The sequence below is a fragment of the Plectropomus leopardus genome, chromosome 12 (assembly GCF_026936395.1).
Source record: "Plectropomus leopardus strain MGB_pleo_1.0 chromosome 12, ASM2693639v1, whole genome shotgun sequence".
NCBI classification, from domain to species: Eukaryota; Metazoa; Chordata; class Actinopteri; order Perciformes; family Serranidae; genus Plectropomus; species Plectropomus leopardus.
The window spans coordinates 7,033,011-7,177,189 of NC_142187.1; the positions used below are offsets into that span (position 1 = coordinate 7,033,011).

The 144,179-nt window shown below is 40.2% G+C and overlaps 2 protein-coding genes and 1 long non-coding RNA gene across 3 annotated transcripts; 1 reads left to right on the forward strand and 2 right to left on the reverse strand.

Moving 5' to 3' along the window:
- Positions 1–8,614: 8,614 nt before the first annotated feature.
- zswim5 (zinc finger, SWIM-type containing 5) lies at positions 8,615–87,245 on the reverse strand. The gene is made up of 16 exons (XM_042497273.2): positions 86,317–87,245; positions 35,043–35,230; positions 34,595–34,763; positions 32,994–33,142; positions 28,291–28,441; positions 26,185–26,361; positions 25,847–26,023; positions 24,961–25,107; positions 23,487–23,624; positions 18,968–19,119; positions 17,883–17,985; positions 17,636–17,771; positions 16,326–16,483; positions 16,056–16,219; positions 15,195–15,276; positions 8,615–14,168 (listed from the first exon to the last, which is right to left on the reverse strand). The coding sequence occupies exons 1-16, from the start codon at positions 86,918–86,920 to the stop codon at positions 13,306–13,308; spliced, it is 3,558 nt and encodes a 1,185-aa protein (XP_042353207.2). The 5' UTR covers positions 86,921–87,245; the 3' UTR covers positions 8,615–13,305.
- LOC148188037 (uncharacterized) lies at positions 21,837–26,303 on the forward strand. The gene is made up of 4 exons (XR_015778123.1): positions 21,837–22,170; positions 24,981–25,131; positions 25,906–26,050; positions 26,195–26,303. It is a non-coding gene; the product is annotated as an uncharacterized LOC148188037 (long non-coding RNA).
- Positions 87,246–130,116: 42,871 nt separating the features above from the next.
- On the reverse strand, positions 130,117–131,375 carry fabp6 (fatty acid binding protein 6, ileal (gastrotropin)). Its single transcript, XM_042498483.2, has 4 exons — positions 131,294–131,375; positions 130,999–131,174; positions 130,744–130,833; positions 130,117–130,256 (listed from the first exon to the last, which is right to left on the reverse strand). The coding sequence occupies exons 1-4, from the start codon at positions 131,358–131,360 to the stop codon at positions 130,206–130,208; spliced, it is 384 nt and encodes a 127-aa protein (XP_042354417.1). The 5' UTR covers positions 131,361–131,375; the 3' UTR covers positions 130,117–130,205.
- Between the last annotated feature and the right edge of the window lie 12,804 nt (positions 131,376–144,179).

The following is a 144,179-nucleotide window of genomic DNA, read 5'->3' on the forward strand; positions in this document are numbered from 1 at the left end:
TGTCATTTCACAGCAAAATCCTACTTGTCTTAAATATGATTATTTGTACCTCAAGCCATTTAGGAATTGAAGCTCATTTTACCAAAATACTTTTAAGTCCCATTGGATGAAAGTGCCCAATATTCTCAGCTATATCTACATTAAAAACCACCACTTTCTCTGTTTTTTTTTGGTTTTTTTTCTGGATGGTTTCTGCACTTACTGGAGGCTGGGGCCCGGCCCAGAAAATGGGACAGAGACATGACAGTGACTGGGGCTTTAACTGGGACAGAAGTGAGACGGTGTCCTGCCTGAAGGTGCCTGAACACGATTTTATCATCCAGTCTGAAGTCCTCGGGGACTGCTTTGTAATGAAGGTCTATATAAATAAAAAGCACAAAGTGGCTTCTGGAACAACATTAACTATTAGTTATGAGAGAGTAACTTGACTTTTTCTATACGAATAGGCTTCCAAAAGAAAAAAATATAGGAGATTACTCCACTATCAACAGCTATTTAATAAAGAGAGATATATGTGAAAACACATCTGTGATTGTAATGTTAAAAATACTTATGAAGGTAACATTTATTTTGTACCTGCCTGATTCTGGAGCATTTTCCAGTGTTGTCAACGTACCTCCCCGACCTGACCTTGTCCTAGTTTTGAGTTTGAGTTTGCAAAGTTCTGACAAAATGTTACATAATTTGCAGGCTCCTCAGACTTGGTAAAGTCCTTCAAGATTCACAGTTTTTTGCTGCTGCCACCAAACTACTTGTTAAATCTGAGTGATAACCAACACAGATCAGTGAGGAAGCGTTGTCTCTATCATGGCTGTTGGAGGCAGACTCCAAGTTAGGCTGGTTGCATTGATGTCGATGGGAAAGGCCTTCCAAAAAAGCCTTTAAAACAGTCCAAAAAGCACAAGTGCAATACTCAATTGGTGGAGTAACCCTTAAAGGAAAATGTCCACACAAAACATCTTCTCTTGTGAGGAGTCATTTCAATAACCTTCATAATGATTGTTTAAATGTAATGGCAACTATCATTCCGTTAGGCTTCTAAAAAAAATCGTGGTTAAAAATACCTTTCGTAGCACTGTGTTGTTATTTTATTCAAATAAAATGTGTTTTGTTAGCGCTTGCTCATATCTCACGTTCATTCAGTCACTCAGTGTCACCGTAGCAGTTCTATTAAGCTGTGGTGTGTTTAGGTCACTATAGTGTTGATATATTCCATAATATGTTTTTTTTTTTTTTTTTGGCCTTCCATCTACACTAAGCACCATTTCCAATTCCAACAAGCTGAACCTGTTTTGTCTTCTAGAACCTGAGCGGGAAAAAATCTTTTTGAAAACATCTGATTATTAACCTGAGCAGAATGTGTAGTCATTACTTCAAACTGTTTAGAAGCACTTTCAGGACAGACAGGGGTGTTAAACAACTCATGTCATACCATCGCCATGACAACCCCTAACAGGATGCTGAAGCAACCAATCACAAACCTCCAAGTCTTTTGTCTCAATGCGAATTTAACAATTTAGCAAATTTGGGGTGAATGCAAAGCTACATTTTGTCACACAGAATTTGGCTTAAAATGCAATGATGTGCATTATTACAGTAATCAAAACGGAAGCTCTTTACACGAGGAATCAGGAAAAAGAGATCAGTTAATCCCAAATTGTGTTTTTCTCTGTGAGGCGGCTCAGAATGTCGGATAAGCAGATTCGAGTAAATCCGGTTGTTGTTGTTGTTGCTGATGTTGTTGTGAAGGGTTCCAGCAAAAATCATAACATGGTGCAACCAGCTTGGATTTCAGGGGATTCTTCGTCACCAGTCACTGGGTTTCATTATGGAGAGCATGCTTCCATCACTGAGGGTGTGGAACAATGTTGACAGTCGATGCCGATATTTTAGAGTGAAATCAGTCATTTCTCCTGCTATTTTTGAGTTCTTGCTTTGTTTTTTTGGGGGGGTAAAAATTAAGGTTATTCTTATAATTTGATTTTTTTTTTTCATTTTAATATTTTCAGTCCAAATTGCATTACATCGGATATTATCAGAAGACTGCATTAGAATCTCTCATAGTAATATATAATTTGCATCTGAAAATTTGAAAAAGCAACCAATCTTAAAAACACCATCATATTTGCAATTAATTAGTTGGTCAAATATTTTATGTTTTAAAGTGAGAAATAGACATTGATGGTGTTGGCATAAATAACAATTTAACAAAATATCATCCTTGTACAATTTTAGTTGTTTTTAGGCTAAAATGCCATTTCAGATGCTTTCAAGTAAGTTTTGCTAATAATCTTCCATATTTTTCTTCCACAAATACTATGAAAAGGCCAAAACCCACATCGTCCGATGATGCTGTGCAATTTCTCAACCCTGTCTATGGCACCCAGCCCATTTGTTTTTAATTTAAGAAGTAAATCTTTAGTAGCAAGTAACAAATATAACGTTTTTAAAAAGGCTCAGTAATTTGCTGAGTTTGCATTTGCATTTGCTGGGCAGTGTAGTCTTTACAGGGGTGAATAGTGCATATGTTAGGGACTTTTTTCTGTGGAGGATTAATACACAGCTGGTGCCTTAGTGAGTGTTGTCAGTAGTAAGATGATCTGAGGTCTCACTCCATCTTGTCAGATTCTGATGCTTGGTCAGTGGCCCTGACTAAGGCACGCTTTAGGTGATATGAGACACACTGGGCAGTGGCATCTTTTGATGCTCCAAACAACTGCTATGTTACAAAGAGTGTGAACGTCTGCACAGGTCAAGTGTCATGTTATGCAGAGCAGGTGGACCCAAATGCAGGAGACAAAAGGAACTCAAAAAAAAATTGACTCAAAATCAAAAGGAACAACAACTAAACATCACATGACCAGAGCAACAATACAACAAAGACCGAACCAAAAAACAGGACTTAAATACAAACTAAACTGACGAGGGGATGAAGTGCAGCTGGTGAAGCTCAGGTGGGGAGAATGAGGTGATGAGGCAGAAGAACAGGTAGGGAGCTGTGTAGCTGAAGAAACTGAGGAGCAGGAAGGCTTAAAGAGGCTGATTTAAGACAGGTGTGACAGAAAACAGGCAGGAAACAGACAAAGGCAGGAAGTAGCACAAGACATGACACATGACGGGATACAACTTACAAAATAAATCAGGAAACAGACTGACCATGATCAATTCATGAAACAAGGAAAAAGACAAACCTAAGACCCTAAAACATAGTCCAAAAAATAATAGAATATTAGCAAAAGCCCAGGATTATGACACTAGGGAGAGTTTTTGGGTCAAACAAACTCTTAATTTTCACCTAGGAGCCTGTTATTTGTGTCCCGTCTGAAACCAGAAGTCATTTGAGTTAAGGTCTCTGCACACTAAGACCGTTTTTTTTTCTACAGCATTTTTTTAAAATACAAAAAATAAATAAATAAAAAGTTACACAGAGAAACCATGCATGCACATTGCATCCAATGTGTTTTACTGTTCTATTTGCAACATTGCAACTTTTTTTTCGGATGACGGACTTTAAAGAAGGCATAAAAAACAGACCCAGTGTGCAAAGGCCTTTACTACATTATGTGCTGGGATGAGTAGCATACTACGCCGGCGCCAGATGTTATGTAGCCTAAGTGATGTATATCACATGACATTACATTATGTTAATAATAAACGTTTTTAGACAAACCATATTTTTTCTAGACCTAACTACATGCTTTTGTTGCCTAAATCTTTTTTTTTTCTTTTTACCTATGTTCTATGTCCATTTTTAGGAGAGACTGTATGCATTTCACAAGCAGAAACTGTATGTTTACTGTGAAGACTGAAGATTATTTTGAAAAGACACAATGCATGTAATGAGTGGTAATAGGTATGCAGTCCTTGAGCGTCCAAACTGATGCATGATGGGTACCTGAGCGTCATAGTTTGACATGTAGGGCCAATGACCAAGTGTGGTATTTAATGAGTTACAAGTGAGAATGTGTTGAGCAGGTTGGTGTGTGTGGAATTAACTCAGTATAAACTACAGTGTGTGTGTGTGTGTGTGTGTGTGTGTGTGTGTGTGTGTGTGTCCATGGTAATGAAGGAACTTGTCACCAAGTGCAACAGTGTGGCTCATTCATGTGTATTAATAGTTTTTGGAAAACAATGGAGCTCTATGGCACAGAGGAAGCAAGAAAGAGGATCCATCAAGTTTTGGATACACAAAAAGCTAATCATTTATTTGTTGCTCATTGATGATTTTGTTCTTTTCATGTGATTTATTAACAATAAGAAGCATTTTGAATATTACCAGTCTTACAACCACTGAAAAAGTTCAAGATAAAGGTTAGCCGAGCTGTTCCACCACAGCTGAATCTTGCAGATCCTTTATTGATTTCCGCTGAACACTTCAGTGGTAGAGCAAAATGAAATGCTGAACTCAAGCCTCCAAATAATTAAGACTGTGCAAAAGCAAGTGGGCTTTTGTGGTATTAATAAATACAAAAATACAGCATGCTCAAAGCAGCTGAATTAATGTTGCTGATGATGGGAAAAGCAATTCCTCCTTCAAATGAAAGCGGGCTTTCATTCATCTCTGTCCTTTGTGTTGTTGTAGTACCATAAACACGGACGCACACATCTCCCGCCCACACACACACACACACACACACACACACACACACACACACACACACACACACACACACACACACACAAAGGCTTTTGTTGTGGCCCCCCTATTGCGTAAATAGCGGAGACAAATGAACAAAAATCACCGCTGATTGTCGACAGGTAAGACTGAAGAGGCTGGGGCTGTGTGTCAGTGGGCCATCTGGGAACAAAGTGACAGGTTGTGTGTGTGTGTGTGTGTGTGTGTGTGTGTGTGTGTGAAAGAGAGAGAGAGAGAGAGAGAGAGAGAGAGAGAGAGAGGTTGAAACAATGAATCTATGCTCTTTAGAAATGGAGATCAATTTCCACATGGTCGCTTTAAAGGCTTTTGCAGGAGAATAATATATAAGTGTGTGTGTGTGTTTGTTTGTCTGCTTGTGTACGTGTGTGTGTGTGTGTGTGTGTGTGTGTACCGGCTTGAGTCAGTTCATAGTGTGTACTTGTGTGTATTTGTGCCTGTGTGTACATCCGGGCTTTTATGTGCTTATTTTGTGCACAGAGATTGAACAGGTGGATGTGCAGTTGTGTGTGTGTGTGTGTGTGTTTGAAGGAGGTCCAGACTCCATCTCTCAGCAAATCAGCAGGCCTGAAAATCCAATCTGCCTGGAGAGACAGCAGGCTGTACATCATCTGCCATGGATGGACACTATCAGCGCTTTATCAGTGACCGCCCCTCAAACACACACGTGCACGCACACACACACAGACCCAAACTTTATCTATCAATGACCACATGCATGAATGAACACACACATCCACACACACACACACACACACACACACACACACACACACACACACACACACACACACACACACACACACACACACACACACACACACACACACACACACACACACACACACACACACACACACACACACACACACACACACACACACAAGCTGCTGTGACAGAGACTGATAGGCATTATTACCATAGCGTTTACGGAGGGAGGAGCTGAAACTCTGGCTTTAGTCTAAAGACCTTGAGATGCTTCACACTAATACAGATGCTGACAGCTGTTCCTCTCTGCTAATAACTTCCTATCCCACCATGCTCAGCCTCTTGATGTGGACCCACATGCCTGCACAAGGTAACACCTTGTACTGTATGTCTCGTTTATTACGTCACCTCGGAGTTCTCATGTACAAAAATTTCATTGCGTCTACGGGGTTTGTAAATGATTTTAAAAAGATCCATGTTCCAATACTGATGAAAATTTGTAAGATTTTTTAAAATAACACTGTTAGCCTGCAGGGTGTGGTAACATCTGAACATGACACATGGATCTGTAAGGAGGCTCCACACAGATGTAACTGGTCCCCCTTTTATACCAACATGGAACAGATTCCGGTTCCTGCACCTAATTTTGAACCATTTGGAGCATTTCCAGCGACAAATAAATTGGTTTGGAACCCAACAAGTTGGTTTCTACCTGGAACCAAAAAATCTAAGATTTTTCTGGACGTGAAACGCAAACTGTGATGTCATTAATGGTCTTTATATTGAAGAATGGTTGGCTTTCATTGCCACTAGTTGTCTGACGTCCGTTTGTTGTGTCCTGACCTTTAAGCAAAAATGCCTCTGCATATTCAGAGCTTGTGGTCCATCCATGGTGGACTGTGCCAAAGTGTCTCAATCGAGTATAAACAAAGCTTAAGCAAGGTAACCCGGATGCTTCTCTCCCCAAGCCACTTCCTCCAAATCTTCCTGGGAGATCCTGCACAATTCCAAAACTATCTAGTAAAACTAGACAAGGAGTTCTGTCAAAGTTTCCTGGTGTCTTCAGGCACAGTACTGAGTGTGGATCACCTGTTTTTTCTGCAGTGCACAGAGCCCGACACACAATCACTGTAGCTACGCATATAACTAGATGAAGAAAATAGAACAGAATTATAAAAATACTTGCGGGGTTAACACACATATGATGCAAGTAAAACATAAGGCATCATGTGGCCTGTATAGACAGCTGGATTGATTACGAGAGAGATAGAGAGAGAGAGAGAGAGAGATTGGGGGCTGCAGTGCAAAGTGAGGAGAAAAAGATTAAGCATATAGCAATCACTTCTCCATCTATCTGTCTGGATAATTAATATAAATCTGCTCATTTACCATCAGCCAATCAATCTAGATTTCCACACATACACACACAGATACACGCAGTGTCACAGGCACACTTAGCTCTTCCTGATGGCCTGATTGTCTGCTTATATGGCTCTGCAGAAATCTCTAATGAATGAGAATGAAGCCGAGGAGGAGGGATAGAAGAAAAATATTCTGATTAGAGACAAATGAGTGAAAGATTGATGGAACTCTATCAGCCTCCGCGTACTTCATTTATCACTAATACCGGGTGGCTGGACGGGTGAAAATACAGGATTCTGGCACACCAGCTGGCGTAGACTTCTTTGCAAAATCTTTTTTTTCCATGAGTTGTGTGAAAGAGAGAGACACTGACAGTTTCAGAGTGTTGGGCATCAAATCACTAATGAGATATTAGTAATTGAGCACATATACAGGTGCTGAACATGTCATTGAATACTGTCATGGTGTGGCTCAAACGGCCACAACAACAAGGGAGACGGAGATATTTTTAAAATCAAATTAAACCAAATTAGAGATTAACTTCCTATTTACAAGTCAAGTGGTGTCAGTGACCTCCAGAGGCTGTAATAATTATGACCGGGGAAAGAGGAAGTCAGGTAGTATAAAGAGCGACAGCCTGCTGACCCTAACCCAAACCAAGGAGACAGCTATCATATGTATGTCACGTAGTTACGTACATATAAGTGCGATTGGAACGTATATATATGTATATGTATATATATATGTATGTATATATGTGTATATATATATATATATATATATGTATATATGTATATATATATATATATGTATGTATGTATGTATGTGTATATATGTATATATATATATATATATATATATATATATATATATATATATATATATATATATATATATATATATATATATGTATATATATATGTTATTGAATTATTGCACATTACGTTTTGCAGGATAATTTTTATCAGGGATCATTACTAAGATTTGCAGTGCACTCATGTTTAGATTTATCTCCAAATGAAGTGGTTTTAGAATATGTGGCTGGTCTGATTGTGTTTTCAGATTTCAGCAATGGCTTTTAGATGTACAGTGTTATTATACACACAAAACAATGATTCCAAAACCTATGGAATAAGAACCAAGTTCTATCTGAGCCCTCAACTCTGCAAAGTAAGGCGAGTCACAATTGCACCATTGTTTTCATCATGTTTCTTCCTCTCAAACTTCTTTTTTAGAGGTTACTTCATTCCCAGGACCCCAGCAAATGACATGGAGAGTAGAATGTGATTTTTAGCAATAGGAATGATGAGAAAAACTACAAAAACAAAGAGATACTCAACTTGCAGTATTACCAAAATTAGCTTTTAATATGTGGAGCATTTTAATACTGTAGCTGTTTAGGTTAGAGCTAATTGTATGTACTTCATATAGGTTTGGGTTGTTTTATCCATCACAATGTGTATTGTGTGTGAAACTCATTCAAAAAGGTAGTAGAACTGTCAAATAAATGTAGCAGGGTTGATGCTTTTTATTCTTACTTTGAATTCTTTTTCCCTGAATTCCATTTCCCTGAATCATGTCCGCAACTGCTTGTACCAAATAATCAAGACGGTTCATCCCTGCAGCAAAATCTGGGGACCAGAAGGTCCCCAGAAGTACCCTACACAGTACACTGACTAGCCAAAAAAAAAAAAAATCGACTGCTCCACTTCAAGCAGTCTCAGTAAACTCAGGGGTCTCCAACTGATGATTTGTATCTCTGACTTTAAAGTGGCAGCCTTAGTAACTACATTAGTTGAGTCAATGTCCTAAGTAACCTTCCACCAATGTTTGGATGTTCCAAACCCAAACCACCATAATGCCTCCACATATTTAAAAACGTAGTCCATGTAACGTGTTTCACACTTTATTCATAGAAAAGCACTGAGATTCCAACACAAATCAATATAAAATGGTAGTAGCGTTACATAAATAGTAATAAATTCTCGCTTTATAGACAGTAGCTCAAGAAGTTGCACAAAAAAAATTACAAATTAAAAAAAAACAAATGTTGATGATAAGCTATCATACTTCTGTGGCAACAAATACTGGAAATACCTTTTCATAATCAGTAGCACAAAGAGGCAACAAACACTTTCAGTTTTCCCTTAAGTTAGAAAGAATCCAAAACAAAAACATATGGGGAAACAGTAGGTGAACTAGATCTCTACCAGCAAATAGTACTCTCCTACCAAAGAAAGGGAAACAATAAGAACTGGCTGATACTGTTAACACAGACTGAAAAACAGGGATCAAGTTAAAGCGAGGAACTTTTTATGTTGTAATGCTGTCAGTTAACGCATCGCATAAAGGCAACTGGACGCAGCTTCCAAGTTTAGTTCACGGAGAGCTGGTCACTGACACATAATGCATTAGTCCTCCGTCTGTGAGAGCGGGTGAGGCAAACTGTAAATTAGATAAAGAAAGAATGGTGATGAGAAAGAAGAGGTGAAGGGAGTTGAGAAAGCAATTTGAAAAAAAACAAACAAGTAACAACAAGGAACGAACACAAGGTCATCCACAGGCTGCCTCCTTTGTTCACACAGTTGCTGTTTCTGACTCTGACATTTTGTGTATTGTTCTGTCTCACTTGTGGCGCCGCCACACGACACCTCTGAGAAGACACTAAAGGCTTGAGTCCTGATTAAATAAAACCAACAAAGAAGTAAAGCAAATATAAACTTTGTACATTGATCGGTCACAAAGGCATTTTCCACCATTATTTTTTTCTCCTCTAAATGTTGCAGCGTATGCAGGCTGGCTACTGCGCATTGTCCAAATACAAGCATGCTGGGTCTTGTCTTTGTCCCCCCCCACCCCCCAACTCCTCTCTTTAATAGTGGTTCAGTCCACTGAGTCTCTTCTTCCGTACTTTTTTGGGGGGCGTCTTTAAGAGGTGACAAGACCAGTCGAAGTGGTTCTGCATAGTCAGGTTTAGTTTACAAATGAATGCCTTCCTCATTTTCCTCAACTCTGAATAACATGCTTCCTTTTGGAAAACTTTTTTTTGTCTTTGCAAATTAAACAAAAAAATGTAAAGAAATACAAATAATAATAGTTATAGCAAAAACAAACTGAAAGAAATGTACACAGGAGCACCTGAGAAATGCCTTGAAGTCTTACAAAAAAACGCTTCCCGTCCAAAACAATTCAAGTACACCCCCGCCAAAAAAAAACCAACATAAAAATAAAGTAAAAACAAACACATAACATACTTATCATAAATAATTATAACTTTACAATTTTCTGAATTGACACTTTAATATTTACAATATCTTAAATGCTTAATGCTACTACTTTTTGTTTTGTTTCTTTAAGTGATGTCCCTGAGAACTGAGTTTAGCCTCTCTTTTCTTTCTTTTGCTCAGTTTTCTTCTTTTTTTTCTTCCCATTCTTCTATCTGCGTTTCTTCAGATTTAAAAGGCCCAGAGTTGTGACTGACTACCTGGGTATAGTGGGTGAAGGTAGCTCTCATGGAATGTAAAAGCAGACAAGAAAATGTTCCTCCATTCAAAAACCCTTTTCTTTTTTTACTCTCCTGCCATCGACAGGCCGACTAACTCGCTGTGTTCTGTTTGTGTGTGTCTGCGATTCCTACGCAGTCATACAAAGTTACGAAACAATCAATAAATAAATGCTGAAGCAGGCAGGAACGTACTGAAGAGGTATTTGTGTGAAGTGCTTGTACGATTTAGTCCGACCGGTAAAGATTCTTGCTGTACTGTATACTGCCATTAACAACAACACTTTGCCACTGGGTAACAGAAGGGAGCATGGACGTCCCTCATATAGAACAAATAACTTATTGTGCCAAGGCATGTGGTCTCAAATATGTACGATTAAATCATCAAGTCATAAAACATACAGTATCTGTTGTGTTTCTTTAACCCTTTGAGAAAGACAAGGACACTCGTCTTCACAGTCCACAATGATCACAACCAGTAGCATTCACAGGTGAGTGGCTTTAGTAACTAGAGACTCTTTTCCATCACAAGACCAGAGAACTGGAGGATTTAAAATTAAAATTCAGGATTCTTAAGGATCTTTGCTTTAGCCATGATGGGGGCTAATATGAATACTGCAATTAATGTGAGTTTTATTGTTTAGGTATTATCATTTTTTATGTCTAGGTTTATCCAAGCAATACCTAAACCAAAGTTAACTGATTTTGGGGGCCATGGAATGGGCTAAGAATACTACTACGACATACTGTTACCTAATTAAGTTCCTATGGCTGATATATTAGCAAACGTTTGCTAATTTACACATTTAGCAGAGAGAGCAATGTTAGTATTCCATTCACTTATGTGAGCTCTGTTTTTGTCCCCACTGACTTTTTAGCAGCTCAATCTTACTGTGTTTTAGTTCATCCAAACAATACTTTAACCACTCCATACCTGATCTGGGGTCAGTGGAACAACCTTAGGACACAACATTGACATGTTATCACCTCAGAAAGTTGATATGGCTAATGTGTAAGAAAAAGTTGCAAATGTACACATGTAGCACAGGTGGAGCAACATTAACATTGTTTTGGAGTCATGTTTATGGCTAACTAACAAATGTAAGTCCAATATTTACTCTCTTTTTAGCTCAGTTTTGGTCTACACTGATGTTAGCAACCAAATGCTACACTATGTCCACCGGCTAGCTGCTAACTTTCTCTGTCTATAGTGTTTGGTGCTAGACAGCTGGTGTACGGTTGGTTAGCTTTTTTTCCTGACAACAGCTAGCTGCTGTGGTTTGGGAAAATTAGCACAGCAAGTATATTTTTGGCAAGAAAAAGTTAAAGCAATTACCCAAAAAACTTAGAGTAGAGGGGAACAGCAGAGTTGGGTGATTATTGTCTGTGGGTTTGTTACTATGAGCGGCCTTTTTGCATGACACATACAAATATTGACTGGTGCAGATTTGTCAGTGGCATAAGCCCAACTCTCCTATAAATTCATTAAAAAATGGCAGGCTTTCAGCTGTAGATATACAAGGCAGAGCCTCTACCTTGTTATCAGTCTAAGACTTAACTTAATTGTTCAGCACTTGCTAATCTTGCTGCAATGGTAATTTTAGATAATTCTGGCTAATAAATTGAAACAGTGCTTGTTTGGCCAATCGGCAAAGGTAAGTATTGCACAAGTCAACCCGAGAACTCATAACAATTGGTATAAAGTACTATCTGGGCTGCTGGGGCTCTAGGGGTAGGAACTACGACCAAAAGAACCAAAATTGGAACCAGATTTCTGCTTTTATAATGAGGCTTTGGCTCTACGAAGTTGAAAAGTTCCAGGAAACAAAATAACAAACTTACAAAAATTCCTCAGCTCTGGCAAAAGTTCTTGAGATGGAAAAGGGACTAAGGCTACGGGCAGAGTTAACAACTAACAGTCACTGAAATCAACAAGGTCCCAATATGTTCCAAAGCTTCCAAACACAATACACAAAGGTGAAATTAATGCCGCTAGGTGATAAAATATGAAGCGCAGACTTGACTTATATTGCTTATTGACTAAATCTTGATCTAGCGAGTGAAAGGTGACCACTGGAGTCTTATAGATTTTAAAGTTTTGGCCACAATTAGCTGTACAGCAGTGCAGTGGTAGCTCTAAAGATGGGAATACTGTGACCCCACCGTTCATCACAGTTGTGTATTGTCACTGTTAATAAGCTTATAGGAGGACATACGAGATATACTGTATATATATATATATGTGCACGTGGAGCCTGGACTACTCTACCTTAGCGAGAACAGCCTGAATAATGTCACTCTCAGGCTTCTGTATTGGAAAACATGCACTCTGTGAAGCAACATGGTTCTTCCTCTGAAGATATTCTTTAGGAAAAGCACTGACCAGCAGGTGTAGAGGGTAGGAGCTAGTCTAGAGTGGCTTTAGTCAAGTTTATAAACCACACATGTGTAGTTCTGTATTGTGCCCTCTCTACTCTACGATGCCCTGAATGAAACAAGAGGCCATTTCTGATAGAGAAGTTAAAGCTGACAAATAATACAGTCGAGGTATGACAGTAACACTATGTGTGTTTTTGACCTCAGCAGGTTTTTTTTCTTTCTTTTGGAATGACGTGTTCCTTCCACTTTGAAAACCACTTCCTCTTCTTCTTCTTCTTAACCCCAGCTGAAAGCGTCTTCTGGCTCAAAGTACCCCATCCAACGAAATCTTTTGGTTTTTAAATCGTCATGTGCCACAGAAAAACAAAAGTTCCTTTTGTTTCTTTCATCACAATCTTTTGACTTTTTCATACTAGATTTAACATTAGTTGGAGGGGGAAAATGCTTTGTTTTTGTTTCTTTGACATTTCAAGCCGTTTCCCCCTTTTGCAGTCTCAATGAAGTAGAGCAATGTACTGCGAACACTTCCTGGTTCACATTCAAGAAACAAAACAACAAAACAGGACAAAAACTTAAGACTTAGTCAACAAATGGCTCAACATAAAAAGTAAAAATACAAAGAATCCAAAAAACCTTAAATAGAAACAAATAAGTTTAAACTACTTCCCAAGAAGAGGGTCCCTGTGAGGGAGGGGTAAGGTCAGCCGAAGCGCTCTCTGACCAACATCATCAGTTTTTTCTTGCCCTTGTAGATCTGTTTCAGGTTGTCTATGAACTGGGCAAACTGAATGTGGCCGTCCTGTGCCAGCAGGAAAGTCTCCCGTGCTTTGCTCAGGAACTCTATGAACTCCCCGTAGTGCCGCGGACTGATGTGCGTCAGTCGAGAGTGCGTGGTGTTGATGTACGCTGAGATTGTGGCGTCTAAGAGCTGCCGCAATGGCGCCTTGTCTGTTGACATCAGCTTCCCAGAGTTCCTTCTACCGGGAATGCCGGCGAGACCTGGCGCCGTCATGGTGCACCGCCGCAGGATATCGGACAGCACCGTGGCGCAGTGCACGCTCTTCACCACCAGGGGGATAATGGCTGCAAGCTCATTTTTACCCAGGGAGTGACTGAGCGCGCAGGCCCAGAGCACGTCATTAATGGCTGGGTGTGTGTCCTGGTTGTAAGCCAGGTTAAGGTGGGTCATGGCGAGGGAGGCCAACTTGAAGGACCGCAGAGGGTATCCTCTGTGTTCCATGTACCTCGCGATGGTAAACAGCTGGGAGTAAGTCATACCCGTGGATGCTGCGTCGATCACGATCTGGTAGGCCGTCTCAAAGGCGATGTGGTCCTTCTCGCAGAGCGTCAGAGCCGACAGGGCGCAGTTCTGGGGGTCCTTCATGGCGCACTGCAGCGCCAGGGTCCTGGCACAGCTGGCCAGCTCCTCGCGCTGGGGGTAGTCGAGGCTCAGGCGCAGGATGGTGTTGTGGGACATGACGGTGGCCGCTACGATGCTGGTGGCCTCGGTTGGTGTGAAGAGTGTGTACCAGCTCTGTAAGATGCTCACCAATGCCCGCAGACCTGAAGAAGAGGAGAGAAAAAAAAGACAAGATTCATTATTTATTGCGTTCAGAATGTCATAGGTCGTATTATATGATACTGGTATGATTTTTCTCTTTTAAGGACTCTTGGATGATTGTTTTGTAAGATTTTTTCCAAGACAAGGGAGGAGAGGAGAGAAAAATAGAGAGGGTGTACTTTATTCTGAAACTTTAGTTTGACAGACGTCAGTCCTTCAGAATGATTTCTACAGTATTCTGCAGCTCAAATGCAGACAAGTTCTCTATTATTATTATTATTACCATCATCATTATTAAACAGTATCCACTCCTTTCCCAGAGTGTCATTTCTGACCATTTGTTCCCATTTTATTCCGTTAAAAGCTCATTTACATTTACACTCATTTATAGATCAATTTCAAACATAACCATCACTGTCCTCATACGTCCATGCATCCTTTAAATAGTCATGGATGTTTCCATGCCAACTAGAAGGCACGAGAGGACAGAGGTATTGACTTTTAATTCCCTAGCAAAGTAACATTATACAGAAGTTCATGAAAAAGATTGCCTCAGCAGGTGGTTGATGCTCGTTTTTTGCTAGACTGTTTTCAACATAAATATACTTTAGAAAATATGTTTCTAAAAACATTAAAGGCAAAAATACAGTGATGTTATTTTTGATTCATATTTGATCAGTGCTGCCTAGCTTGACCTCATCTCATGAGACACCTTGGCTCTGATTAGTGGTTTTTTCTTCATGACATGCAGCAGTTTATTGCAAATGCCGTTAGAAGCAGCAGAGGAGGCAGAGGAACATGATTTTTTTCTTCTTATCTCTCTCTCATGTACTACTGTGTGGACATAAAGACAGTTTCAGCAAATGTGATTATAGTGAAGTTTAACCAGTGAAGCCCTCGTGGTGCCACTGTATCAGTGAATTACAGACAGCAAACCTAAATTGAAGGAAAACCTTAACGCACTATGGAGGGCATAATTACACCATAAATCCTGTTTTACGAGTGTGTGTAAAAAAAGCATCACGTACCGACTTCAGTGGCGCAGGTTACCAGCCAGCGCACCATCTCTCTCCTCCTCCAGTTCAGAGTGGACAGAGTCATCCTCATCACCTGCAAAGCACACATGCACAGCATGTTCTCCGGTCCAGCTACTTTGTTCAATAGAGATACTAATTACATGCAGTGTTTTCTTGGCAGTCAGTGAGGTTTTGAAAAAAGAAAAAAACATTTTAGCATATTCTTACCTTTTACTAACAAGTGAACTCAAAATGTGTGATTTTCATAATTGAACAGTTAGCACAACACAACATGTCTCCAGTGATGACAGATGTATCCAAAATGTGTTCATAATTACACAGATGACTAATTGTGACCCTTTCATTTTTGAGCACTTTATTAGCAGTTTTGCTGACAGGAATCCAGCAGATACTCGAAATACCGGGAGGAAGAGGCGGGTGAAGCCACAGCGACACTGCTGCCTTGATGATCTGAGGAGGTTTTTTTTCTGTGTTGACTGTGGGACCCAAAAGGCTTAATTATGTGGTTTCTTCTCATCAACAGCAGCAAGACGCTGTGTGATGTTTTCTCTGTTAATTTGTAGCGAGGCTGTGGAGGCCGGCACAAATTACAAGTTCAAGGAAACTGTTGCATGTTTTGACTGGTGACCAGTGCTCGGATCTTTATTTATGTTTTGGTGGTGAAATGATTTATGAAAATTGCTGACTCGTCCTCATACCTTGCCTGCTCATTCCCTTTCTCTCACACACACACACACACACACACACACACACACACACACACACACACACACACACACACACACACACACACACACACACACACACACACACACACACACACACACACACACACACACACACGGTCAGTACCTGCAGTCCCAGCTCCAGTGCCACGTTGAGCAGGGTTATATCAGGCGGGTTGTCGGCGGGTGTGGCTATTTTGAAGGCGTCCTGGGCCAGTTTGAAGATTAAGGAGGAGGAGTGGATGTTTTTCTGGATGGCCTCAAGCACCGTCCGCAACCTCAACATGTCACCTGCAGGCAAAAAAAAAAAAAACCTTTATCAACAAACATGCACTATTGGAGAAAAAATCTGAGAGATCATTTCTGTGATGGCAGCTATGGATGTGAGGATGTGTACCTTTAGCGGCAGTGAGCATGGTGGAGGCCAGCTCACACTGCTGTGACTCCAGGTGTCCCAGTGTGAACCAGCGCGGGTATCTACTGGGAACTATGGAGATGCCATGATGAGGGTGGCCCACGTCCCCGGAGCCTGCTGAAGACTCCAGCACCGGCAGCCTGACAGAAACACACAACAACATATTAACATATAGTTTCATCACTGAAATGCGCTTTGTTAAAAAAAAAAAGCTCTCTGCGTGTAATTCTAACTTAAAAGTAGCACTTGAATATACCGCAATAAGATAGATCTTACTATATTTACAACTAAATAATACCTGAAACAAATGAGAATACCCACACGAATGATCAGCTTTCCAGATTATTAAGTACACCGATGTAAAACTAATGTGGTCATTTTTATAAAAACAGTTTAGAAATATATCACTGTAAGTTGGACAAAATACTAGAAACACAAAGCAGTTTAGTACAGTACAATTCAGTAGCAGCAATACCACATGCTACGGGTTTCTAAATCACCATAAAGCTGAATCAGCTCCCTTTCTAAAACTAGTTCAACTAGAAAAGTGTACTCAGTCAAGTGCAGATCTCTGCTTGGTGTTTTTAGATTGGAAGGGTTCGCCTAGATGTATAAACCTAATGAGGAAACACTAAACAAGACGGTAAGGCCAAACTTCTCAGTTTAAACTCTTATTTATGTAGCACAGTTATTGTACCACACCACTGAAAATCCAACCCCCTACCAACCTCCTTCTCCCCTCCCCTCAAAAATAAGAGTTGAATCTCACTCGACCTTCACTTCAGCAAAATGCTCTGGTTCAAAATGAGACCAAAACTTTTCTATGGAAGTCAGTTTTTGAGCCACGACGAAGAACAAAATGTGGCCTCTGTGCGACAGAGTGGGTAGGGCTTGTTTTTAGCCAAGCTGATTGCTGAAAAACTCACGACCAGCCAGTCAGAGGATTGTTGAGTCTGCAGTTAATGATGGTACGAAACAGTCAATATAACAAGTATTTAAACAACTGTGTATTCCCGCAACCAGAGACGTATATGAGCATTAACATGTACATAAAAATATTAGGCTAATTGGCCAAGCAGTTTACGAGATTAGCTGTGAACAGACAGATACACGCACGACTTGTCGCCTGGAGAACTAATCAAAGTGAACTCTGTTACCTTCATGAAAGATCTGTAAAAGGGCTGCTGTCTGAAACTGCAGAGACTAGCCATGTGGACCTCATAAGCTGCCAACTAAAAATCCCAGATACTTTGCATTGTTTGCCAGATTTTTCACTGAACTGTGAAACTGACCTCATGGCGCGGAGAGCCACTTTATAAGCCAGGTCTGCGTCATGCGGCAGCAGGGCAGAGAAGAGGTACTTGGCGAAGGTGTGCATGGGAACGCTCTCCCTGTGGATGACCTCACCGAGACCGCTGAACGGACCAGCTGCATCAAGAGAAGGACAAAACTGTGTTACATTTATTCGTCTTAAAATATGTGAAAGCCAGAGTGTCCATCATGAACACGGCATTATACGTGAAGATGTTGATGTTGTACCCTCTAGTAGCTGTATGGCCTGTTTCCGAAGAGTCTGAACCAGGAGGTCATCCAGCTCCAGTTCTTGAAGTTTCGCGACAATTTGCTCCTCGTTGCGACACACCTGGAACATGTTTATGACACACAATTTATTCAATGTGAACGTAACAGAGCATGTTCAGTTTAGTGTCAGTGAAAAATGATCTACAGACACTAAAAACAGCAAGACTTTTTAATTGTTCAAAAGTTCAAAATGTGATGTCAATAGTGTCAGTGAGATCATGTTTGAATTAATTCAAAGATATACAGTTAAGGTCCATGACTTATAACTTACGTAAGAGAAAATGACTGAGCACTTTGAAGTTTAAATACCTTTTAAAGAGGGGATTTGGGGAGTTTGAGGTATTAAAGGACCAGCAGGGTGCTTTAATGCCTAACACTCACATCTGTGTATATCTACCGTGACAGTACACATGGCAGAGGCTGGTTTTATTTCACCATTAAGAGGTACTTTTGAACATCTGATAGGTTCATATGCAATTTTTGTTCAAAACATTAAAATCTTTTAAAATCCTATGCATCTTTGTTTTGCCCATCATTTTCTTATGCCTTTATGTCTCCTGTAAAGCACATTTCCTCGTTGATGAAAGGCATCAACGAGGAAAAACTCCTTGCATAAAACACTGATATTTTTGACAGTTCCCTTGACATTAAAAAAAGGTCTATAGCAGCCATGTTTTGCATTATAAAGCAGATTATCATTCACAAAAAGAAATGTTCTTTGGATTTCTTCTTATTCAAAGTGCACTAAAGTATGTCTGCTCATTTTTCAGGATACAAAATGCTGTGACCTTTTCTCTCTTTTTTTGCATTGTAATTACTTCACACAGACATTTAATTATAGTGATTTTCTATCATGCCGACATTGTCTGCACCAGGCAAATTCACACCGCTTGCTTTAATATGCAAAATGCAGTTTGGTTACTGACTGCAAGCAGCCTAGTATTACTGTTCTCTATGAAGGGGGAAAGCTTTCTATTGGATTATGTTAAAATGTATATATTATAAATGCCAGTGTGACAGTGTGTATTTAAGGCCTAACGTACCTTATCCTGAGCGTACAGGCCCTCTGGCATTATCCTCTGCTGGCCCATACCCATCAGAGCCACCTCCAATGCCAATGTCAGGTAGGACTCCCCCCCATCAGGACTGCCCCACACTGGAACGTGGTGGTAGACCGGAGGCCTGGGGTCCCCTTCTGAGAAGAAAAAAGAAAATTTTTTATTAAATCTAGCAAAGATATGTTCAAGACTCCTAACAAAATAATATTCTGTGGAGGAACAAAAGTTTAGTCTCAATGAACTAACATTTGTTTTTGCTGGTCATCAGTTATTAGTCATTAGTCATTAGCGTTCACGCGGACCTCAATATTCTACTACTAATCAGATTAACAGTCCAATCAGAATAGAAATGCCTTATGTTAACACATCAATTGGAAGAGACTGGCCAGATTGAAAGGAGTTCCCCTTTGGGGTTCAGGAAGGGGCAGAAAAATGGTGGCAGCAAAACAAAACTGGTCTGTGGCTGATACAGCTCTTTTGTTGGAGTCCTTAAACCTTTGAAACCAGGACAAAATTATTCTAAAACATGTAAGAATTTAGGACCCAGAAATTAGCAAAAAATATGTCAAAAGTACAAGAAAATTCCCTGAAAATAAGCAACAAAAAAGGAAATGACCTGGCAAAAGCCTAAAAATTAAAAATTTTACGAAAAAACACATATATATTTATAATATTTAAAAGCACAGTTATCTGGACATTTTTCCCTTGCTTTTTTTAAAGTAATTTTCTAAATTTACTAATTTCTTCTTCGTTTTTCCTTATGTTTTTGAAAGAAATCGCAACAATTTGCTCAGAGTCCAAAGATCTAAAAAACTTGAAAAAATTAGGCGTCTGAGTGTAGCACAAGAAAAGTAAAGATGATCCACGTTTCAGAGAGTTAAAAGACTTGTTGGATGCTTCGATGGCCAAAAGGCTAAAAAGGAGTTGCTCAGATGAATGTTAGAAAAGATGAACAAAGCCGGAATTCAAAGACCAATCGGCCAAATCAAACGCTGCTGGGAAAGTCTCAATAAAATTCTATTTGCGGTAGATTAGAGGCTTCACAGCGGGCGGAACAACTCTGCAGAAGTAAAAAAACATAAATGCTTTGGGGCATATACACGCACATCTTACAGGATCACTTTTTTGTGCCCATGTTAACAGTGAAGCTGGAATTTCTCATTAGAATGATATTTCAGTCAGTTTGAAGAAATATAGTCCATGTAAACACAGCTATTGTGTCAAACTGACCCCACTGTCTACCTACTTAATGAGAGGAGGGGCTGAGTCATCCGGTCTAACTCATCATTACAGAAAACCAACCTGATATTACATTAAGCTGCCAAAATGATCAGAACCCCAAAAACGATTTATTTTACCAGCCTGATGAAATTAAAAGTAACCCAGATGGAAGCTATGAGATTTTAGTTAGACAGAGACTGCTTCAGGGCCAGAGAAATGGTTACTAAGTACATGTTGTTAGATACTGTATTAACCCTTTAGATCGAGATCACTTTCTCTTGTGCCGCGTTTTACAAATATTTAAACCCCCCCCCAACTGGTTTGAAGAGGGTTGACAATTGGTTTAAAGACAGTGAGCAAATGTTCCACAAACTGCCAGAAATTGATTTAGAAAAATTATATTTTCAAAAAAAATTCTAGGCAAATATGTTGAGAAAACTACATTTATAATTATCAATATTGTAAGTTTGAAATTCTGTTACAGATCTTTAATTCTCTTTAAGCTGTTTTTTCAGGTCATTTTCTTGTCTGCTTTGGTTTTTGGTTTTTCTCCTTTTTTTCAATTTTCAAGTAATTCTCTTTTACATTTAGCTCATTTCCAGTGATTTGCGGGATATTTCTCCATAAGTTGCTTTTTGCCTTTTTCAAATGTTTTTGAAAAAGGCAATTTCAAAGGGTTAGACAGCCTTGAAAAAAACTAAATCTATCCTTTAGTGAATACTGAAGCTGACATGTCTGAAACAGCTTCAACTCTCTGAGAAATTAAACTTGGTATGACCTGCATATATGTAACATTAAAGCTGCGTAACATTATATAAATGTGGCATTCATGATGGGTTGTGATCACTAATCTAAGATGGCCGCTAACGCTACACCAACACTCGACAGCTATAAGTGAGAACAGATGCTGTGAGAGTCTCAGCTGTTGATTGGTGTCCATTTGTTCTCTCTTGCTCCCCCATCCCATCATTCTGCTTAAATCCCCTCTGAGCAATAGATCCCCTCAATCCTGTTTATTCCGTGTGTGTGTGTGTGTGTGTGTGTGTGTGTGTGTGTGTGTGTGTGTGTGTGTGTGTGTGTGTGTGTGTGTGTGTGTAAATCAAGGGAAAAGTGGAAACTGATTTTACAGGCTTAACCCCACCGCTAACTCATTTTTGTTTTTCTTTCTGTCCGAGGGCTGCTGTTCGATTGGTCGATTTGAAAAGATCAAAGGGAAAACTGCATTCCCATTGGTTGATGGATAGTCTGGGCACGCCCCCTCTTTTAACAGATGTTCCCAGCTGTCTTCCAGAGGGAAATAAAGCATAGCGACCAGGCCATACACACACACGCACACACACACTCACACAAAATAGTCATACCACTCTCCTCGAATTCCCAAAACAACATAAGACAATCATTCACTCAATCGCCAATACACACACACACACACACACACACACACTTGCACCAATGAGTGTGCCAGTGGTCAGCATTGTTTGGACTGACAATAGTTCCCTGTAGCCTGGTAACAATGGGAAAACCCAACCTCTATTCTGCTCTGCTGCGATGGCCACTGGTGGAATAAAAAAGGCCCTGGGCCCTGGGCAGGGTGAGAAATGCAAATGGTGATGGATTCTATACATACCACACACACACACACACACACACACACACACACACACACACACACACACACACACACACACACACACACACACACACACACGAACACAACAGGAGTGTGGTCTAAATGAGCGGGGTGTTCCAGCACCATCCATTCATGCTCTGCTAGTTTATGGCTGTCTGCAGCACAATAGCGGCCGGCTCTGATAGGAGAACACGGGAGTCTGTTGTCTAATGAGTCACTGCTGGTGTGGCCCATCACCTCTGCTCAGGATTACACTGCATCAGCTGGTGAAGTGTGCGAGGAATTATACCTTGTGTTTGGCAAAGAAACTCTTTGAGCGTGTACTGTGTGAGAGCAGGTTGGTGGTTGAGGAAGGTTTGAGCTTACTTTACAGGTTTAGTGGACATTAGGTCTCCTTAAAGCCACATGAATGGAAATGTAACAGTGGAGACACTGACGGACAATGAGTTTGATCTTAAAGGTGTACTTCGGATTTTCTGAAGTGGGGTTTTTAACTTTTAAGCACCCGGTCATTCCCTTGTTTTAAACTGTCTTTTTCATTTTTTCCCAACAAATTTTCAGGTAATTTTCTTGTACTTTTTACAAATTCTGTGCTCATTTTGTGGGTCTTTTCTTCTCTTGTTGCTCATTGCCTGGTTGATGTTATCAACAACATGTTTTTGAAAAAAGTTTTTGCTCAAGTTTCAAAGGGATTAACACCAAAGCCACACAATAACACATGTACAAAAAAACTTTTCAAGGTAGCAGTAGACCAGTAACTCCTGTGTTTGGCAATGTTAAATCACTGTTTTTCTTAATAGAGTTTGGCTTTGAAGTGAGTGAAGTAAAAACTCTCAGACAGAAAGGCACAGCAGTCAAAATACTCTCAATACACCAAGCACTTAACCAGAAATAGATTTTTTAGGTGTGACTTTTTTAGGTGGCTATAATGTATGTGCATTTCCTAGCTTCCGTGTTAGACTCCTGCCTTCTTCTAAAACTGGGGGTGTGCCATCTCAGATCAACTCTTTGTAACACACTGTCTATGGGTAAGCACCTCATACAACCTCACTTCAAAAAAACTGGAACTATTCCTTTAATAAATGCATTAGTGTGGCTGCAACTAACAATACTTGTACCACTCGACATGTCTGAGTGATATCATTCTGTGAACATCTCACCATCTCTACCTCTTATTTCCCGTCTGTTCGGCTGCCGCAGCTCGGACCAGAGCTCTTTACTAATGGCTGCTCATAATAGAGGCGACATGAAAAGTGAAGCTCATTCTCAGCTTTGTTCACCATGTCACCATGATAAGAAGCAGTGTCAAAATGCCTATCATTGTATGTAAACAACAAACAAACTGAGAGCCACATTATACATTTTAGTGACTAAGTTCTTGAACTTGGAAAGAAGAAATTAAATCTACAAGACTAAAAAAAAAGCCATGCCTGAACCTCGACTCATGTGCAGCCTTCTCATTGTTTTCTTTTAAGAAGAGTATCATTACAAAACTGGACCGCTTGTTGGTGCACCGTAACAAGATTCACTCTGCAGAAAATCCTTCAGTGCTAAATGATGCAACAAAAAATGGGCAGTCACTGGAATTGCATTGATTTCTCATGATGATATCCAAAGACAGAATTTTTGACAAACACAACCCTATCTCCATACCTCCGGTGTCCATGGTGTTGTCGTCGTCCACGCGGCAGGTTTCAGTGAGCGTGGTGAACAGACAGCCAATCGGGTCCAAGGGATGACCCACCCAGCCCTCCAGGTTGGTGGTGGAAGTCACGCCCCTCTGGAGAAGCTCTGAAAGAGGAAGAGAAAATGATAGCACCCTCGCTCCAAAAAAAACCAACCAGCATTACGTGTGCTGTAATGTAACAAAGTCATAATACTTCATAACAGTACTTATTTTTGGGAAGAGAGGGAGAAGTGGATTTTGTTCTTTAATCCTTTAAGAGTAATGCAGGCTCCATTTTTAAAGTGGTGTAAATGTTAAGAAGAAATAAACTTCAGAATTCTCAAAAACTTTTTAACAGCATTTACTAGTACTTTTACTTTTAATACTTAAGTACATTTGATATCATAAAATGACTTTTGATAAATAAATATACATCAAATAATTATTAATTATAATAAAGACTTTTATAAGTAAAACTCTAGTTCTTCTTCTACCAAAGTCATTTTTTGGTACGATATCTGTACTCAAGTATGGCTTTCAGGTACATCATCCACCACTGAGCACTACACACACAAAAATGCTGGTTCCTCAGCGGTTCTTTGGCCCCAGTTGAGGTTCTATGTAGCACCGCTGCCACATAAAGAATGTTCTAAGTCCCTGTACGGTGATTTGGAGGTTTTCGACTGGTTCTTTCCTCAGTAAACTAAACTAAGCTGAAGGATCAGCAAAGAACCTTGAAAGCCACTGTTATCATTCTTTACAGGTTCTTCGGCTTAGTTTACTGGGGAAGAAATAGAAACACTTCATTAAAATAGCGTGCAAACAGTGCATTTCCATAAGATAACACATCAAAGAAGTGGCTCTCTACCTTTTTGCCCCTATGTGCACGCAAATATTATTTCAGGTATGAGAAAATATCATACTAGGGGTGGGAAACACAAGAGGCACAACACAATACATATACATGGCATCTGTGCATCAGGACAATATTACAACACAAAAATATTGGGACATTATGCTGTATTGATGTTTTCATCCACTCTTATAACATATTGTGCTTCTCAGTGAGCATTGAGTTTAGGATTCTGAATCTTTTAAGTCAACATTTTGTGACAAATTATCAGTAACAATCTTAATTTCTTGTTACATTTTAAGTAAAAGTGCCATTTGGAAGTATATTGACTCATCAATGGTACTATCAGGCATTATTCAAGAACCCTTAGACTCAAAAATGTAAAAAACAATATAGCCTAGTGCTATATGGGACCTTTAAAAAATGGTTGCATTAGAGCAACCAAACAGCTTCCCCTAAATTAAGAGCCAAAGAACTGCTTTGGGTTCTGTTTAGCACCATTTTTGTTAAAAGTGATATATGTGTGTGTGTGTGTGTGTGTGTGTGTGTGTGTGTGTGTGTGTGTGTGTGTGTGTGTGTGTGTGTGTGCGTGCATGTGTGTGTTTTACCTTTCTTTTGGTGTTTGTAGATGTCCATTTGCCTCTGCTGCTGGAGGCGGAGTGTGTTGATGATGGCAACAGCCAATCTCAATGCTTCCCTGGAGTAACCGTGGGAACGCAGGGCGTCGACCCGAGCGCACGCTGTTGGGACGTGGTCTGTGTGGTTGAAAGAGAGATAAGGTGGAGTCAGGACAGCTTCACACACACATGAACTGAATTAGATGAGATGAACACACACACACACACCAGGACCCCTTGATATACACAGTCACAGACATGTATTTTTTTTTGCAAACACACACACCGTGAGATGCAGCCAGTTACGGCACAAATACACACACACACAGACACACACAAACACACACAGTGCAGTCTCAGCAGAACGCCAGTGTGCGTCTGATAGCTGGCTTAAGTTGCAGAATCTGACAGATCTTAGCTGGAAGCTGCTTACTGCAGATACTGGCCTCAATATCAGCAGAATTACTGGTTGTGTGTGTGTGTGTGTGTGTGTGTGTGTGTGTGTGTGTGTGTGTGCGTGTGTGTGTGTGTGTGTGAGTGAGTGAGTGAGTGAGCGTTGGGTCGGCTTTCAGTGGAATTAGAGATTGTATGTATGTGTGCCACAAAAAAAAACATTCTGAAAAGGAAGTTTTGCTATACATATATATATATATCTATATTGCAGACACGTGCACATACAATGCAGAGTGCAAATCATGCAATTACTTTTCCTAGAAATAGGTCATGAAATATTGCCTCAGTTTTAGTGACACAGAGGTGTTCTAACACATTACTAGACCAAATAAGAAAGCTGACTTCTGAGGAGTAAAATAATCTCACTATGATAAAACAGAGCAAGTGTGTGTGTGTGTGTGTGTGTGTGTGCGTGCGTGCTCACCTAGCCAGAGTGGCAGTCCCTGTGGGTTGAACAGCAGGCTCTCCCCCTCTCTCTGGTAGGATGGAGACATGTAGTGGTCGCTGCTGATGATCCTCTGGAGGTGGCTGTCCTGCCAGTGGAGGTCGCACGCCTCGATGGCCCGGCTGAACACAGACCTCCTCGGCCTGGACAGAGAGTCTGAACAGAACAACACACACATGAAAGGTCAGTAAGACGCATCTTATCTGTGCAGAACACACAGTATTCAAGTTCAGCTTAATTATGCAGTATGTATATGTCTGTGTGTGTGTGTGTGTGTGTGTGTGTGTGTGTGTGTGTGTGTGTGTGTTGTTGCTGACCCTGCGCTAGGTTGCTCTGCGGCAGAGCGTTGGTGATGTTTGGGAGCTCGCTGCCGTAGTTGCCGTCCTCCAGCGGGCAGACGTCCATGTCGCCCCACTTCTTCAGCTGCTTCAGCCAGCCGCTCTTCTCCTCGCTCTTACAGTGGGGGTTGAGCACCACGCACACCCACAATGCACCTTGGGAAAAGATGGCAGCCAGAGGTCAGGATACAAAGAAAGCAGAGACTCTTGGGTGCTGTTTAAGATAATTTATTAAACTTGAGCCACAAGAGCTGGTTGAATTCTCTAAATGCAACAAAAATAAAGACTTTTCAGTGCTTGCCTTTGTTTTCCTCTGACCTTGAAAACTTGGGACCTTAATGAATTATTCTTTAGAGAAGAAAACAAATATTGCCATTCTTTGCTCCAACATGTGAAATTTCACAATGTTGTCACTCCTGACTGACTGATTTCAATCTGAAAATAAAGGGAATGAAGCTTTATTCTTGGTAACATGTCTTTATTACGTGCTTTCACAGAAAGAAATGTTTGAATACCACTAAAGTATTTTAAGTTTAAGCTACAACCTATAAGCTACGGGCACCCGCATTACCAAAGACAGTAAAGCACTTACTTTGAACTGTGTGAATTACCACAGACTTGTGGATCAACCTAAATCCAAGAAGTTAACTGCAGTGCTGCTAAATGAGTGGGACCTGACTGCAGACCAGTCAATACTGTGGAAGACTCGGGTCTAATGGACGTTCTCAGATTGACAAACACTGTATTTGACAGAATAATCGCATTAGGTTTTCTGTTCACTGCAGCACTAATTTGAGAGAAAGCTAAAAGTCAACATCATAAGTACATTTATTTGCATTTATCTGCTTTCCAAACAAGACACTGGTAAGATTTGCTTTTTTTCTTGTTAATGTGGACTTCAAAACTGTTTTGAAATGCAAGTAAATGGAATTTTAAACATGCGATTAAAATATAATTGATCATGATTAACTATTGAAATTCAGTAATTAGTCACATTTTTTTTATTAATCACTTGACAGCCCTACAATGAACACATCCTTGTACATATTCTGGGAATTGGCAGCTATAAACCTCACCAATAAAGATATAAAAACAAGCTAGTGCTGGATTAATGAGTTGATAAATTGATGCATTAATTTTTCAAGAACATGCCTGCTTCTCCAGTGTGAGGATTTGAAGTTTTTTCTCTGTTCTACTTGAGAGTAAATTGAATGTCTTTGGCTTTTTACCATTGATTGAACAAAATATACGGTCTCATATGTATTTACAATATTCTGATGTTTCATTGACTAAACAATTCATCTATGACTAAAGAAAGCTTACCACGGCTGGATGAAAAAAGCAGACAAAGAATAATATAGCAGAAAATATGCATTCAGTTGTGATTCATGTCTGAAAAGCTGAGGTATGGGCTGCTATGATTTTCTTTTCAATGCAGAACGTTTATCTACAAAAAAAGAATTTGGAAACTATTATGGGTTTCATAATTGAAATATTGTGTGTCAACTTACACAAAGGCCCAGAGAGTTCGCCTCAGCCATTTACAAAAGCCAGGGTTGGTATATTGTATGAATATAAATAACCTAACACCAACCTGACTGCACTGATCTCACCTGTTCTACGGACACAGACCTCAAGCGGGGTCAACTGTCACATGTCTGAATCTCAGAGGAAAATAATCAGGCAGCAAACTGCGACTGTCTGGCTGTTATTTCTGTCTGTGTCCTGATCTCCCTCGCTCACCCAGGAAGTGTTCTCATTGACCTCCTAAATGCTGAGATTGATTGCAGAGAAGCCGAGCAGCCGTATTGATCGGTAGCCTTTATCATTCGCTCAGTGTAGGGAGCGAGAGGAGATCAGAGGCCCGAGCAGGAGGAGAAGCCGCTGACTGGATGACCTAATAGCTTACTGACTGGATGAACGTTTACCCAACAAGGTGACTGGCGATTTGTCTGAGTAACTGACAGGCTGGACACTTCCGCCGGCCTCGCTGTCTGACCTCCAGTGACTGATGGACCAACTAGCGAGCTGATTGGCCCACTCATAAACAAATTTGTCATTCTGATTTTCTTTGACTGCTCTTACCTAGCTCGTCCCAGAGCTGCCGACATTTGTCTGTCATGCCCGTGCCCTGCTGTCTCCATAGCGACAGCCGGGGGTCTGCCATGAACTGTTCCGTTATAAGCGTCAGCATTCGGGCACCATTGGAGTCTCGCATTCGTAGCATCTCCCTCACCTGGAAAGACCCAAAGAGTGCAGACTTAGTCACTGTGTGCGATCCATGAGACTCTATCTTTCTTCCATCTGTTATTCATGTGAATGTGAATGTATTACAGGAGGGGAAAAAACACTTTGATTTGCTGTGTAATTGTATCCAAGATGCACTGTCGATCCAACCTTTAGAGGTTAACCCTTAACGCTTCGATCGACATCAGTTTTCTTGTGCTGCATTCAGACGCCTTTAACAAACACTGAAAACCTCTGAAACCTGAAAAAACGATTTCTTTTCAAAACAGAGGAGAAAATATAATGAGCAGCTTGGCAAGAATTGTCCCATGAATGGCCAAATATCTGCAAAAGGTGAGGAAATTATGTAAAAACTAGTTGGAGGGGAATATTTGATGATGATTATGATTGAAAAACGGTGGAAATTGTCCAGAATACCATATAAGTCTCTCAGTAATATATTAAAAATTATGTTACAGAAAGAAAGAAAAAAAATCTATTTTTCTGCACTTTCTTGAGGTCATTTTCTTGTTTTTGTTAGTTTGTTTTATACTTTTATTTTTCTTATTTTCAGGTCATTGTCTTGTAACTTTTCACTTATTTCTGATATTTTTTGGGCCATGTCCAAGTTGCTCATCATCTTCTTCCCATGTTTTTGAAAGAAATCAAGCAAATTTGCTTAGGTATCAAAGAGTTAATCATGAACACAGGTGCAACCAGGAAGTGCAGTTCCATCAAAAAGAAGGCCTGTAGCTTGGGTTAACATACAGTGCCTTGCGAAAGTATTCGGCCCCCTTGAACCTTGCAACCTTTCGCCACATTTCAGGCTTCAAACATAAAGATATCAAATTTAAATTTTTTGTCAAGAAACAACAACAAGTGGGACACAATCGTGAAGTGGAATGAAATTTATTGAGTAATTTAAACTTTTTTAACAAATAAAAACTGAAAAGTGGGGCGTGCAATATTATTTGGCCCCCTTGCGTTAATACTTTGTAGCGCCACCTTTTGCTCCAATTACAGCTGCAAGTCGCTTGGGGTATGTTTCTATCAGTTTTGCACATCGAGAGACTGAAATTCTTGCCCATTCTTCCTTGCAAAACAGCTCGAGCTCAGTGAGGTTGGATGGAGAGCGTTTGTGAACAGCAGTCTTCAGCTCTTTCCACAGATTCTCGATTGGATTCAGGTCTGGACTTTGACTTGGCCATTCTAACACCTGGATACGTTTATTTGTGAACCATTCCATTGTAGATTTGGCTTTATGTTTTGGATCATTGTCCTGTTGGAAGATAAATCTCCGTCCCAGTCTCAGGTCTTGTGCAGACTCCAACAGGTTTTCTTCCAGAATGGTCCTGTATTTGGCTCCATCCATCTTCCCGTCAATTTTAACCATCTTCCCTGTCCCTGCTGAAGAAAAGCAGGCCCAAACCATGATGCTGCCACCACCATGTTTGACAGTGGGGATGGTGTGTTCAGGGTGATGAGCTGTATTGCTTTTACGCCAAACATATCGTTTTGCATTGTGGCCAAAAAGTTCGATTTTGGTTTCATCTGACCAGAGCACCTTCTTCCACATGTTTGGTGTGTCTCCCAGGTGGCTTGTGGCAAACTTTAAACGAGACTTTTTATGGATATCTTTGAGAAATGGCTTTCTTCTTGCCACTCTTCCATAAAGGCCAGATTTGTGCAGTGTACGACTGATTGTTGTCCTATGGACAGACTCTCCTACCTCAGCTGTAGATCTCTGCAGTTCATCCAGAGTGATCATGGGCCTCTTGGCTGCATCTCTGATCAGTTTTCTCCTTGTTTGAGATGAAAGTTTGGAGGGACGGCCGGGTCTTGGTAGATTTGCAGTGGTCTGATACTCCTTCCATTTCAATATGATTGCTTGCACAGTGCACCTTGAGATGTTTAAAGCTTGGGAAATCTTTTTGTATCCAAATCCGGCTTTAAACTCCTCCACAACAGTATCTCGGACCTGCCTGGTGTGTTCCTTGGTCTTCATGATGCTCTCTGCGCTTTAAACAGAACCCTGAGACTATCACAGAGCAGGTGCATTTATACGGAGACTTGATTACACACAGGTGGATTCTATTTATCATCATCAGTCATTTAGGACAACATTGGATCATTCAGAGATCCTCACTGAACTTCTGGAGTGAGTTTGCTGCATTGAAAGTAAAGGGGCCGAATAATATTGCACGCCCCACTTTTCAGTTTTTTATTTGTTAAAAAAGTTTAAATTATCCAATAAATTTCGTTCCACTTCACGATTGTGTCCCACTTGTTGTTGATTCTTGACAAAAAATTAAAATTTTATTTCTTTATGTTTGAAGCCTGAAATGTGGTGAAAGGTTGAAAGGTTCAAGGGGGCCGAATACTTTCGCAAGGCACTGTACCTGTCAAACACAAACTAAAAATACAACTGTTGCTGTGCGACATTTTGGGAAATATGCTCTTTTGCATTCTTGCCAGAAGTTAGATGAGAAGAATGACACCACCTTCATGGTTGTGTAATTATTCTTAAGATGGAGAGGGGAACTTACCTTAGACTAGCATAAAGACTGTCCACAGGGGGAATCAGCTAGCCTAAAAAAAACCCCCTCTGCCTACTAACATTTCTAAAGCACCCATGGGTTTCTCATGCATTCATTTACTTGTGGCAGCCCACCAAAATGAAAACATCTGCCATGATATGTAGCACTCCTAATTTTCCGTTCATCAGGAGCGCTATCGTAATATATTTTCAGTTATTCACTGCATCACACTATCGGAGCGCAGGGTGTACTCTGGGCGCAGGCGGAGTAGCAGAATGGCAGGTGCTACATTTTTGGTTTGGTGCGACTTAAATACATGAGATATCATGTGTTAACTAGTGAGCAGCATCACATTTAACAGACAGATATGAGAGAACTGATCTCCTCAGGTGTCAAAAGGAAAATGAAAGAGTGTATTTCTTGAGACTTCAAACTATTCTTTTAATAATACTAGACGACAGATGCGTGTTTTGATAAGCCAGATATGACACATGAAAAATCTTATTTACATAATCAAGGGGAATGTAAAAGATAGAGCATGATTTTCTGGCAACACACATATCATATCATCTAGTATACTTTGGTACTATGACAAAATAACATTGTGAGTGCCATTAAATGTTCAGAGCTCAGGCTTATCAGAATATGCAGTAAGTCTTTCTTAAAGGACCAGTGTGTAGGATTTAGTGGCATTGCGTTGCAGATTGCAATAAACTAATTATCATACACTGAAGAAAACATTTTTATTACATTTTATTCCATTTCTACCAATATATCCGCATAAATCCTACACACTGGACCTGGAAGCGAGCTTATTTTACTCAGAAAAAGGCATTAACAAAGGTGCATTTATGAATTCTCTACACAACTTTGAGGATTTGAGACAAAAGTATATTCCACCATATTTAAGACCTGTTAATGCCTCGAGTTTGAATAATACAGTTAAAGAAATCTCCAGTTCCTCAGGTCCTGCAGGGCACCCTGTTCCTTTGTACCATTTTCTCAGTGGGAGCCTGTACTTTTAACAGAGACAAGAGGCTGACTGTAGAATGGACGCAAAGGGCAGAGCGATTCAATTTAAATGTCTTTAAATCATTGTATTCTTTGACAGTACAAAATAAGCTGTGGAGTTTAATATAAGGTGGGACAGAAGTGGGAAGAAATTGTGACTAAATTATATGGTGGGATAATGGGAATAGTTAAGTGATGACATCATTGGGGTTATCTTGCATTAAACCTCTTTTTTACAGTTTTCAAATTTCTATTGAGATTCTTCTTGTTTACACAAAGCGTACGTTGCAAACTGAAGGTGTGGGGTTTGAGTTTATCAACATAGCAAGAGTTTAAGAAAACTCTATAGTTACACTGAGTTGCATTATGGGAGATGTCAAATTGAGCTTGACCAACACTTGGAACAATATATCAGGATACCTCAGTGTCTGCAGGAGCAATTTTAAACATTCTTTAAAAAATGTCTCTTGTGAGTCCCCTAACTTTATGGAAGTGCAATACTGTTTTTTTATGCACTCCTTCTGTTACCTCTCTCTAAATTTTTGCTGGTCTTTGAATGCAAATGATCTGGTCAGAGCTGATCTGATCAGATCAATGGATGAGAGGAGCAGCTGCTGCGGTGGTGAGAGGTTAAATTTCACTTTCAATGTGCCTGACGTTCTGCTGCTCCATCTGTGCCAAGAGTGCGCTCTGTGCTCCGTGAGGGAGGTGCAATTAATAACTGAACAGTATATGTATATTCCAAATGCTCTCCTAATGAATGGTCCAGCACGAAAATTATAAAATCATTACATGGTGGCACATGATTTAATCATGGTGGGCTGCCACAAATACATCAATGTGTGGGAAACCCTAAGATTTTTCATTACAAATTTCTAACAAGAAAAGTAACAAATAATCTTCTCAAAACAATTTCCCATTGACATCTAAGCTTGATGATAGTTATTAGAATATAAACAGATATATAAATGCCAGCCATATAGTGAAGCAGAAACAGGAAGTGGTGATGTATACCTTAGCGAACATGGAGTTGAGTTGCTTCCCAGAGCCATAGTATCCTCCCTGTGACAGAAACTGTTTGACCTGCTCCCTGACTTGATCTTCGTCCAGATGCCAGCAGTTGTCATCGTCAATGCTGGCGCCTGCGGTCGGGTCTGGAGCACCTGGGAATACATGCATGCACACATTAGATAGCACCCAACATACCCTACTGACAGAAACATAGGCAGACAGAAGGCATAGAAACACATAAAAGATGGAACAAAACTACACCTAGAATCACAGTTTCAATCCAACATTAACATCCTTCTCTCCACATCAAAGCTGGTGGAGTTAAGTCTGTTTTCACTATGTTCCTTCCTGCTTTCAATTCACACTTGAACAAAAAAAATAAACAGACGGTGACCATGGGAAATGGAGTTTACTTTTAGATGACCTCACTTGCAAAAAACCAATTTCCTTTGCTTGATCCTAACATGTCATTCAAAATGTCCTCAGATCTTTTGGATAGTTAGCACTCCTTAGGTCTATGCTGAGTTGTTACACTGATGCTGTTCTCATACCTATTTGTTTTACATTTAACTCACAGCGCACCTACGTGACACTTGAGAAAAGCTGCTCGCTTTATGCTAATTGTGCACTGAGGGAACATAAGGGCAACTTTATTTTTCTTCTGCTCAGCACTGAGTGTGTCTGAGCAATACTACGGGGAAATGTAGATCTGCTCAGACGGGGGAAGCCGCTTTGATCTAGCAGGAAGTGAGGCTGAGGAAAGCCCAGAGATGTGTTTCCAACTGGCTGTGAAGACCCAACAGCAAACAAGCAACATTCCTCCATCAAAGAAAGCCTCGCTCCTGTATCGACTGAACTTCAACCCCCATGATCCCCCTTGTCAAGCACAGACAGGAAACACAGCGCGGGGCTTCCTGGACAGGAGAGCTGGAGGATGTCAACATTTAGCGAAGAGAAACAGAAAAAGAGTTTTGTTTGGTGAAAGGATGTGTCTAGTTTGTCGTTTCCCCGACGCGAGTCTGTTGTGGTTCTCCTCTTTCTTTTTCATCTCAGTACATTCTCTGCTGCTTTCATCTTTCCTCTCCTTTCCGTCTCCCCGAGTGCTGTTTCTCCCGTCTCTTCCTCTCGGTGTCCCTTTCCTTTCCACACATCTCTTGCTACCTTCTCCTGCATCCATTTCATCATTCACCTCTTCCTTTCTGTTTCCTTCAACACCCTCCTGCCACTGGAAGGAGGCAGCCGCTGGAGAGAGGGAACTAAGAAATCAAACGAGCCATTTGAAGCCTGCCTCACTGCTCCGTTGGAGTAATCAGGGCTGTGACGTATGACAGCCTGTAGGCTAGCATGCAGCACGTTTTAAGTCTGGAGGCTTTTAAGTCTGGCCTGTTGCTGTGAAGATATCACTGCAGAGGGATGGACAGCACCTCAACAGAGCCAACTTTTCAACCACTAAAAATGGCACTATTGACTGCCATGTGTTTATGATATTCAGTTCTAGGTGGATTTCTGGATAAGTGAGACATGAGAGTGGTTTTAAAATCCCACATCGTGGCATTTTCACTCCAAATGTAAGCTCAACCTGTCCTCAAAGGTTGTCCTCTCACCGTGGACCTGGTTGATCTCTGAGTTGGAGGAGAGGATCTCATCGGCCAGTTTCTGAGCGGTGGGCAGCACCTCGGTGTGGTGGGCTGTGATCAGGTACTGGACCAATTTCTGCAGCTGATCTCTGTTCATCTGGAACAACGTCTCCGAGATGGGCAACCGCAGCTTCACCTGTATCAAACACACACACAGAAATGTTGCTGTATGTCAACTACATCAGCAGTATTTATATCACATCTATGATACTTTTCATAGATGTTGATATCAGGGTTTCCACACATTTTTTCCAATGAATGAATGAACTTTTCCTTAATAGGCCTGGAAAACAGTTTTTCGAACTTCATAATTTTAAAAAAAAATCTTTTTTTTTTTATTAGTTCTCCTTTTTTTTTTTTATTAGTTCTCCTGTAAATTTCATGATCGAGGAAACCTTTCTGTTGTGGTTATTACCTGTTCAGGCTTGCGAATCCGGTAAAGAGAGAGTGCCACCACGTGGGCACAGTAGAAAATGTCTCTGTTCCCGCAGCCACAGGTGACGGAGGTGATCTTGCATCTGTCGAAGCTGATGGCCACCTTATGAGTGACCTCTGGCTCTGAGGATGTGGCAGGTTCAGTTACTGTGCCACTGAGGTGAAACCCTGAAAAGACACAAGAAAGAAGGAGAGGAGTGAGCTTCATTATTACTTCTACTTTTTATTGTAAAAAAACAACAACAAAAAAAAACATAAAAACAAATTATCTATTAAATGCACATTTAACTATTTTGACTGGCATTTTAATGCCTGCCTGATGATAACTGCAACAGGAAACTGCCAAATCAATGGAAACATCAGAGGTTTCCATTAGTTTTAAAACTACATTTGCAAAAGCTGACATTAGAGACACAGCTACCATCATCTACACATGTACTGTATATCATTTTCCCCAAAGTTAAGAGGTTCAACATCATCATCACAATGTCTTCTTTTGTGTTAGCTTCCATCCAGATCTAGTGTATGAACTGCCAAGCAGGAAAGAAGCACCAGAAAAGGAGCATCTGTGGTAATTTGAGCCTCTACAAACATACAGAATGAACCTTCAATACAAAACACACACATCTTAATGAGATGTCTCCAGCAGGGCACTGTGCCATCTGATACTCCCTCTACCTCTCTCTCCTTATGTCTCTATGCATTTGTGTAGGTGTGTGCAGCGAAAAGGGGGTTGCTAGGGTGTGATGATTTCCTGCCCACACACACACACACACACACACACACACACACACACACACACACACAAACGCATACAATCAGCCTCCAGGATAGTAAAGGTTGTAATGGCCCTCAGAGATGAACTCTGCTGTGCACAGTTAATCTTCAGGGCCCTCACACGCTAGGTCAACCACTAGCTGTTGGCAGCTGTTGTTGAGCATCCGTGGACAACCACTGCTTGTACTTTTAGTGGTTCATCGGGCATAGTTGGCTCTAGCTGGCACTTACAATCAATTGTTTAGCCGATTTGGTAAACTGGTTGGATGGATTTTGAACACTGAGTACTGGTTCGTTATTTCTTCTAACACATGAGCATGTCGGCCATCAGCAGTCCAACAGCTGTGGTCAGACAGGGTAGAACTGCTTACAAGGCAACATCAAGTTATGGGTCTAGACACAAATGTGATGAATGGGAGAGAAAACATATTTCTGTGGAGTACCTCAAGGCTCTATCCTTGGGTCCCACTTCTATGCTGATGACCCACAACTCCATGTATCTGTTTAAAAAGGAACCAGCAACAGTGTGATATCGCTAAATGTCTGACTGATATCAAATGTAAGATGTCTAATAACTTCCTTGAGAGAAAAAAATAAAACGAAAAGAATGAGCAATAATAATATTTGTGCTAAACTTATCAAAATTTAGCAACTTCTCTTGAATATGGGAGTTAGCTTTGATTCTTGATTTCTACTTGATTATCATATTTATAAAGTAGTGCAGTTCTGATTTTAAATTTTGTAAATGCTTACCTAAAAATAAATCAATTCTACTAAGTCCTAAGTCCTTTCACTACAATGCCATCCACTGCAGGGATCCTATATAGCCCAGACACTGAATTAAAAATGTGTCTGAATGAAAAAATTACTGAAAAGAAGGACAGGAAAGGAAAGGTGGCTGAGTAAAAGAATGGCAAGTGAGGAAACAGAGGATAAAGGGGACGAGATAGGAGTAGAAATGTGAGAGGGGAACAGAGAATAGAGGAGGGGAGAGTGTATCTGGTCTGCCCTGTCGTCTCACTGTGACAGGTCAATTATTTATGAGGTGAGGTAGGTGTGTGTGTGTGTGTGTGTGCATGTGTGTGTGCATTCTCACATTGGATTACTGTATCTCACCAAACCATAGCAACCCCACTGCTGCTTTCAAACTAGAAAGACAGGAGAGAGAGAGACATAAAGGGAGGACGAGCAAGCTAACTGGAAAGCAATGATATGGCTATTCTGGGCATGGTCTGAAAAAGAAGTACATGTCTAAAACTCAAACTAACAAACACTAATGCAAACACACACACCCACACACGAACAATTAAATTCTGGGGTATGGGCCAGCGTGGCAGAGCCGCCTAATAAGCGAGTGTTAAGCCATCTCCCTGGCAAAATCCCACAACTGGCTTTTCCAAACCAAATGTTCCAAGCACACACACACACACACACACACACACACACACACACACACACACACACACACACACACACACACACACACACACACACACACACACACACACACACACACACACACACACACACACACACACACACACAAGGAAGCAGCAGACACATGCTGAGATCCTATCAATTGCAAGCTGCTTTCACTATGACAAAGAAAGATGAGCAACAGGAGGATAAGGAAGGAACCAGACAACCACAGGAAGGGTTGAAAAAAAAGCACTGATGCATGGTGTTGTCACGCCAACTGCTTGATGACCAAAGTACATTCTGAACCAAGACTAAACTTGTTAGCTTGACATTTCCCACCAGTATAATCGCCGCCTGCTGTTCAGATCGACATCTCCCATACCTCCCAGGCTGCCAAAATACAACTATCAAAACATCAACCTGCAGTACAGACACAACAAATAGGACAGAGTTTGGACCATAAATAGCACTGTCTTGAAAAAATGGAAGGGCCTTTGATGGTGTTGGCTTGCTGCTACAGGTATACGTGAAAATATGACCCAAGAATTCCAGTTCAGGTAATAGTGAGTGTTAAGTGAGGATGCACCAATCCCACTTTTATTCCCACATATGGATTCAGATATGCTGGTTTAGGAAATCTGCTGATAGAGAGTGCCGGTTTAATACCTGCACACTTCACTGCAAGGAGGTCATTAGGATTATTTGATTATTTTGACATGGATTAACTGTAGTCAGACTAGAACCAGAAATTTGAGGACTTGAGACTTGCTTGACTAACACTGATAAAAGACTTAGTATTCATGACTTGAGACTTGATTGAATTCAGATAGATGACTCAATAGAACTTGAATTTTTCATTTTATTCTTAATTTTTCTACAATATTGAGAAGGTACATTTTCTTTTTGAAACAAGACTGGATGATTTCTTGTGTAATGTGAACAAACCTAGCAATCTACTGGGACACGGCTTACGAGCTGACACTAATGCATTAGACAGGTATCCTGAAAAGGGCTAGTCCCAAAATATTACAATCTGGAATCAAGGAATCATTGGTAATGATGGTATTAAAAAGGAAACAGGAGTTTGCAAAAAAACATAAAAAAATCAATGACTCTACGACTGCAACATCGAAAATAACCTGCCTCTACAAAACCCACAAAGAAAACGCATGTGAATGTGTCTTCTAAGCTTACTGGTTGACAGGTTATTAGAATTTCAGATGACTTGACTTGTGACTTGCTTGACCTGAGCAAAGACTTGATTGGTCATACTTGACTTTGATCAGAAACTCCACTTGACTTGTTTGATTCTCATCACATTAACTTGGGACTTGCTTGAGGCTTGCACACATATGACTTAACTTTGGTGGAATACAACATGAATACAACAGACAGCTAACACACTGAATTTAGATGATGAAACTGTTTTTCCAACCTTGCCAGTACAAACCAATGTGCAATGTCTTGGTATCATGAACTGGATCATATTTCATTTTCTTACTGGTACGTGTAGTAACACATCCGTACCAAGTGGTGCTATTTTCGGTTCCCACATGGCCAAACCATTTGAACTACCCTCCAACAGACTTACAGACCCACGCACAAACTGGCCCAGCAACCATCAAGCCACATGGAAACCACCAAGTGAGTAACTGGCCGACATACTTACAAACTGGCCAACTGGCTTCATGCCAACCAACACATCACCTAGTAACATACTGAGCAACCCAAAGACCTGCAGACATACCTACGCATAAACATGCTGACCTAGCACTTCAAAGATAACTAACCGACCTATAGATTCCCAAAAGCACCTGACTGACCAACACAAACTGTCCACTGAGCCAAACAGGGCATCTGACTACGACAGGAAGGATGATAGAGACACAGAGAGAGAACAGGCTGCAAAGGGAGAGATAGAGAGGCTGATGCATCTGCCAGTGATAGACATTAAGAGTCCTCCGAAATTGTTGAAATCTCTGCCTCCCACTGAGTCCGCCTGTCAAACCGATCTTTGTGTCTTGCTGCGCATGGTAATATCAGAAATGTCAGGATAAAGGCTTTCCAATTCTTCCCTCTGTCTTTATAATGGATATACCTGTAGAGCCAATTTGCGCTAACCACAGCTTAGTGTACGGGAGTGCAAATTTGATCTTCCAGTGCTGAAATCATCACAGCGGTGAGCAAAGGATCAGGCAAAAATCAGGGGAGTGCATATCTTAAAAGCATCGGGGGAACATTTGAGAGCTATCTTCCCTCCAAGCTGTCTAAATAATGTCTTGTCAGTCATCAGTCATCGCTACACTTGTCTCCAGAAATGCAGTCTAGCATCTACAATGAGTGTGGAAGTTTTGATGGCAGATGCTACTAGGTGTAACAACTTTCCCACAGCTGGGAGTGCTGCTCTCTCTTTCTGTGTTGGCTTCGGACCTAACCCCCCCCCCTTTCCTCTCCGTCTGTGTCTGTTAGGTTAAAGCCTATTGTTGCTCAGACCACAAGGATGAATGTGATGGTGACACCACTGCTCTTTTCACTTTCAATCAAGTTTAAAATGGCTCAGACACAGTTCACAGTCCGTCTGTCTGGTACCCCTCCCCTCCATCTTTTACCAGGTTTCACACAAAAAACGTGCAACATAGCTGGGTTTAATTATCCGTAAGTTAGCAGTTATTGGCATTTATACCTCGGTCAAGTATTTTCCCACACAAAAGGCCATTCCTTAAAGATTAGTTAACGCTCATGTGAGACTTGATATCTGGCTCATGAGACAGGGCATTGCAGGATGTTACATTTGACAACACAATTTAAATCTCTTGTGATGGCTTATTTGTTTTAATTCTGAAGAAATAGAAACATTTTTGGAATACATTTTTTGCTTTCTAGCCAAGAAGATCAATATCACTCTCATATCTCATATAACATAAAGTTACAGCAAGCTACTGTAAAAAAAAAAAAAAAAAAATTAAAGAGACTTAAGAAAGTCACTGCTTGTATCTGATTTCTAGTCCAGTACATAACACCCCATAAAACTACAATGCTTTGTCTTAACAATGCATTTCAGGCCTGTATGCAGTTAATGTCAAAATTAACATGACTGTGTACTGATTGATAATGAGAGTGCCAAAAATATACCCACATTACACCAAAAACTATGCGTATCTTCTCAATAACAATAATCAATACAAATAGAAGGGGACCTTGCACAGAACCTTGGGGTACTCCAAAGCTGAGTATATTTTTTTCTCTCTTTCATTGAACTCCATCTAATCCCAAAACTAGGTGATTCAAACCTGCACCTTGGTGTAAACCTGCACCTTCTCTTACTCTTCTGCTGCTCTCTCACATACAGAGCACTTCTGCGTGTGTAAAGGCTAAGGGAGACAGTGTGTCTTCAGCAGATGGGGATGCAATGACACTTGATAAATAGACGCTGCAACAGACAGTCTACTAGCACACACACACACACACATAAACACACACACACACAAAGTGATGAAACAACCTTTTCAGAGCCTGTCTGCTTTTTTTCTTAATGCCACAGCAATATAGCAACACAAAATAGTCACTGATATTCACATGGATATCACTAAACTCTTTTTGTCACACACACTCAAACATGTACATACACACTCTTCATGTTGTTCTATATAAGGTTATTGGACCTGTTCTGCAAAAACAACGAATGTCTAACAATGGTGAATTAGGAGTGTGATGTGTGTAAACTGGGAGCGTTGCCAAGTACAATACTCTGGCCTATTCCTTGGGGAAAATCACATGGTCCTGTGTGTCGTGTCTTTTTGTCTGTTGTGATGCAGGTACGCATGTTTGCCCTGAAAAACCACACACACACACGCACACACACACACACACACACACACAATATCAATGACATATTTCATGCCAAAGAGAGTGTGTATGCTTGTGTCCTTTAACGACTGCATTTTTATTGTGCATGCTGCGCATCATTTAGAGCATCATATAGAGCAGCGTGCTTTCAAACCCCAGCTATAATCCTTATTCGGATTCTGTTTAGTGAAAGAAGAAACAATATGAAGCACAGCGGCTTCCCCAATTTAGATTTTACATGAGGATTTGTTTTTAATCTGGATTATTTTCCTTTTCAATCAAAATATATGAGAATGCATGTGGTAGGACTTGGCAATGTATAATGTCTATCTATGAATGCATGTGTGTGCACATTAAATCCTGTGGCACAATTTTATCCACAAAACCACAAAAAGTGCAGGGAAACAATAGAAAAAGAAGAGATGATGAATGAAGAGACCACCATTGTACATCTCTCTATCGTAATTAGAGGACCCCCCCTTGCTCCAATATATATATATATATATATATATATATATATATATATATATATATATATATATGTATACAGACATACACACTCCTCCCTTCCTCCCTCTCTCCCTCCCTGTTGTACGCCATCTGTTACTCGATGGCAACTCCACCCACACAATGCAGACAGCCAATCAGAGGGCAGAGAGCTCCCAACACTCATAGGCCATTAACCCCTAATCAGCTGGGGAGATGGAGGCGGGCAGTGAGCCAAAGTGTAGACACACTCTCACACACACACACACACACACACACACACACACACACACACACACACACACACACACACTCCCCTAAACTATAGTCTCATTCAAACAAACCCACACCACAGGCTCAACAGACTGACAGACAAGCCCTGCCCACCCCTTAGACTGGATTTTAAAATTAAGGAAAAGATCTTTGATTCCATTCATCTACTTGTCCCACAGTGCTGCACCTACATTACACATACTTTGCCAAAAGCCACTCCTTCACAGTAGCGCCCACACAGGATAACAGCATTCCCTGTTCGGTAAAGCGACATGAATAGGTGGCAAATTAAAGGGAAAAAAACAACATTTTGGTTCATCACAAGGCCCAGTTTTGTTTTTTTTGTCCAAAAAGATGTTCCCTCATTTTCTTAGAAGATAATGGTAAAACATAAGTTTGCTCCAAAAATGTCCAGGGTATTATATTATCTAGAGAACTGGTAAATGTGACGGCCAATGTGAACTCAGTGACCCCTCACTCCCTGGCAGGAATCAGTTACATTCATTCTGTTTCTCAACTCATTTATTCATGTTGTTCATTTTATCAGCCTCTATCTCTAGCAAAAAACACTCACCTCATTGACCTGTTCCCCAAACACTATAGTAACCTACAATGGCTGGCTTCATATCATATTGTTCCTCTAAATCATAAAGTGGGGCTGCAGCAGGTTTTAGAACTGCATTTTTTTTAAGTCAAAAATAATCTGATTAACCAAACCAGTCAGTCAGATCCAGCCTGTGTTGACTAGAAGTGACAAAGAAATAGTGAAACCAAGTGATCACTCTCCGTTTCATTGTAGTTTTTATAATAAAAGCCAAGTAATGAGGTAATGATAGACTGATTTGGGTAATTGGGTAATAATGCTTTGACAATTTGCAAAAACATAGTATATATGAGCATATGTCGGCCAGTAACTAATTGTAACTTGCCAAAGGCATGATTTTAAGATATTCATGTTTGACTTTGCTTATGTTTGACGTCATCATTAAATAATTTGCAATGAGAAGTTCATGCTTTTACTCTAAAAGGACAGGCTTTAATTCAGCTAAATTTTATGCAAGATTTCATGCGTAAAACAAAATTGCAAGATGGCAGCGTTTCCATTATGCTACTTCTCTCGCAATGTTATGCAAATTCTCCTCTCATGATAACATTCCAAGAAGCATGGCAATGGATGTTCAAACCACCAGCAGCTTTATTTCTATTGCAGCCACTGCAGTAGCTGTCATTATTTCCAATCCAATGCCACGTATACATGTTATAATGGAAAGGCGAGCCCCTTATACGTGGGAGCATTCGAATATGAGGGATTTCTGGGAGGTGATAGTCCACAATTTCACAGAGGAATTGTGGATTCAAGACTTTCGGATGTTCCGCTCAACTTTTGAAGAGTTATGTCACGCAACAACACCTTTCACAGCACCTTCTGCATCATGAGGGAGCTAGTTCCTACCAACGAGCACACAGCCATAGCATCATATGACCTATAAAAGACAAAAAAAGTGTTTTTATTGTAGTTTTGCAAAATATATGGCTTCTTTTTCAAATCACCTGAAACACCACCTCATGCAAGCATATAAACTTTTCTGCGATAAATTGAGGTATTTCCATTAGGCGTAATTTATATTCGTAATTTCAATTTGCGCAGTTTGGGAGTTAATGGAAACCTGCCTGCTGTCTCCTCCTCATCCTGGTTAGCTAAGCTGACTCTGTCTCTGAACCCTTCACTCTGTATGCTCACGCTGTCTACGTCAATGGCACATTACTGTTTACTTTTTATCAAGAAACTGCATCTTCAGCAGAAATGCATCCCCCCACCCAGACGCTCACACACACATACACCCACCTTTTCCTTCTCGAATCTCACTTCCCCTTTCCAAAAGTAGCCTATACCGCAGGATTCATCCTCCTCCAGCAGCCAACACATCCCTCGCAGCCTGCGGCCCTTCCCATCTCCCATCTGTTCTGACAGCTCCAAGGTTTACAGCACCCCCCCGCTCGCTCCCATTCACACACACAGACACCCACATGGCCCCGTATTCAATCAGCCATCTATCTCTGCACAACAGACGTGCAAATGCACACACACGCATTGAGTCCACTGAATCTTCTCCTCCCCTCTGCCTATCCATCCATCTATCCATCCATCATCCATCCATCCTTCCATCCCTCCCTCCATGCAGTGTTTGCTGATGCGATAACAGCTGATTGATTCATTTGTGATTTCCCAGCAGCCCTGTCCCAAACACACACACGCACACAAAAAAAAAGTCCTTGCTAACCGCCGGGACTCATTTGTCATGATTACATTGAATTGATTCCCTGATTTGCTCCATTCTGTTACAACAGGGGGGAAGGAGAGAATGGGAAGACAAGGGGGGGATAGAAGCAAAAAGATGGGAGAGACAGGTTTAATCAAGTCCCTTTCAGCTGATGTGTCACTGAGAAAACAACGAGAACAGGAAAAAACTGCAGATCTGACAGAGCTGACACGGGTGGAAATCAGCAAAAGGCTGACGTGTTGGTCCCGAGTTCCCAACCTGATTGAGCAACGGGCAAAAAAAAGAAAAAGAAAAATGGGGGAAGTGGAAAGAAGAAATTGAGAGGGAGGGAAGGTAACACTTGACATAAACGAGATTACTCTGAAAGGAAGATCATGTTCAGCAAAATCAAAGAGATAAAGAGATGGACAAAAATCAATCAAAATCATCAAGATGAAAAAGAACACGAGAGCTCGTAAGTCTGTTTTTTTAACGCTAACACACTCACACACAGGTATACTGCTTGAGATAAAAGCTGTAGCCTCTAAACAGCAGCGAGGGGTGGATGGATGGATGGATGGATGGAGTGAGGGAGGGAGGGGCAGCATCCTTTTGCTTGATGGTGTCTGAAATTGAAAGCAAGCTATACAACCTGAAAGCGAAAGTGGTCCAATTCAAGACTCGCATACACTCAGCTGTTAATGGAGAGTCACTTGGTCGATTCATGCCATTGTGAGCGTGTGCGACACTAGAACGAAGGTTGCTCGGTGAGGAGAAAAGCCATAAATGCTGCTTTCAGCTTTTGTGGGAGAATACAGGACCAAATAAAACTGAGAGCAGAAATGCTCGCACATAAACATGAGAAACACATTATGAGGAATACAAAACTGAAGCCGGGCTGAGGTGAAGCGGAGTTACAGGGCCTTGGCATGCGAGTGTGTGTCGAACACAGAAGCTGTTCTTTTTCCACTGTGTGTAAACCTTTTTCACTCAAGGCTAAATTAGAGATAAGAAGGCCATGTTTTGGTTTTTTTTTTTGTCCTGGCCTGTTGTTTGCAGTGTAGAGGCATTATTGGGCCGCGGCCTTGTCTGGCCACATTTACAAAGAGACGAGCAGAAGCAATTTATTAAACTGCAAACACTTGGAGACAGGCTTGTGTCAATCCCCTGCAGGTGATAAAGCTAACATTCATTGTCTGCTAGAAAACTTGGACGAGTCTGACTTTTTCTATATTGTGGTTAAGAGGCGGCATTGTCTTGTATACATAACCCCTGGTGCAAGCAAAGTAATGGTGAAATAAAATATGTATTTTTGAGGTGGTTTACGAAAATTCCCATTCTTTGAGCTTTTGGAGGCATTTAATGACAGGCCATTAGAAATATTTGGGGAATACATTTTAATTTTTCATATACTGAAGGGGAGCATACTGTATATACTTATATCATCGCACAGGACTAGCTTTACTTAGCAAGGGTCCTATCTGTTTACTTGTCAGATGACTGCACAAATAAGCAACTTACACAAAGACAAACTGTAACAAGTTAATCTCTATAACCACAAGTTGCAAATTAAAGCAGAATCTGTTGGCAACAGGACAAGATTTTGGTATCAGAGGCATTATAGTTTTAATTTCTAGTCGAAGTAATATTTACCCTATCATCTTTGAGCATGTTTAGCAGATAGGTTCTAGTATCAAATTCATTTATTCATTCATTCAAGTTATTTAATAACCAGCTCCCAGTCTTTCATGTGCAAATGTGGGAAAATAAAAACAAAAATAAAAAATAATAACATATTTTGTAATCCATACTAAATTTTACTATTTTATTATTAATTTGTTTTATTTTAGCAATTTAATTTATTTTTATTTTTAATAATTTACAACTTGTATAATAAATTTCATATCACAGATGTGTTGTCTGACCTGTTTTACCATTAATACAACTGTAACAGGCCAGAAATTACTTCACATCATTGTAAATAGACAAAACCAAGTTGGCATTACCACAGAATTTTTTTCCATATGTATATGTGGTACTAAAAGTAGGACAAGTGCAGAGGAAAATGTGGAAATGACCCCTAAATGTCAGCGTGTCACTACTTTTCCTCCTAGCCGAAAAAGACGCAGCAATAATATGATATGGACACACACACCAGCATGTGAACGTATGAAAGGAGACATAAAAGGTTAATGCACTGGATTTACCCTCCAATTACTAGTACACCAGCTCAGCAGCTCACCAAAGCCATGCACACACATTTACACATGCAACACCATTTTTTCTTCATTCAGCGTAACCACCCATACACACGAAAAACACACACAATACATGATCTCTGCTACATGTACCCTTTCTTCCCTGCAGCAGCACATTCATGTGGAACATATGTGTCTATTCTGGTTATCTCCGTGTGTCAATTTGTGCGTGTGCTAGTGTCCGTCTGTGTAAGCGATGCATGCAGCGTTAATGTGGTTATGCACACACACAAATGCACATTTTACACACATGGATTTCCTGCTTGTGTTTATGTATGCCTAGCCTGTTGTCTCTGTCTCTCCCTCTGCTGCTCTTTTGTCTCTTCCTCCTCTGTCTCTCTCGCACTTTGCCCTTTTTCCTTAAACCAGCCGTGGCCTTAGCCATGGTTTTTGTTTAATATGGCGGCATGCAAAGCAAAGGAACAACCATCTGCCACATGCATGCAGCCGCCGTCTTAGGGAACAACAAGGGGCTGGCATCACAATGCCTCTTTAGTTTGTGTGTGTGTGTGTGTGTGTGTGTGTGTGTGTGTGTGCGCGTGTGTGTGTGCGTGCAGGCATGTGTGTGTTTGCTCTTCAAGCGCAGTCTGCAGGGCAAGATAAGTATGCATTTAAGAGGCTTATATTTCATTTCAGGAACTGAAGGAGACAAAATGGCTCCATTCTGAGTTGGCGGACACAACACATGGAACGGTGAGGTAGTGAGAGAAGCATAAAGGCGAGAAAAAAAGCTTGGCGTTTGTGTACACAAACACACACACACACACAGAAAGGAGGCACAAAGCCGAGCATTTGTAGTTTGTGCACAAACACAATTGAGCACAAAGCTGAACATTTGAAATACAAATCCAGCTTTATTAATCAGCGGTTTGTTTACTGTACGGCTAAAAGGCAAATATCTGATGAAAGCAGCCAAATCAATGTCTGAAGACGGAACAAAAGTAACTTCACAGACATTTTGGGAGAAGTGAATATTGACCTGGGCTTGTCAAGCAGATGCCACACTCTGGTGGAGCCTCTGAAGCTGCGTGAGCACACAAAAAATTAGCAAAAAATACACACAGTATGAATAATTAGGCAACTTTCTGATGTTTTGCAGTGACTGAATGTGGCCCAAGTACAGTATGTCAACGAAATTTCACGGTGTACTCTTTTTTTGACACATAAAGCTGAAAAAATGCTTGCAACTCACTTAGAGACAATAATCTCAGTTAATTTTAGATCGCCAGTTGGATTCTCAGTGCACTCAGGGATGTGATAAGTGTTCATATCAGATAAAAGAAGCAGAAATTTTAGACATGGACTCAGTTCAATCCCTGCTGGCACTCGTGCAAATCTGAAAATAAATCCCGACTGCAGTTTTCATGTGATGTTTTGGTTTCGCTTCCACAAGATATTTGCTTCTTTCTGGGAAATGTTTCGTCTGATGCAAAGGTCGTGACATTTGTGGTTTTGTTGGACCGTCTGCATGTCTGAGTTTAGAATCCTTTCCACCCCCTGATTAGCCTCCACCCCTGCAGAGCTGATCGCTGCTCGCCTTGCACAATCATGCATGAAACATGAATAATGAAATATAATGAAAACAGCTTGCAAGCCAATATACAAGCTGACGATCCACACATGCCCCTTCTCGCTCTCTCTCTCTTTCACACACATACACGCACAATAGCTCTGCAAGGGTGAAACTCTCATTTATCCATTAGCTGAAAAGCAATCACAGATTTGCACATACACACTCGCAGAGAGGTGGAGGAGTGGGGGGGGGGGACTTCTGGTTGACTTCATCAAGCTCTCATCAAGCCAAGCCACCATATGGGGATGGGGCCCAAAACAGAGGGGATTGGATTGTGTGTGTGTGTGTGTGTGTGTGTGTGTGTGTGTGTGTGTGTGTGTGTGTGTGTGTGTGTATGTATTACAGAGACCCCCCCACCCCAAATGCAACACCAACACAAAGGAAGCATGCATCACCAAATCAGCTTTGTCTTGCATGCATTATGACGCTACTGCTGCCCCATTAAGAGGACCTCCCCCTCCCAACACACACACCCTGAAGGTGTGCTGGGCTCAAAGTGAAGCAATGAAGAGGGCCAGACACTCTGATTACTACCTCCTCCTCTCCCCTGCACATTTCTCCTCACTCCCCTCAGTGTGTCTTTATCCCTGTCTCTCTAATTTCTAGCTTTGTCTTCCCTTCTTCCCTCTCGCAATGTTAACCGGCGAGCCAGCAAGGCACCCTGACAATCTGAAGAATACCCACCGCCAGCAAACACACACACACACACACACACACACACACACACACACACACACACACACACACACACACACACACACACACACACACACACACACACACACACACACACACACACACACACCATGTAACCGAGGCCAGCTTGCTGACGTAGGCAGACAGTCGTACGTGGGGCATACATTGAATTTTAATCTGGGCGTGACCTGCTTTTTCTTGGCTTCTACTTCAAGCTTGCCTCCCCTACTGGCTGCCCCCATAGAGTCAGCCTTTCACAGGCAAGCACACCCCCTCCTCGCCAAGCGCCTCCCACCCCGACACCCCCTCTCAGACCCAGGCTGTAGGCCTCGAGGCTGGGGCCTCGCCTGCCATTGTTAGCCCACAATGGGTGAGAGGCGGCTGGCAGGCAGGCAGCAGCCGGGAGGCCTTGTGGTGGAAGCCAGGGGAGAGGGAGGAGAGCTGCTACTGGAGGGGGGAGGATGGATAAAGGGGGTCTGGCAGCCCTGCGTAGGCAAACACACGATAAACCTGTTAGGTGAACATGAGATGAAAAGACAAGAGTAGAGATTTATATAGTATATATACTGAACTCACCATATCAAGAAAATGCAATAACTGAGTAGGAGAGGGAAAGCAGAACAATCACAAACTGGCTGCAAAGGATGGCTCCATACACAAAGCCACTATAGCACAATACTGAACGCAGGCTGTCTACTCCATTGAATCGTCGTCTAAAGCTGGGATCAAGCTTAACAAAGTGAGCTTTCTTCTCCAAATGGAGGTCCATTTATTTATGTCAAATGAGAACATCTGTCACTGCAGTCACACTGCACACATTTACTGTAGGGTCGTGTTCAAACCAGAATTTCAGGATTGAACAGGAAAAAAAAGTTGAAGATGGGTCAATTTTTGCTACAAGCCCACATTTATGATAGATTACTTTGTTACATGAACGTCATGTTCTACTTCTTACCCTGAAATTGTCATGATGGGGGATATAACAGTTGTTTCTGTGAAAGCCAAGTTGTAATATCTTTCTCAGTGTTGTAGTTCTTGCTATGCTTCTATACCATCCGAAATAATTATTACAAATGTAATCTTATTCATGATTTAATGCAAAAAATGTATTTCTACTGTCAAACTTATTATTATTACCACTGGTTCTAGCATTATGGTGTACTACAGTTCTGTGTTTGCTTTGTCCAAGTGGTCCCAAGCCGTACACCAGCAGAATCCGTTGCCTGATTGCTGTGAGTAAAATCTATGTCAAACACTGTATTTCTCCATTTCATTACTTTTGAATGTACTAAAAAGGGGGAAACTAGAATGAAATTTGTGTGCTCCATGGGCTATAACACTGTTGTTTGTAATAGTTTTGGGTAATGTTAAAATGCTATGAAAAATGTCATAAAAAGTCACAGTATTGTATGTCATAAATCTAATTGCCCAAAGTCATTTTTTGTGACCCTATATAAATTGTTTTATTCACTAGTAGGGCCAACAAAGACTTGTGTTTAATCTTTTGCTCACATCCTCCATTGCCACCCAAATAACTGTTATTTCCCAGTTAACTAAAATATTCACTTGTGCCTCAGCTAATAAACTTTGTTATTATCCAGCCCCATTTTCTCCCATTCTTTTTTGTTTAGTCAATTTTGCTGTTAATTTTTTTCATGTATTTCCCTTTCTCTACATCCCCCTGAAGGTGTAGGTTGAAAATGATCCCCACAGTGTTAAACAGATGATTACAGTCCTGCTTTAAACATAGTTTGGCTGTGCAGCGTCAGGTTGTGAAGACCTTCCCACAGGTCGAACTGAAGAGGTTAAAATCAGTGGTTGTTGAATGAGGCATGATTATGTAACTGTGTAACCTGTTTCTCACTTATACTCCAGTCTGAGAGTCTGACTCTGGTGAATAGTTAAGTAGAAATATGTTGTTTCCAGGACAGCCACATTGTTTTTTCCAGTTTGAAAATGGGGCAAAATGAACAATGACGGTCAAGTACACAACCGCATCTACAAAAACTTCCACTGAGGTTTCAAACATTCTGTTAAACTAAAACCCATTGACCTCCAGTATGAGAATACACCAGCAAGAGTTTGTTTAACTCGGTCAAAAACATGTTTGAAGAACTGAAATACAACTCTTACAGGCAACACTGCAATTCTGATTTAAACACATGAGAGCGTCTTGTTGTGAAACCACAGGCCACATTTGAATGGAAAATAATCAAGTGCATGCACACATCCACACACAATCAATCATCCAATAATGTCAATTGTTACACACACACACACACACACGCGCGCGCACACACACACACAATAGTGGCGATCCAATAATGTCAGCTGTCATGTACATAACCACACACAGGCATGCGTGTGCGTGCAAACACACACAGTGACGAGTCGTGGGAGCAATCATCTGATAATGTCAACTGTCACACAAGGACACACATAATGTGTGCACACACAAACACACACACAATCAGAACAAAGGAGGGAAGGCTGGTAAACAATGCTCCACAATGCTCTCTGGCAGAGACTTGAGTTTACAAAAGAAAAGGTTTCCAATTGCTAGACATTCATTCAGTCTCTCTCTCAAACACACACACACATTGCTGGGGTGAGAGAGAGGGAGAGAGACCTTTACGACATGCGCTAGGGGACACACAATGCCAGGCAAACCATTCTCTCACTTACTCCATTCAGTCATTCTATTGCTCTTTTTCCCCCCTTCTCCCTCTCTCTGCTCATCTTTAATGCACTTCAAAATAAACCACTTTTTTCTGAATGTTTTCCTTTCTGTCCTCTGCTTTCTTCATTAAAAGGATCTCAGTCATTTATCACCCAGTTGCTAATATAGGACAGATAGGAAGGGATCAGGCTGCACTCGTTGCCCTGGCTCGGTACGTCACAACACACACAGACGCACACACACACACACACACACACACACACACACACACACACACACACACACAAACACAAACTAGCACACACATCACATCCCATCACAATAGCCTGAATTCACACAGTGCAGGGACGGCTTGAGATTGAACCAACAGTGATGCAAGCCTCCCAATCCCCTCTGTATGGACAATGAAGGGCTAGTAACAACAACCCTGGGGCTACAGCTGTATGGATGTATGTATTTACTGTATATATATATATATATGTGTGTGTGTGTGTGAGAATGTATACTTGTTTTTTCATTCATATACAAAGCTAGCAAATGATTATACAACTCATGGTTCCCAAAAGAATGTTTTTACAGAGGATAATCAAACTTGCACAAATCAATATTTGTATGTATAATGAAACTAAACTATACTGACGTGAAAGAACTAGCGAAACTAGAACTAGAACTAGCAAATTATATCCAAACAAGTTGCTCTTTGCTTCAGAACTGCTGTTGATGTGGAAATGCACAATAAAGACATGAGACAACTCAGATCTTTAACCTGCTCATTTGACCTCAAACCAGTCACCTTTTTAAGAGTGTTAAGTTGTCAAGAGAATGAAGAGCCAGTATTTGTAAGTCGTACCCTGCTTGGTATTTACCCCCTGGCACTGAAAACCACTATTGTGAAACCTCATTTTAAAGAAAAACAACCTAGACCTGCATTCTTTTACGCTTCATTGATTTCTTTCAGTAAAATCACTGAAACATTAGTCTTTAAAAACATCTAAACCATGGCTTAATTATACCTGTGCGTTTGCAGAAACTGAGTGTACTGTACACCACAGCAACAAGACAGCTATAGTTAAAGTGGTGTAAAAATTGTATTAGATTGAACATGAATGATAAGAAAACTTTTAGTATTTAAAAAAGGTACTAACATTGACATAGTCGCTGAGGGACACCTCCTAAAAGACTTCAAAAGACAAACATAAAGACTTTGTGCCTCTCTGCCTCTCAAATTGTCTCCCTTGGTGACCATTCCTTTGATAAAATGCAATGTGGAGTCCCTCACGGCTCCATTCTGGGTCCTTCATTGTTAAAGGGGTGACTGTTTGTTGGATGGTCTAACAGCATCTGGAACCCCATCCCCTAACACTTTTTCAACACTGGAGCTGGGGATAGGCTGTGTCTGCCATTTTTAGAACTTTAGAAACCCATATTTTGTCACTCGCACCAACTTCCCATGGTGGTCCATGTGTGTAAAGGTAAGAAAGAAAGTATGCACAATTTGATCTTCTCTCTCAAGCTTCCTTTTTCGTTCTTTATACAAGTACTTCAACTTTTGTCCATACAAACAAGTGCAACTCAATAAATGCCTTGGAGGAAATATTGTTTGAAAGTGTGCACCATTATCCCCGTTTGAGCGATTATCTTGTCTTGCGCCTGGATCTCCATGTTCCTAATACATGCCTGATTACATAAAAAGGGCAATGATAACACAGTTTGATATGATTGGACATGATTGTTATCCAACTTCCATGCACCTCATTTAATTCACTACTGTTGGTGAGTGGAGTCTGTTGAGGGTGTATTTAGATCCCCTGGAGGCTTCCACTGAAGCTGTTGGATGACCTCAACCCAGACCTTCTTTTCTTGGCTGGCATTAACATGTTTCTATTGACTGGGATGCAGAAAATCCAGGTGTGAAAGTTAATTCGGCACAGTTAAGTTGACCTCTGATTAGCCATAGCACAAATTTAATGGAAAGCTGAGACCAGAAAAAAGGGATGACTAAGGAAACATTAGAACAGGGACTCATATGTTCAAGATTTGCCATTTTGGCAAGAAAAGAGCAAACCAATCCCACTGTGATAGTAGAGACTCATTTAATGCCAGATGGTACATTCACATTGAGCCAGTGTTGGATATGTGGCAATGTTAATGGCACTATTAGTGGTTTTTAACTGAAGAGTGATTTTAATCTCTACTTGCCACTTACAGAGTAGCGCTGGGATAATGTTGATTTGCAGACCAGCCTGGAGGTTAGCATCACCCTAGTTCACTAAACAGAAAGCTAATGGGATTTGCTTCCAATGCATTTTGGATCATTGCAGAAAATAAGGTCAGTAGTAAACAAAATTTTATTACACTTTTTTTTCAGCAAAATAAGTCACAAATTAAAACCACTTTTATAATTTTTGACGCGTAAATGCATTCAACAGAAGTAAAAAGGTTACGTTAGGATATAAATGAACTGGACTATAGTCATGACTTCAATGTTGCCACCACAATGAGGCTGTAAAGCCATGTTTGGTGTGATGACGTTTTGTAGTCTCATTTAGCCTTATTAGCAACTGCCTTTTTTACGACATTTAAAGATTCAAAACTTATGAGTGGGGTATGCACTGGCGTACTTGTTGCTATTGATCAAAATATTAAAATCTCTTAAGCTTGTCTTAACCACAGGCCTTGTTTCAGGCATCTAACCAAGAAACCCATTCAAGAAACAAACCAAATTTGAGACAAAGGAACCAAAAGTGTTAACATGCTAACTACTTTCCATGTTTTACAACTCATTCCTGCAGCAGTCTATTCCAGAGTAGGTAAAGCTGTTCAACATGATCGAGAATTCTACCATTAGATGTAAATAAACTAGTTTAACATCTTGTTTTTGAAAACCGTAGTGGCAGTTTGCTGTTGTGGTTGACCAACATCTCACTATTCCAACTGCTTTTGCTTAATCAAACCACAATATGAATGCAGCATGACTCCTCCACGTCCCATTTTGGCTGTTTCACTCTTGCACACACTCCCTCTGTGTGACTTTCTTTCTCTTCTCTCTTTCTCCATCTTTGTCTCTTTTCTATGGTGGGACTCCTGTGCAGCCATCTATCTCTGTTTGTCTGTCTCCCTCACACACACACACACATGCACACACATGCACACACATGCACACACGCACTCAGACGCACTACCCTACAAACAATGAGAGCCTGATTAATAAGTGTGTCTCTCCCTTGTTTCCGGAAAGTGTCAGAACAGGGAAGGCCATTTCAAAGGCACTTCAGCCCAAATTATGTAGATTTAAAAACAGCTTTGGACACATGAGGCAGCAGGAGGTGGGAGGGTGAAGGGGGGCTGAAGGGTTGGACTTTGTTCATGAATATTCATGAGCAGACACTTAAAACACATCCTCTCATGGGTCACCACAGGCAGAGAACCAGCCAATCAACTTCTTTTGAGACATTCTTTTTCTGCCGCTGTACTTCAAGTCAGTCAAGTCGGTCCGTTTCATCTACAGTAATGTTGAAACAGCGATGTCAAAGCATTTAAAACACAGTTGAATGAAAAGGATTTCAAAATATGACTTACATAACAGATCTGCCTATTAAATGCAAAAGTAAACAAAGAACCAGTTTCTTTTCATAAACTATGCCTGTAATGTGCTACAAAAATTGGGACGCATCTTATCAGCAAGTTACTTCTTCAATACTATCAGTTTAAATGCTAGTTCCACCAGCAAGTGCCAAATTTTTTACGCAAAACTCAAAAGTTCCAATAGAATCACCACCGTTTTCTCTATAGAGAATAAAAATCTTAACTTCTTAGGCATTGATTTTAATATTGGTGAACTTTAACATGCAAATTTGCACTGTTAAACAATAGCAAGCCATCTTGACAGGTTTGACCTTTAAGGTAGAGCCAGAGGAATGGAGGAAGCTATCATTGCTTATTAGCTCTGCATCACCATCCACTATTATATAACCTGCTCTGCTGTAACAGATGAATTAATTTGTAGGTGGTTATGAGACAAGAATCAATGGTAAAAAATACATCTTGTGAATAAACTGCATGAAATTGTCCTGTTTGCGGCCTAGCCAGTCGTCTCTCTCTCAGCTAGCCTAGCAAGCTAGGTAGCTTGGAGAGCTTCCTATCCTTTTTTTTATCAATGTATTGGGAAAAAATCTAATATATATATATACCCGCGTGCACTGTAGAGACCTTTTTATAAATAACACTGGAAAGCAAACAGTTCAGTACAGACAAAACAGAAATATGCTTAGAGAGCTATTGTGACTGACAAATGCTAGCATGTGTCTAGCATGTATCTGGCTGTCCATGGACGTATGAAGAGGACTGGATGCAGTGTTTGAGGCAGAGCCCCATTTATTCCAATGAAAGGTGCATAGTGGTGCATAAGGCCAAAAAAGTTCAACTTGAAGGTGTAAAATTAAAAAGGTGTAAAATTACTTCTGTCAGCCTAAGCAGCTAACTTCCACCTGCCGTGCGGCTAACGTCAAGTTTAGCTTTCTGCTAACCTGAATGAGGATAAAATAATTAAATTAGGCAACTCTTTTTGACTGATCAAATCCAAGTCATTTTGCAGATGTGGCATCCAGGCATCTCTTTCACAAAGTGTTTTTGGGCACTATGGCATCACATGAGCAACACCGAAGTAGCAATTCTACTATTTGGCTTCAGTTAAAACTGGTTTTAAAACCGGGCACACTTTGTTGGGGTCTGGTTAACTCACCAATACTAGCAGTTTAACAGCCCCGTGAGTAGTCCGAGCACCACAAAGCTTCTAAGAACACCATACTTTGCAAAGATGGACCTTCACTATGACATATGCTGGTGTAAACCGGCCTTCAGGGTTCAGAGTGCTTCAGACACACACAGAAATGGTCACACCATTTCCATAAGGCAGAAAAAAAAAGTATGCTGTCAACACCCAAATCTTTTGGTTTAATTTGTAATCACAAAAGGTTCCAGATTTAGTTGTGTGAAGGATCAAAACAAGACAATTCAAGAGAAAAGTTCAAATCCTGGATACTTTACGCAACATTTAATAGCCTCAACTTATTTAGAGAAGAAACAGTTTGCAATAGATCTGCTTAATAATCAGTCCGTTAATATTTCCAGCTCCTTTCTGTATTGTTACACAGCACAAGGTGGAGAGTCACATATGCAATGCCAGGCAACAGTAGTCATTAACGGGATCTGACCACAAATCCAAGCAGCGCCCCTTCACCTCTTTGGTGTAACAACAAACAAAAACCACAGTTACAGTGTGTCCAAAGTCAAACACCAGTGAATATTAAGTAGGTAATTAGATGCAGCAGCATTTAATTTCTAATTTTCTCTATTGCTCTCTATTGGCCCACTCGTGTTTCTAGTTTTCTCTACACATCAAGGTCACTGCCATAGGAGACACACACATACACACACACACACACACACACACACACACACACACACACACAAGAGAGGACGAGGGAGGGAGAGCGAGTGAAAGGCTCTTCACAACAATGTGTGTCGTGGGCTGAATACAGAGCATAGCACAAAACAAAAGCATGAGCGACAGCCAGCTGGCTTGGCACCACTTGGCACGGGACAAGCCCGCTTGTCCTTGGCATGACAATGAAACGCACACATACACACGCAGACGTAACGACACACACAGATATCCACACACTCTGTTTTCTCCCTCTCTTCTCAGGGTGTAATGAAAAGCAGAGCAACAGAGAGGCTCGGCACTTAAAACAGTTCTGTTCATCAGATCCCGGTGAAAAGAGGCAGTGCCGGGCTACACCACAGAAACACAACGGGATCCTCTTTTCATCTTGGAACAAGAGTGGGGAAAGAAACATAGAGGAACTTGAACGAGACTCAGCTGGCAGCTTTAGAGGGATCTGGACGAATATTTGGGACGGGCTTTTACCTCATGTGTAGTGCCGGGTAGTTAAGTGTTCATGGGTTTAGAAAAGTGATTTGAACTTGTGAGTCAAGGGCTGGCAAGTTCTCGCTTGATGAAAAATAAACACCATTCAATAATGCAAACACTTTCTATTATCGCAGTCCATTATCTGTCTGGCTAAGTCTCACATGGTTTCCTATGAAAATGGGTTTAATGAGTATCCCAGGTTCTCTTATACAGAGGCGTGTCAATTTCACTTCCTGTCATCATTTCTTAAGACTTCTCGACTCCAGTATCCATCAAGTGTATTGGTATTGAAGTTTCAGTGTGGTTTCGGCATCTCTGTGGTCAAATCTACAGCAAGCACACACAAAGGCCATTCAGAGGGTCGACATGAAGTAGGGCTGAGTATCAGAACTTGATATCTTTTGAGGTACCGACTCAAATAAACCAGAATCAGTGGTATCGAAACTTCTACCATCAAATAATACCTGCTTTTGAACCTTTTTGGACACAGTTCTGGGAAAAAAACAACTATTTGAATGGCTTTTCTCACACACAGTCACTGCAAGTGTTCTTCAATTGAATGCAACATGTGATTAGCAAACTACTGCAGCAGCTACAACCCATATTGTCTGTGGAGTGTTTACTTCAAAGGTGATGTATCTGATAGATTTGGCAGTTTAGTGTGCCAAGATGCCACCAAAATGTTCAACAGTATGGCTTTACAATGCCTGTGGCAACTGGTAGCATGTTACACGACTAAATGCTTCCGTTCAAATGATGGGTATGAAATGAAGTAGAAAGAAAAGGTATCATATGAAGTACTCTAGTGGTATTGGTATAACTTAAAGGCTACTGGTAGTGTCAGCTTTTAACCTGTATCCCTTACATGAACACAGTTATACCTGCTGATTCTTTGGTACAATGCTCGTCCTATGGTACTGTTAAAGTCTAGAAAACTGCATCAATGGCTTAATATTTTAATGAAAGGCTTTTTGACAGGCTGGCACTCCAACAAATTGATCAATGAGACATGGCTGCCAAAACTTAACCAGTATACTGTACATCTAAACTTTTTTGTGTGTGTATTTCATACAGTGTAACTCCAAACTGCTACCCAGTGAAAGGCAGATAAATCTTTATCAAGGACATTGTTTCTTAAACAAAAGACCATTGTTCTGTGATTAGCAGCTGATTAAAACTGTTGGCTACACAGATCAGAGGCCAAGCAGCCTTTGACAATAAGGTCTGTAAGGTCTAAGCGATGGTACCAACTGCAATTGCAAATGTTTGGGTAAGGGCATGCAAAACAGTGCAACAAACAGGCAAGGTCCACTGGTTCTGCACTAGTAACCATGAAGGAAACAGTATGTGATGTTAGAAATAATACCAAAACCACAGTCAGGTGTTGAGCAAAAAAAAAAAAAAAACAACCAGGTGTGGCTGTATGTTCAGATTTAATTTAAGGAAAGAGAGGAGTTGTTCCAGCTGGTAGTGCACTGAGGGGTATACCCACCTCTTTTTCTGGTAGTTGACAGTATACGAACCTCTCAGCCTAAAAAAACCCAACATAAAAACACATAAAAGCACCTTCATTTAGGCAATGTATAGCAACATCTATATTATGAGTGAGATCTACAGGTGCTGTAAGTTGGCTTTGCTGGTATCACCGGATCAGAAAACCATCCAGAAGAATGAATACCAAAGCACACATAGACGAAACATTCAGGTTTCTTGAAGCATAGCAAGGTAATCGAAGTGTTAATTAGACCCCCAAATTATGAAATACTTCCTCCTTCAGGCTTAAAGAGTTAAAGAATGAGCCGGAGGGAGTTTAGCCATATTTCTCATACCAGGTAAAGTATACGCAGTCATCATAGACAAGACTGGGTAGCAGTGAAGAACTCTACCTGTCTATGTTTTGCGCTGGGTCATAAATACTGTTATTATCTATATGGCTTACAGAACAGTAGTCATTGTACAGTTTCAGTCAGCAAACAGCTTAACACTTGTTCCAGTGACTCATGTGTCACTCAATGTACATATCCCTTAATCAATAGCCAGCGTGCTTAGAGGGTATGAACAACCGTCAAAGTAGGGACGCTTACACAGTAACCAAGGTATTGCCAAATCTATGCTTAAGAAGTTTCTGTATATTCAGGTTTCACCCTGGTTTATGTAAAGCTGTACTCATCTGTAATTAATGTGAGTCACTGTGAGGGGGATTGGGCAAGCCTTGGCCATACACTACCTTCCATTGTGAAACATCATCGATATCTTAAGGCTAAATGTGGCTGCCTGGATCCCAGATGCCCCACCTCTAATTCTTAGCTGTTGAGACATTACCGCCAGCAGGAGAATAAAGACATGACTAATGGCCAAAGTTAAATCTTCACATCTAGTTACAACGTGTCAATTCAAAAGCATTGCAGTGCAGCTTAGTGATGCTGCAATACGGCTGACGGTAAAAAACCTTTTGAGGGATTTGATGGGGGCTGGCGTCAGGGAAAAAAAAAAGGGTGAAAATGGGAGTGCCTTGGGTTTCCTTATTCTCTGCAGGTTGAGGACGTGTTAAATACGTGGGAAGAGATGAAATGAGACTACTGTGGGGGCATAAAAGGAACACAGACGGAGAGAAGGCCGGTCTGAAAAGAAACTGGAGGTACAAAAAGAGAGAGCGAGAGAGAAAGACCGAAAGAGAGCGAGGGCCTCCTTACTCAGCAGGAGCTGTCTGCCAAGGCAGGAGTCAGGCAAGGGGCGAGTGTGTGTTTTGTGTGTGTGTGTGTGTGTGTGTGTGTGTGTGTGTGTGTGTGTGTGTGTGTGTGTGTGTGCGCACAACGTAGGGGGAGATAGTGGCCACGTGCCAAATACAATGACCCGCAAAGCTGGCAGGGTACGGGGTGGTTGTGTGTGTGTGTGTGTATGTGTGAGTGAGTGTGTGTGAGAGTGTGCATAGGAATGTGTGTATGCTTGCATTCCTAGGACGCATGCTGCCGGTTTCTCCACAGTAACAGTGAGAGGAGGCAATAGACTCTGTCTCAACAGAGGGAGGGTGGGAGGGAACAGAGGACGAGTACGAAGGGGAGGAGGCGTTGTTGTAAAAGCGATGGAGAGCGAAGTGAAGATCAAACCGAGAGACGGAATAGTGCTTTAATGCGATGACCTATCCACCATCCTCTACAATCGCTTTATTGTGTACCTCTGTGCTGTACTTTGCATGAAATTAGCTTTAGCTTTACAGTACAAAGGAGTTAAAAGGCAGGGCTCTAAAAGATGGAGATGAGAATAAGCAGGTAGAGTGGGTCATTCACTAATTGCAGGGCTGGCGGTTCAATCGCAGATGTCAATCGAAGTGTCCTTGGACTTGATACCTAACGCCAAATTGCTCACAATGGTTACGCCAGTACTTTGCATCATAGCTCACTGCTGTACAATGAGTAGCTGAATAATTGAAAAGTTTATTAACAGAAAATGAATTGGCACATATATTGATAATCAAATAATCATTCTAGTTATTCTTAAACCAAAAATGCTAAACATTTGCTGGTTTCATAATGGGCACATTAGTCGAGAATGGAAATAATCATTAGCTGCAGCCCTACATTACACTTATTGATATTTGGCTTTGTCAACACAGCCCTGCTGGAAGCCAGTAGACAGTAGAGAGAAGTAGATGATTGGAAACAAACCAGAAGAAGGAGGATGAGAGCTAGAGAATGTGGTGTGTGTTTCTATGTGAGTGTTGCTGATTTTCTTAGTTGGAAGAAGTATTGGTCCCATCTGGCAAGGACACAAACACACACCCACACAATCACAAAGTCACACAATCACGCACACACACACAGCCATTGTCTGCAGGAGGGAAGAGGGTTAAAGGGTCCCCCTCCCTCCCTGCTGACTCCTGGATGCTTGGAGCACTAATCCTGTTATCTCCGTCCCAATAAGAAATGAATTAATGAATAGAGCTTGGAAAGACAGTGCAAAGCGCTCGGCGACAGCCCTGCATGGCGGCCGGTGAGCTCACAGGCTCTGCCTGCTTTTGCTTAAAATAGGCAGAAAAGCACTGGGAGGATTCTCCATACCAAGATAATGTAGTTTTCTCCTCTCATTTAAAAGGAAAATATATATGACCATGTGAACGCTTTGCTCTCTAAAACTGAAAAAACACTTGACAGTGACAAACTAGAAACGCTGTTATGGGTCTCACTGGAAAAGTGCCTCAACGAAATGCTAAATGTAATGTAATGTACGGTGATGCGTAGGGTAAATCTGTGATCAGACACACTTTCCCCACAGGGGCCATTAAAGTTTCATCTTTTCAGACTCCCTGTGGAAATCATGGAGAGAATGTAGAAAGGCACTTCGCAGAGAACAAGTCTTTTAGAGCAAAGATTTTTTTATATTGGTCTTGTGCAATTCAGCATCCATCTCACTGAAAATAAACCTACTGGTTCTAGGGGCTGGCCACATCACTCAGTTCATATGAATTAGCTGAGTGATTATTACAGATCAAGCCAATATAAGCCTGCTGCAAACTGTTTTAACGCATAAGCAGTAAAGTTACCCAGATGTTATTCGCCCATTACATGTGGTTTTTAGCTTCATAGATACGGGTTAGAAGGTGTTCATGACGTGACCAGTGCCTTGACAGGGATTTTGGAAGCACTCCCATAAAGAGGCAGACTAGGGATGGTGATTGGGTCACGAAACACAGGACTTTTCCCAAAGACTTTCCCCAGGAGACCGACATTAGGAACAGTGTCAACTTTGAGAGAACTCTGAGTCATTTTAAGGTACACCATCAACATGTTTCTTTTCAGAAATTTTACCACAGTAACTCTATGTTAGTACAGAATGGCGCTAATTTGTAGGATATCGTACACTGTTGTATGAGGATACGATAGGTTTATATAATGTATACAACACTGTGTAGTACATGGCTTTTGCTAAATAAACAACTATTTCCAACATGCTTTCTACTGCTGAAAAACCTTACTCTAAGCATTTCAGTCCACCGAGTGGCATTTTTGTGTCAGATAAGGCTTCAAAACTGGTACTCCTGGTGCATTTCATTTTCTCACCAGTACTTTTTTTCAACACACACACATGCCATGGGCCTTTTTTCTGGCACCTCAAGGACTTATTTGAGTGCTTTGTCCTTTTAAATTGGAAAACGAAGGACTCTGTAAGGTTTTCATTAAGAGACACAAAAGACAGACGAGTTCAGTTTTACACACAATCGCCAAAATTGTAACGTAAAAGATACACTGCCACTTAGAAACACACTCCTCCACCAGCACAGAAAAATATGCTGGTGATGGAGCAACCCAAGCAAACACCCTTCAGGACTTTCAGGCCAATTAAGTGTTCAACAAGAAGAATCAGAAGAGAGTATAAATGTACATGAGGAAGCCCTTCACTTGCACTGCAGATATTTAAGAAGAATTTGATGAGGAGGTGGATTTTTCATGTCTTCTACAATCATTAAAGAGGATGCGCATGTACATGCATACACACACACACACACACAGAGAGAGAGAGAGAGAGAGACAGAGAGAGAGAGAGAGAGAGACTGACCATATTTCAGTGTGTGTTCATACAAATCTGCTTTAGACCCCCGCATGAATGAAAATGCCTTCCCTGACACCAACATAGCTCGGCCTCACTTAAATCCCAGGGGGAACCAACATCTGATCAGTGCTCCAAATACACACTCTGTATTGTTTGGCTGTGTGTGTGAGGGTAATATGCAGCTCAAATATCTTCTGTTGTATTTCTTATAGAAAAGTAGCCCATTGACTATGTTTCTGTGATAGGAAGTCAATGCAGCGATCATTAGCTAGGAATGAAATACCAGACAATGGCAAGATGGACCACAAAGGGAGGCTCTAAGTTTTCAAGCTTGGGGGTGAGGCAGGTTCACAGTGTGTATGTGTGTGTGTGTGTGTGTGTGTGTGTGTGTGTGTGTGTATGTGTGTGTGTAAGAGTGACAGATTAAGACACTGAGATCTTACAGTTGCTTTCTAGTGTCATAAACACTCCCTCTCTTTGCTTTGAACTCAATGGAAATGTCACAGCAGCCTGTCCTTGCACACACACGCACACACGCATGCACGCACGCACGCACGCACACGCACACACACACGCATGCACGCACGCACGCACGCACACGCACACACACGCACACACGCGCACACACGCACACACACACACACACACACACACACACACACACACACACACACACACATTCACACACACAGATACAGAATAGGGACAAAAGAAGAGGTCCTTTCAGAGTGAGGACCTGAGGGAGAAGAGACAGACGAAAGGGGGGAACTCCCCCTGAAGTTCACAGACAGCCATGACACAATACTGCAGGGAGCAGAAAGGGAGACAAGACTACAAAGACAGAAAGAGGCCCAAAGGAAGGCAGAAAATATGTATGTCTATTACATAGTATTTAGCATCCTGGATGACTTTTAAGTTAAGAGTTGCAAAAATAAATTGATAAGTTGTCAAATATCAAATTCCTTGTGAACTCATTTGATTATTGATTAATTGGTTTGAGTCAAGGGTCAAAATTCTATGATTCCAGCTTCTTAAATGTGAGTATTTTCTGTTTTTTTACTCCTTGTTAACAACACAAGATATTTGAAGATGTTATCTCTGGCTTTGGGCAACACTGATCCATATTTTTCATCATTTTCTGGACAGAATAATACATTGATTCATTGAGAGAATCATCCACATCAACCATGAAAATAATTGTTAGTTATAGCCCTATTTACAAAGACAGATTTTTGCTAAGTTTGCATGCAAGTGATACGAAGACTACTCTAAATATGATCAAGGTCATAATTTGATTAAAGTTTTTACCAACTGGGATTTCCCACATATTCATTTATTTGTGGTGGCCTGCCACAAACAGAATTTCTATTTTGGAACCTGGTGAATTTATCAGGAGTGCGGTTGAAATATATTAACTCTTCAGTTATTCACTGCACCACACTCTTGGAGTGCAGAGTGTAGTCTGGGCACAGATGGAGCAGCAGAACTTTGGGCACATTAAAAGTGAAACTTATCCATTCATTCTACTGGGTCTAAATGTTTTCATTCATCCATCGATCTGATCAGATCAGCTGTGAACAGATCAACAGATCAATTATCCACCTCTGCAGGTCGCAAACTGCTGCTGAGGAAAAAAAATACTTTCAGAGAGCTCCACCTGCACTGTGTTTAAGCCTCCAAATTTAGAAGGGAACCTGGAAAATGTTGCTGTTTAATTTTCACTTAAAAGACTGATTGATTGTCATGTTTCATCATGCCCTGAGAAATAAAATGAGTGACTAACAATTAGTGAGCATAAATCTAGGTGCTAATCAGGTTATGTTTATGCAGATTAAGAAACTCAGACAGAGTGTTACCTAAATCAAATCAGTCAAATTATTAAAGTCAAAGTAAATGTACTGAATTCATGCTTTCTCTGGTAAAGCCCTTTTGCCAACTAAAAAGTCTACAAAAAGTTTAAAGAATCAAATATACAAGTAATCAGACTCAAAATGAATAAGAGCAGTGTCAGCAGTCATGATGCCAGCCTTTGTCCTTGGATGGCCAGCAGTGTCACACCTACTGACTTCCAAAGATTTGACGTCGTTTACCGGATTCATCACTGTATCTTGTTGCCATGGGAAATGTAGCTTTCCATAATAATAGAGAAACAGGTTTTTACTGAGTGCCAGCAGCATTTAGAGCTGGTCCTGGCAAGCCCTGTGTGGCCGTACCCTGCTTTTGGAAAAAAAGGCTCTTTCCTGGCTTTGTGGTGTTTGATATCAAAAGCATTCATCAGCCTTCTCCTCACCCGTCGGCCACCGTATGTGCTGCTGTCTGTTGAGCCGGCTGAATCAGTCACCTGGCAACACACTGAAACTAGTGCCCGGTTTCACCTCGGTGATTTAATACGCCCAGTCAGTCTACCAAATGTTCTTCTGACTAGCATGCATAGCAACCCCGTTACAAAATGCCAAAGTGGGTTGCTTTTTATTGCTATTTGTTGATTCACAGAAACCTCAGTTAAACCTCAGCTTTGAGGGAGACAAGCTGGATGCTGCAACAGGAGAAGCCCTTTGAGTGGAACTGGTGTAGAAGGTGGGGAGAAGGAGGAGAGAAGAGCAGGAACTGGATGATTGAGGAGGGTCTGATCATAGTGTTGTGGTTTTCCCACCATGAGACAGACACACACACACACACACACACACACACACACACACACACACACACACACACACACACACACACACACACACACACACACACACACACACACACACACACACACACACACACACACACACACACACACACACACACACACACACACACACACACACAGCGACCCCAGGCCTCAGTAACTACTGGCTTCTAACTGAAATGGGCTTTTGTAAGTTAAAGGTGTGCCAGCCTCAGCTATAGACCTCTGCAACAAAAGCAGTGGTTAAAAAGCATGGGAACCCCCCTAGGGATGTAGGCCAGGGTCAGTTAGTAGCCTGTATGCAGTGTGTGTGAGTGTGTGTGAGTCCGTGTGTAGTGAAATACTGTTTGTTCAGTGTGTATGGGAACAGTATAGAGACTGTATGAGATCCACAGAAAGGTGTGTGAGTGTGAATGCATGTTGTGTCTTTCGTGTATGAGCTGATATCTGGATAGCATGGCAGCCACAGGGGAAACAGCTAATAGTCATGAATGTGAACAGGCATCTGTTACTGTGGGGCCTCATGACCCTAAAAACCAAGGGAGCGCCTGCTCACTGCACCAAGACCAGCAACTGTGCGTGGTTTTTTTTTTTCCTTTTAGATATGCGTATGCCTATTTTTCTTTCTGTGTTCCCTCTCTGTGTTTGGAGATTTTTACGGGTAGTGAACTCAGTGCAGGTGGAGCTTTCCATGAGTTCTTTTTTTCCCTCAGCAGCAGTTTGTGACTCACAGGTTGAATAATTGATCAGCTGATCCATTCAGAGGTGATCAGGTCAGACTGACGAATGAGAGGAGCAGCTGTTGTGTGAGAACGCAAACTTTGAGACCCAGCAGAATGTATGGTTAGAGTGTCACTTTCAATGCACCTGACATTCTGATGCTCCATCTGTGCCCAGAGTACGCTCTGCGCTCCAAGAGTGTGGTGTAATGAATAATCGAATGTATTTCAACAGTGCTGCTAATAAATAGCTCCAAATTTAGAAAATCTATTTGTGGCAGTAGATGTTTTAATTGCGCCACAAACAAATAATGAGTGGAAAACCCTGCTTTTAGCAGTCTCTGCAATTTGATATTTTTATATTAGTTGCTACATTAAGCTATATGAATCAGCATAAATGGAAGCTATTCCATTTGGCATTCAAAAAACAGATTGTGATGACTAATAAATGATGAAAGCACCTAGTAAGTGATGAATGAATAAATAACCACATAGAGCTTGTCACATTTGAAAGACCAAAATAAGAAGACATACAGTCAAGGTCAAAACTCTCCTTTCTTCTGCGAAGATTCAAAAGGCAAAAACAGCTGGACTCAAACTTGATTCAATAACTTCTTTCACCAAAAGCCCATAAGCTGAAGAGCAGCCAGGTCAGGTCAGTGAAACGCAATCTGCACGACCCTGGAGACGCTCCCGCTGCAAGAGAGGCTCGTGCTGAAAACAGACTGCAATCAGCTGCTGGATGCAGGCAGCTTCTGTTCCTCCAGTTAGCTCAGTCATCACATTCAGAATGATGCAAAATTCTCTCCAAAAATCTACGCAGAGCTTCACTGATTGAAAAATGATTCACTACTTAACCTGAACTTATTCCTAGATCTAATCAAATCATAAGAAGGTGGGATGATAGAACGTTTTTTTTCGCTCAGTTGCAGGCATCATCATCCTGGGAAAGTTGCGTTCGTGCCTGTTCTTTTATGCTGGGACCCAGTGGACAGAAGCAGGAAAGAAAGAGGGAAGCAGACAGAGGACAAAGAGGCCAAATCAAGGGTAAGTAGCAGCTCTGACGCTCACAACGACGGAGAGAGGAGACAGAGACTCTAATCAGAGAGAATTATCCTGACAAACCCTCTTCAATCACGCAGCCCCCACCCCACCGCTACATCTCTCTGCTTTCCCCTCATCCGTCAACCTCTCCATCCGACCACTCAGAATGAAAAGATGAAAGATGATTAAAGGTAACAGCTTTGAATTTGCCTGTTAGCCACTTTTTTATTACAGAAGAGGGAAAAATAGAGGGGAGGAGAGAATGGAATGAGTATTGTCCGTTTATTGTTGCTGATGACAAATTCGTCTTTGCACAGCCCTGATATCTACCCGTTCTTTGCCTTGCCATCGGAACATGTCATGTGATTAATATGAATACAGTAACACCAGCAAACACACGAGCTGAACTATTTTTAAAATGAAAACAGACAACTTTAACCGCTTGGCGTTTCAAAGTGCTCTTATATTTGGTGCCACTATTGCAAAGACAATTGGATCGCTTTCTGTTTTCCTCAGAGCTTGGCAACTACCACAGTTTTCAGTTACTTTGGTTATTAAGTCTGCCATTTCTACTACTGGGGATTGTAACTGCAAAGAACCTGTTGTTTGGTAACTTGGATAGGTACCTACGCAAGGGAAAAACAAAAGCAACATTCTCTCCTGTTTTGGTTTTGCACTAGTTGCTGGGCTTCCTTTCAGCATAAACTGGAGTTCGTACACACTGGCAGTCAGAATTTTATAGTGAAAGCGAGACGTAAAGGGAACCAATCTACAGCTAAGGCCAATGGTGTCATTATTCTATAGCCATTACATTGTGCAATCAACATTTACTTCATAACTTCTTTTATTTTTTTATATTAAGTCACAAAACAAGTTATGGTACAAGATATGCTTTAGGGTTTGCATCTTTATCTTTGGTGTTAACTTTCTGTGTTTTTATTAAATTTCCCAGCATTCACCTGCCAATCAAACAGTGTGACCATGACTAAAACATCTTTTTCCATTTGTTTTAAGTAAAATAAAATTGAGTTTGTTGAATTGAAGTCTCTGTTTTGGGAGTTAATTTTGACATGCAATTCATTTATATGTTTAGGCTTCCTAAAAGTTTGATGTTGTTCCCATTGGACAACTTTGTAAATAAAGGCAAAACCAAACAACAGAAAACTGTTCCCAAATTACAGCAATGCAAGTGCTGCAAAGAGCACATTTACTTACAAAAAAATGCCCCAATAATCACATAAAAGGGATGAAAGGGAGTTTTAAAAAAAAAAGTTTTGTTAGCACATCTATTTTTAACAAATCTAGCTAACCAATCAGGTGAAAGGACAGTTCAGCCGTAAACCAATCGGTAGTGTGTGCTGGGAACCTGCGGACGCCTCCAGAGAAGAGGAAGAGGAAAAACTTGAAACTATGAAAGTGCTTTTTGGTGTTAGAAGCAGATGAGATAAGATACCATTTAATTGCTTCTTTCATAGGCGCAGCTTTAATCCCATTGTTACAGCGGTGGTGTTTCATCCCACTGATAACTCACAACACTTTGAACAGTGATTTTCACACAAGCGCACACACACACGCTATATATATACACACACAAAGATTTCCTTTCTGCTGCCATGGCAGAAAAAAAGTGCTTAGCGTGCCACATGCTCCCTTTTTTAAGGCAAAATTTAACTAGGTGAAAATTAGACTTTAAAATCAAAAAGAAGGGAATGTACACATCACATGTGGTGTGTGTGTGTGTGTGTGTGTGTGTGTGTGTGTGTGTGTGTGTGTGTGTGTGTGCTAGAGACATGAACAGAGAGTTAAAGAGGGGGAAGATCGTTTTGAGAAAGGATGTAGGATCTTTTTTCTGCATTCAGCGCCACCTCCGTCAAGGTCGAGACAGAAAGGATAACCGAAAACAAACAAGGTAAAAAAAAGGAAAAGTATAGAGGAAAAACAAATCTTTAACTTGATGCCATGAAATCTAAACACGTTCACTTCCAGGAAACACCATTTAGAATAAATATATATATATATATATATATATATATATATATATATATATGATTAGCAATTAATTTCTGCAATAAAACCACTGTTTCAGAAAAGTTTTCCCATTCCCAAAAAGCCTGTCTGATCACACAAACACACAAACGCACACGCACGCACGCACGCACACACACACACACACACACACACACACACACACACACACACACACACACACACACACACACACACACACACACAAAATGGACCCCCTCAGGTTTACAGGACAGAGCAAGACCCCTGGAGACAAAGCTCCACCAATGGACCCTAGCGTACACACCCCTACACTACAATGGTCCTGTGGTGTAACAGTAGAGAAGGCACCTAATCCTCTTAAAGCATGACAACTACTAGAAACCCTGTATTCACTGACAAATGCCCACCCTGGACACACACACACACATATACACACACACACACACACAGACACACACACACACACTGAGAGGCACGCAGCAAAGGAGCAGGAAATAATTCACAACCTTAAAGTGGACATTTAGTAACCTATTATGTGCTTCCAGAGATGGACAGTTTACTGGCCTCATCTGCACTGACAGTTTAAGTGGTTTGGGTTCAAACATCTTGAGGCCATCTTACAAAGGTAATGTTTCAAACAGCTGCATTAGCAAGAGGGTTTTTACCCAGGATCCATTTGTTCATCATGTTATCTGTAGAAATTTATTTACAGCTGTACACAGCGGTGATTCTGACTGTCTGCTAATGTGTGTGCCGGTCTGCTGGCAGGATAGCGGAGAGTCCAGGAACTGGTATTTTTTTTGGTGAGGGCACTGTCAATTACAGGAAGTTCTGTGAAGATAATTCCCTCAACGGTGACACATGGATGCATTTGCAGGTCAGTCTACCCTACTTTCTCTGTTCTTTGAAGTTTCTGCTAGGGATGATAATATGTAACAGGTTAATGGGCTAGCCCTTGAGAATATTTTTGACTGGTTTCACATATCAGTCTATAGGTTGATTTTGCTACTCTTCAGTTTGGTGCACTGCACACTACCCAGGTCTGGTAGGAGCGAACTCATTTGGTAACTGCAGTTAGTATCTCTGTATTGACTCGACAGCACTGCTGTAGAGATATTATGTGTGTGTTTTTGTTTAATTGTGTTTTCCCAATGATCTACTCTGTCTGTACTTTTATTTTATGTCTTTTTGTTACTTTATATAATTTGTTTTGTCTTTTTATGTGTCCTTGCAATTGCCTTCCTTTGCTCTGTTATAACCACATTTCACAATAAAAGTTTAAAAATGACAAAAAAAGAAAGAAATATTGTGCTCATCTTCCGTCTCCCCACAGGTAGCCCCTATGAGTAAGTGGCTCAATTTTAAGCGGCAAACTCCCTTTTAGCGTTGTTGACTATGTTATCATTGTTAGCACAGTTAGCAGAATCAGCACCGGCTACTGATGCTAACACAGTTAACTATGCTTAAATGGATTTGTGGCTCAAAATTATGCTGCAACACACCAGGCTACCTGGGGGCAGATCATAGGGTGGTCCCCTTGTTATTTGTTTGATTGGTTTGATAGGTTAGCCAGCTCCCACACAACCCAAGTGGTGTGCGGTGCGAAGCAATCAAGACTAACATTAGCTAACCAGTTGGTGGGCAGTGGGCATTGTTTCAAGATGTTTGAATAATGAAATTACTTTTCTTGCCATTTTCACATTTTATACACAGAACCATTGAAGACACTGAGGTCATGTTGTATGTATTTGTTTTCTAGGGATTTAAGGATATTAAGGACATATGACAACTACAAACATTCCACACATTGGGCTTAATTTATGTCCAAATACTTGTAAAATTACCAAGCTGTCTTTAAGCAAAATAAACAAAAATAAAATAAATGGCAAAACATTTACATTCACTCAACATTCAAATCTTAGCACTGCTAAATGGATAGTACTCTGAAATTAAGCGCTAAGGCTCACCAAGTCAATGGAGTGTAAACTAAAAATAAAGTCTTGTATTTCACATCATTTTGCATTGTGTATCTTTTTTTTTTCTTAAAAAAATTAAGCGAGCAGTTACTGGTTAGTTGTCGGGCAATCAAAAGCATAATTAACCAAAACTGATGAAACTTGGGTAAAATTGAACATTTGGTTCCTTGAAATCTGTTTAAGACAACACACAAAACTAATTTTTTCTACATTTGATATTATGTGGTTTAGAATTGAATAGAATGGACGCCAGGCTTGTACCAGTCTAATGTACTGCTGAACAAAAACAAATGTCCCCTGCGTCTGTCTCCTCCATCTTTGTTTGGGTGCAAGGAGGGTGGTTGGGGGTGAGGAGGGTGTGTGAACAGACTAGCCAGAAAAGGGCATGAAGACACTTAAAGAGGACGAGGGCAACATTTGTGTGTGTGTGTGTGTGTGTGTGTGTGTGTGTGTGTGTGTGTGTGGTAAAGGTTGAGAGGTCTCAACCAGACTGATCCTCACGGCTGTTGACCACATTAATCATGTTGCATAGAGGGGTGTGTGTGTGCGGGCATGGTGGGAGCTTGTCCTCATCTGTCCCTGAGTGTGTGTCTGTGTGTCTGTCTGTGTGTGTGTGTGTGTGTGTGTGTGTGTGTGTGTGTGTGTGTGTGTGTGTGTGTGCGTCTTGCTGCACTTGACTGCTCCTATCAATTCAATTTCATTCCTCCCTCTGCTCCCTTCGTTTCTCGGGGCATCCCATCCCCCCACCATTTAAACCAGTAGTCTCTCTCTCCCTCTCTCGCTCCCTGTGTGTGATGGACTGCTGAGAGCCTAATGAGGTCCCTCCCTCCCCTTTGGCTTTTTTTGTGACTGCAGTGTGTGAGTGTGTGTGTGTCTGTGTGAAGGGGGAAGGGAGAGCCAGAGGTGACAGGTTGGTTATGTACTTCCACATTTGTCTTTTAGCTCTCCTCCTTCTCTCCCTCCTTCCTTGCTTCACACCTCCCCTTGCTCTCCCCCCTTTTTCCTCTATTCCTTCTTTCTTCACACCCTCTTCTCCCTCTCTTCTGTCGCCTTCCCTCTCCCCCTCACACCATCACCTTTTTTCTCACCCATCCTGTACCCTGCCCAGGCCCTTTTTCATCCTCGACTCCTGTCCTCGTCCTCCTCCTCCTCCTCCTCCTCCTCCTCCTCCTCCTCCTCCTCCTCCTCCTCTCCCTGCACTCAGTCTCACCGTTCATTTGTCGGTGAGACTGCAGCCTAATGGGCCATGGCAGGCCTTCCACTAAAGAAACCCACACAGAGTGCTGTTATTAGCAGGCAGGGAGATAAAGAGGAGAGCGAGGCAGGCGGACAGGCAGAGAAAAGGAGGAGGGGAAAACTGTGGAAAATACAGCAGAATGATGCACGAAGGTAAAATGGGGTGATTTGTATTAACGCGGCGTTCAATTAACAAGTGCTGAGGAGGCATCTTCCACACTCCAGCCTGATTCGGTGATGTATCTGTGCAACCAGTCAGAAGCCCCGCTTGTATAGTGAGGAAGAGGCCATCAATAGATCAGCATGACCCAGCAGCCTCCTACTGAACAGATAGGTGAGTCACAGGGAGGGAACAGCTGCAGAGATACATCATGTTTCAAAGCACTTTCTCCAAATCGGAACAAAGCAGTCGAGGCTTGTTGAAAACATTTCTGTAATGTTTAACAGTCTAACAGTTTAGCTAACCATTACATTTGGAGGGGAAAATAAACATTAGAGTACCTTAATGTCAGCAACAACATGTCATGAAAAAACCATCAACTTGATTTAGCTACGGCATTTAGCAGCTAAAGGAACAGGTGGAGACCAAAACAGAATGAGAAGAAGAGTGCATATTGGACTTTTCAAATTAATGCTTGTTCTGCTACCTGTCTGCTATAGTTTTAATAAATATTAAAGTAAGCAAGTACTTGCTTACATGTTAGACGTAACACTTTTTTTTTCAAGTATGGCGATAGTTTACAGCTTCTTCTGCTTCCCTGAGTTGCTGTTGTTTGTTGTTTTTCAGCTTATTAAAAACTGGTACAAGTTAGCAGACTGCAATATTTAGACTAAATTTTGGTAGTCTGGCATGCCTTTTGATTATGTTTGGTTTAAAGGATTATGCCTTTATCTATCGGTCTGACTCCAGTAAGCACAGTGTTAGCACATTTTAATGCCATAAGGACCATTTTATTTTCATAATTACATTGGGAATTAGATTAATGTAGTACTGATTGTTTGATGTGATTTTATGTTACTATCATCATCATTTTTGACATATCTGAAAGGTTTGTTGAAAACTTGCAGCTGGATGTAAACACAGCTATAGAGTCAGACAGATAAAGTGGGACTGACTCCTTGCACAAAGGGAAATGGGAATGGTGGAGACTTTTTAGGACCTTTGGGGGGTTACAGAGTGGTGAGCTGGTCACATTTCGGATTCACACAGCGCACATCTCAGAATAATTCAGCCACACAGGAGGCCCTGGCCCATTTGCTAATGCACACTGACAGTCTGAATCACCATAATAGGGGACTTGGTCTCTAAGTGATATAATTATTCGTAGTTTTAGCTCTAAGTGCTTCCTTTAAAACCTTATCCACACATTTGGGGAGAGAAGGAGAGCGATAGAAAAGCACAAGATGGCCAGGGAGAGGCAAACCTCAGCAATCAGAAAAGATCAAATCACTTGAAGAGGTCAGTGCTGATGAATTACATTATTAACTGTTAAATAAGGCAGACAGAAAATGTTTTCTGTAAGCCATGACAATACTGAGCTGCACTCAGGAAAGAAAGACATGGCTGCTGACTCCCATTTCCTCACATCAAAGTCGACCAAATGTATGGAAATAGTTTCTAATCCAGCTATAATGGATGTCTTGCACACAATGGACTCCTATGGGCCCTCGTCTGTCTTGTTGGCAGTAATAGCACTGTTGTGAGGGGCTTTGAGTGCTGCGGAGATTGGAAAGGCACATAGGATAAAGGCACTCGCTGCAATACACAACTGTGTGTGTATTCAAAAGTAGAGTGGAAAAAAGATGACGATCTGTGCCTGATATCTATGATCTACAACTGCCCACTGCTAACGGAGATGGGCAACACAATAAAGCACCAAATTCAGTGCGTTCAAAGGAAAGATGGAAAGCATCAGCTCATGGGCTGGATGAAACAAAGCGGGGCATTATGGGAATGAGAGTGCTGCGCTCAAAATGCTGCAGATGTGGAACTTACAAAAAAGATAATCACATTGCATTAAGATTCCTTCCATTTGATGCCATTCATTGTGCTTTGCGTTTGTCTGTAACACGAGGCAGTGCAGTATCCCCAAAACTGCTTCCACTGGTTTCTGCTCTGCCACACAGATCAAACCCAGAAACCCAAAGTGTATGATCATGCAGTGTGATGTTGAACGTAATCTAATTGGCTCAGAGAGTCCCTGATCTTTTCACTTAATGGTTTAGCCTCTGTATCTGCTCTCTGAATGCTCTTTTAGCTTACAAAGAAAAAAAATACAGAAAGCATGTGAGGCAGAAAGAAAGAAAACATTACCATACATGCTCTTTAAGGATTAGTTTTTGGAAGCATGCCTATTTGCTTTCTTGCCAAAAGTTGGGGTAAAAGATTGATACTACTCTTTTGCCCCTGGTTCTCTTTAGCCTGTCAACAAACTCCACAGTCTTAACATTGTCGGCGTGATTTTAACACAACATAACATTTTAAAAAAGCAAAAATAAAGCTGGATTTAGGATGATTATTCTGTAATAAAATTTTTAAAAAATTAAGTTAAAAGGTTTTTACTATAGTGGCTCCATGTGCTGCTCTTTATTTCCATCTGAGAAGCTGCATGCTTGCAGAGTTTCCTATACATTCACTTATTTTGGTGGCCTGCCATGGTTAAAACTTCTCCTACTATGTATTGATTTTATATTTTTCAGGCTGGACCGTTAAATAGGAGCACTGTTGGAAAATATACGGTATTCAGTTATGCACTGCACCACAGTGTCGGAGCAACAAGTGTACTCTGGGCTCAGGCAGAGCAGCAGAGCACTAGACATAGTGAGAGTTCAACTTATTCATTAATTGCACTGGGTCTACAAGTTTGATTTCAGCTGCTCTTCCCATCCACTGATCTGAACTGATCAGCTGGAATGGATCGACAGATCAATCATCCATTCCTCAAACTGCTGCTGAGGAATAAACAGAACTTATAAAGAGCTCTGCCTGCCGCTGGGACCCGCAAAACATCCAAATTTAGAGAGGGGACACTGAATGATTAAAAAGGACACATATACACCCGTCAGATACCTCCACATATATATCTAATTCTGTGGGAAACACTGCACTTGGTCATATGACCTCATTCCAAAAAACTTAAAACTATCCCTTTAAACTTTTCCGGGCTACTCTGAAATTGCCTGCAGCTAATTAAAAAAGGGAATTTAAGACATACACACATCTAGACACACACCTTGAACGGGAGTTCTGCTTGAATGAGTTCTATCCAACCATCAAGTAATCAATAGTACCACACAGATGAAGAGTACTGCTGCTTTTTCCCCTCAACTACTTAAACAAGGAGGAAGGAAAAGAGGTTTGGGGTCAATAAAATGAAAACAGGTTTTAAGTTTTAGTTTGAGTAAAAAAAAAACCTCTTTTGGCAGGACTAGGCCTGAACTCCTTCAAGTGCAAGAAAACTTCTTTGTCTTTCAACCCAAGGGTCCAAATATAAAAAGTCACCGCAAAAATATCACATCCTCTACAAATAGGTCTACCCCCAAGAGATTTAGCTTTTGGGGTTTTTTTTTTCCAACAATGCTACCTGTCACTGCTTTCCTCCCCCACTTAAGTCATCCTGGATTTCCCCTCCTGTTGTGCCACAGGCATTGCTGTTATTTCTATGGAAATGCGTCACTTAATCTCACGTGGGATGAGTTATGAGTTTATATTACCTGACAAAGTATTATAGAGAATATTGTATTTCCCCCCAGTCATAAAATTCTGGTGCATACAGCCTGATCACAAGACAGAATTTGATTTGAGTCTGTTTTGCATTTCGAATACCACCCCCACCTCCCCTTCCCCTCCATGTCCATTTCTTTACTTTCTCCCCAACATTTGTTAGGCAATTACAACCAAACGAGTACATAATGGTCCGGTCTGCGAGCCTTCTCTTTCAAGTCCAGCCTCTCTCTCTCTCTCTGAGACGTGGACAGAGGCCAAATGTGTGCACCAAGCATGGTAAACACACACTTGTACACACACAGAAAGCCAATAAAAGACAGGTGTGGAACAGCGCAATAACTGAATACAGCAGGCTTCAAAAGCTAAAAGGACAAGGCCATTGATCCTGGCTGATAATTGCACACCCACCACCCAAGGTAAAAGCACTAAAGGTGGTGGAAAACACACAGAGCAACACACAGGTATGAAAACAGGACAGGGGTAGTAAAACATGTTTGCTCTCTGTTTTTTTTTTTAATTTCATCACATGTGCAGGTACACACAACCTCCATCCACACATGCTGTGCTGACAAGTTTAAGAAAAGGAGCCGCTTTTGAGAGATGGGGGCTGAGCAAATAGTACCAACAGCAAAGAATGCCTTTTTTTTTGCTTGCTGCTGCAAACAAGTCCGGAGTGGAAATGGCATGGCTGGAAATCGCTGCAAAAATGTGGCTGAAACACCTGAGGCCAGGTTTAAACAGAAAGCACATAAAATACTCACGAGGAGAAAATGGGAACGATGCTGGAAAATACTAGAGGATACAGCAAGAAAGGAGCTATGATTCATTTTACAGCAGGGAGTGCTGTGAGAATAATACTTCCATTTTAGAGCTTCTTTGGCTTTACAGTAATAATCCAGCTAGTTTTTCATTAATTCTATAGTGCAATGTACTGGTTTAGGTAACACAGCTCTGATAGATGATCCAATATCTATAGCCAGTTCATAAAGCCTTTCCTTGTGTTTTCTCATGAGATGTTTTATTTTGCACACAGTCAAAGAGGAGATGCCCAACAGACCATGCTGAGCCCTTTAACAAGAAAAGTTTATTCATTTTCAATCATTTTAAATGAAGATTGTTTTTTTAATAAAAACTAATGAGGATTCAAGGTTACATTAAGAATATATTTTGCTGTTTTTTGTTGCAGCCTTAAGTGCAGTTGCCCAAAAATGATGCATTTTCAACCTCTAACAAACTGCTTCAAAATTCAGTTCATTTTCTGCTGTTCTGACATGCTGCATCAATGACAGATCGTGTGTGAACAGCCTGAGCATCTCACACTCAAAACCAATCAGAACTTTGTATTACTGAACAAAAACTGAGGAAGAATCACAGAGCTGGACACAGTTGTTAGGTGATGAGTGTAGAGCAACAAGACTAAGACAAAATAAAAGTCTGAGGATAAGCACTTCCTTATTCCTCTTCCACCTTGCTTTCTGTGTCTCATAGTACGTACCGTTCAGCTGGTTGCCTAGCTGTCTAGAGAAGGAAGCCCTCAGACAACAACCTCTGATGAATGATTTTAGATAATCAGCCCTTATGCGCTCTCGCACACGCGTGCGCACAGGTGCCTCTTCCTTTGATGAATACAACAACAGAGCATCTTCCTAATGGCCTCATCTTTCACGAGCCTCTCCGAGACCTAATAAGAGTGCGGGGACGATTTGTTTTACCGATTTTCTCTTTTGGAGTGTGGCGGGCATGGAATTAATTACACTGATTAAATATTGTCTGTCTGCGTTGTGGGCTGGGGAAGGGCTGAAGACAGACTGTGAGTGTGTGTGTGTGTGTGTGTGTGTGTGTGTGTGTGTGTGTGTGTGTGTGCGTGTGTGTGTGTGTTTGTGTGTGTGTGTGTGTTAAGTGGCTTAAGTTGTGGCTCTGAATGGGCTCTGTTGTGAATATACATGGATAAATAGATATACAAGAAGAAATGCACTTAAGGAGTGGAAAAAAGTGCTTTTGCAAATTAATGTTCAAGCATTCAGCTACAATTACCAGTGCAGCGAAGGTTAAAGCACTTACAAGTTGCAAATGTACCATTTCTTTAGATGAAAGTAATGACAAGCATTTTAAATAATATAAAGCACTTTTCTAAACAAAGTTGAAAAGGGCATTACGACAAAAAACGCAGTACGCAAGCACCGATATACATAAACGAGACAGAAAACATACAAAAGTAAAATTAGGAAATTTGTGTAAATAAAATGTGACTTGAAGCAAAGGGCCAAAGGTTTAAGACAGCAAATAAATCTGAATAAGACAAACCGTTTGAATAAAAATAATGATATGGAAAAGGACACTATATCAAACTACTATGAGTGTATGAACATATCAGGGCTGTAAATTAGTAGAAATCAGGCAATACGATACAAGTCACAATACAGGTGTTACTGTATGTTACTAATATATTGCAATATATGGCATTTTTTTGTTTGTTTGTTTTAAGTCTAATGTTAGGAGCTAGTGATGTGCCCTTTATGACTCTGCCTGTTTCATAGGCCTGGGTTCTTTGTATTTATGCTTGCTAAGTGTTGCTATACTGTAATGGAAGTGTCATACAGCTATAGAAGATCGATACACTGACTATGTTTACATGCTCAAATATTTTTTTTTATTTTTCCTGCCCTTATTCAGAAAAAGACAGTATCCCTACTAAGCTGTTTACATGACAAATGATAATTAATATTCCACTAATATTCCTGTTTACACACAGCCCTACATACTCTGATTAACATGCTCTAACATGTTGTTTATCACAGCAAAATATGGAAAAGCAGAACGGCTGAAGCCACTTATGCTAATTTGCATCTTTGCATCAAAACACTTGACATATTTATAGTTTTCCACCGGTGGCAGACGTGTTTAACTGTGCAAACACAGCTCCCCTCTTTCATTTATGTAACCACCATCAAGAAAAGGATGGTGATGCAATATTTGCGTATATCCAAAAGACCTGATGATATTTTACGCTTTTTAATAATGAAATAGGCATTCATCTCTTCCACAGCCTTGGGAATGGTTGACTAGTTGGTTTGTGTGCAAGGTATCCAAGCTGACCATTAACAGAAAAAAGGAAGTGTGTTGCAAACACAGCAGTAAAAAAAACAAAACAAATTGCAACACATATTCAGATTGCACTGTATGTCCAAAGACTTCTTCTAAAACCTGACTGATACCAGCATATCCCACATTTTAATCAGAAAAAAGCCTAACTGGGAATATCCAAAAAGGTATTTGCTGTTTACATGACCGGTATCAAATTCAGAATATTGCCATGTTTAGATTAAATGAAATATTAGTGTGCATGTTAATGTAGCTACTGCAATGAATCTTTGCACGTAAATTAAAAATTGATACAGTATCACAAAATATGATACAGCATTACTCAAGTGTATCGATATTTTCTTATATTATACAAATAATACATTCAATTTCTGGAATAAACCAAAGAGCAAACCATTTAAAAATGAAACACTTATACCATCATACGGAAGTTACTCATGGTTACCCAGAGGACCATGAGCCAACATCCCGACAGTGTGGAAACACTGCAGAGGCACATGCCAGTGATAACATGAGTGTTGTCAACTGTCTGACCTCTTTCTCACTCAGCACAGTCATGACTGGCTCTTTCCAGCCTCCCCCGGCCTCCTGTCCAAACCGCCAACACTTCCCCAACCAGCATCAGCCTCACGCGTGAACAGTGGAGGAGACGGTAGAAGTTAAGAAAAGAAAAATTTTAAAGATCTCGCCTTGGCCGACAAACAGCCCTTTACTATGCGTGAGCCTTCAGAGAGAATATGATTAAAGTGCGAGTCATCTTTTACTGATGTAAGTTAAAGAAACGGAGAGGGAAGAGCGAGTGAAGAACATAAAAGAGCATGAAAGACAGGACGCAGGCGTGGAGTTACATATAGTTTCACTGAGTGAGAAACAGATAGAGACATTAGAAAAGAAAACAGAGCGATGAAAACTGAGCGGTGTCAGTGGACTCAGTCCTGAGAGTCGAGTCAGGAAGAAAGATTGGGAGATGAGGCAAGCGAGGATGAGCTCACCGCCTCCTTCTGTCTTTTATCGCAACACTCTTGAGCAACCAAAGAGCGGATTTACACCAGAGGCCCAACAAGCTTTTCCACAACAAGGAACCCCGCGGCCATTCTGCCAGGAAATTACATCTGAGGAAATACTGGCAAGACCAACCACCAACACCTCCCTCCACGCACACATTCAGCAAACTGAAAACTGAAAAATCATACAAGAACTGACACTGACTAAATACAGTGATAACAAGTTGGAACCCCATAGGAACTCCACACAAAAAACCTTTCAAAGTGATGGGAAATGTGATGCAAATAGCTGCTCTTTTACATAGTCGAATGCAGAGCTTATCAGGGTCGCTTTTTTCACAGGCAATCTCATTTGCTTACATTAACAATCACTAAAGCATTCCTTAAAATGTGCAATGCGTGCATGGATGGGGCACAGGCCCAAGGGCCCAAATTGACAGGGGTTCTCCCTGGACTTCACCTGCAAAATGTCATTTAAATTGACGTGTACTGACCAGGAGGAGACTCAAAAGAACCACAAAAAGTTGCCTAAAGTGGCAAAGAGACAAAAAACTAACAAAAAAATGGGTAAAACAACACACAAGGGGACAGAAAATGACAACAAAAAACACTAAAAACAGCCAAAAGAGACCACAAAATGACTATGAAGAAATATCACACATTAAAAGATGCTAAATGAACTCAAAAAGACACAAAACAACCATGAAGAGACATAGAATGACTTGAAAAATACTTTAAAAAATGGTCTAAAAGATGCAAATGACAACTATAGAGACACAAAACTACCAAGAAAGACACAAAATTAAGTCAAAGAGACACAAAATTGCCTCCAAGGCATACAAAACAGCATAAGGAGACACAAAAAGACAGGAAAAATACAAAAAATGGCCTCAAAAACACACAAAAGAATGACTATAAAAACATACAAAGTCACCAAAATAGAAACAAAATTTGGTGAATGAGACACATAAATTGTCTCCTGGAGATACAAAACACACATAAGGAGACACAAAATGAGCCCAAAAATTTAAAAAAATGTTCTCAAAGACACAAAATACAAGACATAACAACCAGCAAAGACAGAAAAGTAACTCAAAGAGACAAAAAACTGCCTCCAAGAGATACAAAACAAACACGAGGAAAAACAAAATGACCCCAAAAAAAACTATAAAAAGATGCAAAATTAAAACAAAAGACACAAGTCTGTGTTTCTTTCTGCTATGTAGGAGAGGTACAGGGGCCTTGTTGCATGTCTGTACCCAGGGGCCCACCGTCCCATAATCTACCAGTGGAAATGTGGCATAAGGCGTAGCTATGGTGCTAAAATGATTAATAGCCAACACCTTTGGTACTTGATTAACCATTTAATTTATATATCAAGCACACTACTAAATATTCACTCTTTTTGACATTTGACATGTTGCTGCTTTTTCTTGTTTTATATGATTGCAAACTGAATATTTGGGGATTTTGAACAATTGGTTGGACAAAACAGTAACTTGGAGACATCACCTTGGCCTTGGCCTCTGGGAAGTAATTGTTTTCCCATCAAAGTATGGTCCTGACCAGATATTCAATATGCAAACTTTTTGTACTTGAAAGTCCCTGAAACTCTGTCAGCTGCTGTTTGATACCCAGCCTTAATTAAAGGACCGGTTTGAGGAGCTTTTAGACTGTCGAAGAGCTGAAATGTTTGGAGTTAAGAAGCCCCGCAGTGTTTTCAGCCCACTGACTGACTCTCCCATACAGTTTAATCCTGTTCAACTTTGCTGCCTCGCTTTGTCAGAGTCACCGGTGCTTCAAAAGGCGTCAGGGACCCATTACAGCTTTATGTAACGTTGTGGAGACAGAAACACGCACACACACATACACAAAGACCCCCCCGCACACAAACCACCATCGCCACCCCTTTCTGTGAACAAGGGGTTTTTCTACAGCTGGGTAACAAAGCATGACCCAATAATCCCAAAGCTTGACTCAAAGCTTAAGAACCCCCCCTTCCCTCCCTCCCTCTAATATCCCTTCCTCCCGCTCTCTGAGGACTTTATAAGGCTCTGGCAAGGGGGCTTCTGGGCGCACATGTGTGTGTGTATGTGCCGCGAACGAGGGGGGTTTTACAAATACAAGCACGCTTAGCTTTGATTATTCTAATTATGACTTGGAGCGAGGAGTAGATTATTATGAACACATGGGCCGATGAGTTGTTGATGAGCTCACGTCTCTTCAATCTGTCAGTATTACGGTTAAAAGAGAGCTGACAGACAAAGGCCTTTGCGCATAATGTACGGGGGTGGAGGGTATCTAAGGGACAAACTCATTTTTTAGTTGTTGACGCATAAACAGATGTGTTCAATGGCAAATGCGATCAAGTCGTACTGAGATGACTTATTTCATGATTACTCAGCTAGCTAGAGATGTGGTTAAATGTGCAAACTTTTGGGGCCATACGCTAACAATACACACCATGACCAAGTGGAATAAGTCCATAACTCTGCAACAATAATGTTGAAAAATGAGACCAGAAGAAAAAAAATGGTATTGTCCCTTTTAGGGGTCGACTGATATTGTTTTTTCAGGGCCAATACTTAGATCGATTATTAGTAGCTAAATGAAATGATAACGGATATTTGGAACCAACACAAAACTATGTTTACATGCCTTTAGTAAATGCTTAATCAAACCTAAAACTTTAAACGTGTACAGAAAGTTCCAAGCAACTTTATTTTTAAGTCAAGTTAAAATTTAGGGTAAAAAATGAATGAATAAAAATAGCTCCCTGAGGTTTTACAAAGTAAAAGTTCCTCCCATGCTGACACTTTTTTTGCACTTTAAATTAAGAGTATAACGGGGATTTGTAAGTCTTGTGTGCCTGTGCTATTTGTTTGTCCATGAGGACAGCACTAAAAAACATTTTCATTCCACTAACTCGAACTCTGGACACCATGTCTAGCGTATATTCACATTTTTCCAAGAAATAAGATATAATTCTTTTTTTTGTGAAAAGAAAATGAAATGATATCACTCACGCAGCTCTGTAATAATTACAAAAAAAAAGATTTCTGTTACTCTTTTTCATTGTGGCAACAGCAGGCAACAGTTATCCTCCCCTTCTCACACCCTCCTAGTCTGGTCTTAAACTTCCCATGACCTGCTCACTGAATTTGTCAAGTTCCGCTCAGTAGAAAAGCAGATCACAGATTTCGCCCCCACCCACCCTTGCACCAGATCCCATTAGTAATTACCTGAAAAACACAAGAGCAATTCCACAATCTGGCTCTGGGCGCACTGATTCTGAGAAACCGGGACAAAAAACAAGTCTAAAAGACAAGAATTAGTTTATAAGGACAGGAGCTCCTGCTGTGCTTGTGATAGCTGTGAGGAATAATAAAAAAAGTAATATCTCATGATAGCGTAGCGTGTGAGCTCTCTGTCTTTTCAGTGCTCCTTGTTGTGTGCGTGGTGTCTTTAAACCTTTAGGAAGCCAGTGGTTAACAGCTGTTTCAGCTCGCCTCAAGTCACAAACACAGACAGGAGCAGCATCACCCACCACAGCATGGGACTGATGACAGATGACGTCTCTGTCTTGACTTGAAACTTAATAAAGGTGTAATACAGCAAAACAAATGCATTTGATTTGGTGCGTAAATGTAGCTTGCAGTCCAAATAAACAATTAACATGCAACATTTTTCCAGACTGTACTTCGCTTAGATGCCATACTCTAAACTGTGCACCATCAACATGCATGTGTCAGCACGCAGCCTTGTCTCATTCTTAATCACCCCCCCAGCAAGTTCCTATTACAAACTACATGAAGCACATCCATCTCGCTTTCCTAAAAACAAGTACTGCCACTATGTGAAGTGGCGATTACATTATGCAACATCAGGTGTGAAAGCAATCTTGAGACTGTCATTTACAGGTGTGCAACACAATCCGTAATGAGTGCATTGTGTGTGTGAGTGTGCTCTGTTGCCCAACCTATCTAAATCCAGCTGTGAACAAACAAAACAAGTGTTCTCCTGCTAAGTCAGTCAGCAAACCCTCCGCAGTAACTGGTTCCCATGGTGTGCAAAGTGAAGAACAAGCCGAATCTTATCTTGATGTCACACGGCTATTTTTTGTTGACAGAAAGACAAAAGCATGTGCCTGTCTGGCTGCTACGACTGACCTTGAGGGGAGATTGGAGAACGATTCGCTGGTGAGGCAGGTAAGACTGGAAGTGTTTGCTTACGGGTGTATGCTTTGTTTTGAGCGTTAAATGTCAACTGAAGCAAAGGGATGCAGTTTCTTTAATCCCCAAATTTACATTTTGGCATTATGTTCAAACGTTATAATTATTTTAAATGGACTTGTGTGCATGCAGAATTGACAGACTGAGCCCCGAGCTTTACTCACACACATGGCTTCAGCTATGGGGGTGTACCAGGTTGACTGTGATGACAGGAAGTGTTTAAAGTAGGTCATCAACTTGCTCAAGCACCCTTCACTAAAGACAATCCATGCATATGGTGCAAATGTAAGGTCTGGAGGCAACACACGGAATTAATTCAGAACAAATCTGATTTCAGTTACTCATAAATCAACTCCCTCAGACAGACTTGCAAAACTTATCGAGCCAGACGGCAACAAATCTCACCGAGAGCAAATCTTACTTTCATATTCATAAGTCTCAAATTTCATTTAATTACAGGGTGCAATCGATGGGCATTTATAAGATGCAATTAGATCCAGCAGTCATAGAGAAAGGCAGCAGCCACAGTTTGCAGCTTCTCCCCCCTAGATACCTTGGAGCAACATGAAACCCCAGACAAGCTCCAGTGGCTCTCACACCATATGGCCTAAGAAAAATCCTCCGGGTAACCATAAAAGGCTGTTTTTTTGGACAATCTATCAGTTTCATCTCATCAATTTCCCTGATGTCTGAGCTCATTTTGTGGCTGTGCAGAGCCGGAGGTATGAAGCTAATGAGAATGTGAGTGGAGATGGAGCTTTGCGGAATGGCCCTTTGTTTGGAAACAGCCTCTCTGCAGCGCTGGAAATGCGAGACGCTTATCGATCATTTCAACTGGAAGCCTTTTGTGTTGCAAGCGACTGAGAGGCTGCGGGCACTAATAAAGGCAGTCAAACGTTAGACGCAGCTACTAAGGGGTTAACTTTAATCATAAAAAAAACAACACAAACAGCCCCAGCGTGTATTTTCCACGTTGGTGGCGACAGCGCTCTTTGTCCGGTTCGACCAGCAGCGGCAAATAAACAAAAAGCTGTGGGGGGATTTTTTCGGATTAACGTTGGATTAATCATAATAAGAGACCCAATAACCGCCTTTGTTCCTTGCCTAAGCCACCCTCAACCGATGGCGAGTTGAGAAAAAACGACTTTTGCAACGAGGAATTTGCTCAAACAAAAATAAAGCCCCGACGCTATAACGCTGGGTCCTTTTGTATCCGCGTCTGTCAGCCCTCCTCCTCCGCGCCTCCCCCTGCCTCTCTGCCGGGGATCCGGTCCGTTCCGACCGTCGACGAGGTGCCCCAGAGAGGCTGAAAAGTGCGGATAGTTGCCAAAACACGGCTTCTCTTGTTTGAAAACCCCTTCACACACCGAGGCATACCTTCAACGTGAAGGCAAAACTGGGCACAGACGCAGTAGCCAGCGGCGGAGCTTCAGACTAATGAGAAGCCACAATAGGAAGCCCTTTAATTTTTTAACAGCAGCTGGTCGGCTAAGCTAGCAAAGCGACCGTGTCTTCGCTTCCTTTTTCACACAGAGGCAGATGTAAGCACGAATTCTGACATCAAATGGTTTCTTGTAAGCCTACTAAATTAAAAACACACACAGACCCATGTGTGGTTGGAAATGTGGGGAAAGGAGACGCTTTGCATACTTTCCGCGATAGCAGGGAAAACTTCCATCAATCATCCCCAGTAAAGATCCAGCAGCACACACTTGGAAACGGTCCACACTGTTTGAGCCAAAAAGCTTCACCTCGCTCAGAGTGAAATATTCCACTTACCGACTTGTAAAACGTTTTCCACACAGCCGGTCTCTAGCAGCCTGATACCCCGGCGGAAAGGCAGTCCGTCTCCCGTTCCCACTGCTCCGGCTGCCCCCACGGTAGCCGCCGTACCGGCGGTAGATCCTCCGCCACCGCCGGCGGTTGTTGCTCCGGACCCTGCAGCCCCAGCTCCGCCGGTAGCCGCCGACGGACCCTCCTCGCCGGCAACTCGGCACTGAAACGAAGAGTACATGCATATCTCCTTCTCGTTACGGGGAAAAGACCAGTACACGATGCGGCGCTGGACGGGCTCCGGGATCCGTTCAAAGCGCTCCTCTACTCTCTCGAAGGCCCACTTTTCCGCTACTGCCTTCGCGGCGCAGTCCAGAAGAGACTCCGGGGAACGATACCGGGAGCTGGGCAAGCCGCTGCCGTGGCCGGGCCCCGGGCCGGGACCTCGGGGAGCAGGGCGCAGGCAGGGTCGCTTGCTGGCCGGTGGTAAGGAGAGAAGAGGATGGGGCGGCTGTTCTCTGCGTCCTTCCGCCATGGCTAACCGATCAACACTGACGAGACGGACGGTGTGCGGACACCGAGCAGCAGCGGCAGGAAGCCGAGTATACATACATACACACACACACACACCCGCACGCACGCACGCACACGCACACACACACACACACACACACACACACACACGGTTTTGTCAATTGTAAAGGATCTCAAACAAGACTTCCGATCAAAACTTTCAAAATAAGATTTACTATTTGCAAATTGAATAGATAAAATAGCCCTTTAAAAAAAGATAAATAAGGTTTAAACTTTTCATTACGGTCGTTTTCTGTAGTGTATAATTGTTTAATATAATTGTTTATTGCACACACACCATACTGCTTCAATTTATATTTTGTAAACCCTTTTTTGCATGAAGCAAAGTGGTATAGTCTAGGTACAACTGATGTGTTACAAATGTTAGTAATGTTACTTCAGGTATAACCTCCATATCTTATTTCACATCACTCTGACCAATCAATAATCATATCACCTTTATTGCATTTCTCAGAGTCGGATTTGTGATTTTTTGTTTTAATATATTTTTTAAATTTCAAAATAAAATTGACTCATGGATCAAATTGTTATTACAAAGTAAAGAAAATAGTGTTCCTGGACTTAACCTTTTGTACTAGCTCCCTTACTAGTCTATTACAAAGATCCAAGGTATGACCACTTTATTAAATGACAACTTCTTAAATATAATTGCAGCGATTATGTCGGAAATGAATTTAAGCCATGTTTGTCTGAATAAATAGAACAGAAATATTGAAAAGTTAAAAAAAAAAAAAAACAAGAATACATGATAATTTTGTGATATAGCTTACCTCCCAAGGAATGAAGAACATTGAACACTTCCCTACTTCTTTACAGGAAATTCACCTCTGAGAAAGAAATTTGTAGAAATTTCACATTTCACTTTCTGTAAAATATTACACCTTGTTCTCTAACCCTATTTCAACATCCGCTCATCAGGTGATTACAAACCCAGCAAGTTATTCAAAGTTGCAGAGCTGTGCATGATTGCTCTGGATACACACACAGATGAAGATGACCTGCAGTGCAAGAAGTCAACAATAAGGTCTGACTCAAGTTCAAATCGATCCTTTTAAGCTTTTGTGGTCAATTTTGGCTGCTCATGTCTTTTTTACTTTATCCTTGTGCATCTCCACAGCTGTAGAAACTACAGTATGGATGCCATCACATCATCCAATAGTTTGTTGAATGTAAATCCTCTGGTAATAGAGAGTCTTTTATTTTAAAATCCCAATCTGCTAAGTTCCTGTCTCTCAACATGTGTGTCTGTGTGACTTGATGCAGCTGAGCAGGCAGAGCGAGCAGCAGAGACAGAGGGAGAGAGAAGGGGAGAGAAGGGGAGGGGGTCAGTGGATTGATGGGAGGTGGAGGATGTTACACGTCACTAACCAACACAAAAACAAAACTCTCCAGTCTCCTATCAGCGTGGCATGCCAGCTATAGCTCCCAGATCTGCACTCTAATATTCAAATATGCTTTAGGATTTGTATGAATGGGTGTAAGCCATTGATGCAAACGCAAAAATCTGACACATTATATTCAAGATGACAATAAAGGAACACAACATACTTAACCCTTTGAAAGCTGGATTGACATCAGAATCTAAAAAAACAAGGAAAATGTCCATAAAACTATATTTGTGATTTTAATGAGTTTATAAAAAAAAGTTTCAGGAAAAATTATTATGAAATATATGAAATAAGTACTTTTTTCAGCACAGTTTAGGTCATTTTCTTGTTTTTTTTGTTTTGGTTAAAAAAAACCGAAGGTTTTTCTGTATTATTTGTTCTATTTTTTTTATTAATTTATTTTTGCACATTTTCTGGTAAGTTTGTTCTAACCTTTTCACTAATTTCCTGCTAATTTTTGGGCCATATCGTATGTTCAGGTTTCAAAGGGTTAAACCAAATGCCATCAGTATTCAGTTCAAATGTAATACATAACATACACATACATTCAATTCTAGCTGCAGGTTTTTATTACTGTAAAATGATCATTAACCCCTCTTATCACACCTGCACTCTCCCTTTGATATGACAGTAATGTCCCTGACGTGCGCATTTTACATTGAAGCAGATAACGATCCCAACTTCTCCTCATAAATAACAAAGTTACTGTTTTGCAAATTAAATTCACACCATTATGTGTCCTATTACACATCAATGACCTCAGGTCAGAGAATACACATTTGTTTGAATGGGTGTTTCCCACAGCAGGACACAGAGGGTTGGAGCCAACTGCTGTTTCCAACTTAATACTTAGTCTAGTGCTTATGTCACAAGAAAAGGGAGCTTACTTGTTATTAATCTGAGGCTGCACATGAATGTTTAAGACTTTAAGAGTAATGAGGCATTATTGTGGAGCAAAACTCATAATTGTTGTAGTTATGTTCTTAACTAATTTGCCTTTTGTTTTTATTATTTTTATGTAATATGTTTCTTGTATGCACCAAATACCAATCCAAGTCATTGTATGTCAAAGCTTACTTGGGAATAAACTTCATTCCACTTCTGATACTGATTCTTAAAGAAAGGCACAACATGTGCACACAGTTAATAGTAACATTATTAAGCTTTAAGGCCTTTTAAAAAAAATAAATAAATAACTACCATGGTGTTGTGAAAAAAATTGCAAAAGGTCATGTTCATTCAAAATTGACTTAATATTAATTTTTATTGTCATTGACTTAGTGATAGTCAGCATCAATGAGAAGGTTTGACCTGTCTATCTTAAAATGAATATATAAATGAAATCTTTAATAGCTAATCAAGGTTACATTTAGTGATTTCATGATGGACAACAATCACTGTAGCTAGCAGAAGCTTTCAATTTGAAATTGCTTTGCTGGACCAAAGTATATTATATCTGGTGACAATGAAAAGAAGATTATTTGTGTTTTCTTCAACTTTCTTGATGTTGTCTTCACCCTCCATAATCTGCAGTTGCATTGGAAACTTGTAGCAGACAAAAGAAACAGATGGAACTGGTCAATGACAGTTCTTGCATTCTCCACACTCCAAAAATGCTTCAAAGAAGTTAAGTGGTGTAGACTGCACATTAAAGAGTCACTTTATGAAGTCAGTGGGTTATGGGACAGACAAGGGGTCATTGAAATTTTATTGATATGAACATTTAAAGTATTATTGAGCAGTTGTAGAGTTATAGAGCATATAATCATAAACACAAAATAACTGAACAAAAAAATCATTCAAAAAGTGAGCTGAATAGATGGATTTCAGATGCTCATGTTCCTTTTCCACCAAAATTAGCGTGTCCACATAGGTTTTTTAAAAACAGATAAACCCACTAAAAACAGGCAACAGACTCCTTTACCATTGCCAGTAGAGCAGTGCTGGGTATACAGCTCTGCAGCAGAGCATGCCTTTCTAAGTGTGTGTGGGTTGTTTTGGTGTGTCACTTCCGACATTACGGAAAGGTCGGGGAACAGGTTTGTTAACAATGGAAAACAGCGTGGAGGCCTGTTAAAACTTTACAGTAGTTACTTCTCTTTATATTTCTTTCACTTATTCAGTCTCTCTTTCAGACTCAGTGACGGCTAATTTGGATCGATGGCGTATCATGCAGATGTGACAGGTTCCGTCCAGCCATGATTGGTTCTGTCTAGCCTTGTTCTCAGCCAACGACGTCTAGTGGTGAAATATACGGATGCGAAAGGTGGCTTTAGGTGTCCGGATAGCACTGGTATTTTAAAAAATTCAGATCGAGAATGGGCTGGCCTTCTAGCACACAAAGAAAAACTAACAATTTACTGGGGACACATGAATGATTTTGGTGCTGATGTCGGTAGACTTCTCATATTACCGTATGGGTTGGGTGTGGTTTGTGTAAAAAATAGTCCTTCGATAATTTTGTGGAAAAAAAGAGGCACTCTTAAAAATTTGTGTTCATCAACTTATAATTATGACTAACTAACAAAATTAAATCGCTTTAAAAGATGTTTGGAAACACTGGCTTCCACTCGTTCCCAGCAAATCCATATGTAGCCCAGAGCAATTAAAACAATCAAAAAGAATAAATGGTTTATACTAATATGCAGCATTTCAGACAGTTGCACTTGAAAAAAAAAAAACACTTTAAATGAATATAATGATTTTTAAAATGATAAATTCATATCTTTCAAACAGTTAAAAAGATAAAAAGCAAAATTTCTGTTGACAAACTTGACAAAAAGCCAATAAAGTCAAGTTTATGATCATTGTAGCCATTCAAACGCTTCAGCCCGCCTCCCTACTGACTGGTCTTGTTAGTAAAGGTCAAAGAGTATTGTATCAGTCTGAGCTGAGTGCTTGAGGAGAACAAAGAGCAGACATTGAAGTGTTAAGAAACTTAACGAAACAATTGAAAAACTCACTTCAAGTTAATATTATGTTTTAATGTGTTAATTCATGCTTCATGTTGACAATGTAAAATCACAGTGTGGAATATGAAAGGAGAGAATGTCGTCTCTTTCAGCGAGTGGTCTGAGGCCTGATGCCCTTCTCCTTGCTTATATTCATTGCCATGGTGAGTCAGCAAATTACTAGCATGTAGCTAACTAGCGGATGTGAGGTTAACCGCGTTGCTATTGTGCATGTTAAACTCCATTGACTTATGCTAAAACTGTTAGCGGCCTAAATGCCCACTAGCTGCATTGCTAACCACTCCTGTAAAATCTCAGTGGTTATGCTAACAGAGTAAGTGACTTGAAAACTGAAGCTGAAATGGATTTAAGAGATCCTGCTAATAATGACGTTATTTTTCATTTTAGTGTGTTAAGGTAACTGTTGTGGTATGTTTCGCACTATGTGAGTTAAATACTGCAGCTGGCTGCTGGCTAAATGAAAGTTACTAGTAAATAACTACTGTTAGTGCTATTTCCATATTTCATAAGGGTTAAGCAATATGTTAAAGGTTCATAGTAGTTCTAAATTTTATGAGTTTAAGAATATTGTAAAGGTGCCAAGTAACTAGTGATTTAAATTAATGTTTGATTTTTGTGTTTCTATTTTGCATTTGAGCTGCAATTGAGTTTGTACTTAACATATTAGCTCTCTAAACTGATTATTTTCACTGACTGTGGATGAAATTGAGATTTTGAAAAGAAGTTAAATACCCATGTTGTACAACAGAAGTTTGTCAATTGGTGCTTTGAGTTTATTTTTAAAAGCTTTATCCTATTATCAGCAATGCTCATAAAATTAGCATAAAGCTAATTAGCATAAAGCTACTTTTTTTCTTGACTTTATATATAGGTCAGGACTTTTTAGTTGAGTTGGGAGACTTAAGCTGACCCAAGACTTCAGAGGGAGATCTTGGAGCCTACAATGGGTGATTCAGAGTCGTGAGAGGATTTGAGGATTTAAGTGATTCCGGAGAGAGACTTTTCCAGTACTGGATGGCGAGCCTAGCCCAAAGAGACATCGTACCACCTACCTGCTGTAAGAAGGCTGCAAACTGAGGAACACTCAGGTATTCCACCCTTCCACCCTGAACTGTAAAAACACACATACACACACACACACACACACACACACACGCACACGCACACACACACACACACACACACACACACACATACTGTTCCCACAACAGCATATCCACCTTGCTTCATCCTGGTTCAATGGCGGATCAGTTGGAACTGTGATTCTCACATAGAGACAACATATACCCAGGTTTTTTATTGTGATTTGCGGGCGAAGTTTATTATTTTGGTTTATTATTTTCAATTTATACCGGAAACTGATTTTGCACTTACTGGACATTTGTGAATTTGTACTTACCTTGGGTCCCAGCCATTCAATACCTTATTGATTGCGGTGTCCTGTGCTATACTTCACTGGGGTTGCCCTCTTCTTGACTCCTGCCATTCCGAAGTTCTTCTGAGTCTGATCCAAACCTTATTGTTACCTTTTATCATTTATTTTCTAATATTTTCCTTCATAGTAAACACTGGTTACACATATCATTTTTATTCTTCACTGGCCTTGTATGGGAAGTTCTAGTTTTCACAATAATTGACAGTTGCGTGGGTGGAGAAGATGTTTCATTAGCCAAGGATAAAGCCAATCTTGAAATAATGGCTAATAAAGCACCTGATGAATGGACGGCACGGTTGAAATTAAGCAGGCGATCTCCTCTGAAGTGAACTCTTTGGAGACACGGGAGAGACATTAGTCGCCGAGCACGGAGACAATATCCAGATCTGTGTCTCTCTGTGTATCCCCTTTCCTCTTCTAAAGACGGCGTTTTGGCGTGCAATTATATTGAACAATAGGCCAAAGCCAATGGAGGATGCAACCCGTTACCATGGAAATGATTATGATGGATTTGTGGATAGACAGAGCAGGTAATTGGAAAAAGATTGATGGGTGACAGGGCGAAAGAGAGAGATAGGAAAGGACGGAAAGAGAGAGGGATAAATTACCAAAGCAGCAGTGGGAGGAGAGAAAGCCCTATTACAGCCTATCTTTCTGGGATTTACAATTATATAATGATGCATCCTCTCTCTCATCAAGTCAATAGGCAATCACTCTTTGTGGCTCTTGCAGTCACGCCCTCTTCACTCTTTCTTCCTCCTATATTAGACCTTCTTTTTCCTGTTTTCTCTCTCTCAGCTCTTCTCTTTTCTGCCTCCAATGAGAAAGCGGATCCATTGTGTATATTCGCCACCATTATCGTTCAGTGCAGGGAGGGTACTGGGTGTGTGTGAGTGCACATACAGATACATACAAGTCCAGGGGATGTACATGCGGTGTGTTTGTTTTGTCATGTTTTCAGGTTGTAGAGGAGCCTCGAGGGTAGAGAGCCTGGTTAATGATCGGAAGGTCATTGGTGACAAACCGCAGATTAAAAATTCTAGTTGAGGAGTGTGAAAATGGGATTCTCTTCCTCAACAACTGTTATCAACCTGCCCTTGAGCAAGGCAATGAAGTCCCCGGTGCAGCAGTGAGTCAGCTCAGTGGGCAAAAAATTGCACACCGTGTTTGTGTTGGGTAGCTCGCAGAACAAACAAGGACAAACAATTGAATGCTAAAAACATGTCAGTGCAGCTCTAAATGTAAATTTCAAATTAGATTATATGTACACTAAACCAATACTCTCGTTGAAGGACCTGTGTGAAGGATTTAAGGAGATATATTTGCAAAATTGAATGTAATATAATAAGTATGTTTTCTTTCGTGTATAATCATCTGAAAATAAGAATCATTTTGTTTTTGTTCCCTTAGAGTGAGACATTTATATCTAGGTAGCAGATCCTCATTTACAGATCTGCCATGTTTCAACAGTCTCCCAAAATGGACAAACCAAACACTTCCCACACCGTTGGTAGCCACAGTTAGAAGCCCCTCTGCAATATACTTTTTAACATAAACTTACTTTATTCAATTTTTACCAATTCATATCACTTGGTCCATGTGTTTTGGAGGAGGAAGAGACCTCTTTAAATAATTTGGCTCCTGGTAAAAACCTTGTGAATGCCAGGATCAGAAATAAGGTGAGCACACATTGAGAATGCGGCACATTTTTCATTTGCAGAACATTTACATTGTGGTAAATGATTTGTGTTTCCTGTGTTTTTGAATGAGCATCGTTTCTGAAGCTGCAGCACATTTCTCTTAATGGAAATTTTTGGGCTGTTGAAACACGTGTGAGAAGCTAGCATGACATGGAGGGTAACACTGGATTCCTCAGGTCCTATAGTTTCACTTGATGTCAGTATCATCACTTTAAAACCTAGCCTGGTACAGCCTCATAAAGATGGAAATGTAGGCTGGCATTTAGTGTGATTTAGACCTTTGACTCATGAATTATCAACCACGCGCTGTGACTGAATATCACTAAAACTAAAACACAAGACTAAAAACTAAATCAGGAACCAGAATAAACACTGACATTAAATGAACATAAATGGATGAAAAGACGCATCAGAGATGGCCAATACTGAGCCCCATGAGTTCCCCAACTAAATTTAGTTTGCAATTGATTTAACAGAAATTTAACTCTATACATCATATATATACATTAACTGTAATATTTAAAGGTATTAAATCTAGATTGTGGCATGGAGCCGAGGGACTCGAGATCAGATAATAATGCAGAAGCCACATTAAAGCTTTTTCCATTTCTGTTAATATTAATCAGTTAATCAAATTAACACAAAGTAATTGCTTCTAGTGAACATGGGACATTTGGGGGCCCCTGAGGGTATGGGGCCCTGGGGCAGTTCCCTACTTTGCACAGTTGGTAATGCAGACTTGTTCACTGTAGGCAGCAGAAACAGCGATTAAGTTTTTACTATTAACATCTTTTGTGATAAATTTGACAGATATTTGTTGTGTTACACAGATGTTTAAAATATGTACATATCCATAAGCACCACTCACACACATTCCAACCCACACTCCTTGTACACACACATTCAGCAACCCAGCCACCCACACACATTCACAGACATGTTCTCAATTATATCCTCAAATAATACGTAGGTATACTGTTTGTTTCATACATAATTCCAGCAGGCGGCTGCTGTTTTGAGGCCAGCACAGCTTACTAGGAGTCCAAATACACACACACATACACACACACACTCCTCAGGGGACAAGAGTCACGTCCTGTAGAGTGAGAGAAAAATAGAAACAGATCTCTGTATAGCCGGTGAGAGAAAAGCATAGCTTCACCACAGTGTGAAGACATTCAGTAGACAAACAATGTGTGTGTTGGTTGGCCTTGACACATGCGCTCACACCTTTTGTCTCCCAAATCTTGCTAACTGAGGGGCTATGCAGCATGCTTCCCTCACCGTAAACACTCCACTTGAGCGCTTCATCACTGGGGGACAATAGAACAAAAATAACTGCCTTTCACTCTGTTCCTCTGTCTGTCTTTTCCTCCTCTCTCTGCATTGATGGCTCTAATCATTTCAATTTATTTTCTACTGAAGTTTTGTCCTTCTGCACTCCGCCGCTTCATTGTACACTGATATAAAGGCTGCAGATGAAGAGGCGGGAGGTAGAATATATCTGTGTCGACAAAGTATTTGGTCACATGCAAGGTTTCAACTGTTGACCTGATGTTAAAATAAAGCTCAGTAAATTTTAGACCAAACTTCTGGGGGGCTGGTTTTAGACATGCATATAAACAATTACCAGAGATGGTGAACAATGCAGTGACTACTCTCTTCTCGCATGAAGCACATTCTTCACATTGTATCGTAAGGTTGAGAGGGGAAGGTTTTTTGATGACGGCAGAGAAAACCTAGATCTAAGTTTGCAATAGCAATAGCGTTCCCAGTGGGATGTCATACTATGCTTAATGCATAATATTTCCCAAAATGCAAAATTCTGTTTTTAAGCGATCACTGCCCAGTCACCTATCGCCAAATACCTATCCAATTATTCTATTTGTAGACAATACGATTTGTAGCTATTAATAATTTTATTGGTGTTTTTTTAAATGTCACACCCCCTTCAAAGCTCATAGTAACAAATAGAAATAATCCCAAGTTTCCAGTGGAATTTGTCAAACCCATAACCCATACAAAACCCATGCTCATGTGCTAAAATTTTGGTGGAAAAGCCATATAATCCAGTGATTTTTGGAGATTGCTGCTTCATACAGTAGCTGCTAGCTGGCCTCTGGGTGCTGCTTCCTTACTGACATGCCTCCAAAAAACTTGTAACTTCAGTTCCTAATGTGACACTAACTTGAAACTAAAAAGTTTGCATGTCCAAGTGATTTTTGTAGATGAATTATCAGAAATATTACCCCTAATTCTTGCCAGACTACATACATTGTTACACAGATGTAAACATATAAAATAAACCCACAGCTTTGGATGTATGTGGGCAGCTAACCAGATTTCTCCAATGGAAATTAAGTTCTCTAATCATTTTTTTTCTCAGTCCCTTAACCTTGTTAAGGAAACCCCCCTCAAAGCTCATAATGACAAATAGAAATAATCCAAAGTTTCCAGTGGAACTTGTCAAACCCAAAGGACAAGAGATCAAAGTCTCACAATGACTTGCATGCATCAGAAGTATCACAAAGGTGAAATCTTTCTCTTATGTCCACAATTCTGATTTTGTGGAACTGTGAAAGCATTAATAAAGGCCTGCAAACAATTAGCAGTTTATTGATAGTAAGTGAATCACAACAGACATAAAGTTGACAGTCATTAATAATAATTAATAATATACAACCCAATCACAAGTGAAAAAACATTGGCAAATTTCTGCAAACCACAGATATGTGACATTTGCACATTGTTATGCAGATGTTTCAACAATGCTTTGGTTAATGTGTGGTTGGCTTTAGGCACAAAAACACTTATAGTTATAGTTATAAAAGATCATGCTTTGGCTTAAAATACCTTGTTTTGGGGGCACAGTCCCTCCTGGAAAATCAGCTGGATAAACAGCAGGAAAAACAGCAATGGGGGCCTAAAAACACCCATGTTTGGCGTCTAAAAGGCCGCTGGAACCACAGCAATAACTGTTGGTCTGTAGCTTTGCAAATGTCTCAGAGTCATGCAGTCTAACATCCCTTATGTCAATTTACAAATGCTGATATATGAAATGTATGAATGTATTGTTTGCAGAAAAAATACAATGCCACCATTTTTCTCCACAACGTGAGTGTCATGTAGTTCCATTATATTCGAGAGAAGACAAGCATCTCTACGGTTGATATCTCAAACACTCTGCAACTCACACTAAAACAATCCAGATAAATAGCACTATAGGTACAAGTACTGAGCTTAACCATTCTACTTTCCCTTTGGTGGAAATCTGCTGTCACTAAATGAAGTAAAGTCGGCACATGTATGAAGGACATTGTGTTATCTCCAGTAGGCTGTCCCTTTTTTTCAGAAGAAATCCTCTTTTGTTTTGCTGAGGAAACAGCGATACACAGCTGACATCCAATTTTCTCAATGATTCACATCAAGGTTCCTTTTTCATCCCTCATTGATTTCTTTCAGCACATCCCTGTTGAAGTCAACATTGTCTTTGTCCATTTCCTTGAACTGGACAAAGGTTTCAAAAAGCAATGCTGATGCTGCATCGTTATGATACAGTTTTTTTTTTTCATTTGACATCTTTGATACATATGTCTAGTTCAGCGCTTCAGTTTGTTGAAACGTGATCATGCTAATGGTAGTCAATATGCACTGTTTGTCGACGTTTCACCTGACATATCAAATATGATGCTTGGGGAATAATTCCATACTTTGAAAGTTGGGAGAGAAGCACCTTTGATGCGTTTAGGACCGGATAGCAAATTCACCATGGTCAAGTCATAGACAAGTTTTTCAGAGTAAGCTTGATAGTCGTTCACTATGGAGTCCTGTTGCTACTTGTTGCAAGGGGGTTACTCTCAACAGTTTATTGACCCTGCCATGTTGCAGCCCATTCTCAGTCCGAACTTGTCAGATAGCGCCTTTCTGTCAGTGCTTTCAGCATATGAGTGTGACATCAAAAGCCACCTTCCATATACAGACGGAACTCGGCTGGAGAGAGTCAGATGAAAATGCACTTGGGTGGAAACGGTGGCATTGTTATAATGCTCTGGCGGATGGCCAGACGGAACCAATGGCGTGCAGACTGCCTCAGGTAATAACACTGCCAGTAACCATGAATATAAGGAGCACACGTTTGCTTGTAGGGTGGGTGGGTGGAGAGGTGGATGGGTCCCACAAACATCTGACTGTTGTGTGGGAGTCTGGAGTTTGCTTCCCATGTGGATGTGTGTGTGGGTTTTTTTTCCTACACTTTGTGCTTCTTTTGCCTAAACCTAAATGTGTATGACTTTGTTGTCTATTCCCAACCATCATGACAGTCTGCACTGCTAAGGACCATGCTGCATCATCCCACCATATGCATTTGTTGACATCGCCATAAACAGCTGACGCGGAGGGCTATCTAAAACGTCATGAGTAGACACAGAAGGTCACTGACAGAGCAGCACCATGTGACGAGTTGGGATGAGAACGTTTTGCATTTTCCTGAAAACAGTGCCTAGTGTAATCCTGAACTCATGGTGATCAGGCGAGTCAGAATTTCCCTCACAATATGAACACAAGAGTAGACCTATTACATGTGTGCTGGCTATGAGCTAAAAGAGACATTGTAACTGGAGCCAAAGCTGACCTCGGTATGGTTAATGTGCTGTCAAGATAGTGATTGTGTTTACATGCACACAAAGAAACAGATTATCTGCACAATCTGGGATTTTCTTATTTTGGACACACACCATGATAAATGTCCATTCCTGCCTTCCTGGGGTGAATCTTTGTAACTTGCCCAACAGTTATCACAGGTAAACCTTTTGAATTCCTTTGTTGTCCAACGTTTGAGCTAAAATGAATATTTCTCACTCTAAAGTTACTTATGTTGGACATCACATGAAAGAACCAGGACAGAAATAATCTCTTAAATATGTCTAAAGGACATGTAAAGGATAAATGTTATGTAATGGTATTTACTCATACTTCTGTCCAAAAGCAAAATAAAGCTGGGGCTTATTGAAATAATGAGTTCCAAGAGCCTGCGATATAATCTGTTATTTCATCTTCTTGTTTTGTCTGAATTGAAGAGATTTCAAGAATAAAACACTGACATCAGACAATGTGAGACCAAATGTTTACCATTTGTACTTGATACAAAGTGGCCATAATCTATGTTTTAATGGATCAAAATGATGTGACATGTAAAAGAGAGTCCCTTTAATGGTGTAGCGTATACACTTATCACCTCAGCTGTAGGGAGCTCTGTAGAGTTTTTCAGCTCATTGCTTTGCTTTTACAGCGTAGGACTTGCTGTACACAGTTACCACTCTCAATGTGTCGTTTTTGGCTGCAAAAGGCAGTTTGCAGTGAAAAAGCTATAAAACCCCAATGTACACTAGCTGCTTAGCAGTCACTGAGACTAGAGCCCCTTTTATACACGTACTAAGTAATAGGTTTTGCTTTCTGTGGTTTACTCACCTGTTTTCCGGCCTTTCCATGACATCAAACTTGGCTCAACACTAGAAAAGTGAAAAGCATGATGATCTGCTGCAGGGCTGTGTACACAGCACTGGTCTACTGGCAATGGGAAAGCAGTCTACAGCCTTTTTTTAGCATGTTTTCCCAAGTTTACAAAACCCATGCTCATGCACTAAAATTTTGGTGGAAAAGCTGTATAATCCAGTGATTTTTGGAGATTGCTGCTTCATACAGTAGCTGCTAGCTGGACTCAGGGTGTTGCTTCCTTACTGACATGCCTCCAAAAAACTTGTAACTTCAGTTCCTAATGTGATACTAACTTGAAACTAAATAGTTTGCATGTCCAAGTGATTTTGGTAGATTAATTATCAGAAATATTAACCCTCATTCTTGCCAGACAACATACATTGTTACACAGATTTACACATATAAAATAAACCCACCGCTTTTGATGTACATGGGCAACTAACCAGATTTCTCCAACAGAAATTAAGTTCTGTAATCATTTTTTTCTCAATCCCTTAACCTTGTTAAGGAAACCAGGTTTCTAATTTATGTAACAGAATCGCTCAGAAATGAGGTTACAGCTGAAAACTGGGAATAATCTGATTTCCTAAGTGCATGTGAACGCAGCGAGTGTGTGACAGACGCAGATCAGAGCGGAACACTTGGTCAGCCTGACACAGAGGTGATGATTAAGACTGAGGTGTCAACAGGCTGCGGACTGGCCAGACAGTGTATGTTGTGTGTGTATGTTGTATGTGTGTGTCAAGGGGGAGGGGAAGTGTGCAATCACCCAACCTATGGCGAACTCATGAGTGTGCTGTTTGCACCCGAAGACACTTCCTCTCCAAATTGCGCGTGCGCACACACACACACACACACACACACATTAAGCTGATGAGATGTTTTGTGAAGGGCTCCTCCTCAGCAGAGGTGACACAAGCCTTTTAGCAGCTACTTATGACCCTCCATCCCCTACAATACACTCTCACATGCAGCCTCCAGGCAACCGACCCTCTCCCTCCCTCTTTATTCAAAGCTTGATTTCTTTTCATCAAGTCTGTCTCTTCCCCTTTTCTCATCTCCACCTTTCGACTCTGCTGGATACTCTTGTTTGTGTCAAATCCAATCCTTGCTTCCCTCCCGGCCTCTATCTCTCTCTCTCCCTTTGCTCCTCCTCGCATCTTTGTCTCCTTTCCATTATCCTCTCTCCTGCCACTTTTCTCCTTCTCTTGTTCTACCTCTTTCACCGCTGACTATCTCTCCCCCTTTTATTTGCCTCCTTTTCTCACTCTCCTTCTCCTTCTTAAGTCGTCCCCTCGCTCTTTCTCTGCTGTCTATTCTCTGCTCTCTTTACAGCGCTCCTCCGCGCTCGCTCTCTTCTCTTCCGTCTCTTCTCCTCTGTGACCTCTCACCCTCTATTTTCCCCTCGCCTTTCTCTCTCCCCTTTTCTCTTTTTGCTGCCCTTTTCTCCTTCACTCTGGGCGTCGGGGGGCTTTGTGGAGGCTCTCAGCCCCCAGTGGGACATCCAGCGGGAGAAAGAGCTGAAAAGCAAACTGTGGGGCATGAGAGGGAGGAGAGAAGGAGGAAAGGAAAGGAAAAAAGATAGGAAAAGGAGAGAGGGAAAGTGAGAAGAAAGGATGGATGGAAAGAAGACAGACCAAATGTCCATGTGGTCATGCTGGCTGGGAGCACGAAAGTGAACCCAGCAGGTTTTTTCTGGACTTTCGGCTTTATGGAGCATTGTATTGACCGAATTTCAGGGCATTGTTTTATTCCAGTATCCCTCTCGTCTGTTTTTTTCTTGAATAATTGCTTGACAGGTGGCCTCACATACTGTGTAAACTTGATTAGTTTGTAATACGCTGATGGTGATGAGTCCAATTTAATGCAGTGGACCCTTGAGCTGGATTTTCCTTTGCCCATAAGGGCCTGTATAGTTAGCCTATATCTGCATGCCATGTGGGACCCATTGGACCCATATGGACACCACACTGTGAATCCAGTTTAAGCCTGTCCCTGGGCCCCATTCGCCCCTTATAGAGCTCAATGTGTCAGCTGGAAATGTGCCAAGTAAAGACACAATTGGTCTGGTTTTACTCTGTTATATACACTTAATAAAATACACACAATACACTACACAAAAACAGATATCATACAGATATTCAAAACACAAATTCAAGTATTGGTTGCAAAGAGATGAAGTAAAATAAAATAAGATGAGCAACAAACAGAACAAAACTTCAGTGTGGTTAGATTTAGAGTGGTCCATTTCATTACAAATACGGCACTGAAAAGGTGTTTGTCCATGGTTCAGTCCAGTTCATATAACATGATTTGACAGCCCACAATTTATGTCCACTGCAAATTTTTCTGGTCAACATAGACAGGAGTTTGTCCTTGATAGCTGCGTTTTCACCAAAGGCTTTCAGTATAGTACCTTTCAAACCAAAAGCATCTCCTTCTAACAGGTACTTAGACCCTAGACCTGTCTAGTGTCTCCACCGCTGACAATGCTCTTACATGTGGGCGGGGTTGTTGTCAGAACCCGCTGTATTTCCTTGTTCACCGTTGATACAGAGTGAAGTCTGCACCCCGTTTATTGTCCACAGTTTGGACAAGAACAGGGGGTTATTTTGCTCAAGCACACCAAACAAAGCTCCGACAGTCAGACACATTTTTTTCTTTTTTTTAATTATTTTTACATCCTCTCATTTTATAGTTATAGTTTACTAATGTATGAAAAACTTGTCATGGTATGAACAACGGTTAAACAACCGACAACTCAGCCCTGAATGTTGAATCTCTACTGACCAATCAACAGACTGCAGCATTTCTACTCCACCTTTTGGTTCTGAATCTGTGTGCTAGATACGTCAAGCAGAGGGGTGACCAAAAATGTGAACGGTACCAAAGATACTATAGGTATAATCCGCAACTTTTTACAATGAAAACAATGAAGAAAGAAAAAAAGCATTCCGAACTGAACTGAAATGCCCCATATGTAGAACATAAGGGTGGGTTGGGCTGCATGCAGGAAACTAAGGTCTGGTGCTGTGCTGCAATTGAGATACTTCCGTAAGTGCACTTCTATATGGTACACTGTGTACAGTCTGCGCTCACTTGTGAAGGGCATGAATTTCGAAAGCATAGTGTTGTCTCAAACCGAACATGGCTGTTTTGCACTAACCAGAAATGACAATTGCAAGAGTAGCCCCTTTCTTCTTGTTTTTAGTGGCAAATTGCAACTGGATGGAGAGTTAATACATTTAACTGCGAGTGTCACCTGCTAAAATATCTAGGGCTGCACCTAACAATTATTTTTTTTATAGATTAATCTATTGATTATTTTTTTGATTAATTAATTTATCTATAGATTCTTTTTTTAGTTGATCTGACTATAATTTTTTTATTTTTCAAGAAATATAACAACAGATTTACTGATAATAAAATTTTCAAACTTGTCATACATTGGGGCATTATTCCCCAACAAAAAATAGCCCAGTCTTAACTGGTAATCTGTGTTTTACAGTCTGATATAAAGTCTCTCCAAAATAAAATTAAGGCAAGAGCTTGTTCCTCTCAAGCAAAAGGAATGTAGTGTAATCTACATTTAGCAATCAAACAGCAAAATAAATAAAACGATGTAAAATTCAAGTCACTTAACAAAACAGTTACTCTTTGTTACAGTAACAACCTCAAATCTAGCAGCCCAACAAAATCTTACAGTAAAATTAGTGCAATTTGAATACCACTTTAACTTTTCTCTAACAGAAATAATTATAACTAGTATTTTTTTTCTGCATCAAAATAGTCCAGCCTTAACTGGGCCTTGAGGCATACTGCTGCCTGCTGATATGAGTGCTCTATTTTCATATTTATAAGCAAATATAGTCCACTCATTTATGAAGTTATACAAGCTCCTGCACAGCTGACAACCCCGTCCTGTAAATGTTTCAAAATAAAATGCATTGTATCAGCAGCTGATCGCATTGGGTCCACAGAGACACAGTCAGATAGCTTTTGTTTTGAAAGGGAATCAAGGAAGTTGAGGTAAAACAAACATCTTAGTATTTCCTCATCTCTGCAACAGAGAGAGACTTTAAACTGCAGTATAAAATGGTCAACAAAGAGTCAACAAATGAGGCGTCACATGTAAAAAAACAGTGAGCCACTGTTTTTCTAGATGTGCTGCAGCTGACACACAGCTCAGATGTGCCTGACAAGCGCTGCTAAGGCGAGTAGTGTGCACACTCTAACTTGATACATGAGCACCGAGCAATATTGTTCTCTATTTCTCTCATGTCTGTCATTGCGCTCTTGTGTCTAATGACAAATCTTTAATAAACAAAAATGCCAAATAACCCACTATTCAACGAAATTGGTTGCATTGTCACATAGCCAATGTCTTGAAAACATTCTTCTCTGGTATAACTTGACTCAACTAAGGAGCAAAACTCAAGTTGATTTTAACTTAATCCAATTGGAATCCTCTCTGCAACCTTTGACATTTAAAAGACGTTTTGTAAGAAAAAATGTAAGACTTACAGAAGAACAGTTTTTGTGGCGCTTGATGTGTTTTCACAGATTTCTTAAAGATCCTATGTGGAGCATTTAGTGGCATCTAGTGGTATGTTTGTAGATTGCAGCCAACTGAAACTTCTCCCAAGTGCCAAGGTGTAGGAGAACTATGGCGGCTTCTGTGAAAATGCAAATGGACCTATCTAGAGCCACTATTTTGTTTGTGCATTCTTGGCTACTGTAGAAAGATGGCGGACTCCATGGGTACCCACTATGTAGATATAAACAGCTCAATTTAAGGCAACGACAATAATTGTTCTTATTTTCAGGTGATCATACATGAGAGAAAACATAGTTATGAATATTCCATTCTGTCTCTGCTGATATATCCCCCTAAATCCTACACACTGGTCATTTAAAACTTTCCTAATCAGATGCCTTTAGAATCAGGACCTGCTCTTCTCAAGTGAAATAACAGCAGTTTTGCACCCTCCACACAAAAGTTATTTCATACTCCTGCAACAGCAATTTCTTCCCCTTCAGTAATGACCTACCAAGTGATATCATAGACAGAAGTAGCCAAAACGAGTGGCTGAGACGTCAGAAAAGGGCACGAAATTATTTCATCACTGAAGCGCTAAAGCCAGTGTCATGGTGTCAACTTACTGGACAGTTCTGTGAAGACAAAAGGAAATGTGAAACTAAAGGCAAAAGTCAAAACAGATCATAAAACGAAACACCGAGCATGTTTGTACCTCTGATTTCAGCCCTTATCTCTGCTCCTTTCACTTCAACTAAATGGACTCCCATCACACAAGGGAGAGTTATATCTTAAATTGCTGACATTACTTCAAAGCTACAGAAATCAGTGTGGCTGCTATCCTCTCTTTCCTTCTCCCAACCCCCCAAAATCTCTCTTTTTTGCCCATTTCGCCCTCTGTATGGGCTCATTGGGCCCTGATTGGAGTGTGTGTGTGTGTGTGTGTGTGTGTGTGTGTGTGTGTGTGCGTGTGCTTCTGTGATGTCTCTAATGGTGATAGGGGGTGATTTGAAGTGTGTGTGTGTGTGTGTGTGTGTGTGTGTATGTGTGTGTGTGTTAGGATGTGATTTCACACCCAGCAACCTTATGGTCTCATCAGCCACCATATCGCCCAAATGGCTTGTGTGAGTCGAAGAAATGGCTTGCCTGATGTGTGTGTGTGTGTGTGTGTGTGCGTGTGTGTGTGTGCACAAGTTCACATTAGCTGATGCCATGCTTGCTTGAATGCATCCTTCTGTTTGTGTGTGATTATTTGTATGCGTATGTGTGTGCGTGTGTGTGTGTACTGTTTCTCGCTCCTTCATTTGCATGTTCAAACAGGATTAAGTGTATTGAGAGAATCAGCAATAAACAGTTCTTTGACAGGAGATAAATACGGCAGATTAGCATTGCAGATCAGATAACGCCAAGAGGGGAAGCTAGCTCTCACCCTGTTAACGTCTTTGTTGTGTGTCTGTTTGTGTGTGTGTGTGTGTGTGTGTGTGTGAGTGAGCAAGAGAGAGTTTTGCTTATGTGTTATAGCCATGAAGGTGACCAGAGGTGACGTGAATCTCCTCAAAAAATGTAACTACAATTTGTGACTCCAGCAGCTGTGGAAATATTGCATGGAGAACACTTGAAGTGAAAAGTTGAAGAATGGCTTAGTAATGTTCTCCATAATTACCTGACGCTGTCCTTCAGTGTTTCATGCGCCACCTGGCCGTCCTCTGGCGCATAATAACAACGCCACCAGTTGTGTTTGAGTGCATTTTCATCTGATGCCGTCCAGCTGCATTCCGGTTGGACATGGAAGGTGGTATTTGGCGTCCCACTCGTAAACTGAAAATAACTGACAAAGCGTATTTGACGAGTTCGGAGTGAGAACAGGCTGATATCACTTATGCTAAGCGCTGCCACTGCACGTGAAATTGGTTGAGTTACATCATTTTTAGTCATTACTATGAAACCGTTAGAAGAAAGGCATTGTGACATGTCATCCCTGGTCAGTCTATTAAACCACTCTGCAACGAGACAATGCAGGCCTCCAAAAGACAGACAAATGACCACATAAACAAAGAGTAATTAACCAATCAGAGCTGTGAAATTAATTTTCTCTGTTTGGTCATCTGGAAAATGAAATCTGACAAGCAGTGAAATTGTGTGTGAGCGCTTCTGATTGTACTGTACATACACTGATACATGGGTAGCTGCCTCTGTTTGCATCGGAGGACGTCTACGTGTGTGTATGCAAATGCCTCAGTGTTTGTGTTTACATTTGGGAGTTTTCTCAGGTCCACCCCAGGTGATGTTTCATTATCGTAGAGCCCTGCTGTGAATTAATGATCTTACCCATAATACAGCATTTATTAATGCGGGCTAACACACTTTATACTTGTTCTACATTGTAATATAAGAGCAGCTGTAGTTGCCAAAATAATTCTGTAAAAAATACAGGAAAGATGTTAACAACTTTGCAGAACAACCCGTAAATTTTACAATTTAAAACTGTTGTAACTGCAACATTTTTAAACTGTAAAATTTACACTCTCATTTGGAAGACAAAATAAAATTTCTGCAATTCCATCACCAGTCACCTCATGCGTAAAAACCTTAAAATGATATTAATAATTAAATTGAAAAAAAATTGAATTGAATTAATATCTACACATTAGAAAATCACAATTATTTTTCTTTCAATTTCAAATAGCTGTTATTGGCAGTTAAAATAACTTTTCTTTTGTTAATGTCCTAATATTAATGCCAAAAAACATTTTTTTATTTATTTTTTAGATTGAACATCAATAGGAAACATATTTATCTGTAAAGCATGAATTTGTAAAATGTAATATGCTTTCTTTCTTTAAAAAACTACAGTAATCTGTAAATTTTCTGCATTTTCGTCAGTGAATGGTTGACAGAACATCCTTCACCAGAGTGTAAACTCATTTAAATGCTAAACACCTTCGTGCATGCAAGACTTGATTGTAACCTCAACCCAATAGTCCATGTTAAAACCATTTAGATATTATTCCATAAAGTCCACAGCCAATTAGCAGGCATGCTTTATTCATAATTATTAAGGCATGACATACATAGCATTTTGAAGTGTTAATGACACTTAAAATTGTGGGAAAGAAATTGTGTCAAATGCAAACAGCACTTTCAATAATAATCCATGACACACCATTCACACATACGAGTTTAAAAGCTAGGACAAAGATAGGCTATTATTCATTGTGCATGAGAACGGGCGTTGCAGGCCGGCGCCACCTGCTGAGTTACAAAGAAAAAAACTCAACCTTATGCAGATGTCCTCTGATGCAATGAGAGTGACAACCAGGTGACAGCCAATCATGCTCATTTGGACACCCTTAGAAATGGAAGGATGGAGTTGTTTACTGGTCTGCTTAATCAGTTGAATGAGGATCACTTTCAGCACAAATGCATCTATTTGTTCTTGGGAAACAATCTGTGCAACAAGGAATTAACAACTTTCTTATGCGTACTATGATGGCTAACTCAGAAAACAACTTTCTTGTGCGTACTATGATGGCTAACTCAGAAAACAACTGTCCAGTTGGAGCAGAGAATGTAAATTATGTGCTCAATGTGACACATCCACAGAGCTACAACGAACATTTGACTCTTTTCGAGTTGAAAGACATTTTTGTTTAGTATGTGTGCATGTGTGGCACAGTACTCATATTAGTGGTTGTGCACGTCAGCGCCTTTGTGCTCACTTGAAAGTATCCTTCTGATTTTTTTTTTATAATTTTAGTGAAGCGACAATAATATGAGTTGGTATCACATTCAGTGGAACAGTGCACACTGCATCTAACATTATTTTCTTGAAAAGTTTGCAAGTGTGTTAAGAAGTAGTAGCTGATTCAGGTTTCAAAAACAGGTGCTCTTTGGATTCAAGGACAAAAATGATCAACAAAGGGTGAAGAGGTTAGACTTGCTATTTCTTTTGTTAATAAGTCAAAACCAAAAAACTCCAAGGCACACTGTTTTGCAAAAGTTTAAAAGTCTTTAAAATAGACTTGTTGCTTCATGTTTCAACACACAGTTTTTATCAGGGTATTTAAAAACATGTGGCAGCTCACAGATATACTGAGGCTGATGTCAGGTGCCAGGCAATCAGAGCAGCATTAGATAATTGTCACAGGTGCAATCAATGAAGTGAGTGTGCACACACTCAGGTCAACCCTCACAAAGCACCAGTGTGCTCAAGACCAGCAACGTCAGCACCTTTGTGCTAACTTTATGCTTTATGCTAACAATGGTATGATTTGGGGTTACTCTGGGGCAGTGGGACAGTGCACACAGCATCTGACATATTATTTTCATGTGAAGTTTACAAATGTGTCAAGAAGTAGTAGCTCATATCAGTATCTAGCAGATACATAGTACAGTTGTAGCATTTATCGAGGCACATTTTTCTGACTTGACTAATATAAGTCCAATATACACTCATCAGTACAGTTTTGATCATCAAAAATCTAGATTTATAGCTGCTTGAGTGGACAGTTTACATGTAGTGCTATTTATCAATATAGTCCAGTGTTGTCCAGGAGATATTGACTGTAGAGATGTGTGACTGCTCTCCAATATAACAGAACTAGATAGCAGTGGTGGTGCTGAATGCGTTAAAACAATACATCTGAATAGCTCAACAGCTATGTCTCTTTCCAGAAATCATGACCTGGTTACTCAAGATTATCCACAGACCTTGTTGTGAGCAGTAAGAGGACAAGCCGTTACGGACAATGAATGAATGAATGATTTGGGGGTTACCTGTCTCTTCAATTCTCCATTCTATCTTCATCAGCTAGTCGATAATGTTGTCTATCTGCCACATACTGCTGGGCAGGTATAGGTACAGTGGGTTTATTGGGGGCATTTTCACCCAAAATAGCGGTCCAGAATGGAGTTTGCAAGCTCGAAAACCAAAACAATGAGTTTAAAGATGCTAAAGACTCTGTTGACCTCAAAGTGACAACTTTTTGTGGGTTCGTGACCACAAGTGACACCATTCGCATTAAACATAATCATTTGATCCATTGTTGATATAAAAATATTGATTAGTGTAGCTTTTAATTCACCATGGGAAATATCCCTGGGGTGGGTTGTCCTGTTCGCTGGATTGCTGTTAGTGCCCACAGCTGTCAGTAACAGGCTTTTCACAATTGATTTTTATTTTCTCTTTTCACATGCTTGGGTTCACTTGCAGGGTGGGTCCCTGCATACACTTCTGGTAGATTATTATAGATTTATAAAAGGATTTGGGGCAAAATTATCACATATTTCATAAAAACAAACCCAATATTACATACTGATGCAAAAACAAAGAAAAAAAATATGTAAAACTCCATTCTAAAACTTGTTTTTTGTCTTTCCTTTTTTTTCTTTTTTATGACTTTTCCAGTGAATAAGTCAACAAAAGTAGCTGGGAAAATGAAAAACATTTCAGCTGTTGGGATGGAGGTCACATTTCAGAGGTTCCCAAGCATTTTATAAGGGTGCACAGGAGAAAATCCAGCTTTAAACTCTGTACCATTGCCTCACTACACTCTTCACCTCATCCACCACTTCCATCTTCATTGCCCTGAGCCATCATTTTACCCTCAGTCACCCTCCTCTCCTCCTCTCCCTGCCCCATCTCACCACAGCACTCTATCATCTCCACCCATCATCCTCCCATCCGCCCCCGACTCCCCTCACCATCCTCTTAACGCAGCTAACCATCACACACTCTAAAAGGGATCTCAAGTTGTCGCCCTGGAGTGTGTGTGTGTCAGTGGGGGTGTAGTGATCCATAGGTTCCAGACCACTGATTGCAAAGAAGGTACTCTGGGTGGGGCCACATGCTCTATGGAGCCCCCTCCTACTAAACAAACCCATATAGACACACATGCATGAACACACACTCCATATGAGTCCATGGCATGGTGAATGTAATACCAGATGGCTAGCACTCAATCTGAGGAGGTATCTTTGTGACCCTAAACAAACCCAAGTGGGAGGTTTTGTGTGTATGGACCTACAGTGGTGTCACCACACAAAAAAAGAGTAGTGTGCAACAAAGCATAGATTTTGTGTTTTTTTTGGGGTGTCAGGAATCATATTAGCTGGAAATGGTTGGAACACCCAAAAGAGGTGTTTCTTTGGCTTGAAAGGTGGAATCAAAAGACAAAAATTGTGTTCCAAAGGAAAATGCAACCTGATGTAACACTGTCAGATGCTGCTAACCTACTATTATACTATTTTAGCCACACTATTAGAGTGGCTGAAGGGATTGCAATTTATGTTGTTCTGCCACTTTGTTCAGATTGAAATACATTCATGGAACATGACATTCATGGTCACCAGATGATGAATCCTAATAATTTAGGTGATTCTCTCACTGTACCCCTCTTGCCACCACCCAAATTCATTTAATTTATGCAAAATATCGCGACAATTTCTGGATGGATTGCCATTAAGTTAGGTGATGACAATTGTGAACCACAGAGGATGAATTCAACAGTCTTTCATTTAATTTCATTCAACCAACACCATGAAAAAAGCGCAAAACATGGAGGTGCCTGCTATTTAAGACCCTGGAGTTGGACCCTTTATTTCCTGTAGTCATCACTGCTTGCTGTGTCCACCACAATATTTGACTGCAAAAGACACTATCAAGCGCACTGAACAGGTTGAGGAATTAGAAACGACTCACCTTGGCAAGACAGAGAAAAGGACCAACTTTCAGCTTCGGCTTCAACTGTGTGGAGTTGAATGAACATGCTTATTATCAAACTCGTTTATGTCCAGTCATGATTTGCATCTTTTTTTTCCATTCACGTTATTTCCTATTTAACCTTTCCTGTGTTTATCTAGAGCCCTTACTTATGCTACGTGTCCACAGGGGCATTTTTGGATGCACCTTGGGTTGTGCCCCTTCTCAGTATTGGACACAATGGGTGTGCCACGAGGTACGAGGGCTGTGGGCTGATTTCAAACTGAAAAAACATGATGCCTAATTTAAAAACTTTCCCAAAGAGTTACAACTTTCTCTTTTATCACCAACATTGATCACCAAAACATGTTTATGAAAACATTTGAGATGAGAAATAAGGTATGCAGTTGCTGAATTTGTCTTTATTTTAGGTGTATAAAAGTTCTCAGGTGTTTCCAGAGGTGGCAAGTCACACTGTATGCCCGTCATTCTCCTCATGTAGCCTAGAGCCGTAACGTTTCTTTTATACATCACGGGTGCTGAAAGGACTTGTGCAAATGATACACCTGTGCATCCTTGCTCGTAGCTCCTCTGGCAAGTCTCCTCTCTCCTCACTCCTCAAGATGCTTTTTAGGAATTAGGGCATCCTTCAAAATGGTGTTCTGAGATTGATTTCTGGGTTATTGGCAGGAAGACAGAATTGAGAAAAAGAAGATGAGGATCAAAGTAGAGAAAATAAGAGGATCAACATTATATCAAGATGTCAGTCACCCCTTGACCTCTCTCCTGGCACTACTATCATGCCACTTGAACAAAAGACATGGCATACTATCTAATATGTATAGGATTAAATCCCCCGAATAAACGAAAGTAACAAGGGACAAAAAAATATTGTCTGTATCTGCAAATGCACTCGAGTTGAAGCCTGGCTATGTCTTTACAGCCATGTGATATGCAAAACCAAACTAATAAACAAACAATATCCAATCAGGCCCAGCTGTGAAATTAGGTTTAAATGCGTCCCTTTCTCTTGTCAACAATGGATGAATGAATGAAATGTGACAGGCAGGGATGGATTTTATGTTCTGTGTGTGTGTGTGTGTGTGTGTATGTGTGCTGGGGGGGCAGGTTACAACTCTCATAATGCTCTGCACTCTCACTAATGACTGATAACATGAAAAGTGCAAGGTGTCAGCTCCAATCGCTCAATGCAATTATAGGATTGGTTCACTAAACACACGCACGCACAGTGTGCATGCGCATGGACTCATGTTTATGATTACATCATTATATATGTACATGTATAAATGTGCACGCATACAACAGCATGCATTATGTGTGCATGCATATTATACACATTGCTAATGACAGGAGCAAGTGTGTGTGTGCGTGTGCATGTGTGTGTGTATCTTTGTATTTCTGTCTTACATATTGATGATGATGTCATCCATTCATTGTCCGGGTTGCAGGGGGCTGTCATCAGGGTGTCATCGGGCGTACACCCTGGACAGGTCACCAGACCATCGCAGGGCCGACACATATAGACAGACAACCTTTCACGCTCATAGTCACACTTAAGAGAGTCACCAGTCAACTTGACATGCATGTCTTTGGACTGTGGGAGGAAGCTGGAGACCCCAGAGAGAACCCACACAGACAGGATCTAACCCAGGATCGAACCAGGGACCTTCTTGCTGTGAGGCAACAGTGCTAACCACGACGCCACCGTACCGCCCATTATGATGATATATTATATGTCATATCTTTATCATATCTATGGGCCATCTTTAGGTCTCATAAACATACACATCACAGCTGTGAGTAGTGTGTATGAATGCGCTACAATAAGAGTGTTTTAATGGGGTATTTCTAATCTATTTTGCAAGAGGCAGCTTCCCAGATTTTACCTCCTTCTCAGATCTGGTGTCCACTGCCCAAGCAGCAAATGTTTGTTGATTGTATAGCGGAGTATAATTTCTCACGTCCCCCAGTCCTCACCTTGTTGTAACCTTGTGCTGCTGATTATCTCTGTTGTTGCAATAATTCTTCACAATAGGACTTATTCAGCACCTGTGCCGGTATTTATTACCATGTGGACAAGTTGAGACACCAATTCAGAGAGGATAGTTGCAGAGTCTAGTTCAGAGTGCTCTTGAAATTTGGCCTCAATATGTTAGTATTCGTGCAACTGCTTTATTATGACCAGTCTCTCTCCCCACATGTACCAGCCAGCTCCACATCCCTGTAGCACTTTGTGTTACTAATGTTTTATCATGCTTTTTTTTCTTTTACATGTTACCTTCAGGGCCAGACTGGGAACAAAATTCAGCCCTACAATTTTTTGACTGGATAACTTAATGTATTAGGTGTGCCAAATTCAAAACAGGGCACCAGAAATTTTGAATTTGTTACAAAAAGACTAGTTTCCATTAGCACCTTCCATTAGCAGCTAAACCACAGAATAAGTGTGGTTCACTGCTGTCCTATTCATGTTGGAACTGCCTTTATGAAGTCCTCTGTTTTCACACAGTCACCCAGTAAACCTTGACAAAAATGTTGGTGTTTTTCCCCTGCTGTGTAAAGTAGAGCAGCGAAGTGGTCAAGTTAATGGCTTCAAAAGTAGCTAGCCCACACAGAATTATTACTGATCACAGCACAGTCCACCTGCTTTTACAGGAAAAGCAGTGGAACAGCACATTATTGTGGGACTTGCCAAGACATGAAGGGGGATCCAAGGGATAATTTAGCTGCAATGCTGCAAGTGGCCACTTGAAGGCTGCAAGGCCTGGCACTAAGAGACACTTAAACTTGATTGAAACTACTGATGTCAATTTGAACTTGAGAAATTTCATGTGTTTGTGGTTGACTAGCTCAAACTATGGACATTTCTGTCCTGATGTAAGTCCTAAACATCACATGTTTGACAGATTAGTTAAAGTTACCTGTATCACCCACTTAAAAGTATCATTTAGTAACACAATTGACAGGAAAAAAGTCAGCTTTGTGCATTTCTTCAAACCTTGGACAGCGTACATTTCTACCATTTTATCAAAGACTGTATAAATAATGTACCTACCTACTGTGACGTCACCCATTGGTTTGTGGACTCCTGCTCTTAAGCCTCAAGTTTGACATTTTGGCTGTTGCCATCTTGTTTTGTTTTAGAGCCAGAAGTGACAATTTTGGATGAGAGGCTGGAGCGGTGGAGGAATGTTGGGTGGATCTGACTCAAAGCTGGTTTTGATTGGTCTCATACTGGAGGTTGTAGTGGTCTGTAGCTTTGCAGGTGTCTCGCCTAGGTGACACACCATCCACCCCCACCCCCAACCCCTAATTGACAAAGTCAGCTCAAATACTGCATCACTTTAGAAATGTGATATCAGTCTGAAATATACAAATGTAATATATTTGTGGTTTGCAGAAACCTACAATGCCCACATTTTCTCCTGGTGACTGGGCTGCGTTTTGTCCAGCTCGCATGTCCTCCTCACTCATACAGTATACCACAAAATACAGTAATTCAGTGATGGAATAGGCATTGTTTTGTTCCCTGCCACCATTGAATAGCAGATAATCTCAACATTTTATTTCACTGTGTATATTAGCACAATTGCAATACCTCAGAGAATCATTTAATAGAATTTCAAAAGAATGCATTTACAGGTCGCGAGCAATGCTTATTGATTTTTTTTTGACAGCCCACACAAATAACAGTTTTATTTAGAGATTAACTGAAACACAAACACTCCATACTAGAACATGATCATGCTTCTGTTTTTCTAACCATATTTTATTACTCTCTTATATTCCACCATGCACTCTTCCTAATCCCTCTGTTATTAAGTGTGTGGGTGACACACAAATGCATGGATCCACGTTCATACGTGAAAATGTATGGTGTTCATAATTTCATGTGCTCGTGTGTGTGTTTGCCCACATTTGGAATATATTACAGAGATGTTTGTTTGCGTGTGAATGTGTGTTTGCAAGCTGTTGTTCTTGGTATTAGAATGAAATGAAGTGTGAAATAAGCTTTTCTGTCTCTGGAGTGTAGCTGTGGGAAGTCCCCCTCCTTGACACATCATCACACATGTTTACCACCTATCCCTCCATCTGTAAACCCTCCCACCTTGCCTATTAGGCCTCCACTAAAGCTAACATTAATAGTAACAAGGTGGGCATAATATGATGGATATACTGCTGATGGATAGGCACACTGAAAAGAATACTGAGGTATTATAGAGTGCATAAACCCATTTTTAACGCTAATCTGCCTATAAATATCAAGGTCTTTACATACAAATGATGTGATACGAGTATATATAGTATATAGAGGTGCCTATATATGCAAAGTGTGTATATACTCAAAAAAATATACTTGGGTAGAAGACTCTAAACTGTGTTTCAAGAAAGAAAAGCAGTGTGACAGTAGGATACTAGTTTAGGAGTTCATATCCCAATACAAGAATGTCTGCTTTCTGTCAGCTAATATGTGGCTTCCATCTCATTGTTGCAATGCATACTGCAGTAAATGCTGCATGAGTGCACATAACAGGTTGCTGTGAGTTAAAAGTTCCTTGGAACATGCCTGACATCTAAGTACATGAAATCCAAAATGAAATACTTTTATTTCCTTAATCTAGCTCTCTAAATAACAACTTTGCAACATCCACGCTGCCACTGACCGGGGAAGAGAGGCTGGTATTAGTGCTGCAGTGCTGATTAGAGAATGAGATGCAGGTGAGAGTGAGTGTGGAAGGCCAACTGCAGAGCTGATGAGAGAAGTGGGGACAGGTGTGTAGAGGTGCAGGGCAGTCAGACGATGGGGAACGGAAAGAAAGTCTGAGGGCATCTGGTGGATGGAAGGGAAATGGCAATAAAAGGGTCTGCGGAGCAGGGAATGTGGCTGTAGAGGAGCAATAGAAAGACAATGCATATGGCAGGGCTTTTCTCAAACCTATCACCGTCTCTTTAATTTCTACATTCCCGTGGAGGGTCCACCAAATTTAGTGCTGACCCAAACACTGGCTTATAAAACCCTCTCAATGCCGACTTACTGACCATGTGCAACATCATATTGTGTTCTCAAACTAAGGTTTCATGCTGTCGTACTGTTGTACTGTTGCAAAAAACAAGCAGCTTATAAACATTAGAGTAAAAAACAATAAGCTGTTAACAAAAAGAAAAAGGAAAAACTGCTTTGGATTGAGTTTTTTTCTATGAATTGACTGATTGATGACTGATTCATCAATTTATTTAGGCCTGTTTTATTTGAACAGATGATATACTAAATTCAAGTTAACAATAGAAAATATAAGTGATAATAATACATTCAAAAGACCAAAAACGGGATTAAGCTTTATTTTTTTCCATGAATTTAGGACAGTTCCACTTTCTGCTGCAAGGGAGTGGGACATTTGTTCCAAAGCTTGCTGTTGTATTTACACCCTGCACTTTAACAAAGGCTGCTACATTCAGCTTTGAAGGTGACAACAAACGGAGTTGCACTCTGTGACAGAGGGCGAGTTGGGATGATTGTTTGGGAAAGGCCCAAAGTGTGGCTGAACGGAGGGACCGAGAAAGACTTGATATGATTCAGTTTGTTGTGAAGTTCTGCCCCTAAGTGGTGAAAAAAAAGGAAAAGGAAAAAAGATCACCCCCTTCAAGTCATTATTGTTGATTATGAATTGTATTGTGAGTAGCATTAAGAACAGTGAGTGCAGTCTAAATTGCACTAAATTAATGATAAACCCACAATATCGAAATACTTTCTCACAATTTTAGAGGAAATTGTACGTTTTTGTTAATGGCATGATTTGCCTTGAAAAAAATCATTCAGCTCTGCCTGCAATCAGTTCTGCCAACTTGAGTTGACTGTCTTTTGTCTATGCTTTGCGTTTGACTCTTGTGCTGAATAAGATCTACTGTAACTAATTCTGATTCATTTTTGACAAACTAAAGCGTCTGTTGTGGCACTGAGAGGTTTAGTGCTTGTTTCTCAGTTTAATTACACCAGAGATGTCAAAATGTACTTGGCATGTGAATGAAAACAAAGACGATGAATGGAAAGTTCAGCAAAAACATGTGTATGTGTAGACACCAAGCATCATGGCTGCCACATTGTTAATATCACTGTCATTTCATGGCACCCATGGATGCAACCATTTCTTTCTACTAAGTCATTTTTTCTGGGGAAAAAAGGTAACTAATGGTAACAAATGCAAAAAAAATTAAAACATTTTCTTCTGAAATGAGTTCCTTGAACCCCCACCTTCCTAAGTAATATATATCAATTACGTATGCTGTTTTACATTAAATGAAACAAAAAACATGCAGAAGTGAAAATTACATGGAATTCTTTAAAGCAGACTTAAACAATCTAACTAAAGACAAATATTCAGAGACTGGGAGATTTCCTTGGTGTTTTCCAACAAGTGACACTCCCACACCCTGCAGCCTGATGCCTGATTTGCCTGATTTGGTGTGAATGTAGCCTGTGATTTCAGTTCATCAGGACTTTTTTTTGTTTTTTTATATTTACCAGAGACATCCAAGAAAAAGTTTTCTTCATAAATTCAACGCAATATGGGACAAGTTTCTGATATGTAAGTGGTCATTTGGGAGTTGAGGTGTTCTTTTAAATAAGCAGTCATTTTAAAAATGGCACATCAAATCAAATTTCAAAGACTATTCCAATAACAACATTGGGGTGAATGCAAAATTAAGGGGTAGAAGTTGAGCACTGTGGCCACTTACACTCCTGATTGCAATTTCCAGCCTGTGCTGGGTTAATGTGTGCAGTGGATTACATTTTTAATCTCCAACCGTGCCCCCAAGGGCCGGTCCCTCAACCCAACAGTGGATCTCCATTAGCTGAAACCTCCAGAGGAAACATCGTGGCCTCACCTTGCCCCAAGGCTCTGCTCCAGTTTTCACTTATTGGCAGAGGACAGACAAAGACACTTGTCTGCATCCACATTCACCCAAGCACACACACACATCACAGAGCTATTCAAAACACACACACACACACACACACACATAGCCTCACAAGTGGGTGGAAGGGGACGGTATGTTTTTGAAAATCCTGAAACAAAAAAAAAGCACTGCCTCTCTCCTCTTAATCTCGGTGTATTTTTAAAAATAATAATAATACCCATGATGCTGCAGGGAAAGTGTTACCTGCCAGCGATTTGGATGTGTGGAGATGGGAGGTGACAGGCCTGCAAATCATTAATCTCCCCTCTGATGCACAATATCTCAAGTCAGGCTGATAAATTTATCAACATCAGACACAACAAATTTTAAATCCCAGTGACTCACACTTTTCTTCCATGTCTTTGTTTCTGCCCCCCCCCACCACTCCTCCTCCTCCTCTCCAGCTGTTAAACCAATTAAATGCTCACAGAGGGTAGACTGCCCACTCTCCTGTTGAGAAAAATACATGCAATAAAAGCCTTCTCTGTGCAGAGCCATTGTGCGACGGCGAGGACGCCATCTTTAATTATGGCCTACGCCCCCACCCTTCTCCTCGCTGAATAGAAGTGGGCTGTAGGTACAGACAGCCACTGGCGCTGGATCAGGTTTTGTGTTTTGTGTTGAGCGGCTAAAAACAGAGGTGAGCTGGTGGACGGTGCTGAGGTTGCAAAAGCTGACTTCACTGAGTGAAATCTTGCGGTATTAAAATGTTTTGGAGAAGGAGGAAAAGTTGAAAAAGGGTCAGAGAGAAAAAGCGGAGGAATATAGGTACAAATATAGTATTTATAATAAACTAAATTATGGTAGAGGACTTCAAGAAAAGGCTGATAGAGGGTGTGTGGGAGTGGAAGAGAGAGAACGGAGATTCAGAGAGGAGACATAAGGTAGTTAACTGTCAGTTTTATGACTTAGAGAAAAAAAGACAGAGCAAGAAAGGGCATCAATGAAAGCTTAGGTCTGCAGAGAGAAACACTTCAGAAAAAAAAGAGATGCGGTGGTGGTGGTGTGATTGGAAGGGCTCTAAAAGAGCGATAATATCAGAAGGAGAAAGGGAAATGGGGGCGTAGAGAGGCCCGTGCCCTTGCCAGTGCCCTGTGCCTTGAGGGGGGACCTAGGGCAGGTCTGGGGAATGTGAGGCATGGAGAGGGGGGAACAAAGCCGACTACTGTCCCCCAGAGAGAGGCCTTGTTCTGGGCCAGGGGGGTACAAGGAGTCAGCCGTTCAGATGTATGAATGGATGGATGTATGGCTGAGCGGCTGTCGGGATGGATGCTGAGTCCCCCGGCTGGCAGGCTGGCCATCCTGCTTGCCCACAGAGCAGGCATGTAAGGGAACCGGGGCAGGTCTGGGGAATGTGAGGCATGATAGGGGAACAAAGCCGGCTACTGTCCCCTGGAGAGAGGCCCTGTCCTGGGCTGCAGGGCACTAGAAGTCAGCGTCTCTGGATGGATGGACAGATGGATGACTGGCTGGCTTGTTGGCCGCCAAGAAAGCAGACCAATAGTTTGAATGGATATCACACACACACTGGGGTCTCCTACTGATATTTTGCAGAATTTCTAATGTAAATAATCAATATTTTTAGTGAGCCTTTAATGTGCACAGAAGGATGCATCTGTTTAAATCAGGTTTAATCCAAAGTCGTCACAACAGTGACCCCTTCAAAGAGTAACTAAACCCCCAAACCACTCTTTTCAGTTGAAAAGCAAAATATACGAGTATTTAGTAGTGCTGCGCGGACCGTATGCATAAGAAGCACACTGACTGCATATGCTCCAATCTCTTATTCCACGCTCCAGTGTGATATTCTGTCTGTTTATGTTCATGTGGTTGTGTCCAATTTCTATTTTATTTTGACATGCTCTCCAATTGCTAAGTGTTACTCTTCCTTCCTGGGTTTTCCTGCCTTTGTTAATTACCTCATGTGTTTCACCTGTGTCTTGTTCCACTCAAATGTGTGTGGTTAGTAATCAGCTCTTATGTACTTAAAGCCCAGTGTTTGATTCCCTGTTTTTTTGACTTTGCTTGAATTTGCACACTTTGTTTCTTGTGTGATTTGAAGGTTCTTGGTGTTTGTTGCTTTTCTCTGCAACTGAATCCGAGTTTCATACTGAATAGTTCCATCCAGTCCAGTCCAAAGCAGGGCAATCAAGCCGGCTGCAGCCACCTCACCACAGTAAAGTTAGTTTTAAGTCAGATATTGGACAGACATTCACTGCACACTCTTTACCTTCTTAGTTTCACTTTCACCCGATGTTGACAGTAGAAGGAAGGAAGAATACCTCCCAGTCCTTCTGTTTACTGTGGGGACCTGCAGACGCTCAATAGTATTATAAATAAAACTGCACTTGTGTTTGCATGACCGTAGGTGCCAATGAATGTTCAATGCGGAAGGTATGTCCTAGCTTTAAGTGTACACTATATTTAGAGTATTTTCCCCACTTTGCCATGCCATCAGACAGCCCTTTCCTACACGGAGCTGAAGCCATTGTCAATTCTCTTTTGTGTTTTTCTCCAAACTTTGGGCGAGCCAACTGCCGTCTACACTGACTATGGCTACCCTCATACAACCACTCAAAAATCTTAACTATTCCGTTAAATTATTGATAGTTTTCTTGTAAATGTGCATTTTAAGTCAGTCTCATTATCAAATTGTCATTATCAAAGATAAACTTTTATGTAAAGAAATACTCATATATTCATTTAAAAGATTACATCTTCAGTGACATTGTTGAGACCCTTTCTAGTTCTTTTAATCAATACTTCACTAAATCCAGAATTTTTAAATTATTTTTCTACTGTTTCAAACTTTAAACATATGCGGTCTAATGCTTTAATATTTGTATTAATATAACATTCAATGAAAAAATAGACCTATTGTGCTTATATGCAATTCTCTCGAACTTCTTGCTTTTAACTCTCTCTAACTCTGTTGAAGCTGTGTGATGGACTGAATGCTCAACTGTAAGTAGAAACATGAAGGGCTACACTGTAGGACTGACTGTAGGAGCGAATGCGGGACTGAAAGCTTGACTGAATGTCGAACTGAATGTAAAGTTGAATAATATGGTGTATGGAAATCTGAATAGCACAGTTGTGCCAGCAAATTACAATAATCATGACAGTAGACTTCTTTATTCTAGAAGCAGTCCCTCCAATAAAGCCAGCCCACTGCTCTCTCGTACCATACTGCTTCACTTAATGATTGAAAATGGATTTAGATATTATCATCAAAAAAAACAGATAAAAAATCTAGTAGAGGGCAAGAAATGATACCCCTTTGTTTTACCAGATCTTAATTCATCTCTCCATTCATTTACTAAAATGCTTATTCTGTTTAGGGTCAATGTATCGTCATACAACGGTTCATATGATATCTGATGTATAGTGCTCCATAAATGAGGGTACAAGCTTATTGTAAGATTACGTGCTTAATGTTAAAAAGGTTTAGGAAAGTAAAGCTGCATAGCCTAGTTAAGGAAAAACAACATGGTGACGATGTACATTAAAATGACTTATAGCCCTTTTCCACCAAAATTAGCGTATGCATGTTTTTTTTTTAACTGCCCTTTCCTTTTCTTTCCCATTGCCAGTAGACCAGCCCTGTGTACATGGCTCTGCAGCAGCCTTACTGTTTTTTTGTTTTTGTGTGTGTGTGTGTGTCACGTTCAACATCATGGAAAGGCCTGAAAATGGGATAGTAAACAGCAGAAAGCAGCATGAAGGCCAGTGAAACTGTTATGGTGGTTACTTCTTTTTATATTACTAATTCTTTAGTCTCTCTTTCAAACTTGGTGCAGACTAATTTGTATCAATGTTTGAGCGCTGCTTGGACAGAGACGAGATATAATGTCACATCTCGTCAGTTATGGGGCTAAAATTAGCACACTCAACCCCCCAGTGTTGTGTTTCTCATCCTTTCTGATTACATAGGTTGCACAGGAAATATATATATATATATATATATATATATATATATATATATATATATATATATATATATATATATATATATATATATATATATATATATATATATATGAGACATTGCATGACAATAGCTTGACATGCTTACAGTGGGCTGGATCTTATCCAGCTGACTGAAAGGCAGGCTTAAGTCTGCACAGGTCATCAATCTATCAATGGACTGCGTTAAGTTAAGCTAGGTCACTTATAAAATTAAATTTAAAAGCAACACAAGATGATCAAAGTGTTTTACCAGTTTCCAAGGTAGGGTTATATCAGATGTGCAAGACATGACACATGGTGGAATGTAGTATAAGAAAATGGTAGAAGTTGAGTTGGTTGAGTAGGCACCTTTTAAAACAAGTTTCAATGAATATGGCCGATGTTATGAATAACATTGAGTTAAAGTTGTGAAAAATCTCCTTTTAAAGTTATTAGAATTTCTATTATTTTTATTTAATCAGGTAAGTTCCGTTGAGATCAACAATCAATGGAGACCTGGCAAAGACAGCAACATAAGAAAAGTTACAAGCGACAATAACCCTAAAAAAAACATAGGAGAGTTTACAATAACATGTAGAAATACTAAAAAACTATGAAGTTGACATAAATATTCTCATTTGTGTGACAGAACAGCCACAATGAAACAATGAAAGCATGGTGAGAGAAAACCAGGGGGTTCTTTGTCACAGGTGACAGCTATAGGCTGAAAATAAATGCAATTATTACTAAATTGAGCCATACACACACTTTTTCTTCTCCATCTAGTTGGATCAACCAGCTATCACCAAGACAGGAGAACTTCACGCAAAGTGTCAATGTTACCATGGTTATCACAGGTAATTCCAGGTTACTAATGCCTAATGTGACATCACCCCTTCATTATCCTGCCCAGTGTATTTTCTCCGCTTGCTAATTCTAGCTTTATTATTGTCTCAATTTTTCATTCATCCCCACTAAATCACTTTCCTTTTTTCTCTTTCTGTAGCTTTTCATTCAGTGCGTTTGCCAGATTACTGTGATTTGAGCTGCTGTGATTGAAATTGGAGCTGGGGGGAGATGAAGGTACTTCAGTGATAGCAAATAGATAATCAAGTTTTTATTAAGAAATTGGGAAAAAATGACACAAGCATTACTGGTTCCATTTCATAAAGTCAATTTAAGTTGTCTAGTTAACTCAGATACAGAGGAAGAAGTAGTTATGCAAACAAACAAGTCCCTAGATTAAATGTGGGCATCGCACTATTCTGCAAACAAAGGACATGCTATATTTGTATGTTTTACTGAAACAGATATGTTGAAACTCTTTCTCAACAAAACTGTGGTTGGCAAGTTAACAAAGATCATGTTTTGGCTTAAAATACATGATTTTGGTGGCACAATCCCTGCTTGAAATGCTGCAGTGTCCTAGTAAAATTTTTTTGTGGCACTATCCTGGAGAGAAATGCAGTGATGCCTCTGCAAAAAACAAACATTTTTTTGTGCCACTGTCTTGGCTGGAAACACAACAACTGCTTTTCATGGCACTATCCCAGAAAGAAATGCAGCAATATCTTGGTAAATACAATAACCTTGTCTCTGTAAAAACAAATATTTCTCATGGTACTATTCCCGAAAGAAATGCAGTGATATCTCAGTAAAAACAATAACTTTGTCTCTGTAAAAACAAGCACTTTTTATGGCACTATCCTGGCAGAAAGCTCCTGGCAGCATTATTTGGCAAAAAAAATGCATTGATGTCTTGTTAAGAAAACAATTGTTTTTCATGGCACCATCCCTGACTGAAAAACAACTAAGGGTTACTAAAAAACAGCCATGTTAAGAGGCTAAAAAGCCACAAGAAACACAGCTAGGACTCAGTAAAACACATCTAGTTTTGTTGTTTGTTGGTTTGTATACTGGTCTGCAGCTTGACAGGCATCTCGTCAAGGAGTCACGGTATCCAACATCTCCTCCTTCTCAACATGATGAAGTCAGCTCAGATGCTACATCACTTTAGAGACATTGATGTGTTACCAGTAAAATATACAAGTGCATGTGGTTTGCAGGAATGCACAACTTTTTTTTCTTCTGGCGACTGGTCTGCTGCAAACCAATATCAAAACATTCAGTGAAAGGAACAGAAACTCACAGGCAGATGTGACAGACATCAAAAGTTGATCTGGATCCAGTCGCAGACTATTTTGGAAGAGTGTGAGTGTGTAATTTTCAGCAATGAGAGCAAACATTGAGTATGACCAACTGTTATTACTAATTTGTATGGACAATTAATCTATAGTTATACTTTAATTCAGAGGAGAGTGAAATGTCTCTTCCCTATTATGTGAGTTAATGTTACAAAAGCCTTTTAAGCTGTATGCATTAAGAAATTTCATAATGGCAAATAGAAGAAAATTGTTTAATACCCCAGTGCCCAATAACATATGCAAATGTTGATTGTTAAGTGTGCAGTTTGCCTTTCGTATTAAAATGAATGACTGTAGTCAATGGCTTTAAATTGCACAAGGAAGTGAGACCCATTGCAGCAAAGTCAAGTGGAGGCATACCAAAAACAATGCTACCCTTTTGAGTGTAGGAATCCATTGTCATGTATTTGTGAACAGCACATGCTTAAGTTGCAGTTATGTTGTGCTTGTTATCTTTTGGCAAATCACAAGAAGCCGTAAGGTGTTTTTTAGCGTAGACTGTTGGTGGGTGCATATGCACTCCTTACTGGAGTAAAAGTCAATGTCGTGATGATATTCGGCCGAGTACTGTGCTCAGTATGACTATCAGGAAGTGGTGTGATGTCCTTACAGAGCAGTGAAATGCCTTGGGGAGGAAGTTGAGGTGGATGTGCATAAAACTCTAACCAAGACTACACACTTTCTGCGCCTAAACGAAACCATAGCTTCAACCTCAGCTGCAGAACAGAAAACGTCATTTTTGCAATGCTCATATGGGTCTATTTGGAAGGCAATGGCAAAATATTTATTTTGTTATTCTGTTACTGAGAACTTGTTGTCATGTAGGAGTCTTTGTTGGTCTTACCATGGAAGAAGTAGATAAATCAAAGCTGAAACTGTATTGAAGAGAGTATGGAGTTGTATGAAACACTGATGGGTAATTATTTTCACTGGCGGCAAAGCTGCATAATGCTCTTACAGAAGTGATTACTAACTTACAAAATATGCCCATGTTTTTGTACACTATAAATAACAGGGTAGTAGCCAAAGAAGATGGACTAGAAAAATGCTGTAAGCTAAAAATCAGTTTCTAGGGAATGCAAGTTCATATTTTGGCTTGGCTTGAAGGTACATGATCACAAAAAAACACAACATGGCGACGTTAACAAGCCATTTTCTCTCCACTTCTGGTTGCTGAGATGGAGACCAATCAGAAGGAGGCAGAATGGCCAATCAGCAACAGTAGCCTTGGAAATAGCCAATTAGGCCTGTTTGTCTGTGAGGACAAAGGAAGTGATATTGCAGAGTGATTGCACCAGCACCAGGCTACACAAACATGCTCAAATGACACCTTGCTTGTTGCCTTCCAACCCTAATTTTCCAGGAGTGTAAGATCTTGATTGCATTGGTGCCGGCAAGAGAGGACAGCTCATTATTACACCAAAACAATCGCCACCTCAGAGGCAAAAAACTGAGATTTTGTTTTCATTAGGGAACTATTGAGTCACCGTCTCTCAAGTCAAGGCCAACACATACACACACACACACACACACACACACACACACACACGGATGCATCGAGGCTCTATAGTCTGGCAATTTTATTCAAAAGATTTGTACCTTACTCCAGTCCACTTAATGAAGCTGTAAATTTAGAGACATGAGAGCCTTTACAGTGCTCCTCTGAGAGCTGCTACAATGATCCTGGGACTGAGCTGGTTAATTAACTGATTATTTGCTTGGCTGGAAGCCACAGAGAAATAGGGTAGATGTGGAGAGAGACAAGGAGAGGAGAGGAGAGGACATGCTGGGGAGAGGACAGAAGAAATGAGAGTAAAGAAGCAAAAAAAAATGCAAAGGAGAGCTTAGATGACAAATGCAGGGCAGGCAAAAGAGGAGAGAAAGGAGAATGAAAGGTAACAGAAGAAAGAGATGATGCGGGAAGAAGATAAAATGACGTGACTATTAATACAATAGAAGGCTAACTTCAAAACCTCTCGATAATGCAAAGACCAAGAATTCAGTGTCTCAATAATCAGTGGTATTGCTGCAATACAGCTTCCATCCACCAGTGGCAGCACTGAGTGCACTGCAGCAGAGCACTCAGACTGAGGAGGACATTGTGCCATGGGTGGTTTTAGATTTATATGTCAACATCACTTTTCCTGTGCTGAATTTAGATGCCTTTCACAAGTATTTAAACCTTTGAGCCCAAAGCAAATTGGTTTGAATTCTTCTGAAAACATGGGGGGAAAGGGCATTGAGGAACTTGGCTAGAAATGTCAAGCAAATTGCAAGAACTTAGTAGATTAAAAAAAAAAAGTAAAAATATAGGGAAAAATGTCCAGGGAACTGTATTTCTAATATCATTATTAAATATTTAAATTATATTGAAGAATTGTAATAATTTTTTTGTCATTTTTTTAGGTAATTTCCCTTTTTTTTTTAATTTATTTTTTCCGGTTTTTTTTTTTGAATTTGTTTGCTTGTCTGTTCTTTTGTTTTCTTGTCAATTTAATTTTGGGATAATTTTATTGTGCTTTTTGCTTATTTCTTACTAATGTCTGGGTCATTTCAAATTTTGTTGCTCATTGCCTTCTTCCCGTGTTTTTGAAAGAGCCAATCTAGCCAATTTGCTCTGGTTTAAAAGGATTAAAGGTCTCATTAATAACATTTTTAGATGGATAATTTAAAATAATAATAATAATAATAATGCATCCACAGATCTTTTAGAAAGGTGTTGATTAAAACTATTATTTTCCTGGAAAAGAAAAAAAATGTCAGTGCAAATTTATTGTTTTTCAGGTCTAAAATAAATGTTTTGTTAACCTCAGTGCAAGATTTGTGACATTTGGTTATCACTTCAAACACAGCTTATATGCCAATAGTACAACACTGGTATATAAAATGTTATCTTAGTGATCAAGAGTGTTAGTAGTTGCCATTAGAGTTAGATAATAATAAATAACTACAATCTGAGCCGATCCTTCTATGTTGAAGTCATAGACTGTATACAAAGATGGACGACGTTTTCCCACTTAGCCCAACTATGGTAAAGTGAAGCCAAAATATCCGGGATATGGCCGCTGCCAACTGGTGACATCATTCGGCTTCAAAGTCAGCGCAGTGCCGATCTCTACGGATCTGGAGTTCCCACTAAAACACCCACCCAAGTGGCACCACTGAACGCAAGCGCACAGATTGGCATACACAGCTGTGAATTATGATGGAAAATCCCATTTTTGTAGACTTAAGTAACTCAGCAAAACCAAACTTATTAGAAAAGCGAACACTTGAACTTCATCAAGGTGATGAGAACCACCTTAAATGACAGAAACCATCTGTGGGATAAATTGATTTGATGTGTACTTTGAGTACTGTGGGGAAAAAAGTTTTTTTTTTGTCTATTATCAAAATGCATCAGTCAAAATGCACTGTACTGTGTCTGAAAACATCTTGACACAGACAGTCGACTGAGGCTGCTGATGCTCTGTTAACCTGATGCTCATGCTACACCTCTTGTGTAGATATACTTTTATACTTAGTGCAAAGTTATGCAAATCGAGACAGTTCGGAGCTTTTCTTATGCAAGCAGACACATTGAGGTGTTTCAGAGAGTTTAGCGTTTCTCAAGTGTTCCAGTGAATCAAAGTAATGAAGGACGTCTGGGCACTGATCAACCTGTCAGACAGACCCCTGAAGAGAGTTCAACCCAGTCACCTATTGTACATAATGCAACTGTAATTACTGCTGCTGTAAAGTGACACTTATGTTGAGGCTATACGTACAATAAGATATGTGATTAGCTTTGATTATAAAAGAGAACTAGAGAGACAGGGAATACGTATATGTACAGAAGAGAAGAAGTGAAACTACCTTTCTCTGATAAGGCCTGATGTAACTCTGTATCTAATTGTCTGGTTTATCAGTGAAGTGTATGAACAACAATGCAGACTGGAGTGTCCATTAACAGTGACAGACAGAGTGAGTCTCATATGAATGCGTCCAAGATCAGTGTTTACACCTGTCTGCTGACTGAAACATCTCTCGCCTGTGTGCACATGCGGTCTCACTCCCTCATCGTATACTTAGAGGCTTTAAACAAACTCCACACAGAAGCCCACTGTTCGTCTCCTGCGTGAATCCCAAAGTCAATCAAGTTACTTTAATAACAAACATAAATGTGCTAGTGTGTGTAGTGTACTATGCTAGTGACAAATGTATATATTACGTTAACAAGCGTACTTACTTTCAGCATGATGTTTTTTTTTCTTAGCATAACCCCTACTTTTGAGGTACGCTGGGCAGGCAAAAGAGGAGAGAAAGGATAATGAAAGGTAACAGAAGAAAAAGATGATGCATGAAGAAAAGCTACTTAACTTCAAAACCTCTCAATAACACAAAAACCAGGAATTCAGTGTCTCAATAATCAGTGGTATTGCTGCAATGCAGCTTCCATCCAGAAAACAGATGTTTATTTTGAAATTAGACAATGCATATAATGAGTGTCATATTTTGACATGTGGGGCCACCGACCAAGCGTTGGTTTTTGAGGAGTTGGGAGTGAGAATGTGTTGGCATTTAGTATGACATCATTATAGACTTTCTCTCAGTACCCCCAATTCAAGGAACCAGGTATATAGTAAGACTAACCAGGGTCAGGCTTTTTATTATTTTGTTTATTTTATTTAAATAGGACGCCTTTATCGGCTGATTTCTGTGTTGTGCTCTTTAGCAATGCAGCCATTACCGTGGTCACAGAATCGAACAGAACGCACTGACAGTAAAGAATTTATAACTGGATTTATCATTTATAGCAGTCGCTCCTCCAACGGATAGAGGTGGCCGAGATAAGTTTGACTTTTACAACCAGTCACCAAAATAAATAATGGTATTGTACATTTCTGCAAACAATGTTGTATGATTTGTACATTTCAGATGGAGTGGATATGTTAAAAGTTGACACTTCTTTACACTTCACCAGTGCTGTGATTAATGTGAGCACAGTGAAATCATTAAGACTTTACAGTAAATGTATTTGTACACTCTGTGAGTCTAATGGTTTTAAAACAAGCTCAACCGCTGTGGACATTCTGTCTCTGATCTATAGGTATCGAGTATCAAATCAGTATTGTTTCTGTTTCAAGTATTGTTGTGCTAACAAGTGCTATGATACATACTTGGGATTGGTATCAAAGTCAAAATATTGGTATTGTGACAACATTAATGTTTAGGCACAAAAAATACTTAGTTATGGTTATGTCTCGCCAACATTTTCATTTTTATATTTACCTCCCCTATGTAGATTGCTAGTTTACAACTATAACTTTAACTACCATACTAAAAATGCATTATTTCTTGCATTGTAACATAAACACATTTAATCAAATTCAAAAACACATGAAGTTTTAAAAGTGGAACTTCAGTCAGAGGATTTATTCCTTCGGGCAAAAAAATATGATGTTTTTTTTTGTCAGAGTAGAGGGTAACAGCACAGCTGAATCATTGCTAAATGGCTATTGCTTTTTCCCTGGTTCTATGAGATTTTAGTGCAAACAAGGCTTTAATAGTGTTGAGGTAACTTTTGCAACCCTATTCTTAAAGCCCATAGATTAATTCATTTGAGTTAAGTATGTTTCTAAGAGTCAAAAACATTTTAGCCTTATGCAGCTACACCTGCTGCCAATTCCTGCAAAGCTAAATCCATTGACTCTCTTTAAGCTGTTAATCAAAAGCCTTTCTCTGACTCTTGCATAACTCTTATATTTCGAAAGAAGCAGTGACTGAATCTTTAATGTTTAAAAATCACACATTACGATTAAAAGTATGTTGCAAGGACACACACAGAAACAGTAGAAAGTACGGAAGGAAACACAGCTTCATGTTAGTATATTCTTAGTTTATTAATTGCAGTAGTAGCTGAGGTCTCCATTGTAACTGTTCAAAAGGTCAAAGCTCCATCAACAGTTAGATCTTCTTGCTGGTTCTCTTCAGCACTACAGAGCCGGCTTTGGAGGTCTAAAGAGAGACCAAAAAAGCGGTAAATTATTAAAGCAAGGAGTATGGTATTACAGTGTCTTATACCTTTATAAATCTCATCAAAAGAGATGGTCATGTTCCTACAAATACAAATGACTAATAGTTTCTGTACATGTTAGCTTGTCTCATTTTCGAAGACTTTACAATTAAATTCTTGAAAATCCCTTAAAAGCAGAAATTGAAATGTAAACACATGGTGCTGTAAATAGGTAACATTTGGAAACAAAACTGGAAGGTTATCTCACACTGACTCAGGTTTTAAAGGTTAAATGTGAAACAGTTTTGCTTGTTAAGATGCACTCATTGGCCCGACTCTGTTTGAGAGAGTTTTTCTTAGCAAATGCCCATCTCCGGCCGCAGGATTATAACATTAATGACTCTAATGATCCCTGCGGGGTGTTGAGTGTAGTAACTGCTGTCATCACGTTAGCCGCTCAGCTCTAAAAGCCTGAGCGAGTGTGTTTACCTCGACGAGCTTGCCTCCGCTGATCTCAGTGGTGTGGTGGTAGTTGGGGAAGGCTGTGCTCAGCTTGCCTCCTTCCATGTTCACTGTGGCCTGAAAACATGCAGGTTAGAATCATTCAGGGAACAAAGGCCCCTTCATCCTTCCTACTTATTCTGCTCGGCCTTTGGTCGCTATCCTGTTTGTATATTTCTGCCCTGCACAGCTTTGACTTTAGACCAAACTAGGTGAAAGATCTCTTGATTCTTTGCCTCCTACCTTGAATTTCTTTCCTCCGATGGTCTCCATGTCGCACTCCTTGCCGATGGTGAATGTGTTGGTGACCTTGGCGTTTGCTGGGTAGAGCTGGGTCCAGGTGAAGGTATCGCCATCCTGGGTGACCTCTGTGATCAGTTTGTAGTCACGGCCTTTCTCGATAATGTCATCTGGGATACCTGTAGAATGGGGAAACAGGTGCACTGTGAGGTTACGATATCCCAAATTAGTCCAGACAAGCAGAGCAAGTAGGGAAGTAAAATGAACATGTTTTTTGGCTGAGAAGGGTCTATCTTACCAAGCAGCTTGCAGAAAGCATCATATCCCTCCTGGGTCTCAGTTTCCCATCTTCCAGTGAAGGCCATTTTGGTGGTGTTGGTGTGCGGAGGTGTGAGCTGCTGAGGCAAGCTGAGGGAAAAGCAAGGTACTGAGACCAAGACTGCTCCCTGTTTATATACTGTACACCTCTCACCACCTCCCTCATCTGCATGTGATGACACAAGAGAGCAATTACAGCTGAAGATGATGACTCCAATGGGCTACGAGGGAGAGGGCATTAACCTGCATAAACGCGCGTTTATGGAGTTTTCAGGCAGTGAGTAAAATGCTGACTGCTCATCAGTGTGAGCTTGTAGCTCACCTCCAGGTCAATGAACTCTCCTGCAATGACTTTATGGTCGCACCCTCTGCGTTTACTACTCCCCAAGAGTCTGAAACCAAATAAAAAGCTTTGTTTGAAAATATTATCCCTTTATTTGAAGTAGTTTATGATCTTACATTGTGAATGGTCTGATCAGTAAAAAGATCTACATGAACTTGTTCAAGGTCTTGATTTGTTGGGTTACATTGTAAACTCTAGAATATGATGGGACATGATCTGAGTCATTTTGATACTTATACATTTGAGTAAGGAGATAGGGATAATTGTTTTTGTTGTTATAAAAAGTGAACTCAAGGCTGGATTATAAACCAGCGGGCAATCGCCCCAAACCACAGGATACCCAAAAGTCCTTTGGTTATTCTGTATCAGTGTTTTTTGTTTGTTTGTTTTTCAGTTTATCAATTGAAAATCTTTTATGACATTTCCTCCACTAAAGTTCAATACTAACTGAGTCCTGGTCCATGATTGTGAAATCTTGTTGCCCTGTCAGGTAGAGACTCCCAGTGACCAAATCTAGTTTCAAAACCTTAGTTATTCAAGTGTGTGTGTTGTGCTCATACAGTATGGTGTGGCCTGGTCTGGTCTGGTCTGGTCTGGTATGGTATGGTATGGTATGGTATGGTATAAATACTAAATACTTCCTGACATACCTACATTGTCCGTGGCACTCAGACCCATGCCTGTTTTTTCCTACTTATGAAATCACGAAACATTTTTTCTAAATGTATGGTTTTATTTTGGTTAACAAAATTTCCCAAAACATGTTGTCTTTGTAGCTTTTAGCCAACATTTTTCAAATGTTGGTGAGTGCATTTTATAAGGACTATTTGTAGCAGATACTGAAAAGAATTTAGGGCACCAAGACACTGTAAGTGGAATAGACTAAGAATAAACAAAAGTGTCCATGTTCATCACAATAAAAGAACATCTCGCCCAGTGTAACGACATGGTTGATAAATGTTTTTAAATCATTATTGAACAGCCTCTGAGCTACGTGGCATAGAGGACTAAGATATATATTTAGCTACAGAGAGATTATGTGTGTTTATAGGAACTATGCATTGTTGGCTCTGGTCATTTATGAAATTTACTGAATGAAAATTAACTGACACAGGAAACGAGGCCAATTTATACTTTTCCAACATAGGTATATTGGTTTGATTTTTTTGGACAAAACATAATGAAGCTACCTTTTGCTGTGCACTGTGTGCTCTGTACAAATAAGAGATTGGATGATTACTAATCGAACACAACAATTGAGCAATCGAATTGCAAGCACATGTTTGTATCAAGAAAACACAATGCCACACAGCAAAGATGGGATTCTGAAAATATTATATTGACCAGAATAGAAGACAATATTTTTTTCTAGAAAAAAAAAAACATTTGAAAAGGAGTTTGTCAAAAATTGATTTTGCTTTATTGTCAGGAGATCTGAATTTCTTTCTTGTGACCCTGGTTGTCAACAGTTTAACATAACTATACACAAATACAAAAACAAAAGCTTAACAAAACAAAACAAAAAAAAAACTAAACAAAACAAAAATCATACAAGCCTCACAAATCTGACCTTACAAAAAGTGGATGTAGTGAAACGTATTGCTCATTACCAATTATATTAATCACGTTTAGGCAGTGGGCTTCATCACATATTTGTTTTGAATGAAAAGTGTCTCCTTAAGAGTACTGCATTATAGGTTCTTTGTATCCTCACTGTTGCTAGCAAGTGTCCTCAAGTCTGTGTGTAGTGTGTCTTGTAGAGTTAGACAACAAAAGACAACAAGGCAGTTTGAAAAATGCCGTCAGAGAAAATCATGATAAATCATTATTTGGACATTAAATCTTTGTTCAGTAAACAATATCCAAAAGTGTAGAACATAAGGAAGTTTGGGTAGTGGAGGGAACTGTGGCAGCTGTGACAGCTTCATGACTGGATGTTAGTCTTCAGGTAGCCAAGCAGCTTGTGAATAAGTCACTGATTTAGAAACATGAATTAAGCAGATAACATTAATCAGCTAAGTGCAGTTTTAGTGCTACCGTAGCTAACATTTTGTTACATGTTTTTGGGGGCCCAACAGAATATTTTTACCCCAGAGCCCCTAGATATATTGTTCCAGCTATGACTAGTGCAGCCATATTTTGCATTTACAAGTAATTCAGTCATATTTGTGACATTCACTTCCACTTTGCATTCACTTTTATTGCATTCATGGAAACAGACAGTTTAAAATCAAACCACGAGTTATTTACTACATTACATTCCATGATCAAAAAGGGGCAGGGAGAAGAAAAATCATTAAAATTATTAAGAATTATTAAGGAAAATTATTTTACCAGCCCCTTTCTCAAAAATAAATCAACAAATAAAAACAGATGGTCTGTCAGCCAGTTACTTAGCAGTAAATACTTAGCATTATATGAAAACTTCATATTATTTAATTATTTTCTCCTTATACATATTTTTCTTTCTTTTCATTCTTCAAACATAAAAAAGTAGATCTTAAAAATACTATAAAAAAACTTGAAATGTTCCAGATACAAATGTAAAATGGATATCTCTCCTAATGCCATTAAAGCTGAGGCATTTTTCTGTTTTTAATTTAAGTAACTTATATCAATTCCACAAAATAAATGGAAGTAATATTGTACCCTAGAGATAACTGAAAGAGTTCTGACAGAAGATGTGTGGCAGAAAATTGAATAGAAACAGCGAATTAGAGATAAAAACAGGCACTTCTTAAATCTTCCTTTATGATAAACACAGAAAACGTTGGACTGTGAAGATGGCCGTATTATGTGAGACTGAAGTTAAGTGCAGCATCAAAAGCTTTTACCTATTCAATCTTTGTCAGAACTGAAAGCAAGCCCTGAGGTGCTTCAGGCACATTGTCACCTTATGGACAATTTTCAACCCCTAGTGTGTTCAAGCAACATTATCCTGTAACTCTGTTAACAGGGTTTCTAAAGCATGAAAAGTCAACATGGCCTTGGAGCTCTTTATAGAGAGATAAAACATCATATTGGCCAACCTCCTATAAAAGACACCCACTATTTCACTCTCTCTTCCTCTCCTTTAACTGCCGTTTTCTCACTGTTACACACATTCACACAGAGGCCAGTGGGCCCAAGTGCACAAATGCAGTTTAAAAAACCCATTCCTCATCAAATTTAACATGCTATCCCCTACCAACTGCAGCATCTTTAAACTTTTTACAGCTGGGTTAGTGATGGTCTAAAACGTGACATGACATCAGACTCAGGTTGAGCTTTAGTGCTATTGCATTTGACCTTCCAGAAAAACTCAATGCAGCATTTTCCACATAATGTTCGAGCTTCTGTACAATTTTTTTTATGCACATTTCCACATGTATGGTTCTATTTTGAGATTATGTGATATATTTTGTGATATTTTGCCTCGTTTTTCGTAAGCTCTTTTCTTTTGTGCCTTGGTGTAAATGAGCATGGACTTAACGGTGGAGCATCTACAGTATGTTGAGCTTTAGGTATCCGGTGATGGAATGTAACTACATATTGAGGTATTTAGATTTTGCTGGAGTATTTCTAGTACATGCTATTTTATACTTCAGAATGCACTATTCCGCTGCATTTTGGAGATATGTAGTGTGCTTTTTTGTGTAATTGCATTTAAGTGAGACCTTTACTTTTGCAGACTCAGGGTATTAAAAATGATCATATAATAAATTATTATGGGCTATTATAGATTAAGCTAGTAATTTAGATTTCTTTTCTTTACCCACTGCAACATTATCAATTTCTACACATTAATGCATCAATAACTAGAATACATGGTATAAATTATTCTGACCATTCTACATAATATTTACTATATTTTGATGCTAAAATTATATTGCATTGTACTTTTACATGACTTGTGTATTAAGTGCATTAACACTACATTTTTTACACTAATATAACTATTTTCTGTTTCGTAGATTATCCAAGTACTTCTTCCATCACAAAATTATATGTGGGCATATAATTACCTTAGCTATCAATACTACCATTATTTAGTCAAGTTTTGAGAAATTACACAATATACGTTTGTTAATTACCTTTAAATACTTGTGTTTTAACATCCCTTTGTTTGAATAATTAAAATTTGGCATTGCATTCATTGGTTATTAAAATATATTCAGAAATAGCCTAATTATTTTGCAGTCACATCATAACTTACACCTGGCCCCGTGTGATATTAGTAGCTATTAACAGACCCAATAAAAACTATCACTGTCTATATTGGTAATTCTAACTCATGTATTATTTATCAGAATGGAACCAAATTTTGTGATTTTGCCCATCCCTATGAGGTTACTATTGTATGCAAATAAGCCACCACATGTAAAAAATATTCACACTGCAAAAAAGCATATCAGTTCATATTTGCAACGTGCTGTGTTTAGTTTTACATTAAATTTTTCTCTGCTGTTGTTTTAAACTTTACTGAACTTCACTATTATACCAGCTCATGCTGGCTGCTCTTACACCTATATGTCTTATTTATTAATCCCAATATTTGATCAAACTAATCAAAGAGATGCAGTTTTTTGCTTGCAAGTTTTGAAATATACTTTATCGCATCACAAATCCGAAATATTAATAGTCCAGTGTTTAGGATGAAGTGACATTAAGTAGTGAGGTTGCTGAACTGAAACTTCATGTGTGCCAAGCGTCTAGGAGAACTATGGTGGCTGACGAGAAAATGCAAAAATGCAACAACAAAAAAAACAAAGAAAAAAATTAAAAAGAACCCATACAAATAAAAAATAAATTTTAAAATGTTTTAAAATTTAAAAAACAAAAACAAACAGAGACTAGGTTTGGTTTGTCCAAATGCAGTTTGTTTGTCCTGCCAGCAGAATTTGATTGCAGAATACCCTGAACTAAATTAAAATTTCACACTAATCTTTGTTTTAAAATATTTTTGTCCTCAAGGTCAAATGAAATCAAACCACTCACAGCAAGAAATGTACTGTTGTTGAAGTTTATTGTGGATGTTGTAACCTTGTAGTTACACTTTAATAGTAGGTTGTAATTTCAACTTTGCTGAAACATTTCCTTTCTCTGGGGGTGTGAATCCTACTGGACAATAAGTAACCAGGATTGCCGGCCATTACCTAATATCCAATCACATCTCGATGAAGTCATGCTTTACTCTTGCTCTCCTCTCGTTTTATGATAGGCATCTTTCAATATATGTGAGGAAGCAGGGAAATAAAGACGACTAAGCTGAGCTGATGATGACTACGAAAGAAAAGACAAGAAGAAACAAGAATATGAACAAATGAACAAGGAGTTAATGAAGAACAAAAGAAGGGAAGAGGGGGAAGGAAGAAAAGATTCTAAAGAAAGATACATATAGATAGATTCCTTTTATCTACAGCTATAAAGAGGGGATTTGCGATGGAGGAATTAAAGGAGGGGAGGCCTTGATATGCAAATGAAGCTGCTGCTAATCAAAGCAATAAGATTAGCCTTCCAAATTGAGATGAAGAAAGGCTCCATTATCTGGGCCGAGTGTCATGTTTAATAACGCGGAACGGCATGGTAATTCACTAGTGATGCAACTGTAGCCCATGTGGGTGTGTGTGAGCGAGTGTGCGTTTATATATGTGTGTATGTGTGTGTGTCACAGAGGGATGCATATGTGTCTGTGTGAGTGGGTGTGAAAGAAAGAAAGAGAACAAAATTATATATAGAGAATTAAACATGTGAAAGACAAATTGTGACCTTGTCTGTGTGTGCATATAGTGTCTCCCAGCATGAGTGTGTGAGAGGGTGTGTGTGTTCATTTGAGAGAGAGAGATAGTAAAAGGAAAAAGGGCACCAAACATTGGTTCCCATGGGAAAAAAAAGTGTGTGTGTGTGTGTGTGTGTGTGTGTGTGTGTGTGTGTGTGTGTGTGTGCATGTGTGAGCGTGCTCGGCTTTAATGCTGAAGTTTGGTGCTATATATACATGGCTAGCTTTAGACAGACATTCCTGTATGCTCACACAGACAATACAGCCTCACCTTGTTTGATAAGGTACATTATATTTGCTTAAATTAATCACTGAAAGAGGTGAGAGAGGTGAGGGTGTAACTGAAACAACTGCAGGTGACACTGAGAGGACTCCAGCACATAAATTGGCTTTTACAAGCACCAACACGTGATAGTGTGTGTCCTTGTTCAGCAAACTCGTTTTTGCCTCTTTTGTAGAATCTTGTCAGCAGGTATGATTTGTACAAGATGGCTAAAAAGGGTAACAGTGATCAAAGAAAGTGAATATAGACCTTACGTTTATCAGGTTGCCACAGATTTGATTCTACATTAATGCTATGTTACTGTATCTGCTAGTTGTGTCAGTAGGCTACAGTTTGTTAATATTTTTAGCCACAACAGCTTTTTGAGGAAAGACATGTCAACGTTGTGTTTGCATCTTGTTCTACTGCATAAGCATGAAAGGTAAAAGTAGCCTACATTTGCATTATAATGTAAAGTATTGTGTAGAATGGCCCCTTTCAGAGTGATATAACATTATAGACTATATTTTACAGGCCACTAAGATTATGATTAAAAATGCATACATTCGAAAGCAACATTTTCAGAATCAGAATCAGAATCAGAAATACTTAATTGATCCCCAAAGGGAAATTGCCATTCGTTACAGTTACAGTTAGAGTTATAACTGCTCTTTGTTGTGCTCTTTTAAACAACTTTATATAATGTTGGGTGGTTTGTTCTGTCACTATGGATCACATTTCATAAAATGATTATTAAGCATTTGAGTACTTTTCTGACACGTTTTAACTGGGCAATGAAGCTGAATAAGAAATAGGCTATACCAAAGGAAGGCATTCCTGCACAGTGAAAACATGCAAAGCAAAAAAAAAAAAAGAAAACATGCAATTCTACGTAAACGTGTATTAAAAAGAAGATAACTGGATGTAACCCCTTTGTATCAACATATTGATTAGTAAGTGTTATTCAACAACACTGTCTGTGTACGTTATCGATGCAGAGAGGGCATCTGTATGTTACCCACTGGACTGCTTCCCAGCAAACATTCATATGTGGGGCACACGGTGGTGAAAAATGGGCCCTATATAGAACTGTCCATGGGTTCATAATGAACAGATGCCAATTGCCTACATGGATGAGTTTACCCAAGCAGGCCTACAGATATTATGCTCATACTACCTGGGTACCAAGTAGGTATGGACCCAAAATGGGCAACTTATCTGGGGCCCACTATCGTAGATCCACCAATGTGGGTATTAGGCATTGGGGCATAATGGGACTCACTGACAATCCCTTATAGGACCCATTTTCACCCACATGGGCCCTTTATATGAATTTTGGCAGGGTTCTGAGCAACTGATGATAAAGAGTGAGAAAGTCCAACTGGGGTGGGGGCGTGGTGAATGGGTCAAACAAACACAGGTCTTTCACCTAGGAAACTTTTCAAAGTCAACAATTAGTTATTTAAATGTAACATACAATGTAGATTTGAGGTCACATAACATATGTGACGTTGTACTCATTTAAATCCAAAAATTATCTTTTTTTTAATTTAACATTTTCATTATTTTGTTACTTAAACCTAAATAAGTAAACCCACTTTAGAAGCTTATTTTTAAACATAAAATATGCATTTAATATGCAATATGCATTTAACAAGCACAGTAGCACATTTCTTGTGAACAAAAAATAATAATTTTAAAAAGGCATGGTGCATGTAGTGAGCAGAAACATGTCATCCCAGAGCTTCCAAAAGTGACCAAGAGGGGAACCTTGAGTGTAATAGTTTGAAGCGTAGGGCCAGTGACCAAGTATTGGCATTTTACAAGTTGGGAATAAGAATATGAAGAACAAACGTAGAGATAATTTGAGTAAAAAATCTTCTTCTAGCTTCTTAGTTTCCACCTTTACCAGCCTCTGGATTTTTGTGTTCCCTAATAACATAACTAGGAGCATTAGGGCTCACACACATGCATTACTGCCTGGAAAACGCAAGTTTGGGTGCTGAGTATTACTTTTGTGCCAACTTTCAGTGGCATGGAGGCAGGTTGCGGCTAATGTTGCTAAGCGACCATAAACAGCACTGTCTTAATCTTGACAGAAATCCCAAGATTGGATCCACGTCTTCTATGAATAAACTAAAACAGGTGGCACAAAGATGGGGAAAGAGAAACAAGTAGAAACATTATCGCAGAACTAGTTTGTGGCAAATATGATACATAGGGCTAGAAAAACAGCATTGGTGTGCAAGAAAGGCGACCAATTGTTTATGGTAATTATATTGGTCTATCACAACTAATTTGACCACGACAGTTGACGGTTGAAAAATGCTGCAGATAGCACCTTTAACTCTGAAGAGCCTGACAGGAAGAGCTGCCTCAGTGAGTCGGGCAATGAGCCAATATAACCATTAAACACCGAGACAGAAATAGGCCACGGTGGCCGCCAACAGTAAGCATTCTGTTGTTGTTATCTTTACTGTTTCTCAATCCATCCTGACAGCCTTACCATCCTTTGGGGAAGGAAACGGCAGTCACTGGTGATTATAAAGCCCCCACCACTCCAACCTCATCCAGGGAGCCAAATTATGCCAGCATTAATATTTCATATTACACAGGACTCGCAGAAAAACCGCATGTGTACTCAGCCCTTTGTCTTCATGTCAAATGAAATGTGCTCGGCAATCATCAGAGGGTGAAGTGAGGTGGTGAGAGGAGGGGTCGGTGGCAGGAGGGAAGGAGCAGAGAGGAAGGGGTGGAGGGAGATGAGAGGAAAGGATGGCAAGAAGGAAAAAAGGGAGAAAAGAAGGATAAGAAGTGAAGCCAGGAAAGAGTGGAGGGGTGAAGGGAAAGAAGAAGAAAGATCAGGTGGGACGAATAAAGGGAAGAGAATAAACGTGAGAAAAAAGACGAGGCGAGAGGAGAGGAATGATGAGATATGAAAGCTGATGAAAGTTAAGATGAAAGGCAAGTAGAGCAAAGAAAAAAGTAAAGGGGGGGAGGAGAAGGGAGGACAAGAAATACCTTGGTGCTTTAAATAATGTAAGGGGTGAAGGCGTACGGTGGGCTGAACAGAGGACAAAGACGTTTGTAATACATGTGAGAGCGAGCCACTTAACAGAGGCAATATTTTTAGTTTGCTTTTAACTATGTATCTAATCTAAATAATTATATTTTTAAGAGACAATAAAGGATAACTGCTAGATGGAAACAAGAGTAACAGAGCTGGGTTCCCATCAAAGAAAAAATAAAGACAACAATATGGCCTCAGAAAGACCAATAGCCGCATTTACACTACCTGTTTAAGGCGGGAGTTCCATGCAGTTATGCTTTGCCGTTCTGTAAATAACGTCCAATTGGCGAATGGGGAGACAGAGTAGTCTTGCCTCTGAGCGGGGAATGGAGGTAGTAACAGTGCCATAACAAGGTCAGTGTAATTTTTAATGTCCGCAAACTGGGAAAACAACGAGATTCAGGAGCTCCTGACCCTTTGAGAGGGCGAGAGGATGAGATCAGTAGCCATATAACAAACATTAAATGATTGTGATTGACATTTTATGCCTTTGTTATTGTTTAGAAGCACTGCCGACACATATATTATACGAACAGATGCTTATGTGTTAAACTTTGTGCCCATCATGTCTCTTTTGATTGTGGGATGCTATGATACCACGTATAATCACACCCTGGAGTGGCATTATTTGGTTCTACTTAAAAGTGCAGTTTGTTTGACTTATTTTGATTACTTTTAGTTAATACATAATTTCATTGGTTAATTTTACCTGTGTGTCACACTCTCTGTCCTGCTCAGACAGCAAATGAGTACATCTCCCATAATGTTGAAGAAAATTTGGCAATTTCTTTAATTAGAATTTCAGTGTAATATGCTAAAGAGATGGTACACCACATATACAGTCTCAAGCTGTGTTAGTACGTTTTCCTATACAAAAAGTAATGCGCCAAAGTTTGTACATCCCTACGTAATGATCAGTGAGCACTTTGAAACCACATATTTTGAAAGGCTGCGATTATGTTACCAATGTGCTGACAGTTGTCAAGAAGGAAATGGTCCCAAACAGTCCATCTAAGATGCAGGTAGTGATGTTGGATGGGGTGGTTGCAACCATTTGAACTTTGAGAGAGTCATTTCAAGGTACATCATGTTCTTTGTCTATCTTAGTCACAGTAACTTTACTTACCTACACCTAAAGACGCCCAACCATGTTTCTTTTCCTCAACCTAACCCCCATAACTTTACGCTTGTTCTGTAACATTATCTCAGGAATGTAATGTTATTCACAGGGCACTAATTTGTATTGTATCATACAAACTGTTGTTTTTGCATTTTTGCACACGGACTGTTGTATGAGGATATGTTGACAGTGTTGTATTTTCTTCATTTCTCTCCCTTTTCTGCATGTGGTCCCTAAACTGGCAGTGTATTATAACTCTACTCGACTAAAACACTAAATGATCCTATTGGTCGAAGGAAGTGCAAAAAGTATTGGGAAGGAATGATAAAATTTAAAGTGAGGTGACACAAAATTTATGGCAAATTAACTGAAAATGAGCATTCCAGTCCTGATTCTTCAAGGGCTCCATATTCTCCTTCCTCATGTCCTGGACGAATTTCCCTTCCAGTTTGTCCCAGACAATGTCTGTGCTGTTTTGGACTTTGTCAATGTGACCTACCAAGTCTCACTGATGACGGAGAACAACGAGGTCAGGGATCAACAGTGTTGCACCAGACAAGTCAGTCAGACAAGTAAAAAAGGGGAAATGCTTTTGTGGTCATAATGTGACCTTAAAGAGGCCAGGGGTAGGGTAGTGTAGATATTCTGGCTCCTGTTGGTAATTGTTGTCTCTTTTCAATATACTGACAGTCTTTTTTGTGCAAAACAGCTTAATTCACAACTGTGAAGATGCAGTTTAAGTTAAGTGTATCTCAAAGGTTGCACTGTCTAGTCTGCTCTGTCGGAGCCTTGTCTGTCGCTGATCATAATGCAGTTGATTACATCATTCATCTTTTATCAGCTGAATTTTGATTGAATGGATCAGTCTAAAATAAGTTTAATATACATTTAGAGGCAAGATTGTTTAACCTGGCCATAGATGGGACCATGGTTAAATTGAATGTAAAATTCAAGGTTAAGTATGCGTAAATTTGGCAGATTATATGTGACAGCTCTTGTGGCCTTAAATATTTGCTTAAAATGTAGAGACTGAAAAAAGGGAAAATTGTGTACTTTTTAATTGTGAATGTGGCTAGATGTGATAAGTAAAAGGTTATCACAGTTTAGACACGGTGATTGGTTTAGTGATTGGCCAGAGGCTTTCAAGTGTCTTTTAATGTTGGGTTTGTGGTGCCAAAGATAGTAATTTTCATTTGCAGTCTGTTATTTGACCTGCTTTATATCCTGGAAATACACACACAGAAACTACTAATATTGTTGCAAGGGATGTCTTTTTTGTTTTATATTCTGGTTGTTGGAGTCTATACAAAAAGTCTAATTGTGGAACAATGAAACATAGTTTTTACTGCTACATACAGTTATTCCATTGGCAATCACAAGTACCACAGAGATATATGTGGGAATTTTGATATAACAGAAAAGTGCTGTGATCTCTGGCCCAATGCCCTCCTTTTGGCTCATGGGAGTGATGAAGAGGACTGACCATCATAAAATGTTACATCCTTCACTATAACAAGCATTCGCTCCATGATGGCTATTTTTCAATTTTTAATGGCAATAATCCACTTGTTTTCAGTTATTTCAGTCTGGACCAAAGTGGTTGACCAATGGGGGCCATATGTTCCCAGGTTTCTTGCCTTGTGCTGAGTTATGTGCATGCGTGCCTCTTGATACGAACCAGCATTGTAAGAGATCGATAAGGGGTACAACTGTAGCTCAATTTTGAGTAGGATACGCCTTCTGTACTCTAACAAACCTATATAATAGGCAAATATAAAAGGCAGTTTTCTCTCTAACACTTTCTTGCATTTTCTTCCTGGAACAGGTCACCTCTTCAGCGATTTCAAAATTAGACTTCTTGGACACAAAACAGGGCACAAAGAGTAAAAGGTACAGAAAAATGTAGATTTCCTCTGTCAGGTCCTTTCCATGATGTTGTGAGATACTCATAATAAGAATCAGAGTATATTACTGGTGAAAACAACCAATAACATAAATTAGTGCAGTCATAAATAGAAGGGGTGTACCTGCCCCAAAGTGGTTACATTAGCCTGATTCACCGCTCTCTGCTGCAGCACTCTTGATACTGGATAAGTTGTTAAAATGTGTTGTTCTCACAAGTCACTAAGACAAACACATTGAAAAACAGGGTTCCTAGATACTGATGAATACTGAATGGTACTGAATGGTACAATGCAACAAAGTTTTGGCCGCTTTTGAGCAGAAAGTTTTCTTTTAGTTCCTAGGATGTTTTTCTTAAAATTAGGGGAACATTATCTATAAACACCAAAAAATATTAAAAAATGTTTTCTG

Excerpts from the sequence above, each read along its gene's own strand:
- zswim5 (XM_042497273.2), bottom strand. The coding sequence starts at position 86,920 with ATGTATACTCGGCTTCCTGCCGCTGCTGCTCGGTGTCCGCACACCGTC. Across the intron at positions 25,108-25,846 it reads GGGACTGCCACTCTGGCTAG|ACCACGTCCCAACAGCGTGC; the intron begins GTGAGCACGCAC and ends TCAACCACACAG. Across the intron at positions 19,120-23,486 it reads CAACACCATGGACACCGGAG|AAGGGGACCCCAGGCCTCCG; the intron begins GTATGGAGATAG and ends TTTTCTTCTCAG.
- fabp6 (XM_042498483.2), bottom strand. The coding sequence starts at position 131,360 with ATGGCCTTCACTGGAAGATGGGAAACTGAGACCCAGGAGGGATATGAT. Across the intron at positions 130,834-130,998 it reads TCGGAGGAAAGAAATTCAAG|GCCACAGTGAACATGGAAGG; the intron begins GTAGGAGGCAAA and ends GCATGTTTTCAG. Across the intron at positions 130,257-130,743 it reads GCGGAGGCAAGCTCGTCGAG|ACCTCCAAAGCCGGCTCTGT; the intron begins GTAAACACACTC and ends GTCTCTCTTTAG.